The 127,760-nt window shown below is 33.1% G+C and overlaps 1 protein-coding gene and 1 long non-coding RNA gene across 2 annotated transcripts; one reads left to right on the top strand and one right to left on the bottom strand.

Annotated features, from left to right (window-relative positions):
• The first annotated feature begins 12,543 nt into the window (after positions 1-12,543).
• Positions 12,544-18,450, top strand: LOC146995082 (uncharacterized). The gene is made up of 3 exons (XR_015043527.1): positions 12,544-12,681; positions 15,216-15,305; positions 18,309-18,450. It is a non-coding gene; the product is annotated as an uncharacterized LOC146995082 (long non-coding RNA).
• Positions 18,451-24,441: 5,991 nt separating this feature from the next.
• LOC118197570 (uncharacterized) lies at positions 24,442-111,621 on the bottom strand. Its single transcript, XM_085825449.1, has 8 exons — positions 111,562-111,621; positions 91,851-92,009; positions 62,023-62,319; positions 52,426-52,742; positions 47,617-47,803; positions 47,203-47,532; positions 38,443-46,886; positions 24,442-26,742 (listed from the first exon to the last, which is right to left on the bottom strand). Exons 2-7 carry the CDS (start codon positions 91,945-91,947, stop codon positions 45,319-45,321), a joined length of 2,796 nt encoding a protein of 931 aa, XP_085681575.1. The 5' UTR covers positions 91,948-92,009; positions 111,562-111,621; the 3' UTR covers positions 24,442-26,742; positions 38,443-45,318.
• Between the last annotated feature and the right edge of the window lie 16,139 nt (positions 111,622-127,760).

Below are 127,760 nucleotides of genomic sequence, written 5' to 3'. Positions count from 1 at the left end.
TTGCAGCTTGTTTAACTTTATCTGTGTTGTTAATGAGAAAATCCATTATATTTGGGTTTAAATGAGTTTTAGTTATAAAGTTTATGCTTTGAAAAAAAATTTAATGATGGTGAGATACAGGGGTTGGACAAAAATATGGAAACACCTTTAAAAAAACATGTTTCTTTGCTTAATATGGTGTAGGAAACCCGTTGGCATCCAAAACAGCTTGCAGTCTTCTCGGAATGGATAAATACAGTTCCTGTATGTTTGCCAAGGGAATATTATACCATTCTTCCTGCAAAACGGTGGCAAGTTCAGATAACGATGTTGGCGGTGGATAACGAGAACGCACTTTCCGTTCCAATGTAGACGACAAAGGTTCGATAATATTCAGGTCTGGTGATTGTGGTGGCCAGGGGAGATGGCACAACTCATCCTCGTACTCAGAAAACCAGTTCTGGACAATGTGAGCTGTGTGAACAGGGGCTTTGTCGTCTTAGAAGACACCATCACCATCGGGGAACAAAGTTTGTACCATGGGGTGAACTTGCTCGGCGAAAATGTTCACATAAGTCTTGGCAGTCATGTGCTATGACACAGTTATCATGGGGCTAGCAGAGAACCACGATATGTCTGCCCAAACCATAACAGAACCCCCGCCATGTTTCACTCTTGGGAACAAGCAGTCTGTATTATAGGCTTGAGATGGCGTTCTCCAGACGTAAACTCGGCCAGAAGTGGGAAACAATGAGAAAGAAGACTCGTCAGACCATATTACTCGCTTCCACTGCTCTATAGTCCAGGCTTTATGACTTAAACACCAACTTTTCCTGTTACGGGCATTAGCATCACTGATGAGTGGCTTCTCAATTGCAGCATGGCCAGCAATTCCCTGTTTATGAAGCTCCCTTCTAATTGTTTTGGTACTCACAGGGTTCGGTAACACAACATTCATTTAAGCAGTAACTTTTGCAGCTGTGGTCTTCTTATTTTTCGTCACAATTGCCCTTAATGATCGTCTGTCACGATCACTCAGAACACACTTTCGTCCGCGCTGTGATTTAGCAGATGATGTTTTTCCGCTTTTCAAATATGCGGAATAAGTCTTCGATACAGTACCTCTTGAAACACTAAACACCTCGGCTACCTTGCTTACGGAAGCACCTACCGTACGTGCTCCAACAATTTGCCCACGTTCGAAGTCTGTTAACTCTGACATAATGCAATGACAACCTCACATAACAGTACTCCGACAACAGCTGAACTGTTTAGCACATTTACGAAGTTGTATAGGTGGCGTCAGTAGTCAAAAACGCCAGCGCCACCTACATATTTCATTAAAATCAATCTTTCTTTTCAAACATGCATTTCACAAGGTGTTTCCATATTTTTGTCCATCCACTGTAGCATTTAAGGCTGTGCACAAGTTTAATTTAATTTGCTGTTATTTTGTAATTGAAATATAAGATTCTTTTACTCCTGAAATTTTTAATTGATTATTATTTTGTTAAAATGTCTTTTATAATTTCGCTAACAATGAGTTTTTATTAACTCAACTCGTCAGATTTTTAAATGCTACATGTAATTTACATTAGAAATGTATCATTAAGTGTCATAAATCATCTTTTTTTTTCTCTTTCGTCTGAGCTCCCCAGTAATTGAATGGATAATATTACTGTGTAATGTCGTTTGTGTCTTTAAAATAGGCACTTCAAGGTCATTTTCAATCCTCTTCCGATTTGCGATCGTAACTCAAGGAGGTTAGAATAGAAGGAGGGAGGGTTCGTAGTTTCCTCCACTATCGGGGAATGAAACTCCGCCGAACAAGCGGCGTCCATGTTTGTGACTTCAAAACATTGCATTACGGCAGTGACATGTACGTGTTTCTAAGCTGTTCCGTGCATTTATTTTCCAGTAAAAATATGTTAAATTTATAATGAAATCCCTCGCTATTGTTGAATTTTTGTTTTAAAGTAATAAAGATGATATCCATAATTTACTATGTACAGCAAATTATTAAGAAATAGTTCGAAATCTAAATGCATGCGCATAACATTAAAGCCTTTAAAAAATTATGTTTCTGCATATTTCACGGATTTGCTTAGGTTAGAAAATAAATCTTAATAAAATAAAACGGATTTATGTGAATTCATTGATTTCAGTTTATGCGCATTTCATATTTATTAATCTCAAAGAAACTGCTTTTAATTAAGTTGAATTACAGAAATACACCTATATAAGTTTTTGGATACATCTTTCCACATGTTCAATTGTTGTAAGTTTATGCAAAAATTTTTAACAACAGAACAATTTATCTTAACTTAAAAAAATGAATAATAATTAATATATAAAGAAAAGCATTGCTTTATTTAACACCTTTACAATTAATAAAAATAGTAACAATTGATTTCTTACTTTTCATGAAAGTTATAAAACGAATTAACTAAAACGTTCAAATTATACAATTTAAGTCCTACCATATAGCATTGTATCTTAAGGAACGAAGATACCAGCTATAAACAGAAACATTAAAATGTATTTAATATATTTTGATTATAGTTATATTAAATAACCTATTTTAAGTCCTTTTTTTCACATCTGGAAAGAAAACCACATGACATTGTGATATTTTTTTATATAGTTGTCATATTACATAAAAAAGAAAATTGATACTTACGTGTGAAAAATAATGCCCGGAATTTTTTTCGAGAATCTATTTGTGCATCCATATGCAATACAAGCTGACATACTTCAAAAAGAAAAGAAAAAAATGTTGCAATGACAGATTTCCTTGCACAAGTCACGGTGATAACAGGAAGATGGCCGCCAAGCTTCACGTTTGAGCTGAACCTTCCCTCCTTCTATTCTAACCTCCTTGTCGTAACTCGTGTCATCATAACCGCACAGCATTTACTTCCTCCACATCATTTAACATTGTAGTTTAAGTCAGTCGTATGCTTTTCATAAAACGAAACTCGTGTAATAAAAAATGAAGTGGGACAAAATAATAAGAATAATAAAATAAACGAGTCGACCTTTTTCCGCAGCTGATGTTTTCATGTTTACGAGTTAAATAGGCGGCGGAAACAAACTTTGAAGTTTTTATGCGAAAGCAACAAGCTATAGATTAGCAGCTTTCAGTGCAGACGATTTTTTCCCCTTCTTTTTAATATATAATTCGAAATTACTCTTTGGAGTTAATGAATTGGTGAGTGGAAAGAATTTCCAAGCCAAGCTATATTTTAAAATGAGTTTTGATAAAGTTTTACACACAGTAAAATTGTATTGATCGAATGTATTCGGCTTTTGATAAAGAAGCACACATGAAGCAATAATTTACAACTGGTTTTAAGAATATCCTGTTGGTCGTAAGAATCCGGGTGATGAGTTTTAGACATTGATGTTGCTCAGTAAAAAAAAAATTACTTTAAGATCTCCATATAGGCGTGTCACGTTTGATGAAACTGATGCATCTTTGAATATGTCAAAATCCTGAATACATGCAGTTTTGCATGACCATTTAAAAATAAAAAAGATATCGTTATATTCCACAGTTTCAACTCAAATAGTAAGAAATAGTAATAAAAATTTCTAAAAATTCAACTGATGACTCAAAAAATCCCCTTTTACATTGTAGCAAAACTCAAAATATCTATCCCCATGAATCAGAACCAAAGCAACGGTTTAACTCTTGGATGCTTCAAAATGATCAAAATGTTACAAAAGTTATTCTAGCACAAAATGCTTCAAAGAAAATAACAGCTGTGCATTTCGATAAAAACTGTCATATTGTAACCGTTGCTTTGAACGATTCGAAGAACTGCGAATTCTAAATGATAAATGATAATTTATTTGCCAGAAATAGTTGCTGAATTCAGATGCGAAAATTGGGATATGTTGCCTTATTCTATACCATGAAAACACAAACTATTGCTGTACGTTTCAAATTTATTAATTGCTCAAAGCATGAAAAAATTACATTTGACGAGGTCTTATATTCTTTAACCCCCAATGACTTTTCTCTTGTTCCCAACAATCAAACATAAAGGATGTCATCACCGATTGAACAGCGCAGAAGCAGAGCGTAATTATCACCTAAGTCTATATAAAGTTGAGATTTTAAAGCCTTTACATCCGTCTGTAATTCCATGTAATCTTGTTTTTCTTTCATAAAAATTAAAAATTAGGAAAGTAGGTGCTAGGGCCAGTGGAAGAAAGGTTGTGTGTAATGCCTCCACATTCTCTTAATCGGGTCCTGACCAGTACAGTTATAATTTACGTGTTTCCGCTGTACAAATTTATGCGTCAATCAAAAATTAATCGTCAATCAAAAACTAATAATTTCAGAGCCCAAATCACATATTATTTTATTTCCAAAACCGGGCAAATCGCTACAAAGGCTACCTTGCATTAAAATCAATAATAGAAGAATCAAGATCTCAAAAGAAATCAAATTTCTTGTATTGAAAATTGACCAAAGGTTTTCTTGGATCCCACACCTCATGGAAATTCGGAAGAAGACCCAAACTATTTCTAGAGCCCTCGCAAGGATGCAAGGCACAACGTGGGGCCTCAAATCGAGGATGCAAAACATTCTTTATAATACCGTGATCGAAAAAATAATCCTCTACGGGGCATCGTCATGGGCTCATCCCATGACAGTGAAAAAGAAAACACTCTTAGCTTCGATCCAACGCCCCTTCCTCTTACAAATAGCAAAAGCATACAGAACTACCTCAACCGCAGCACTCTGTGTATTAACAGGAATCCCACCCCTCTATCTGAAAGCAAAAGAAGATGCAGACTTAGCCACGTTATTCCACCTCAAGAAAAACATAGAGGTAGAAGATCAATACCTTTGCCCCCTTGATTTTGAACAGCCACGAAATTCGTACCTAAGACACCCTGCAGTACATGCAAAACTCAGAATATCTACAAAAGAAGACACCCTCAGTGTACCTTCATTTCCAGTCGTGTACACAGATGGGTCAAAGTTAAACGAAGAAGTAGGATGCGCGTTCTTTGCACTCCTCTCAGAACAAGAAACTACAGAATGGAAAGGACGCCTAAGGAACAACAACAGCGTTTTCCAAGCTGAGCTTTCAGCCATAAAACACGCTATTCTATGGTCTCATCAAAAGCATCTAACATATGTTACCATCTACAGTGATAGCCAAGCGGCAATTAAAGCTGTCAGTGATGCAAGAAACAAATCATCAATAGTACAAGATATCTACGATTTAATATCACAGCACAACAGAACATCTATAAAAATAAAGTGGGTAAAAGCGCATGCTGCACAAGCCCAAAATGAAAGGGCAGATGCGCTTGCTAAGAATGCAGCTCAAGACCCATCTCTACCTCCAGTAAATGTCCCATTCCCTAAATCGTATGCGAAACATATGTTGAAAAAAATTACATTAAAGAAATGGCAAGCTGAATAGGAAAATGCAGAAGTAGGTAGAAGGCTTTTTAACTTCTACAAGAAACCCACATATGATCCAATCTCATATAACTTCTTCATCAACATATGCTTATCTGGACATGGTCCTTTCCCCACGTACTACTTTGCACGAAATTTGAGCGATTCAGACAAGTGCGTATGTGGGGAAAAGGGAGACCCAGAGCACTATATTTTCAAGTGCCAGCTCACAAAAGAGCTACACTGCAAAGGAAGGTCACAAATTACGCCTGAGTACATTAAATGCATGCTAACGATCCCTCAATTACAACAAAAGGTTTCCTTGATTATGAAGAAACTTTTCGCATATAAAAGAGAAGACATATGTCAAGATGTTATCACATCTGTTTAAATACCTCTTATTCCATAACTTGCAATATTAATGCAAGATTTCAGAAATATTGCAAATGTCTGAAACAGGCTAAATATGGTATGAATAGTTTTTACAAAATAATTACATTAAGAATTTGAACTGTATTAGGACATGAGGGAGAAAAATCTTGTAATAATTAAATCATTAATTAAAAAAATAATATACGACTCTATTAGATATATTAGTGTAAATGTAAGTACTACGCGATCTTCTAATATATATTTTCTGTGTTTATGATACATTAATATACAAAAATAATAATGTAAGACTTCAGTGCTGATGCAGTTGTGTGTAACAAGTTAAAAAAATGAAAGGAAATGTATTAATAAGATATTTCGTCTTAGTAATTCAACTAAGTATAATAAGATGAAAAAAAAAAAAATTCTTTCCCAATTAGTTTCTTAAAAAGATGTTTATTGTAATTCGATATAACTAGATATACTAATGTAAATATATTGTTTGTATGAAGTACAATGTAAAATGAAAGTTTGCATGTATGTTCGAAGTAATTATGTTATATTAATCTGCCATAATCCAACTTTTGTTAATAGGTCAATCTCTTTGTAATAATTGTATACTGTGTCTTTGTAATTGTATATTCAATACGTAAGTCTAGTATTGATGTAAAATTACTATGTAAATGTCTTGGTAGGCTAGCATCCGATGCGGGCCAACTAAAAGCCCAGCGGGGTACAGTAGTGCGGCGGGGCAACACCTGTAAAAGTCACTGACGAAGTTCTGGTGCTCCGTCCACTTTTCCCTGTCCCTGTACAAATTTATGAATCGCATAACTTTCGAGGATTAATTTATTCTAATGAAAAGTTATATTGGTGCTAAAGAGGCTTAGGAAATCAATGAAAAGATGTATATACGAAAATATTTTATGTGTAAACGCAGCTTAATGTGATCACGTTTGTTCACGCTTCTTTTGATAGCATTAAACGCTGAGAAAAAAATTCCTTCAAATTAATTATAGAATTTAACTAATTTAATATAAATATAAATATGAACATATAAAAACTTACTTTGTAAAGATTTTTTTATTTTTATGTAACCAGTTATTTTATGTTCAGCAGCTTTCCTGTCTCTTTCGGTTTCCGTTTTACTGCCAGAATGCAAGTTTTAGTTCACGCGTATTCAAATGAGGTAGAAAGAGATAGCATCTAAAGGAAAGAAAGTTTTAAGATTGTTGAATCAGAGTGTGTTCCGCCTGCTGAAGTTTTATATTACTAGTTAAATACCTTAAACAGCAGTTTGTCTGCGGCGTTACTTTACTCTCACCATTAGGCTTGTTATGCTGGTATTGAGCCAACTTGCGTTTATTCATTCTGTGTAGCCTTTGGCTATTTGCGACTTAGTTTTGGTTTAAATTTGAATTCGTTACTTGTTTAAGTTACGCCATAAATGCTGGCTGGATTTTTAAGCACAAGAAGTGCCTTCTTAAATTATCTGAGTTTAATAAAAGGATCTTTTACATTCTTCGTGCTCTCTCTGCTTACTGGACATAGCAATAAGTCGCTTACGTTCCGATCGAATTTAGTTTAATTTTTCGAAGGAAGGTGACACTCTACAACTTTTACGGCATTTTAACTGGGAAAAAAGTTACTGTTAGTAGATTATCTTCCGGCATTATGCATTCAATTATGTTCAAGCTCAGGAGCTGTGTTTAATGTTTCTGGAAATTATTGGATCAATACCCTAATCTAATATACCCTAATCTTAATATTCGTAGGGCATATATGTGTATATTATCATATGGTCTTATATCAGCATATATGGGCTTATATCAGCATATATGGGCTTATATCAACACTGATTTCCTCTTTTTCCTTCTTCAGAAAATTTATCACGTATATGCTTGGATTTGTTTCAGAAAGTAATAGGCAGATTTTCTCGCCTGTCTGAAGAAAGGTGTCTTATCGCCCTCCAAATCAAGACAGTTACTCAAAATTTACGCCAAACTAAACAAAAGTTTGCTCTTGTTTTTCATGATTTTAAGCGGTTGGATAAAATAAAAAACCGAGCAGTTAGGTAACTTAATTCCTTACTTGGTGACTTTTCTCAGTCATCTGGAAATTAGTAAAATTTATTTGGACCTTATTTCGCGAAATTACATCGGTTAAAAAATTTCTTCTGTAAGATTTGATGATATTAAGCGAATTGCTGATCGCAATAAAACATGCATTTTCTATGTTTTCGTATACAAACGGGCTGAACTTCGGCAATTCGATAACAATATCCAAATGATAACATTAACCGCGATCACATTAAGCGGCGTCTACCGTATTTCTTAATGTTTTATGTCATTTTAAGTACAGTTGAACGGATTGACAGTATGGGAAATTTTTTGATTTTTTTTCATATGTAGCATGAATACGGACTAGTCTCCCTCTTTAGAAAATCTTTCACAAAGAGATTCTCCGTAAGACAAATAGCTGTTACTGTTTTGTCACAATAAAGTAACTTAATTTTGCTCTTTAATAAATTTCCGCTCTCCTATGATTGCTGGAGAAGTTTTATTAACCAGGAATAAACTTACCTGTATTTATTTCCAAAGTATTGGTGCCCTATACTAGTATATAAGCTGTTTGTATGTAAGGTGAATCATCTATTACCGTTAATAGGTATATGAGAGAATCTAGACCGAAAAAAAAAGAGGCGATGAAAAGTTGTCAAGCTTTAACTACTGCGATTTTAATCAATAGATTAAATGTTTTTATCTGTTAAAATCTATTTAAAAAATATTCGAAGCGAAATGGGGGGAAAAAATTTGGTGATAGTCATTTTCATTAGTTAGAGAATGGCTTATATTCTCCACTAGCTGAATATGCAATGTTTTTTCCCTTGCAGATGTAAAATTCGAGATCTGAAAAATGTTGCATCTGAATTATTCGGAAAATTATTATATTCTTTTTCAGTAGGGTACACATTATTCTAACTAAGCGAGCTTTTAAATTTTTCTTTAAAGAATTAGGATCTTATGTTAAAAAAGGAGGTGGGCGGGGAGAATATTGATCTCTAAACATTGTTAGTCTCTGAACAAATCTTTCAATTTTGTTCCGCTGCATTTACAGAAAAGGCTTCTCAATCGGCGTATGATACTTCCTTTAACGCCGAGGCTCTTAATTGGGAGGGAAGTTTCTTCGTTTCAGCAGGATTTATTTGGCTTCTTTCTTTCTCTTTTAAAAGAATAATAATAAATAAATAAAATCTAGCTGTGATTCTTTATCAATCAGTTATAAATTATTCCTCATAACCTGTAACCCTATATCAGAAGTCTAAGCATGTTTGATGTATTGCTTTTTCATTTTCCTCTTTTTATTTCTTGTCTTACTGGGAGAACTATATATAATTAATGTATGGAGTATGTATAATGAATGTCATTCACAATATATCAAATGCCTACATTCTAGACATAAAAGTGAATTGTTTCTTTCTCTTGATATAACTGTTAACAGGATCAAGGTGAAAATTTCAATGAAAACTGAGCTTAGAATATATCAACAGTAGAAATACAGATTTTAAAAAAAAAAGTAATAACTTTCTTTAAATGGATTCTGCTAAGGAAGACATTTGATTGGAAAGTAAAGCAGCTTAATTGAGAAATTCATTGTACAACCACCGAAACAAAAACTCCAGGCTCACCAGCGGTGTTCTACCGGAGGCTCAAACTCCAGGGAGCGGGCTGGAGGCGTTTTCGGGCTTTATCACGTGTAATGTGGATACGAGACAATTTCTGAAGTCTTCCAACAAAAGTTGTCCTTTCCTTTAGGCAGATAGCTCTAACAAGTGGCTTACCATAATTGAAACAAACCAAACCATAAGAAACACGTGTATTCAATTAAAAGGACCCTCATAAAATCCAAGTCTACATACAATGTTTGCTTTTATGGGACTTCTAATCTGAATATTTGTGAACTACATGTTTGTAGTTTCTTTCTTCTCTTCTAATGAGTGACGTTAACGTTGGGAAGTGCTTAATCTTGCTTGTCTGTTGACCTTGATAAAATCTATAATTGCGAAGCATTCTTGTTTATGCCATAAATTAGTACAGAAGTTTTCTGAGTTCAGCTTAAGATGCTTAGTCTTTTCTAGACTTATAAAATTCATTCCTTTATCTTCCAAGAATTATTGCATCTGTCAAAAGAATATTTTTTGAGACAAACAGTATACAGGCAAAAGAGTAGTCTATGCGAAGCATTGAGATGATAAATTCTATGCTGATTGTGAGAACGAAATTGACGACGAGTTTTAAGGTAAGGTATTGAAACATCAAAACTTGTTGTGCAAGATAACTTCAGAGAAAGATGCTTGTATGAAATGTTGTCCCTATATAAGGCGCGCTTTTATATGGTTCTGCTACTGAAGAATAAAAATTATCTTAACATGTTTATGGCATAAAACTTTTTCTGCCTTCCTTTCTTGTCACGGTTAGCTCTAGTCTGAAGGCCGTATTAAGGCCTAAAAGAGGCCGCAAACGCTTAAAGGTGAAACTGGAAATTTTTGTAGTGGACGCTTTCTTTGATGCCCTAAGCACGTGCTTATTTCGCTCCTATCTCATTTGCATTCCGATATGTCGTTTTATACTGACATAAATATGGTTATTTTACAATTTAGGGATATGTGTGACAGATTGTTGGGTATGTCAAAATAAAAACCTGACGGATATTTCGCGTTAAAGCTGAATCTCGTCATCCAAGACTGCTGAAGCCCTTATGTTGTAGAACAGGTGAACAGAATATAGAATATTTCGAAAACTGGCTGTATTTGAATTCTTTGTTGTAAATATGTATTTTAGAATTTCGTGAAGATAACTGCTAATTTCGTTGAATTAACTACGTTTTTTATAATTAAGAAGATTATAAACAACGTAGACATCGGACATGCCGCTGGTATTATATATATATACATCCCCCATAGCACAAAACATCCTCAGGATGTCCTATTTAAGTCGCAATATCCCGGGACATACTTAGGATGTCCTAAGGAGGTTGATTCTCAGATGTCCTGAGGAGATCGTAATTTAACATCCTGAGGATGTCTTATTTAAGTCGCTATGTCCCGGGATATGACAGGATGTCCTGAAGATGTTGATTCTCAGATGTCCTGAGGAGTTCACCAATTTCACATCCTGAGGACATTCATTCTGCATTGTCCGGAGGACTTTCGTTGTCAAACATTTTGAGGATATTTGTTCTTAAATTTACCAGTTTTAATTTTTTGACATTGCACATCTGAAGCTTGCACATTATTTTATTTTTCATATGTATTTTACTAAGTTGTTTCTAAATGCTGTACATTAAAAATATTGATATGATTGATGATTTATTCTTGTTATTTTGTTATTAATTTTAACTGCTATTTTTTTCTGACGTTTTTAAAAATTTATTTAGTTATGGAAAATATTTTTTTCAATGGATTAGCATTTTCTAGAATATTTGCAAAATTCTAAATAACATATTTTTTTTTATAAAAAATGTATAAATTACATGTATAATTACTTACAGATTACAAACCCTACTACAAATATAGGTAAAATTAGATATATATATATATATAATTACGGAAACAATTTTTTTTTTAATTTGGGTATAGAGACATTAGGTATTTTTTTGGAAGCAGGAAACATGAAAAATTAGCAACTGCCTTCGCCGGGAATCGAAGGACGGACCTCTGGAATACCGGCCCAGTGTGCAGAACCACTACACCACGAAGACACGCTAGATGTGGTGGTGGTGTATTTAATTATGGCAAAGCACACTAGGGCTATCTGCCTAAGGGGAGGGATGTCTTCGTGGAAGACTTTCTAAGGGAAAGTGGCTCGTATACACGTTACACGTGGGGAAAACCACGAAAACACCCATGCAGCCAGCCCATTCGCGGGATTCGAACCTCGGATCGCACTACCAGGGTTCAGCGACTTTACCGCTCGGCCGCTGGTGGGCCGAAGACACGCTAGGAAAGCGGGAGAAATACCTTATATTACTTCTCTTTTTAAAGGCCGACTTTTTTTAAGGGGATCCAATCACTAAATCCTGGGTGTGGATATACCTCATCCAACACCTTTTTAGTTCGGGCGCCACTGTAGAGACATTAGGATTTTTTGGGAAGCCGTAGAGATGAAAAATTAGCAACCGCCTTCGCCGTGAATCGAACCATGGACCTCTGAAATACCGGTCTAGCGTGCAGAACTATTACACCACGAAGGCACGCTAGGAAAGCGGGAGAAATACCTCATAAGGAAAATTTTTTTCCTCTAATTACAGGACAGAAAATGTTTTTCAATCGCGCGATCTGTTATTGATATTGAATTACAGTCGTGCGATAATTTCGCAGTAAAGATACATCTCTGATGACTATCCAAGATTCTAGAAACTTTGGTCTTATATAGAGATGGTCGTCTTATAGAAATAATGCTTAATATCAATATTTATTTATAATCTCAGAACTATTGGTCACTTTCAGAAGTGGTCGTTTGAGAGGCGATATTCTATATATTTATTTACTGATACTCTCAGATTCCAAAATTTGTTTATATTCTCAGAAACATTGGATGGAAGGTGGTCGTCCCATACATACAAAATTTTACATTTCATTAAAAATGAATTCGGCGTTATTTAACTATTTCCCTATTAATTAATTAATTAGATAAAGAAAAAATTAGGAAATAGTACTGTTTATTACGGAATAATGTAGGAAGTTCTACAGAACTATATTCTTTCGCGTCATTTCACATTGTATCCGGCAAACTACTAGTTCCTCGTATTCTTCCGCAAATCCGTAAACATCTGTCTGATTTGAAACGAAATCCAAAATGGCTGCGCCGTGAGGTTAACTTGTATGGATATTTTTTGTTGCATGAAAGGTAAGTTCAGTTGCAATACTTGTTTACTTTTTTTGCTTTTCAAATTTATGTTATTTATGTCATTTTGACAGTTAAATGTTTCACAGCTTTATGAATTGTTACCATTCTGTCGTGAATTACGTGTATCTCAATGGCTGGCTGTCTTTTCAAATATCTAATTTGCCCTGCTATCCAAATGTTTATGACTGAATTTTTTTTTAGTTTATGCATTCAGTTTCAAAATAATATGTGTGATCAGATTGCTTATTATTTTATTGCAGCAATAAATTTATGTTAAATAGTTTGAACAATTGTATAAAAATAAGAGTTTGCATTGTTTTGTCCAAAATATGTATGGTTGAAACATTATCTTAATCTAGTTTGTAATTCAAGTTTTTTGGGGGTACTGTTCTGTTATTGGGACCAGAATCGGAAATGTATGAACCTGTGTTCGTAAGTATGTGCATAGATGTGTATATGTAGACACATAAACATACAAATATACAAGCATACATAAATACATTTCTGAACCCGGTCCTGATAACAGAACAGTACCTTTTTTAAATCTTTTTTGAATATTTTATAAAAGGATTAAGCATTTTTCAAACTGCATATCATTTTAAGATTCGACTTGCAGGAAGACAAAATATGGTCATTCAATCAAATGCTTATGAATGCTTTTATCATTTTCTCATAAATATTGTTTGCATTTTTATTGTATTTTAGATACTTTAGTTATGTAAAGTGAACATGAGAATATTAGGAAAGCTGAAGAATATGAATAGCTACCATAATACATGTATTTTTTCATCAAGCCCATTGTTTTAGAAACCAATGCACCATTATTATATGCTGGCTTATTTTATAGTTATATGCAGTTTAATTTTATGTTCATGTTACTTAAGTATTGTCATTATAGTAAAAGTATTGATAATTTTTCTTGAATCTTGCAAGTTGCCTAACATTCAGAATTATTACTACCGAATTTTACTGATAGGTTTTTTCGAGTTGACATAATCTGTCTGATAAATAAAATAAACTGGTGTTTAAATTATATGCATTTCTCTTAATGTTTCGTTGAAAGTGAGATGGAAATATAAATGCTATCCAGAAAAGTGAATTCTTTTTGCCTGAAATAACAAATTGTGCTAAATGATTAATGTTTATATCATTTTAGAAATGTCAATATTAAAGTTTCTCCTCCTTCTCTTCTTTGATTTTGAAATAATTTATAATAAAATAATATATGCATAAGTGTAATTAATGTAAAGTGTCATTCAATAATATAATTTATTTTTACTGATATTTTTATATTTCTTATCTGGGTTTTCTTTTGGTGTTAGAAGGAGGAAAAGACTGTAATGTTTTAATTAAGGAAATAATTAAAACATTACAGTTTTTTAAATAACACAGTTACAGTAATGTTTATTGAAGCAATCAGTACTGTGTGATTGCCAGTGATTGAATAATGTTAAAATGCATTGTTCATAAGGAAATCTTTGTGTTATAGATTTTATTTTGACACAAGCTGAAATTTGAATTATTGGAAGCACTTTGAAAACCCGAATTATTTCCTGAATCATTAATCAGGCCAATATATAACATACAAATTTTCATACAAAATTATTTCTTTGAGTATATTATAAAGAGCTCATTTAATTTTATTATTTGTACAAATTTTAGACAAAAGTAGCATGTAACAGTTAAAGATTTATTGAAGCCTACTTGTTACTTGTGGTAACAAAGAAGTGTGAAAGATATTGCCACATTAGCAAACATGACGATCATCAAAGCTTAGTTTAGTAATTTAATAATATATTGAGAAATGCTGGGAACTTTCAGAAGTAGACATTTCAGAAATGATGGGCTTGATAGAAATTTACATGGTTTTATTATTTATTCTTTAGTTAAGAATGGATTTTAGATGTTCATGTGAAAGAATTCTGTTTAATTATATGTGAAAGAATTGTTAAAGTTTGGCACTTAAAAAAATGAATTAATAATATGCAATTATCTTTTTATTATACATATATTACTATATATTTCTAATGCGCTATGTAAATGTCAGTGCTAAACAATTGAGATACTATTGTCAGGGCAATCTTTTCTTATACATGAAAAATTCTGATACTTTCTTATCATCTGCCCTCACAGCTTCAACTTATGCTAAAACAGCAAGAGTATGCACACGATAATAGAAAACTATGAATATGCATACCACACACATGTATTTACATGCTTTATATTTAATCTTTATTTCTGAATAGTATTCCATTGGATAAAAAATATGGGAATATTGACCCAATGTATATATTTTTGTGTGTGTGCATCCTAAAATTTCTTGTTTCTTATAAAGTGCTTAGTTGAATTACTACTTGGGAACAGAGCAGTAGATATGAACCATAAACTAACCATTTTGCCAATTTTCACAGCTTTGCAGATAGTCAGAAAGCACCAAAATTTGTAATAATGTTGAGTTTAAATGATGTTCTATACTTTTGTGTTAATTTTTCTATTCTATTAATTCTATTACTGTGTTATCAAACTTTCTGCAGGAATTTCAACTGGTTAAGATGTTATTACCATGTGGAGAAGAATTTGGTTTTCAAGCTAGAAAAAATTGCAGCTGAAGGATTTTGTAGAAGGTCAGTCAAACTGGTTTTAGTTAATTATAATTTAATTTTGGGTGAAGAATTCTCAAATTTATTTATCATAAGTGTCTAAAGGTCTTCTAAATTAAATTCTGCTTGTTTTTGAAATTTTTCATGACATTCATTCTTTGATTATTATTATTATTATTTTTTTAATTTACTAACTTATATCCAGGCACATAATGTTGCATTTAATGCCATACCTTAAATATTGTAAAATGTTAAAATAATACATTTCACTTAAAAATGTGGTTATGATAGTAAATTTTCTGTTACATTTAATAATATCTATAAACATTGGTATACACCATTTTTCAATAATCTGTATATTATTTTGTGCATTTCTTTTACATCCAAGATCTAGCATATGACTTGCTTTTCAAACTGATAACATGGTGTAATAATGTAATCTAATGGTTAAAGTTTACTATGGAATGGGCCAAATTTAGTAAATTATTCTTTGATAGAAATTTATTCATGTGTTCAGTGTGTCTCATCTCTTTAAATTGCTAAAGTAAATTTTATGTACTTGCATTTAGGAATTTTGACTGTATCAGAGTAATTTTGTTTCAGTTATTATAACATGCAAGGGAAAAAATTCATTCATAGCTCTGTATTTAAAATTAGTTAATTAAAGTCCTTAATAAAGAGGGACGTTTTGTTGTTTTTAATGTCGATAGAGTTTAATTCAAAAATATGCCACATTAAGGGTTACTTTTTAACCTAATTTAAAATTTTCATTACTTTAACATGTCCAATAATTGTTATTTTAACTCCGATATTGTAATAATATCAAAATTCCTTACTTTTTGATAGGTAATCCAAATGTAAAACAAGAAAAGAAAAAATTAAAATCTAGAAGTATATTTATTTCATACCTCTAACAAATAAAAACAACGCAAGCACTTTTTACTGTCTATCTGCATAGTGTGGCATGTCCCGTAAGACTGAGATTTGTATGGTCAAATCCATGTTTCAGTTAAAGGAAAATGCATGCACAGTCTTCTGATTTTCCCTTCGATTAAGGATTCTGTATATACTAGCATAAGAAATATATTAGTTAATGCAGTGTTATACATCAATATTTATAGGCAATTATTGTGGCTATGTTTATTATAATTTTGTTCACTGTAATGGCTGGAGTGCCTAAACCATCATGCTGTGTAAACAAAACTCAAATCTTCATCTCTGCATACTGCTCCACTAGTGTTTAAACCACTGAAATGGTGATTATGGTACAACATCTTTGGTAAAAATTTACTGTACTGTAACCCTTGGCTAATCGTTTCTTTTTTTTATATCAAGATCGTCACCTGAGAGGATTGGCACCAATTTCAAGGTGGCCGCTACACAAAACCAAAATAAGAAGTCAAAGACATACACAAACTCTGTGTCCATGTACACATCGACCTATTAAAATGAACTGCACAAACTGGGCATTGTGCACTGCCTTAACTTTGTCCATGTACACATTGATCTATTTTCACGTTAAGAAAATCAGAAAGTTAAAAATATCATAGTTACCAGAAAAAATTCACCACTGTCTTAACATACAGACAACCAAAAATACACTAACAGAGAGGAATAAGTTACCAAAAATACATATTTCCTAACATAAAAACATTAAACAACAAATCTTCTAACAAAAATTAACACACAGAGACAAAAAAATAAATGAAACGTCATTTTTTCCACGTACCTTTTTTTTCACATGCATATGTTTAGGCTTCCCACCACCATCCTCCAGTTAAGCAATTCAATTCAATTTTTCGTCTCTTAGTCACCTCAGACATACTCAAACGATGGTACCCACACCAAAATAATAAATAGCATGTTCAAAATACAAGACCATACCACTTCCGTACAACCAAACACAGCAATTGAAAAGAATGGTAAGAACCAAAAACCTGGGACCGTACAAAAGGTTTACTATTAAAAAAAGTAGCTCAAAACTAAATTTATCACAACACGTTGGCAATATTTGAAATAACTCCTTTTTATTGACAAAAAAAAAAGTTTTTTTTTTTTTTTTTTTCCTAAAGGCTACTTTCACCAACATTATCAACATTAGGGTTACCGAAAAACTTATTTGACACAATGGGCTTCCACATTTCACAAACAACCACTTTGCGATTTTTTTTCAGACAGAAACCAAGGTGTACCATATAGTAAAGATTAGCCACATCTTCATTTACTACTGTTACAAGTACTTCTTTGGTAAATTTCTGCGGTTAAATTCAAAAGTTTAAAATTGCATTAACATGATCAGATTCAGAATCATAGCTAGGGTTTTCAGTGCTCAGGGACAACTGAAGATTTCGCGCCCCCTACTGCTTGCCAAGGACGGAAAACATTTAATTCTAAAATGTTCTAACATCAGTTTGGCGCCCCTTGGATTCTGTGCCCGGGGACAGATGCCCCTCCTTCCCCCCCTCTAGCTACGCCCCTGATCAGATTTTATTTTCTGCACGTAGCTATCAATTACTTATGTGTTGTCAGATAAATGTTACCAGATGCAGTTAATTATTTTTTACTTGCCAATCTCATGAGACAAGTTTTTTTTGCTCCTGAAAGACTTTACTTTGTGTTGCAAAATAAATTCATTCTCACTCTTTTTGGACTTGCCTACACATTAAATTTAAAATAGTTTTATGAATAGGTAAGATGTGATTATCATAATTTTGTTTCTCTCTTTATCTTGGCAACTTTATATGTTGATTCAGTATCCAGGTTACCTACCAATGGCTGATTGATAAAACTGCTCATATGTTCAGCTGGTGGTTTGAGTTTATTTTCTGACATAAAAAATTTTAAAAGGCATTCCCTATGTTTATTTTACTATAATCAAAAAATCAGATAATTGCTACTCTGTTTATAGGTATTAAATGTTAAAATATTTTAAATGCTTCCTTTAATTTGCATTGTAATAGTCATTTGTTTAAATTTAATTATGAATTATATTCACATATAGTAATTGTGAGTGTTTTTTTATTTTAGGTGCTGTGAAAGGCAATGACAGAGATCCAATTTATCAAGAGTTCTTATATACATAAGAATACATGGATATAAGATTGTTTTTCATGAATTCAAATAAAATGTGATAAATTAGATTAATAAAAACTATTTTGAATTTTGAAAAGTGTTTTTCCTCTGTTAATCATAATATAGTGCCATAAATTTCTGAATGTGTTTATTTTTCATCCAAATAAATAGCTTTACAAAAATTTGTCATATTAATAGATATTGCATAATTTAGCATTATTATAAATATTTATTATAGCAGATTTAGCTGAACTGCTTTTTTAGTCTCTCTGCAGATGAAGTCACAAAGGTAAGTGGTTAGATATTTTTCTGTATTCCCCATTAAGTAATTTTATCTGGTAAATTACCATTGCTTATATACTAAAGGTGAAAGAATAAGCTTTCCTTGAAGATACAAAAATTTGCAGATATTTCAAAAAATTGGTATACGTAAAAAAGTTCTTAAATTGCCACATATGCGAAACTGAAAATGTTATATATGAAATAGTTCAGAAATATAAATATTTTCACTATTTTTTAACTATAATTCACTGCATTTGTTATATATAATCACAATTTAAGGTAGCAGTGCTTTTCTCACTGTGATTTCTCATGTATTTTGATTCATAAATACACATACATAAATCCACGTATTTTGATTTCTCTTTTGAGACCGAATAAAAAATGAACTAAACATTCTCGTTGACATTGAGAGTTGAATAAAAGCTCACCTCAAAATAAAATGAATTAATAAATTTATGGAAAATTTTACATAGCATATATTGAGCAGAAAGAGTAAACTTAATATACTTAATGGAATTAATAATTGGTAGAGTTGATTGCAGAATAAAATGCCTTAATTGCATGGTAAACAGTAGATCTTTTGAAGTTTTTCTATGTTGCGTAAAATGCAGATTTAAATTTTTGATATTGATTGTCATATAAATGGCAATTACTGTTTTATTTTGCTCTGAAATGAATGGTTAGTAATAAAATTCTGGATGAGACAACCTTTAACATGCGCTAGAATTTACAAAGTTTAATTTGGTGCTGATTTCAATGGGTAAATTTCATTTTACTGAATTTTGCGTAAAATAATACCAATGAACCATTGCAAATTATTTTCAGAATTTTTTTTTTTAATCTAAAAGGGGTATTAGTTTTGAAATGTGACTTCATATTGTCAGTCGTAAACTTGTTTCGCTTTTCATTCAAGTCTTGCCATTTGGCAAAATTTAACATATTTATCTTTAAAATCTAATATATTATTGACTAACAAGCCAAGCTATTTAAAAGCATTACACACAGTTCTTAACAATGCTTTTTTTAATTTTTAATCTGATTGATTTAAAATGCATTTAATTCATGATATATCTAATTGAAAACATTTTAATATTTCTACATAATTACATGATATATTTCTTCATTTTTCAAATATATAAAAGATATATAACTTTCTGGTGTCAGTATCTTATAAAATGTTTTGCTATTTCCACTGCCCCATCTGTATTAATAATCTATGCATTCATAAACTTTTAGCCTCTTTGAGTGACTGCTAAAATCTGAGGCCTTTCAGATTTTTTTTTTAATTGTGTGAGCAGAAAGATAGAATTTTAGAAGAGCTTCTTGAGTTACCTTTTGAATGATATAAAGAATTGTTAACATAATGTCGAATTTTTACAACTAAATATTAAATATATAAAAAAGCCTGCAGCATTCTCATGTTACGAAAACATATTTATTTATTCTGAGGATAGGAATTGATTTAGTTTTAAAAATACAATTTATTCCTTTTAACAATTTCCCAACAGTGTCATCAAAACACTATAAATTCCTTACATGTTTTAAAGAAAGATGATTCATTTATGTAAAGATTATTAAATGGCTAATTTTATTATTCAATTTTTAATACAAATTAACTGAAATTAGAAACTGATTTTGTAAAACAATTTAATTATGAATAATTCAATTTGGGGGCTATTGGATGTTTAAAAATGATCAAAAGATTTTTAATATCTTAAAAATAAAAGCAAAATTTTCAGTTTTAATATTTTGTATTAATAATTCATTTTAATTTCCTTGCTCAGTTTTAATATATTCACAAATTCAGATTTAAAAACAAAATAAGTTGTATAAATATTTTCAACATTTCTGATTTTTCCATAGTAACCATAGGAGAAGGATTTGAGACTATCTGTGTAAAAAAAGTAGGTTTTAGATCATCACACCTTCACATACTTTCACTGGAATTTTCCTCTGTATATATACTGGGAAGTGACACTAAACAGTTGAGAGTATGTATTTAAGAGGTTAAAGGGATATTGTAACTAGTGTTTCAAATCCTGATAACATCCCATACACTGTCGGTGGGACGTAGATAGGATGTCCTGGGATGTGACATTAAGCGCTCAGGAGGATGAGTTTAGGAGGAAATTGGGATATTACGGGATGTCCTGAGGATGTAGTAAGTAGGACTTTAAATCCTAATAACATCCCATATGCTGTCGATGGGACATAGATAGGATGTTTTTCGGATATAATGGGATGTGCTTAGGAGGTTTGTGGGATGTCCTGAGGATGTAGTTAGTAGGAGTTCATATCCTAATAACATCCCGTACGCTGTCGATGGGACTTGGTGAGGATGTCCTGAGGATATCCCGGGATGTGACATTATGCACTCGGGAGGAGGTGTTTAGGAGGTTCGCGGGATATTGCGGGATGTCCTGAGGATGTGCGCATATCCCGCGAGCAACATCCTTGGGATATCCCAAGGATGTTTTTGTGCTATGTGGGATATATTTATTTAATTTTAAGATCAGTGCCAAAGCTTTCCCCTCTTTTTAGTCCATTCCTTTTTTTGTAGTATGATTGGCTGAAATTCCCTTTATAATCTTATTTTTGCTCCACGATTGGAATAAAGCAATCCAAATGCTATGTAAAATATAAGATAATTAATTTTAGATCACGTAGAAATTTGATGTGTATTATATTAAATAAGTATGTGTTATTTACACATATGTTAACATATAGTTATAATTAATAAATATAAATAAGTTTGTTCATTAATTATGGGAAAGCACATGAGGATTTTCTACTTAAAGTGAGGTATGTTTTCGAGGAAGACTTGTATGTGTGTGTTCCTTCGTTTGTAACATAAAAATTGGCTCGTATTTACGTTGTACATAGCGAAAACTACAAAAAACGCTTCTGAGTATCGTTGCACTTAAATGAGGCTTATATTAAGCCTTTCAGTCCTTAATGGACTACCTGACTTCAAATGCACTATATCTGATCTTCCATTAGTTTTTTTTATTACAGTTTGAGTATTTAAAAACACTAAAGCACATGAGGACTATCTTTAGTGTGCTATCTCTGCAGATTAAATATACCATTCTGAGGTTAAGAAATTCCTCCTTTAATCCAGGATGATGGAATCCCCCCTCTTGGTTGAAAACCCTGTCTTGGAAAAAAAATAAATAAATAAAAAAACTCCTCCTTCTTGAGTCAGCATTTTGCGTCACTTTCCCCTTGTTGGCTTGAGAATCTAAGCTGTCTCGTTTATGGTTTACTTTATCGTTAAAAGTATATTTTTTTTTCTTATGTATTCAGTTAAGATTTTTGTGAGGACAGAAGGAATAACTGGATTTTTAACTAAAATGTCTGGTGGAAATTTTATTCATTTATTCAATCCTCTGGATGTTTTAGTCTAGAAATCTTGGACTGATGATTTCTAACTCACATGTATATATTTTATAGATGCATGGATATGAAAAGTACTCATTAAACTGTTGATTGAAGAAGTGCAACGGTAATGATTTTGTTTCAGAAGCTCGGAGCTGAAAGTTGTATTTATTCCTAAATTTATACACGTGAGAATATTTGCTAAAGAAGTATGAATTTAAATGTTATGTATATATAATTATGAAAAATTAGCTTCAAGTGATTACTTTTTATCATTGAAGTAAAGATCTTGCCTTTTTTTAATATTAGGTAGTCTGATTTAAAAAGAAAAGTGTTATTTTTAGGAGTCAAATTACATGCATTCCTGCTCTTTAAATTAAAATGGTTCTGAATGAAAAATATGTTATTTGGTCCATTTTCATTTATAATTCATTATCTTGGTTTCCAAAAAATTAGATTTCAGTGGCTGTTTGTAATAATTATTACATTAAAGTCATTCGTTTCAATTAATCTAACGGTCAAAACATTAAATTACTTGAGAAACTAAATTGTGTAAATTGATTTCAGCTAATGGGCTTTATACATTTTACGGTTTCGAATTGCATTTAATATCCAGATTAAAATTCTCTTATTCAATATTTCGTTTTTCCTTAGCAAGAGAAAAACGAAAATTTTTCTGACTTCGATAAAGTCCAGATTGTTATGTCAAGATATCTTGATAAAAACTTCTTTAAAACAACTACTTGAGTGCGCATTTCACGTGTGCAGTAATTACCGAAATTTAAAATTATCCGTAATTTCAGTTGCTGGGGTGGGCCAGTGGCCCTAAAAGTACAATTTGTTATATGTATTTGTAAGTGGATCTTTGCATCCGTAGATTCATTTATGTGCCTTCTGTACCCGTCGGTCATTGTAATGTCGATTAACTTTTGTAACTGTCATTCGAAATGTATCTGAACATATATTTGTATCTTCTATCATGTTTTACATGTGAACATGTTAAAGATGATGACAAAAAACAGTTGTGACTCTGTACAAACAATTGTTTTAAAAATTCAATAAATGCTATCTGATCTGCTAGGGCTGGTCTGTGGCGGGAAATAGTGGATAGTAGAATATTACTACAAAGATATCTGTCATCTTATTATCTGTCACCAATATGGTCAGCAGCCATTACTTTCAGAGTTCAGTTTGTCACTGTCAGCATGGTTGCAATGAACGACTTCTACAGGTTCCCATGGTGATATAAATCTCATTTTTATTACACCATCTGAACGGACAAGCTTTTGTGTGACATTAACCCAATCACATCTTACTTGCAAGGTCGGATTAAAAGCTTTAAAGGCACTTTCAAAATAGTGCTGCGCCTCCCTTTACACCTGTTTTTCTCCATCCCTTCTTTCTCGGTCTTGATTTATTTCTTTTTCCATGATCCTACATTTCATGGTAAAAACCAGCAATACGAAATTTTTTGACGTTCCCCTTTCCTTGAGTTCCTAAGTATGTTTTTGTGATACCCCTCTCCTTGATATCCTAAGCACGTGCTTATTTTGCTTAATAGTTAATCTAGCTCTTCTTATTTGAATTAAACCTACCCCCAAAAGGAAGTGTGATGGTTACAATTAAATTTTCAAGAAGAGAACGTGTTTCATATTTGTGTAGACGGACATCAAAATGATGGCTCACATCTGCCCGAACATCGTGGCCACTAAATACACTCCTGCATGGTGATTATTCATTGGTAAAGATGGTGTCTTTCAATAATAAGGCAGTGCTTTAAGTTCCTTTGCGAAGGAAGTTAAAGGAATAACTCCAAGATTATGACCAGAAATTCTCTTTATTCCACTGCCACAAGTTAACTAGGCAAGATTCCAGTCGAGCATTTGTGATTTGAGTTGAAGAAATGATTATGAGCAATGCTGTAACAACGTTATTTACAGAAAGTGAGATATTTTCTTGTTGCATTCAAGGTACCAGATTTCATGAGAAATCTATAAACATTGAATAGGATCTGTTAATTTGTATTCTTTTAATGGACACGCGTAAAATATGTAACTTGATATGTATTTTGGAAATTTTTTGTATTACTTTCATATGTGAAACATAATTTCTGCTGCTGCGAACAAAAACAAAAAGTATGGAAATGAATGCTTTAGCCTCAGCCAAATTATATTAAAAGTGGAAATACCACAGTTCTTTTGTTGATACAATGCTTTTCATTAAGTCTGCAGAATCATGTTAGGCAACAATATGTTCGTACTTAAAGTAATCAGTTACCTAGTTGTATTATAAAATTGAAATATTATGACCAAATATTTATTTTATTTAGTTGCGCAATAGTTACGAAACAATAATTTGTAGCAAATGACTCTATGTTGCGAAGTTATTACTATTTTTGTGACTTCTTCAATTTCAACAATACAATATAAGAATCAGAAAATTTTTATTGCAAAAAACATGTTCATATAGTAAACCTCGTCACAATACGCATCAAGCAAATACTACATTCATAAACAATGTGAAGTTGAACTTTACGAAGTCATTATTAACAAACTGATTTCTTTCTCCAATAGTGCCACAGTACTCTATTTTTTACCATCTCTAGCAATTATTTCAATCTGTATCTACAGTCACACCTCGCGTACTAGTAAAAAGTAGAGTTTCAAATAAGAAACTATATTTCATATTCTAAATCCATAATCTTTAGACGTTAAACTGTTTTTACGTGTACGCTAAGTATATTTGGAACCATCTTGGTATCTGATTCTGAACATATATAAATAAAAATAATATAAGTTAGTTAATTACGTTTTTTGATTACAGATTTCAAATAACTGTACGGCCTATTTTACCCTTTGTCTTATATATATATATATATATATATATAAGACAAAGGCTTATATATATGACAAAGACTTATATATATATATATATATATATATTATTTCTGCACATTATTTATATTATTAATTTTCCGCATATTTTAAAATTAAATACTTAAACGCGTATTATTAATGTATGTTTACCCAAAATTTACATAATTCTAAACGAATTGTTATTCTAAATATACAATAACATACTGAAATTTTAATATATTTTTAAGTTAATTAAATAGGAATTTTTCGGATTCATCTATTGATTGAATAAAGTTAACTCACTGTACAAAAGAATTACCTTAAGTTAACTATAACGTAGTATGTTAAATATTAAATTCTTTCCTGAAATATTATTCCAAAACAGAGCTAAATGCTGAAAAAGTAAACGACTTTTTATGTGTTCCATAATTTTGAAATGTTCTCCTTTTACATTAATAAAACATTATTCCAAACCGCAACTAAATGCTGAAAAAGCAAACGATTTTCTATGCGTTTTTTGAATGTTCTTCTTTCTCATTAATATTAATTTGTCTTATATATATTCAGAACCAAAGTGTTTATCGAATTATTTTCCATTAGAAATCTGCCTGTGAAGTTCATTCAAAACATGCTAAGGATCAATGATTTCGGTAATAATATTGATTTATGAACTATAAATCTACAATATTTTGAAATAGTTTAATCTCTACTGTCAGCACAAACGGTAAGAAAATAAGCTGAAGTTGTTAACATGAATTTCCGTCGAACTTTAGAAGATCCTAGCAAAGTTTTTCCCCCTTTTAGTCTATAACTATGAATCATCTGCAGTATAAATATTTATAAACTGTAACTGCGACAAAACACCAAAGTTCCAAGGACATTCATTCATTTTATGATTTTAATACATAATATTCTTAAATTATTAAACAACAAATTGGTAATGTACATATCAAAAGATTGCATATGTATTCCAAAAGAATTCTTCTTCAAAATGTGCACTTAGAATGATTCTGACAGCCTTTATGTTCATAAAACATTTCAAAAGATTAATCTTAAATATCAATTTCATATAAAGTAAAATTATAAATGAAAATCCTTTTCTTATTGAGGCTTAATAACATTTAAGTGATCGACTTTGAAAGGAAGAATTCTTTTTCAAGCCATTATAATACTTATTACCATTATCACACAAATTTCAACTTCATCTTTAACAGCAATATTGATTAATATAACATAGACAACACTGTAAACACACGTCACTAATATTTATATATATGTATTATATAAATAGTTGCATATATCACAGAATAACATAGTTATTTTAACATTAGAACTGACAGACACGAAATTGAAGGCTTCTGGTTTGTACACGTCGTTCCCACTTGATTGAGAAACGGAAGGGATTTACAAGAAGCAGTGCTGCCACATTATATTTAACAATTATTATTTTTAAGTAAAATATTTTATTTTTATTGTAAAACAAGTGCGCATAATTTTTTTCATTACTGAAATAATATTGACATGAAAATAAACTAAACCAGTACATTCTCCGAAATACATTTTGCATAATTAGTATACAACAATTATATGGTATGTATGTAAATACATATAAATTAACATTATGAGTTTTCAAAAATAATTTCTGCCGTATTCTTCAGCATATATTGCGAAAGTGAAACAAATGCAGTTAATACTTCTCAGAGTGATCATATTCTATTCTAAATCGTGTTTATTTAATCATATATGTACCCAAATCACATGAGTGAGAGCTAAAACAGTTTAGCCGAGAATATCCATAAAAAGTAATCCTTCTTATTTCCATGCTACAATCATAGCTTCTTTTGAGTCCTCGAAATAAAGCACGCAGCATATTTCTAATACAAATAACAATAAATAAATGAACAAAGTTGCAAAAATATTAGTGCATAACATTTATGAAAAGTAAATAATTAAATAAAATTGTTATGAAGGAAATACATTAATTCAGCATGTTCATGGTTAAATTTTAAAAATTCCAGCATTAATATATACAGTCTTCAAAAGCAGGTACAAAAGTCAATTTGTGTTACGCAAGAACGCGACTCCATGTTATTTGCTACTATTATCTGCCAATGATTACTTTATATGCAAACTCCTTAATGTACATTTACATGCATTTCATAACCGCAGTCATTTAAAACAGCGATATGTAATCCACGGTCCGCCGGATCCATACAGCTCTCAGAGTCCATCACGTAAAGCCGAAAATTAAAAAGAAAATAAATAAATAAATAAAAAGATGATTGGATGTGTCACTGAAGTTGATAATTAGATGTTGAATGACTTTTGGTGGTTATGACTGCTTACATAAATGAGCTGAATTTTAATTCGAAAAAAATTATTGGATGTTTAAAAAATAACTGTATTCGAAATTTAAGTGAAACTTTGGCTGTCTTACATAACAGCAGTTTAATTCACTCCAAAATTTTGTTTCAATAAGTTGTAGAGACCATTAAGCAATTCTTTTTCTTTTTAAAAGAAAGATAATTGCTTTTTCTCCAAAAGCGTAGCTAGAGGGGGGGGGGCAAGGGGGACATCTGTTCCCGGGCGCAGAATCCAAGGGGCGCCAAACTGATGTTACGACATTTTAGAATTAAATATTTTCCTTCCTTGGCAAGCAGTAGGGAGCGTGAAATTTTCAGTTGCTCCTGGGCGCTGAAAACCCTAGCTACGACTCTGTTTTTCTCCCTCTCTCTTTACAGCGACAAATAAGAAAAATGAACTGCCATCACTTGCCCTCTTGACGGGATTCGAACTAAGAATTTTCGAATACCCAGCTGGGTGTGTTAATAAAGATTTAACCGCAAGAAACGACAGATAATGCAATGATTCCTTACATTCTTTCCCTCTTAAAAGAGAGGTCAAAGAGACCCAGTAAGTCATGATACCCGTTAGGACTAACCTAGTGATGGCAATTTATCATCTACTACATTTATTTCGGGAGACACAGTAGATAACTATTAAGGACATATTTTGAAGCCAGAAAAATCAACTAAGACCTCGCTGGAGTTTGAATCATGAACCATCTAAGTGCCTGATGGATGTAGTAACCAATTACAACAAAAGAGCATGACAGGCGAAACTGAATCACATAAGTTTAAAAAAAATTGATATGGCCAGCAGATGACTTCCGGCCAATTCAAGTTTTAAATAGCAACGAGCTTTAAATAAAGTATCACTTACGGTTGATCGTTTGTAAACAGAATTTAATGTGTTGATTCACAAAATAGAAAGGTCTGCAATACGAAATTTTTGGTCATATTTTATTACGTGTAATTGGCTTCCTTAATTTTGAAGGAAGCTTGATTTATAATTTGAGTTATATTTTATTACGTATAAAAACTGGATTTTCTAAATTTATAGCAACATAATGAAATGTTTACCCTTTAATTTCTTTTATTAAATTTTATTTCTTTATTGGACTGTTAAATAACATATAGTTTAATTGGTTTTAATTGAAAAAATGAAGTGTTTATAATATCTTTGAATTGAAATAAATACTTTGAAGCGAATACATATTTAATTTTATTTTACGTTATTTCTATAGTATCGACAAACCTAAATTCATTTTGATATGCACCTACTATATCCCCGCCATATTTTAGTATTAGTAAGTAATGCTCGTTCAACTGCAATAAAATGTTATGGTTTGTATATGCAATAATATGTAATGTTGGTCGCTGCAAAACTGTTATGGGTTGGAAGTAAAATATTTTCTGTTGTCCAATTTTCCTCCAAATCTAATCAATTCTTTATATGAATGCAGAAAGCTTAAACAAGGAAAACTGAATTTTTTGAAATTTTGATATAAAAGTTATCGCGGACCAAAAAAAATCGTCACACGCATACACAAGACAGACTGACGTAGTCAAAATGTATTGTAGGGACCCTAATTCGTGCTTATTCACTGAAAACTCACTATCGAATTTTTGAACTGGAAATTTTACTTCCCTTACCTATGTATATAGGTTGCAGAGCTTAAATTGCCCCGGTACTTCTCAGTTTTCGAGATAAATTCTAATTTCAGCCGGAGCGCACCGTAGCCCTAAGTAAAAACCTCCGGCACTTCTTTTATGTAAGTGAACCACAATTTTCGCACAATTTAAATATGCCTTAAAATTCAGTTCTAATTTCTGAATGCAAGTCTGTCTTTCCTCGCACAGAGGTTGAGACTTTTAAGGAAATTAAAGGCCCCAATCATATGTCAAAGGCTTATTCTCCAGGATATGTGATGAATATATGACAAGGGGTAAATTTTGCATTCCTCAAAGAACTAAAAGTGATACCGTGGTCGTGATCGTACCACGCTAGTGACTTCCTACTACAGAGCTCCTGTAGACATTCCGAATGATGTAACCAAACGGCGGGACCACTGCTGTCACTTGTACAGAGAAGTCTTATGTTTGTTCTCACGGTTGTATTCAGGAAAAGTATTCAGGGAAAATTTCCGCTTGACGTCTAGAATTATATCGACAGGGCATCGCGATCAAAAAGTCTTGAACTCTTCTCTCTTTATTTTCAAAGCTACACTCTTCTGTTAAATTTCTTTCCGCATCCTCATACTGTTTATAGAATTCTCACTATTCTCATTAGTGGAGCTTAAATCTTGAATCTATTGCGGAATCTTTAGTCTGCGAGCCGAAGACCTTTACTACCATAATTTACGATTGTCTCTAAAGTTCGTCATTTTTGCTTTTAATCGTTTTATCCTTTTTTATTAGTGTGCTGGAAAAAAAAAAAAAAAAAAAAAAAAAAAGATCATCTTTGGAAATAGAAGATTATACGTATAATTCGGGCTTAAACTCAGACGGAGATCGGCTGAGCTGCTTCTTAACGTCTAAGTGGAATTGTAATTCCAACCGATCCCCAAAATAAGACAAGGTCCGATACTTTTTTTCCTAAACTATTTAAAATTAATTTAATAATTTATTAGATTTCTCTTTATTTTTTTACATGTTTCTTAATTTAAATTTATTATTTAATTAATTAATTACTTAATTAATTAATTAAATTAATCAATTCATTAATTTGATTAAATAATTAAAATAATTGATATTAATATTAATTTATTATTTAATTATTTTATTTATTTATTTATTTTTTTTTTCCCCTCACAGTCTTTCATAGGGCTCCGGTACTTCTAATTTTAGAAATTAAACCCTGGTAGGTTGGCAGGAGGTAAAAAATACCTTGAAATTGATTGTCATTTTATTAGAAAGCTTTGAAGAATTTTAAGATTTCGGGCGGGGTGTGTGTGCATTTTCACTACATTGCTTTTTCATTCTCAGATGAAATCAACCTTATCTGCAAATTTACTCGCAGACTGTAAGAGCATACCGTCAGAAAAAAAAATTATGAATGAAAATTATTTATGCAGGTTGCAGGTTTTTATAAGTTCTTCATAATTAAGTGTCCATAGTTCTTACAGTCTTTTTTTTTTTTTTTTTTTTTTGTTTTGTTTCGCTATTTTATAAGTTCTGCCACAAATCGTCGAAATTCCATGAAAGACTTTACAGAAAACTGCAGATTAGAAAAATAATTATACGTATTTAATTATGTGCTGCTATTCATGACAGTAACTGCTATACATGTGATGTTATAGATCGCCATTTTTTTTCTTTTTTAATATACTCACTTATTCATTCATCTGCCAAAATAATCAGAAGATAATAAGTCTGTTCGCAAGAATTTAGTGACGCATACTTATGAGTATATTTTATCAGCATACAAAAAAAAAAAAAAAAAAAAAAAAAAAAAAAATGTACATTAAACAACAAAACTGCTATAAGAATCTGAAAAGAATACAAGCAAAGAATCACCGCTTGCTATGAACGAACATTTATGTACTTTTATTTTACGAAGGAGCCCAAAAGGGAAAATACTTCATTTCTCGTTAAATGTTTCCCAATCCAATAAACATAGACAAACTACTTTAAGAACTCTATACGTTTCTCCATAATTAGAATCTATTAAATACCCAACCAGAGAAAACATGAAGTATTCGTGATATACTCAGGCATTTTGTGACGAGTTCCATTACTTATGACGTGAAGCACAAAGCTATGTGTAACGAAGTATTGATCATTCATTCAATAGCTGGCTCGAAAAAATATGTATTTATTTTTTGCCATTGATCGTCTTACTAAATCGTTCTCGTAAATGGCTCGATTTTATTTTGCTTTAATTTAAAGAAGAAAAATTACTTCTTTAAGTGCACCTTTCGCCGTGTTATTAGTGTTTGTTTTACAATCAGTATCATTTTAAATATTTTTTGAAATGCAAACTATGAGAAAAATTTCTTGATATTCAAAACTAAATTATTTATCGAATTGTTTTACTATTTACTTCTTTTTTTCATTTGAATTATAAGAATTACTTAAATTGATAATAATCCGTTGTTAACATTATTCGATAGCTCGATTGCTTCGCATGAAAAATGGCTTTTACTTTTTTTAATGGCCAGTGTTATTTATAAATGCACCTTAAATTATTAATATCCTGTATTCCAAGTTACCACATAAAGCTGAAACACTGAGATTTTTGCAAAACAAAGTGAAGTGAATCAAGCCAACGCAAAGCTGAAACAAGTTGAGGGTTTTACAAGACCACGATATATTGAAGCCAGTCAAGTCAAGATGAAGCTGAAATAGTTTAAGATATAGAACTTATTTCATTGATGCTAAAAAAAAAAAGATTTTTTTTCCGGGTGTATATAGAACTTATTTCATTCACATTCAAATGTTTTTATACATTTTCTTTTCAGGCTTATATAGAGCTTCTAAATTTTGCTCTGGTTGCAGCTCGCTCATCTGGCGTGCTTGCCCTTTAGTTACCGTTAAAACTTTAAATAATTTTACAAAAAGAAACAGACGGAATATATATTAAGGAATACGATGTGTGGAAAATTAAACAGAATTCGAAGCTATTTTATTAAATTTCTGTAGGGAGGAAAAAGATTAAATAAGCCATTTCTGTATAAAACTTGCTCTCTGTTTAAATTTTTGACTTATTAAATAATAATTTTTATATATTTGTAACATTATTTAAATTCGAAATTCAGAATTGTTTCGAGTCTCGAAATGATAAAGCTTTATGAATGATAAAGCTTAATGAATGAGCAAATGGCAAGAACGTTGTTTAAAAAAATTAGAATTAGATTTTTATTTTATTTTTTTTAAATAATTTTTTGATTTATTTATAAGGGTCTTAAACACTTTAAGTCACTAAAACTCGCTTTTTTGACTATATACTCGGACTATTTTGTCATATTACACAATAAAATACAAAATAAACAAGAAGTCTTTGTTCTAGACATCCTGTCAATATTAAATCTAACATTGTGTTTCAAAAATGGATTCTTGTCCCTTCAGAGCTCAATTTTGATTTTACTAATTATTTTATTTTTTTTTTCTTACGAATTTATCCGCTTGTTTCAAAATAACAAAAGCTTCTTCAAATTGTATCAGTATAAACTGAATTTCGATGAAAGTATTTCAAAGCTCTTTCAACTGCGATCTTTTTAGGAGTTTGATGATATTCGAATAATATGTCTAAATCTTACGAGTATTTTACTAGTTTTGAAAATGAGTTTTTATCCTAAAATGTTTCTGGAAATGCCTTATTTTTTACTCTAGATATGAATATTGAAATATTCTCAGGAATTGCTGATTATTCGCAAACCCACAAAAAGTCGCCGACTCACTGGTGACATTGTGAATTGGAGAAAAATGCTTATTTAGGTAAATTTAGGGAGATAGGTACTATTCTGTTCGCAAAAAAATATAAAAAGACGTATTTTATAAGAAACAGGAAATTTTAAAAAGTACCCCCCCCCCAAAAAAAGGGGGGCCGATATTTACATTTTTAAGCCAGTGGATATTATCCAGCAGAATAATGGTTAAATATTAATACGTGCACTCAAACATATGTATGGTACTCACATGCGTTCGTTGGCTGTTGTCGAGTATATACTCGAGAATATGCCAAAAATTCAAGCAATTGTACCAAATGTTGAAACTGGAGATGCGAGTAATTAGGATGTGTCTAATAGGATTTCTGAAAGGAAAATAAATTTAAATTGGATAATTGTATTTTAGTATGTTAATTTGTAAATGGGTATTTTAGTACCACGCCCTAAAATTCGTTTTGATTTTTGCAACAATATACTTTAACTAAAACCTTAGTCTTTTAAATGCATGTTTCCGTTGAAATAAATTTGGTCTTGATGTGTTAATTAAATAACACCCAAAAACTAAATGAATTTATATAAATATGTTATAATTTTATGATAATATTATCAATATATATGCTATAAATTTATGATAATATCAAAGTAAAGAAATTTGCAATAAATTTATAGTGTGATATATCAAGTTTTAATAGGTTATTAGTACTTACGTAGTATCCCGTCGAACGTGAAAGTTGGCTACCATCGATCCATAAAAGTTGGTGAGATCCCGCCAAAGTTGTCCCAATCGTTTCTGCCGAATTCAAAAGGAAGTAACGTCTCTTTATTTAATAAACAATCAGTATTCGACCTCTTTCGTTCCTGCGTTTCGTAAAAACGCTTTTTTTCATTTCTAGTATTTTGTTCCGATTTTACTGCCCCTCTGATTTTACTGGAAACTCTGTTTAGAATGATATAAGTACAAACTTTCCGCAGGTAGTTGTTCCAATCTATTACCGTTTTGTTATATTCAGCTGGCCACATCGTTCCTATTAATACATTTTTTTTTTATGGTAAGATCCCAAAAATTTGGAAATAATTCACTGCTTGCTGTTTAATAGAAGGCAGCTCCAAAATTTTAATATGTTTTCTCAAAATGAATGAAAAACATAAAAGTATTAATTTACATTCTAGTCCATTTAAGCAAAAGGTAGCTTATCGAGAATCAGTGGAAGAATGCCGATATTGCGAATGTGTTCTTACTTCACCTTGACCATAACCGACGCTAAATAGCGCTGATTAGCGACAGTTTCACTGCCGGCGGGATAATTCATAAGTGCCGGTTATTTATTCAACTATGACTCTATCTCCAAAGGAATTAGTCTTTCTATTCTTATACTTATTACCTACATTTTGCGTTATAAATCGGCGGTTAAAAACAAACTACTCCTAGAATAAATAAAACCAAGCCTCTACACTTGAGATTTTCCACAAATTGCTGATTAAAGTATTCATCAACAGAAAACAGTAGCTCATTATATATATATATATATATATATATATAATAATCATTTTGTATATATATATATATATATATACAAAATGATTAAAAAATGATTATACAAAATGATTAAATGTACCAATCTTATAGAAAGTAGCATAAATAAGGGAAAGAAATTTTAATCTCTTTTACTGAGTAGCTCCTGGATTTAGTAAAATTTATTATTGAATATAAAAATTTAATCAAGATGAAAAAATTTTAAATGCTTATGACCAACATTTGACCGCAATTATCCACATTCTCTGTATCTCAAAAATTACAACATATAAGCTTTAGAATAAATGTTAAGATAGTAGATAAAAATATACTCTCATTTTGGCACGTAAAACTATACAGAACAGAAAAAAGCTGTATTTGTTAAGTTTTTTGGGCTTTTCATTGGCAACACTGCAAAAATAAATTCATATAATATTACACACATAACAAATTTAATTCTGATAAGTTGGCACTGTAGACAGTCGAATGCTTCGATGTTCTTTTGTTAAAAATAACATTTCCTATTATTTTTTACCTAAAGAACACATCAATGAGTAGATTACAGTTGTTGTTCTGACATTAAATATGCGCTGATACACACTGAAAATATTTGTGAAAATAACTAATTAAGAGCACATAAACGTTATAAAATAATTTTATGTATGCATGCAGAATAACTCTCCATTAGAAAAACAGCTCATTCTTTATTTTAAAAATATATGAGTTATTTTTATATCTATAAATGGCATCATAGATATATAATGGCTTACCTTTGTTTCCGGGCGCTTGTATTTTTCAAATTTATTTGCATAGCTCTTGTACTAAATACTGAAACATAGACTTTAATTTTTTTAATATATTACTTCTTTTTTATTTTAAGCAAAAATAAATACCGTCAAAATATGCCTTGTAATAAAATCAAAAAGTGTTAATCAGTAACTCGCACAATAATTCGGACACTCCAAATTTTTGTTCAGATATTTTAATAGTCAGTATTTCTTATTATAATTTATTATCAAGAATTATCGTCTGCATTTAGAAAATTTTACTTATTTAACAAAATGTCTTAATAATTCTATATCTGAAATGAAGATGGGCTGATGCTGCCAGTTCTGTTGGAAATTTAGTAATTAATCTTTTTAAAAACGGTAAAAGCATTCGAAATATATATATATATATATATATATATATATATATATATATACAAAAATTCTTGATGTAAAGCGTTTAACTATCTTAGATTTAATATAACGATGAAAATTGCATAGAACTGCTAAAAATGCAGTGGATTTCTGAATTATATTAAGAACAGCAGATTTATTCATCGAAAAATCATACAAGATACAAAAATTAAATCTGTAAAACGCTCAACTTCAAATTGACGTTTAAGTTTTAATGTTATTTATTCAAGTTTTTTTCCTTGCTGCCTCTTTTCGCTACGATGTAGATTTGAGGAGCAAGATGTTTTACTGTAAAGTTTATAAATTTACATATAGAGTGTGAGAGTTTGTTCTGCGTTTCGCTGCCTTGCCGACTGAAGAAAACAACTGTTCGCTATGCTAATGCTGGTCTTGCAGGAAATACCTTACATCAAGGTTCTTTAATATACTAAGGTTAGGCCAGGAACGGAAAAAGCGTGCCATTGGTTGCTGGTAGTGACGTCACCCGGGAGACAAAACGCATCGGCCGACGCGTCTGCTACATGATTTCGGTAATGGAAAAAATGTAAACTAAAGCAAAATGATCATTTTATATGTGGTAGATACACCAGAAATACCGGGTATATACTTTCCGATTAAGTATTTTGTTAAAGAAAATGTTTATTTTATGCACAGAATTCGTACGAATGCTGAAAATAATTGTAAACATTAAATTCTTTTCGTAAAGGAAAGCATTAGAAAATGAAAAACGATATTTAAGTTAATTAAGGGAAATAAATATTGTAAAACAAGGTATTTTTCAATATTTTTTCGTAGTATTGTTTGCACTAAATAAATCTTGTTGAACAGAACACATGATGGCATAACTGCTAAGACCATGGTAAAAACATAATCAGAAAGTATTATTCTATTTATTTTCATTGCTCATGCACTTTTTTTAACACAAATGAACTTTGACATTCCATGAGAAATATATGATCGTGATTTTAAGTTTACATATCTAAAGCAAAAATATATATAAAAAGATTTGACTTAACAAATTCATATTTAAATACCATAAAATTCTACAAATTTCTTAATATCCGTCATTATACTTTTAAATAGTATACTTATCACATTCTTTTTAAAGCGAAAAGTCACTTCATACTGATTCACTTCAGATTTTAGCAGAAGTGCATATATTTTCAGTATAATCTAAAAGTACTCTTATAATCCCTTACACTCCCAAGATTTCTATATAACATTTATCCTGACGTGATTATTTGCTATAGTAAATAATCTTCGATATTGGCATCCTATTCTTCCTTCCATACATTAAAAATGGAACAATTAAAATACATTTTCTTACACATATACGCACAATAATAATAATAATAAACTTGCCCTACATCTTAGTTTCGGCCCACCAGCGGCTGAGCGGTAAAGTCGCTGAACACTGGTAGTTCGGTTCGAATCCCGCGAACGGACTGGCTGCATGGGCGTTTTCGTGGTTTTCCTCATGTGTAACGTGTATACGAGCCAGTTTCCCTGAGAAAGTCCTCCACGAAGGCATCACACCTATTGCGCAGATAGCCCTAGTGTGCTTTGCCATAATTAAATACACCACCACATCTTAATTTCAATTCAGCCTGTACACAAATTAAATATTTTTAATTACTAATGTATTTTTATCAGGTTGTTTCTTAAAATACTTTTGTTATACTCGAAGTATGTGTTCAATATTGAATTATTTTTCTTTCTCTTATAATTAAAAACAAGTTATATGAAATCAAAATTAAAACATATGCAGCAGTTAAATAACACTGAACAGAATATCTTACTTACACTTTCGCTATTTTTTCGCTAGCATTATACACAGATTTGTTTTCCTTCAGATTCAAGCATGTGTAAGTTATATCAATTAAATTACATCACACATACCTGTATGCATCAGTTAAATAACACTGAAGGAAATATGTCACTCACTCATTCGATGTTTGCATCATAGTGTGGTCGAGAAATTGTTCTTTCCTCACGGTGAGGCATGTATCAGTTTACTTAGTTCGCAAAGCTTAACCCAGACGCTGCTTCAATACATAGAATTACGTTTGGGATGTAAAGAAAGTAACCAAAACATGTGAATGAAGTTGGATACTCGAATTTATTAACTAATCATTCAGGTACTCAGTATTGGTAAACATGACACTGAGTTTAAATATCTCACTACGATGTCTCATACACAAAATGAAGATTATGATAAAAAATTATTTAAAATGAGAAATTTTTCAATTTAAAGGTAAAATAGCAGTAAAATGAAAAATAAATGTAAAATTACATCACAGTTATGCATGAAAACTACATAAATTCATTAAAAAAATAGTTATTTTATCTGGTTGTAAAGAGTGTTTTCCGCCAAGAAACGTATTAACGTGTATAATTCTGACACAACGCTATAGCACAATTTGACACTTCCGCCTAGGTATAATAGCAAATTAACAACACAAATCAAATCAAACTGTTGATGCAACGAAAGTAAACAAACGCCAAGAACTAACGCTGTCACCCACATGACGTCATGCGTATGTGGCATAACTTTCTCCCTGCACTGCGCATCGCTCTTGGGCCCCGACCTTACATTGACTAGACCGTCAATCTCGGAACGCCTTCTATTGTTAGCTGGGCGAGTTCAATATACGCAGGTGAGAGGAATAGAAAGGAAAGGTTCCGGAATAGTTACCAACGGAAATAATTAGATCGCGGAACGGCTTTCAGTGGGTAATAGGGAAAAAAGGGATATGCTCGCTGACTTATTCCCGAACCGTGGAAGGAATTTCACTGCTTATTTTTATGCTCCATGTTTTATTGAACATTTTGTTTAAGGACAGATTAATTTTTATCAATTTATGAAACAAAAACAATATTTCGTAGATAAATACGTGTTTGCAATGTAAAATTGTACGCTTATTTAAAATTTGCTTAAAAGCATAACGTTTTGACGAAATTACATAATTTTGTTTATTCCAACGAAATTTAATATTTATTAGAACTGTTATTACGGTAAAGTAACAGAGTATTACATGAAGTTACAATACGTAACTGTAAAGTTTGTATTTACTTAAGGTATTGTAGAAAATTGTAATTTTTTTAAAAAAAAGGGCGGACAATCAATAAGAATAATAAATAATACACTTACTAACGAAACGCTAGCTACCCTCACAAAGCAGGAGCCCGTTCATAGTAGGCGCTCAATCCCGGAACGACTCAAATTCTCTATACTCAAAATCCCTTTTCCTTTCTCCTCTTAGCTCATCCCTACTTTCACGTACCATACCTATAAATCTTGGACTCTTCCAGCAAACAATAGAATTCGTTCCGGGATTGAGCGCCTACTCCTTACATTGAAGTTAGATCCTGTTTTCGTAAGTGTGTGTCTGGAATTTTCTCGCCGTGTAAAGCAGTCTTGTAGTCTCTAGTCAAATTAGACTTAATTTGTTGGATGAATATCCTTTGCGAAAGTTTTAAGTTTTAAACTAGGTCCAGGTTGGCTGGTAAATTTGTGTTTGTATATTTTAACTTAAACACTCACAACTGGTGAGGTACAATAAATTTAAAGCGTTTTAATTATACTTATGTATCTTTGATGGTTAGATATTCTGTGATGATAATTGACCTCACAGAACTTATGTAACAACTTACTGATACTGCACTGATATAGCTAAATTATTTAGAACCCACATTTGGTGTTACAAAATATCGGAATCTTTAAGACGTGAACAGAAAAGCGTTAAGTTCATAATTGCAGAATTTGTTCATAAAAAAAGAATGACTGTTTGCCTGTATATTGGAACATACCCCGAGCAGTTTAATTGTTATTATCGCCAAAAACAGAACTTTGCCAATTATCGATATTTATATTCCAGCTGGAGTACCCCTATATGTGTTATTCTTTTTTATGCATTTTTAAAATGTATTTTAAATAAATAATATAATTGACATAGTTTCTTTTTTGAGGGGGAGAACTCTAATGTCGCACAAAATACGACAATTTTTAAAACTTATAAAATTTGTTCTTACAAATTCTTATAAATGTTTAGATTTTTCTGCCTTTTTGCGATTAATAAACAAAATTTCTAGCAAAGACAAGTCATTTTCAGTGGGATTCAGCTTGTATAAAATGTCAGATAGAACAAATAAAATTGTTAACACGTAATATAGAAATGCAACAAACAGTTTCAAATCAACATCAAACAGTAATAAATTAAATAGTCTCCATCGTGAAACAGCCATAATAAGACAAGATCAAAGGATTAAAGAATAGCATAACATCGATTAACAAAAGTTACGATGGGTAAGGAAATATCTTGTCTATATACACACGCTTATATACAACCCTTGAGTTGTTCCATTTGCAGGAAGGTATTTTTCTACATTATATACAGCAGAGTAATTTTGCAGTAACTTACGTCGAAACCTTAACTTTATAATGCAAATATAAAGTACATAACAGCATTAACCTTCTTGCTGCTACCGATTCCTGCCCATGATGCGCTGAACCTACAGTAATGCATGAAACAGAAGACTCGTGAATGATTTATTGTAAACACATACTAATAGATTTTTGTGATCAATTTAGATTATTCCTTACGGACAAATAGCCTTAAGAAGACTACACAAAAATTTATTTGAGTAAAATGTTAAGTATAATATATTTGTGACAAACTATTTCAACACTATTCTGTATATATTTAAAATTTCACGGTTTATTTCATATTCAAAACATTTGTGGCTGCCGCTGGTGGAAAAAAAACTTAAGTACTTTTTTAATTAAAAAACATTAATTATATATTTTAATTAAATTTTTTGGTTCATCTGATTATTTTATTGTTGCCATTCTGAATTACTAAAATGATAGTAACCTCGACAACAGTTGAGATCATGGTTTTATTTCATATTCAAAATATTTGTGGCTGTAGCTGGCGGATTTTCAAAAAATAATAATTGTGTACTTCTCTTATTTAACAAAAACATAAAAAATTTCAATAATAAATTTAAATTTAAGTTTTTGGTTCATTTTTTTGGGGGAGGGTGCCGTTCTGCGCTAATAAAAATGATAATAACTTGACACCAGTTGAAATTACAAGCTACGAAAAATTAAGCGGGGGAAAAAGATTATTTTTTAAAAACGTGCATATGTAGGTAAGAAAATGAAACTAAGTTGACATTTCGATTTAATACTGTAAGTTTCTTGCGAAAAAAATGAAATTTAATCCTTTCGATGGCATGACATTTTAGATACTTGCTTAATCCTTTACCACTCATTGTTATGAATTTCTCACTAGTAATTGTGCTTGAAGTTAATAGAAAACATGGAAAAAAATTAATTTTTTTTTCACATAAAATATGCCTAAAAGGTTGATTATATTATTTTGTGATAGTTTTACACACAATAGCCTTTAAAATTAATGCAAATATCCAACAGACTTTTATGGGAAGGATTTAAATACTACATTATCCTGTGCTTCGCCTTCATTCACTCGTACAAATATGTTATGTGCTTTTAATATTTCCTATAATTTCAATAAAGCTCACAAAAGTAGTACTTTCAGCAGAAACTGTCTTAATATTTTTTGAGTCAAAATTTTTAGAAGATATATTCAAATTTTATTCAATTTCTAATATTTAGTTACAACAGAAGTTTCAACACAAATTCATCGATTTATTTTAATACTCATTTAACTTGCTTGATTTATATCACACATCATTTAATCCAGTGGCCTCACACTACAAGTTGCATGCCAACAAAATGCAGGATCTGAACGTCAGAATATTTTTTTTTTAAATTTAAAAACGTTTTTAACAAAACAAAAGAGTTAACTAAATTTTCTACTTCACTTTCGGAACATTTATCAAAACATAGAGAAACAATAGTCATAATGACCCAAAAGAAAAAATTCAAATTTATATTTATTTTCTGAGTGAAGTTCAAAGGTTGGAACTTGCAAGTAGTTTCTACCGGTTGTGCTTTAATTCAAATATATTGACAGCTAAATATTAAATTTTAGATCTATATTTATTTTAAGTAATTCCAACATGTTGAATTAGCCATTAAATAACTTACTTTTAACCTTAACACGAACTTTCAGAATACAGAAACTCCACCAATTGTCGGCTGGCAAACTAAATTTCCTGACTGTACCAATGTGAGAAATTCTCCCATCTCACCTTAGTCATGGGGGGCCTGGCGTACAGGCATACATTTAGAAAGCCCCAACCATTCTGTGTTTTTTCCTTAAATACCAGTAGAACATAAGCTCAGTCCATATCTTTATGTCTCTAAAACCACAAGCAGCAAATGTATACCGTACATTTTCGCGTATTTTTCCTCCTGTTCTTTCAGCCCTAAGTTCTTGAAAATTAAAAAAATATTCGCGTAAATTAACCCTTTCTCAATGAGTTCTAAATGCATTAACCCTCTCTAAATGCAACGAGAAAGAGCTACCCTAAATTTTAAAATGAATTCGTCTATGTAGTGATACTTTTCTTTTAACTAACTAAGACAAACCTTCGGAAACTACCTGCAATGGTCCCGCTGAACCTTTTCCTTCTAACTGTTGGACTTTATGCCAGCCTAATGCAAGAACCAACACATCGCAGTGAAGGAAACACGAACAGATATTCAGGGTACAACAATTGAGAGTTTCTCCGAGTCGACTGCACATTCACTTTCTCTAATTATTTATGGATGATTTGAAGCCTAATGAGTAGCAAAGACAACAATAAGAACGCGCGAGATTCAGGTTATAGGGGAGCAGAAATGAAGATGTTTTATTAGGTATTGTAATATTAATATTACTATGTAATTTTATTGGAATGTAGGTTTCATTTAAAAAGATAATATTGAAATAGTTACCAGAAGTTTATCTCTTTCATTTGTTATTTACTTTTCATTTGTTATGTTCTTACTGTAACCGGTATTTGGGACTTTAAATTAAGCATAATTTTCTCCTCTCGATTTTTGGACGATAAATTTAGTGAAAACAACAGGGGTAATACGCTAGAAAATTCAGTACATCTTTGCCACACGTAAAGACCATAATAAAAATAACGAATTTGCTACGTTAAATGCTTAAATTGTGACTTACATATGGATGATATGAAGCTTGTTTCAAATCGCTATAATTGATTACTGTTACGGAGAATATCTGATAATTTCTTTCGATACTGAAAATTCCGTTTAAAAAGTTACATTTAAGATTTCTAGCAATGATTTTTTAAAATCCTAACGAAGAAGGAAAATCTGTGCTGAGTATATAAACTACTTTATCCAGCTCGCGCTTAATGACGAAAAGATGTTGATTTTAAAAGAACTTATTTCAAAGTTCTTGGATTCAAGAGCAAAATGCACAGCTCGTAAACAAGAATATTTAAAATGCTTAGCTGGTATAGGAGCAAGAAGGTTATATTATTGCTAATACTACTAATCAACACAAAAATCAACTTTTGCATAGAAGAAACAAAATTTATATGTGTTTCTAATTTATCACATACCAACTGATATGTCGAGTTTTTAATAACACTTATCCCGATAATCCAGCATATTACTTAAAAAATTATCAAGTCACAACAAAACTAATGTTAAATATTTACATCTTCGTTTTACCAAATACATCATTTTGTAATAATAATTAACATAACAAGTTAATTCAATTAAATGCAATTCAATTCATCGGTCTTGCAACAAAGCACCAGCATTAGAATAGAACTTTTAAAATGTAGCAGTCGTAACGACACCACATCTATATCTGCAAATCCTAAGATTCATTTAAAGAATTTTTTCGGTATATCTTTTTTCTACAGTTTGCTTTCTTATATCCTATTCAAGGCAACTAAAATCAGAATGAAGACTAAAATACGTTTGTTAGTTTAAGCTCCTCGCAATAAAATCGCTCATAAAAACGCTGTAATACACAAGCGTGCATTCGGCAGAAATCGAGTTTTCTAGAAGTAAGAAAATTGAAATAAGATTTATAATTTTCTATTTTTAATATTATTTTAATTGCGGTTAACGCAAGGAGCTTTGAAATTGGTCAGATTTCTAAATAATATTTTATGTGTTTTCATTAGTTAATTGTTCTACAATATTTAAAAAATATTTCACATGCGAAATATTATAGGATTTTACACTAAATTTATTTCATTTCTTTAAGTACTCGGCAGTCCAAGCTATAATTTGTACTCTCGATCATCCAGGTGCGGATTATCAATGCGTGATGCGAACGCATACTCATCGCTATGCGCTAGAGTAACTAAAACAAACTCCCAATTCCGATCCTGTTCTAAAATTCCCTGAACTGCAACTTTAGGTTTAATTTCAAAGATTACTTTGTACAGTTCCAGATAAAATAAAGAATTTAATTAAATTCTAGCAAAAGTAACCGGTATTGGATTCCATATAAAGAGTAGCTCAAAGTAAAGCCTTTGAAAATCGTTCGATCGCGGAGAAAGATTTTTTCTAATACAGAAATCAAAGATTAATCTAATTGTAGAGAAATCAAGGCAGTAATTAAAGTTGTATGCCAATAATTAAAAATTAAGAGTTCTTCGAAAATGTCCAGCGACAGAGTAGTAAAGTCGCTGAATACTGATAGTTCAGTCCGCGATTCGAATTCCGGCTGAATGGGCGTTTTCGTGATTTTCCCTATGTGTAATGTGTATGTAAGTTAATTCCATTAGAAAGTCCTCTCCGAAAGCATCCCTTCCCTTAGGCAGACATCCCTTGTGTGTTTTGCCATAATCAAACAAAGAAAACCAAACCAAATGTCGACAGAGAAAATATCGAGGAATGGTTCGATGGCGATTCGACTAAACCGGGCTTTCAATGCTTAAGTGATTGCAGATATCGTTTCAAATGTCAAAAGAACAGAATAAGCAGAGAGAGATACTAAAAATGCAAGCGAAGAAGATACTGACAATTGCATTAGTTCTCAGACAGCAAAGACTTCAGTTGCAACTCTTATAAGGTTACTATTATTTTGCATTAACCACTTATTTATAATTTCAACCTTTACTATAGCCTCTCCTTTCCATTTCTTCACCAGAAACGTAAATGAGTTAGACAGTATTTAAGCTGTGATTTTTGAAACATAAGACAGAGAATGTTTCTGCCTCTTGAACCCAAATTTCTGCAATCTTTGATAAGTTTGTAATTATTCGGGTTTGCATTATTTGTTGCCGACATTTAAATTGTTATGCTGGTTAGAGTTTTGAGTCAATTTCAGTTTAAACTTACTTGTCTTTGACTATTAGCCTACATTCTAATTTGAATTTGACTGTTATTTTAGTTGCATTGCCACAAGTGGTAACTGATTTCTATGAGCACAAGAAGTGCATTTATGTTCTAAGTTCTGTTGAATAAAAAGGTTGTTCAAAAATCTTTTCGAGTTTCTGTAGCTGTTTCAGACCCAGAGATAATTCGCTTCACGTCTTTTAGGTGTTTGAAACTAGTTTACATTTCCACAGCAAGTCAAACTCTATACTCTGTAGTACTTCGTCGACTAAACGGGTCGAAATTCTTCTTTGAAAAATACGCAGTGAAATTCAACAAGTATTTTAACGTTGTCAAAAACAAATTACTGATTTTTTTAAAGACATAAACACGTACAACATGCATAAAAACTGATAGTTTGGATATCCGTGTTTTTCAGTCATCCTTGACTTGCTTTCTCGGCATTAGCCCGGATAATCGAGAGTACACTATACCTGTTTCAAACATGTAGAATGGAAAGTAATAATATATTTAAAAATTCCGAGTAATTACTTCAAATATAAAATAGTCTCAAAACATGACTCGTTACGCTGCCGCATTTATTAGCATTTTCGAGAGCTTGGATCAATTTCCAAATGGAACAACTAAATAGCTATCGTAAGAACTTTACGGAACCTCAGTTCATAACGTGAAGATATGGACGACAGAGAAAGGAGTTTGAAAAACGAACGAAGAAAGAAGAACAAAGTTTTTCTTTTCATATTCTGCAAATGTTTTTCATTTTGGTATGTAATATTTTGAGTGTTAGAGAATCCATTTTTTCTTAGAGGATTTAGCTGTGCTTGCGCCCCCTTTTGAAGAAATATTGACGATAATATCTGCGTCAGCCCAAGGCAAAATGATGCACATGAACACTCGTCCATTCCTCTGGTCCGTCGGGAAGATGCTAATAGGTGAGAATGGTTCATTTTCTTCAACATACCTCAAAATCTTGCGATAAGTGTGGGGATATAGTTTCTCCAAATCAACTCCCCTGGTAGAAAGCTGCTCTATGACGATGCTGAGACCTTTTCTTCTGTCTTCTATGGTAGTCTGAGCCGGATCTCCTGTCTGAGGATCGGTCTTAGTGATGGTAAGGATAAGAGTTTGGACATCGTCCTCCGGTAAGGACGGGGAGAGGTGCATCTTTGCTCCTCGAACTACAACTTCTCTCTCAAGAGCGGCTGCGATTTCATTTGTGACGGTAATGGCTGCCAGAAGAATAAATTTGCGTTCAGGATTATATTTGTCACAAAAATTTCTCACCTGACTGAAAACGTCAGAACCCATCTCTTGAGGCAAGAGATCGGATCTTGACACATATAAAGTCTGACCTTTAGCACTTTCCCAGCCATGAACTAAATAATCTAGAGCGTCTTCTGGATTAAGAAAGAGTAATTTAACTGCTCCTCTTCCTCTAGAAAGAAGTCCTCTCTTTGCACACAGTGACAAATGTCTTCTGGAGACTGGATCGTCTCTGGCCTTCATGAGGACTTGCTTACATAGATTGCTGATTCGCGTCTGAGGACAATGATCCTTATGACGGGCTAGATGGAGTTTCCGGCACTGTCGACTACAGTAGTAAGTGTAGCAATTTGGACATGTGCGGAACTTGGCCCGAGCCTCTTCCACTGGCAAGCTCTTGGTACACTTTGGTCGGTGGCACTTGAGGTGTCCCTCATTTGTGGTCACATTTCCTGCTCCTCCAGCGGCAGATTTCTTTTTCCTGCTCGGGGTGGTGCCACTTGCCTCCTGGGTTGTTCCTTTATCCTCTGTCGTAGTGGTATTCACAGATGGTCCGCGTCCTGGATTGGAACCAAGATTAGTCAAGTAAAAGTTGCGAGTGGGTTCACTGATTACACGATTCACGGGTTCACCACAACAAGAACCTGGTTCGTATGAAGAACAGACCAACTCCCTGACCGGTGTGCTGGGTTCAGAGACACAGGTCATACGGGTGGGGCCATTACTAAAGGAATTATCAGTTGGGGGTGGTGCAAGGGCACGTGCACAAAACATGCAGGGCAAGTGAAGAAGAACAAGGCAGAGAGACTGTGGTCGCCGTAGCGTGCCCTCTGCTATTCCGCGACTATAGGAACCTGGTTGTAAACCGGCGAAAAGATTCGCGCATACATCTTCCTGCGGTTGCTGAGACAAAGGGTCACTGCTGCAGCACGACGGCAGAGTAGACTGCCGCTGCAGAGGAGGACGTTGAGGTTGTTCCATCAGTGGGTGATGATGGCCGCGCGACGGTTGATGCAGCTGCACATGCTGGTCGGAATGGTACTGATGACGATCCTGTTTCTCGAAATCTTCTGTTATTTTTGCATCATCTATGTTAGATAAAGAAGAAGAAAAGGAAAGGGAAAAGGGAAGAGAGTGCTAATTTAGAGGACGTGCAGGTGACGTGGTAGCACACACAGTACAGGAACATAACCTAAACTTGCCGAAATTAATCTTCAAATTTTCTATTCTGCAACTCTAAGAGCAAATGCAATTTCATTCCACCAATCATGCAAATCTTTGCATTTTGCTATCCTATGTATGCTTCATGCTAGACTAAAGTAGCCATGCGATAGGGACGTATCGTAAAAAGGGGTTCCTTCATGCAAAATTATCCTAATCTAAAATGTAGAAACTTGAGTTTACCTTCTATGATGGAAGACAGTTCTTGCTCTTCACCTTCCGGGACTAGAACTTCCATACTTGTCGGAGACTGGATGTCATCTTCCAGAGGAGAGGTGGAGCTGCTGCGACAGAAGGAACCAAGGTTCACCTCTTCCAAAGGAGAAGAAAGGGAAGGTTTCTGAGTAGCGGTGGTAGAAGTACTTCTACTGGGAAATGATGGGAATTTAAGGCGGTCATCGAAGGTCTTACCCTGATCGTTTCCTGACTGGCTGACATCTTCTTTACCTCGTTGATCATCGCTTGCGCATTGAGCAGATTTTGGTCTAGCGGGTCTGCTAGTGCTGACAGTTTCTGGAATGTTAAGGAAAATACTGTTGTTTAATTCTTTATAAATTAAAATGCCTTTGTCACTAAGAAGCGAGAAACATAACTAACGATTATTTTCCTCGCTCTCTTTAAAGCGAGATTCGTCCTGAGTTGAAGTGCTCGTTGGGAACGTTCGCATTCCTGGATATGACTGACGATGAGGCATATGCATTCCTGGGCCACGTGATCTACGGGGAGAGGTAGGGCTTGATGATCGGGAACTCGAAGGGGGTATGGCAAGAAGGGATTCCAACACCTATTAAAAATAATCCATAGTTATATAATACGTTTTTAACGTAAAAGAAAAGAGCAAAGAAAGCATTTTATACAGAAAATGAAAAGGAAATTTAGTTGCAAAGTTAAATCAATTAATCATTCAATCATATAGACATGAATTTAATTCAAGTACAAAAAATTCTTCACGAAATAAATCGATTAGCCATTAAAGAGATATGGTCATATCTTGTTCCCTACACGTTTCTCGGTAGGCTGGAGAAAGGATGGGAAAAAAGAGGCCTCAATAGTGTGTGAAAAGTAAATACAGTAAAAAGATATACGATAGACATTTTAAATAAAGAACCGTATATATCAAAGTGTAAGCTCAAATTCAAATAACGAATGGCACTCACGAAAATACTTTATTGTCCGAAATGTATAAAGCTAATGTCATTTTTTACCCAAAATTTGTACACACTGTGTCCACAAAAGTCTTTAACCGGCATTTATTTTCCCAACCGTTGTCGTAGACATATTCTTCTACTTTCCAGATTTTGCGAACAGAGTAAAACTAAGACAGGGCTCTGAACAATAACTCCTTCCGCATTACTTTCCACCGAATGTAGTTACAAATCATGGTGCAGTAAATCGACATCGCATGCCCTAATTGGCTGTTCTGTCCTATTTTACTATTACTTTACTGAATATTCCTTCACTGCGTCTATTATACATTACAAATACAGGGTTATCCAAATTAAACTTCCCCAACTCAGAGGCCTGTGCAGAGTGTTAGTGAAACTTTTCTACCAGAATGACGAGAACTCCTGTGCGATAAGAGCATTCCGTCGGCTGAAGATCTTACGCCGAGGACCTATGACACCACGCGCTCTACGAGACATGATTAAGAAGTTCGAAAGAACGGGACAGCTGGTAATTTTACCAGGTAGAGGACGACAGGTTGTGGAATCTGCACGTGTAGAGGACGTTGCTTTGGCGCTCGTGGACCCCCACTAGCCAATCGCCACATGGTGTTGTCAGTGTGCCAACTGTTTCTCGTGCTGTTGATATGCCCCAAACGACCGTCTGGCGTGTGATGCGTCGAATCCTCGGTTATTTTCCCTACAAAATCCATAGTCGTCATCAGCTGTCCGACGGGGATCCTATAGTTCGGGAAACATTTGCGTTGCAGTTCCTTGCCAGAATGGAAGTCGATGCTGCTTGGCCGTGGAACATCCTTTGGACGGATGAGGCCCATTTTCACCCGAATGGTCAAGTGAATACGCACAACTGCCGAATTTGGGCAAGTGAAAACCCGCGCGCAATCCATCAAGTGCTCTTGAACCCTCCAAAGGTTACTCTATGGTGCGGTTTCACTGCAACATTCGTCATTGGGCCTTACTTTTTTGAAGAGGTGACTCCAATAGGGTTCAAGACCTGCTCTGTCACAGGAAAACGGTATCAGGACATGTTGACGACGTTTGTGATCCCTGAACTGCAACAACGTGGCCACCTTCAGGACACGATATTTATGCAGGATGGTGCACCTCCCCATATTCTTCGTGGCGTTCAACAGGTGTTACGGGCAACTTTTACCGATGCACGTGTGATAAGCCGCTGTTTCCCTACAGCTTGGCCTCCCCGCTCGCCTGATCTCACACCATGCGACTTTTGGTTATGGGGATTTTTAAAGGATCGGGTTTACCGAGAACACCCAGCAACCTTGGCACAGCTGAAAGACGCAATTATTCGACATGTTCGTGGAATTAATGTGGACTTTCGTTCCGCTGTGGAACAAGAATTGTGGAGAACCACAGCACACATATAGAACATGTGTAGAATGTCTTGTTGATCTGCAGCGCTACCTATCGGCAACTTCTTGTACTAATTTTTTTTTTTGTTTTTTTTGTTTAATAAATCTCGAGCGCATGATCTGAAGTGTCTGTTTCTAAAATTTCATCACATTATGACCCATACAACACTCTGCACAGGCCTCTGAGTTGGGGAAGTTTAATTTGGATAACCCTGTACACTACTTTGTATACACAAACATCTAAGTCTTTAAATTTATTCACTAAAAATTACCAAGAATAAAGTTTAATTATTTTGTTAATTCATTACAACAGTTTGACTGAATGAAAAAAAGCACTCATTTTTTCGTGCTCTTTCTGCATCTGATATTAGAATCTGCGAAAATCACCTAGAAGTATTATTCTGTCAAGGATGTCTAAGTTCAAGGATGTCTTTGCATTTACGATATTGATACGCCATTCAAACTACCTCTGAGATGCCTTATAACAGTGGTCTCAAACTCAAACTACATGCGGACCGAATGCCCGATCTGAAAACAGCTGACCGGCTAAAATTAGCAACGCGATACTGTATCGAAAGGTTCCAATCTTGGAGAAGGCATGAATGTTTTAAGCGCATAGCGTCTGTGCGGTAAGGGGGCACTCAAAATACACACTGAGCCGGAAGTCCTCTCCAGAGGTTGGTGGTAGGAGTGTAGAGCTCCTCACTCCTTTTGCCTAAGATAAATGTTGAGGAAACTAGTGAACAGTATAGCGACTTATCGCTGAGTTCAAATAACTAAAGATGTAAATTCAAGAAGGGTTAAACTACCCTTTATTTCATTCAAATAAGAATAACAGTCGGCCCCTTTCTCGGGCTTACAACAAAGCCTCCACTCGGGCTTTAACTCAGAATAAGAAATAAGAAACTAAACTAAAAAAGGCTTAGCCGAAGCTAAACACAGGTATCTAACTTAATTGGCCCTTAATTTAAACTAGCCGGCGAATATCAAACTGCACGTAATATACGGCCGAGCGTAACAGCTTCAAGACAGACTTAGCCTGAAGGTAAACACCCGCAAATAAAAATTGCTAGGAAAGTGAAATTAAAATAACTTTTATAAAATTAAAATATACCTTACAGGGAAAGAGAGGTGAGAGACCTTCGGACCACTCCTTGAGTAGTTTTACCTCAAAAAATGGGGCAGATCTGCAGAGTTAATATGGTGGCACTATGCCTGTACTATCAATGATGAAATTCTGGTGCCCTACTCACTTCTACCTGTACCTGATGGATCATAATTTTTCTAACGAAGTGATAAATTTTATAAACAAATTTAAAAATATTTTTAAAAAAGTTTTAAATTTAGCTTATTTAATATTTTTTCAAAACACACATAAACAATGTTAATAATATCTCAAAGGAGAAAAAAAATCAAATTTATACTTATTTTTATGTGAAATCTAAATTTGGCTTTTATAAGGCACTTTTGTTGGTTACACTTTATGATTCAAATGTTAAATGTTTGGTTCCTAACATTTCTTCGAAATAATTCAAACGTGTTTAATTAATCCTTAAATTACTTGCGTTAATTTAAAATAAAAATAAAAAAATTATAAAAAAAATTTTCAGAGAAAACTTACGAAGTAGGATGAACTCGAGAATAAATAGTAATAGCCTAATCTCTTTCTCTTATATGCTAAATTTTTCTTTAATGCATAAATAAAAATAGACATGTTGGTATGAAAGTAATTAAACTTCTATACTTCTTTTTATACTTTAAACACTTGCTATCGCTTCGATTTTGATACAGTTCGTACTCTTAGGAAAGATATTATTAGAAAGTATGTTTATCACTGCTTTTAAATGCTCATCGGTCAAACGGGCTCTTCTATTATCAAAAATTATTTCTTTGAAGAAAAAAAAAAAAAAAAAAAAAAAAGGTGTCTACGTATTATTGCCAAACAAAGCTATTATTCTTAGAGTAAAAATTCGTAACTGATTTATTTATTGACAAGTACGAATAAAAGTTAATATCTTTATCTTCAAATCTTTGAATAAGATTTATATCACACGTAAATTAAGTAGCTCCATTCAGATATTTTCCAGTGCGTCATTCATGTCCGTTTTTAAAGTGAGTGGCAATAAAAATACATAAACTCGGAAATCAAATAACTAAAACCTTGAAATCTAAGACTATATTTGCAATAAATACATAATTCAAAATTATTAGTGCGCCAAAACGGCTTCGAGAATCGCCAGTTTGAGACTACTGCCTTATAGTATTTCATTAAATGCTGCTATATTTTCAGTAGCTATTTCGCTATGAAAATAGATCAAAATTGTCAATACTTAAATTGTCAAAAATTTCTATATGTTAAGATTAGAATGTTTTCTTGGACAAATCTGCACTCATTTTTACTGCTATAATGTATACCTATGCTGCTGATTAAATGGCCAACAGAAGATTATTAAGTTTTGTAAGCAAAAACTGTTGTTAAAATGTTTTACAAAAGTCAAGTCGTATCATTGCATCAGTTTTATTATGATAGTTCAGAAATCTAAGTGAACATTTACACTTAAAAAGAAATTTCGGTAATGTTTTTTTTTATAACTTTCAAAATATTTATGTAGTTGTAACAGTGCTATCCTCATGCATGAGGAACAGTCAGGGCGGCGTCAGAGCATATGCAATCGGTGCGGCCGCACCGGCGACAGAATTTTGTATTCGCGGCGTTTGCACGGAGCGGCAAAAAATGTAGTGCCGGCCCTGGGAACAGTGAAACATTTCTTCGCATTTGGGGCCCTGGGAACAGTCAAACATCTCTTCGCATTTGGTAATGCATCAATGAAGAGGACAATTCAAAATCTTACCTCTTCCATTGAAGCGGATGACTTCTCTCCTCTGCTAGTTGTTGCCGAACTTGATTCCTGGTCTGTCCTCCAACTGCTAGAACCTCCAGATTTAGAATCCCTCCTGAAAAAGCCGCTTTCCTCGGAGTGTGTCAAAGAGCTCTTTCTGGAAAATTCATCTCGATTTGTAGAGTGTGTTTCAATAACGTTTATAGAATGCCGTTGCTGCTGGGAATAGCAAGAAGTTTCGCTTTTCGAATCTTGGTTGGATCCTTTGGAACCACGTCGAGAGCTTGCAAAGAAGATTGGCCTGCCAGATCCAGTGGAGTCTTCCGAAACTGTAGGAAAAATATGTAAAATGTAGATATTAAGCAAATATTTTCAGAAATATTAATTGCTGTATTTGCACGGTGTTCAATAAATGTAGTATCGTGGGGAATTTTGTAAAATCTATTCACATTGATTGACCCTCACTGCTTACAATATGCAAATCCACCTGATATTACCATTCCAGTAAAATAATAATGACGGAAATAATCAGTTCAAGTGATGTGTAGAAGATCCTTTTATTTGAAAGCAACAGCAAATGATCTACCAGGTTAAATCAAGATTTTTACAGGATTTACTACCTTACAGGTAAAAGTCAGTGTTTAGGTGGAACACTCAACACTCTCTCATTCAGCTATACATTGGTGACTATTCCTTTGATGCTGGAATTTCTGAACGTATGTATTATACGCATGTTTTAACTTAATAAATTATTTATTTTATGCACAGACTCTAACCACAATTTAAAGTAATTATTAAATTATGGCTTAATAAGGAACTAGTTTTTGATTAAACAGAGAAAGTAATTTAGAATTGAAAAGAATGGAATAATTTTTTAAATGAACTAGATGAAAATGAAAAGATATAAAGATGCAAATGTACAGAATATCACATACATAAGCCAAGAATTTTTAGCAAGTTGTTTTACTATTGTATTTTGGGGTCAACTTAGATATGAATTCAAAATGATTTATAGTAATGAAAAAATATTTTTATATTTACGAAAAAATATTATTTTATTTAATATTATTAATATTTTTGAAAAAATATTATTTTTTATTTTAAGTTTTTGCTTGAAGGGAGTGCAGGTGATTGTCGTCGTCCTCCATATTACCATAAACATGGTTGTCATTCGCTTTATTGTTGATAATATTGTCTAAAGTTTCGTCCCCTAGCATTTGCTTAGCAATGGTGAGATATGCAACTTTTAATTTTCAAATACCAGATTATGAAGTTCTTTTGAGTAGAGAAATCTGTCATTATACAGTAGAAATGAATAAACATATTTTATTCTCAAAAGCGAGAGAAGAAAAGGTCTTGTGACTTTTTATTAATTATCATAACGGACAACAGATAAATGTAGAAGTTAGGCCAGCACTACAGGTAATTCTATGTAGTTCTCTATAGCTCTCTGCAGTGACGTAAATGACTGAGGTAGTGTTAAATTTTCGCCTCAGTTTGGAGTTCTGAGGGAGAACACTCCGAAGACCTGTTCCAGGGTCTTCATCTCTCTTCCTTTTCCAGTCTCTCGGAAGGATTTCTGATCACCGTGTATGAGTGTCTCATTGCCGCTCAGACACTATGCGCATACAAGTATTCATGCCTTCTTCGAGATTCGAAACCGGGCTCTTCGGTACGGCAGTCAATGTCACTAACCACTGGCGGACTGGTCCAAAATAAAACTCGCCACAGCTACTGCAAAATTATGGAATGTTATGTATGCTCAAAATTTGGGAGAGCTGAAAAAGAGAAATTATTGGCACGAACACAGCCTTTTCTTTTTACAGTGCTATCGCTTGTATTTTTTTAATGGAAGATGAAGATGAATTGGTACATAACTTAAGCTTCCATGTTAGGTCTAGTTGACTTCAGATGATAATTCAAACTTTTGGTGATATGTACAGTTGGATTTATTGGACGATTTTGAAATCCGGCTTAGGAATAGATTTTTAAATTTAGCTGAATTTTTTCAGCAAAATCCCACCCTGGACATAAACTGTGTTCGGAGATATATAATATTTTATATTTTGCATTTTATAAAAAAAAAAAAAAAAAAAAATGCATGAACAGGGGGAATTTTTTTCTTTAATTAAATTATAATTGCAGCGATGTCTCATTATACGTTTCTAATTCACTCAACCCTTTAAATTTTATGTCGGTTTTTAGAAGTTCTGGCCAAAAATACGCCGAGATAATCAGTGACCTAGTTAGAAATTGTGGGCTCTTAAATAATATTAGCATAGACAATTATGAAATGAAAATCTATTTTAGGCAAATAATTGAGTTTTATTTAATGTTTTAGCAATTCAAGACTGCGTTTTAACAGAATTTATTATCAACGAAAACTATAAACAAAATTCATTAACGACAGAACTGTACAGAAGAAATCTAAATAAGCATATCTAATTGAAAAGAAGGAAAAATACCAATCAAGTTACATCTGCAATGATTCGCAATTTTAGTATGTGCGTAATTTCAGTGTATACTATACATTCTTTATTGCATTTTTCAATGTATTACTTTCTATACACTGAAAACTAAAACAGGAGTATAGGACAATACATTATAATTTACAGCCTAAAATCTCAAAATTGAAGAATTACAGATTAAAACATGAAATTAAGTACATTAAAACAGACATTAGTTTTAAAATTTCACTTTTACAATTTAAGTTAAAAACTTGTATTTCCTGAATTGGAAATATGAAACAGGAAACACCAAATTTTATTTTTGCTAAAATTAACGAATTCTTTATTTAAAAAAAATAGACTGAGATGTTAAATAAACATCCAAACAATTCTTTTACAAAACAAGCGACTTATTCCTTACCCTTAATTCAGTACTTATTGATTAAGGCTCTGATGTCGATATTCCGGCCAAGCGTGACGGCATTGATAAGGGACATTGTTATGGGGGACTTTGAAAATCGAAATAACGCGATAAAAGTAGGATCATCAGCATCAAATGCGTTCTTTGATCAGGAAACAGTCCAATTCTTCGCAAATCTTAAGAGATAATGAGATCCATGGCACTTAGCAAAAAGGAATCCGTCACCTCAGCCATCTTGAATTTACTAGCTCTTAAACGACTGCCGAAAAAGTTTCAGACTCGCCGATTTCTATAATGGTCGAAAAGATAATACGAGAGTCACTCTTAATCGAATAGGTCACAGAATACGACTGGTTGTTCCGTTTCGACGGTATTCAGACTAAAGCCCGAAATCTAAGACATCCATAATCAGAGCGGCGGTCATATACGAGCTTTTATTGCTGAAAAAATATGTATTATATTTTTCAGGTCCATTTTGCTTGCCTTTTCATATTCAACAGCAAAAGCGAAAGACAGCTTAGTCGTATTCGTCTAGTCTTATTAGCCCAACGGGGTAATTTGCCCAGAAGGACTATTCATTTCGTTTTGGCATTTTGAGTTGATTCACTATAAATGTCGATTCACTTTTTAAATTGTTGCCGCCAAATATTAGAGCACTGTGTTATATTTAAAGAAATTAAATAATGAAGAATCTACATAAATGCGTGTATGTTTTTCTTATTGTGACAAAACAGCGGTACCTAGAGCCCTCAAATTTTGAATAACGTACGTTTCCACCCGAATATGGGCATCTGGAAGCGAATATTTGGAATTTAGAATTTGTTTTATTATCTATTTCATATTTTGTAAAACTTTAACGAATTTTTGATTAAGGAACTCAAAGATTTCAAAGCGAGCAATAGCAATACTGTAAAGAAAAAAAAAAAAAAAAAACATTTTTATCTCCAGCGCGCAAGACTGCGTATCGGAAATTCTAAAGATATGCTTATTTTAAAATTATTTTGCGATATTGCTGTTGAACTCAATTTTATGGTTTAATTGCGAAAAACGTGATATTTAATAAATAAAAGTAACACACAAAACGTTAAAGAAACGCCCCTTTGGGCGTGATGCAAAATCTGAAAGCTTTCAGTTTTTTTTTTCCCTCCTCTCCTGTAATCTTTAACAATTTTTAGTTTTGAAAAGGACTTTTCTGCTGTAGCAACAGTTACAGGAATCATTGAAAAAAGTAGAAAACCAAGGCTTAATTTCTAAAGTTAGAAATGCCGGAACCCTATGGAAGACCATCAACAAAGAACAAAAGTAAATAAATAGTAAATAAAATGACTATTAAAATCATTAATAATTTTAAAATTAAATAGTTAATAATTATCAAATTATTTCATAATTAATTAACATTTATCAATTATTATTTACTTAATAATTATTATTTAATTAAATAAAAATAATTAATTATTATTTATTTAAATAATTCAAGATTAAGGTGATTAAATAATTAAAAATTAAATAACATGTAAAGAGATAAATTAAAATTTAATAAGCAATTTTTAATATTTTATTGTAAAAAATAAAATTTTCGAGATCAAATTTCTACTGAAATTTGTTACTCAGTTATATAAAAGAAGTGCCGGAGCGATCATATTCAGGGCTCCGGTGCGCTCCGCCTAGAATTATGATTTCTCCTAAAAACTAAGATGTACCGGAATTAAAGCTTTGTAGAAAACTGTATACATTTCACAGAAGTCGATTTCTAGTGAAAGGTTTTTCTTTAACATTAAGTTCGCAAATTCTGGAATGATCATATTTTCACTAAAGCCATCTTTCCACAGTTGTAGTGCATTCGTAAATTGTAAATTCCAGAGACAATATTTTGGAATAAATATCTACTAAGTTATTATTAATTCAGTTTCCTTAGCATATAACGAAGCATAGCCATTCCTAGTGGCATTTCAAAAATTTATTTCATAACATTTAGATATTTAGTTAATAATTTAACCTGCGATAAAAAAATTGCCATTATAACTAGTATTTATATCTTCACTATGCCTACAAAAACAAAAACAACAACAACAACAACAACAAAAAAAAAAAAAAAAAACAAAAAAACAAAAAAAAAAAAAAAAAAAAAACCGCTCTTTTTGACAGCATAAGTGTAATGTCAAATGATTGTTTTAAAACTGTTTTCCAAAAATTTGCCTCACATAGAATTTGTCCTTCGAGATCTCTATCGATAGTCTATTTTCTATCTATCATCTATTTTTTCCCATGCTTTATACACAGCGCTCGCTTCTACATGAGATTTGAAAAAACTATGAGTTTTAATTCTCACCGTTAAATTTTCCTATCTCTAAATACCTGAATGCCAACTAAATGTCAGAGTTAGAAAACAACCAACAAGGTTTGCAGTATCCAGTATTCAATAATTTAAAGTAGCGGCCCAGGCGGCATAATGGTGTCTGACAGCGATACCGAAGGGCCCGGGTTCGAATCCCGGAGAAGGCATGGATGCAATTGTCTGTCCCTTCATATGAGGCAAATGTGGCCCACCTATTAAGTGCCTCCATAATAAAGAGACCACCCCATCTGGCCTTAGGAGTGGCCGATGCCGACATAGTGCCCGCCATTGGAAAATGGAAAATAATAATAATAATAATTTAGGGTAACACAATCCGTGGCTCTTGTCCATATTTCGTCATTGGATGTAAAATTTGCTTCACTAAAATGCCTATTTTCTTGCTTTGTATTTTAAAGTTCTAGTTAATTTAGTGTTCTTGATACTGGAACCTCAAGGAAGTGTCTAGCCACTACTCGCTGATCTTCTTACAACTAAGAAGATAAAGTCCAAGGAAGGGTTAAAACAGCCTTTTATTCATCCAAAGAAATATTTGACAGATGGTACCTCTAGGGCTGTCAGAAAAGCCCCCTCTTGGGCTTTAACTTAAGATAGACAATAAGAAACTAAATTCTAACCTACTAAAAATTTAGCCGAAGCTACGTATATAGAAATAACTAACAGAGTAACTTAATGGTGAATATTAACAGGCACGTAAGACTACGGCGAACGTATAATAAGATAGCCTTAAAGCAATGGCGCGGGCCGCTAGCAGATCACGCTCTACTGAGAACTTCTGAGCTATTCTACGGAAGTGACTGAACTTCCCATTAAACACTGGTTCTACCTCATTTACATAAAACGCGATACTAAAAACTCATTCTGGCAGGGAGTTGTAGGAGGGAAACAAGAATTTAAAGGAAAGGGTTTCAAACTTAAAAATAACTATTAGAAAATTAAAATAATCCCTATAGTATCTTTTGAAAATGGTCCCGGAAGAGTATTTTCATTTTCATCACAATTAATGGGAAATCTTATCATATCATCAGTAATATTTTTACCTACTTAATTATCTATATTTACTCCTGTGCACATAACTGTTTCTTTTTCATACGAGTATTTATTATCAGCCTTACTAGTATTGGCGACTTCAGCTGATAATGTAGTTTTCTGTTCAGGCTGTTCAATCTTATTGGCAGAGATGCTGTCTACTGAAGAGCCTCTTTCTGGGTATGATGCTTTACTAACCAAGTTTTAATAATGGGAGCTTTTTTCTTACTTCTTCCTGCTCGTTCTTTTGATTTTTGAGGTCCGCTGTTTCGTTTTTCCATATCCATTTTTAACTAATAATACATATTTACCGATTGTTATAATTATTTTAATATTTCTTACCGTAAAGTTTTATTTTCCAACCAACTGCTAATAAAGCAGTTCTTAAGAGTTTGTAGAACTAAATAGAGCAGACTGACTAAAACATAGGCATTTAGTTGTTCTGGTTGCCTCTTTCGTAAAATGCGCATGCGCAATCTAACCACAACTAGCCTATTTGGTTTGTGACAGCAATTTTTTTGCTATTAATATTTTCTTATGCTCAAATATAAAAGTCTGATGTGTACACCACATGACTTCCTTGTACGGAATATTAAATTATACGCAATTTTCTTGCATTTTATTTAAACATACTGAACATAATAGTTAAAGAATTTTGAATTCAATCTACTTCGCCAATAGCGCATAAACCACAAGTGAATAAATGCACTCCTTAAAGTTCACTACAATTATTTACCATAGCGACACTTCAGCGCTACGTTTACTTAACAGCATTAACATTCACTTTATAATTCAAAGTGCACAAAAATTATATCATCTGAAGAATTACCACAAGTTCTATTCAAATACTATAATAAATCTAAAACGATGTATAAAAAAAATTAAACAAATAAAAAAGAAACAGTTTTTAGCAGATGATTCATCGCCGATTACCTAATGCGCATGCGCTACTAATTAATTCAGTTCTCACCTAGCGGCAAGGCAAAAATATGTAAAAATTCAGAATATTTTCATTAAAATTTGAAAGCTATAGAAAAACATAAAACACCAAATACAGTTAAAACAATTTTTTAAAAAAATTTCAATTAAAAATGCAGTTTCCATGCCAAAACAAGCCAATAACTTAAATGACAATTTCAGAATTAATTAAGCATAATTTAATTCGCAATAATAAAAGAAGACGTTATTTTGTTGTTGCGAAGTTTAGTTTCTCTACATTGGCTACAAATCCACTATTTTGGCAAGTTTCAAATGTAAACAAACATGGCTGCCATGGAAATCAGAAATTAGGCTTAGCTGCACTTAAAAAGCTTTTAAGTTGTTGATAATTCCATAATTATTGCATACAGGTAAACTAAAGGCATAAAAGTGTTAACCAGAACAACATAATTCAATCAGTTTTAAAACAAAAAATGCATAATTTACAAACATATAATAATAAAGAAACTGAGCTCACTGAGCCGAGTAAAGAGTGGATATATATATATTATTTATATACTTTTGGTGCTGCCGATTGCAAATCGATATTTTCGGTGAAATATGATATCGGAAAATGTTCGCGATTACAATACTTCCTTTTTACACAGTAAAAACAAACACAAAATGATTATCACAAACAAAACAGGATACATTTGGTAAGATTGCGCATGTCTATTTTGAGAACAATACTACTTATACCTCAGACGGCTCAATACGTGTAAACAAAAGAATTCATCACTCAGGCACAGGAATTAACAACAGACAATATAAGCTGATGCGGCATTCAGTTTTATTTCTAATTTTTATGTTATTCGAAAAGAAGATATAAATCTTTTTTATAATTAATAACATAATTTATTCACCAAAAATTAAATCTGCATATACAAAATATCAACGATGAATTCGGAAACAAATTTATCAATTTGTTATTACTCCTAGAATATTCAAAAATAAAAAACTAATGGGCCCTTAAATCGTGTGGTCTCTTAAGCATTACGTACCTTCTTTACCTGTAGCTACGCACTAAAGATAAGTCAACCCGATTTTCATTACGTATCTTGGTTTTGAAGATAAGGTAGTATTCGAATGCGTCAAGGTAAGGTAGTATTCGACTGTGCTGGGATCCCTGCGATAACACGCGCAAAAGTGAAATGCAAATGAAATATAAATGGATTAGGATGGGTTCCCTTTGCTCGAAGGACACTCAAACAAGTTTCTAAGGAGCCCATGCGTTAAGACGGCCTTACTTTAGACTTTTCCCAATATTTCTTCCTACGACATTTGAAGGAAATACAGTATCGATGACGGTCTCTTCGAACTTCCCCCTTACACAAAGACCATACTCTTTCAAGAATGGAGCTTATCCTTTTATTTCAGATATCAGTAAAACTTGTAATTTCATTTAATTCTGTAATATTATTGGATGAATACGCAGCCGCAAAGACTGTGTATTGGTTACTGAAGCTGACTACCGTACTGATGGGCTCGGGTTTAAATCCTACAGAAGGCATGGATGTTTGTAAGGGTATAGCGTCTATGCGGCAAAGGGGCATTCAAAATACACAGCACTCCCCAGTGGATTGCGGTAAAGGAAGAGGTGTAAGAGACTCTCCGACCGCCCTCGCGGTGTTCTCCCTCAACAATGGTACGGAGATGACTAGTTAGTGCGGTAGAACTATTCCCGTACAAAACCTACGGTGAACTTCTGGTGTCCCACCCACTTGTGGCTGGATGAATACGGATTATATTGTGTCTGAGCATTTTATAGTATATTTTTGAAAGGTTATTAATGATTATAATTTTAATAACATATACATTATAATACTGTATAAGCATATTTTTTAATTAAAAATATTCAGGGCATTTTATTTTTACGGAATTTTTAATGGATTCCAACCAACTAATACAAATAAAGAAATTTAGACATTGAACCGAATATAGTAAAAATGCCCGTGACTTTTATATTGATGGTATAACATCCTTCGTGCTTGGAAATTATACTAATCTTTCCTGTATTGCATGATTGGTAAGACCTGCATTGCCTAAGTACTTCAAGAGACTATCAAACAAATCTAACAAAAAACTGCAAAATAAATAAGATTTTATTTTAACGAAATCTTCTGCAACGACATATCTTCTTTCTCAAGTTGAAAGCAAATTTATTTAAGGAGAAGCCGCTCGAGTCACATAAAAAAAAAACTTGTCAGATAAAATAGATCGTGGGGCATCTAGATCTCCTCCCCAGTTCCTTCCTGTCCAGAATTAATCTCATAGATGCTTCACTATAAATAAAATATGAGCTTTATGTGCCACAGATCTCTTTCACTACATATCCGCTCCATACTCTGATTAATTCCATCCAAGCCAACTTGTTCCCTTACCTCTCTTTTGATGTTGCGAATATAGCATAGGTGGCGACGGTGGGCTGATACTACTCCTGGAGGATGAACGACCGTCTAAATGCTCCGGCGTTGTCCGGAATATCTTATGAGCTGCTATATCCTCCCCAACCGACAGCCACAGCTCGTTATCCGTCGATGAATTATCCGGCGATATATCCTTGCTACTACTGCTGCTGTGACGCCACGAACCACGAGGATATGCCTTGGGTTCTGACTCGTATTCGACAAGATGTGGATGCTGGTTCACATTGAGATTGGTGGAGCTCTTTTGGGACCCTAGAAAAAATGCAAGAGAATAAATAAAATCATAAGTTTTGTAGCATTTGCATTTTATTTTATAACTATACCATGTAAGTAAGAGTGAGAAATGTAATCAAAATGCAAAGGGCAGGTTAAGCAGGGTATCATTTATCACATGGCATTTAGTTAAAGGATGCACGTGCTGCCATCTATCGAAATGCAGTATAAATCATCAAAAAGTGTTAAATCAAATCATGCATTACTCAAGTTATTTCAGTTTGTTGCTTTATACGCTAATTCACATTATCGCATTATGCAGTACAACATGTAATTCAATTAACTGGTTCAATTTATTGTGCCACGCTGTACCATTAATATGGAAAACGAGCCGCCCAGACGGTATAGTGTTTAGGGGAGCCAACTGCAATAACGAAGGGCCTGAGTTCGAATCCTGGAGAAGGCATGGATGTAAAATTGTATGTCCCCCCTGTTAGGTACCTCCATAATAAAAGGACCACCACTTCTGGCCTTAGAAGTGGCGAAAGCCTAAAAATGCCTAGTGTCCGCCATATATCTAAAAAACGAAAAATGAGACATGAACCAAAATGCTAACACAGAAAATTGAAAGTAAAGAACGTGTTAATGCAAGGAAAATCTGAAACCCTGGTAAGTCATTGGTTCTAATTAAAGTCTGCATGATGAATAATTTCTATACTTTTGAAATAATGCTCTTTTTACAACCAATCTAGATAAAGTTTAAAGGTAAAACGTCACTTCATAGTTTGCTAAATACTAGGAATGGGTCATTTTGGATTTTCGAACACTACAAACCTTAGTAAAAGTTTCGAGATTCAAAACTTGAATCAGTGTTTTCTTTGTCATTGGAAGGCCTACCAATGGCTGAGTGATAAAGTTGCTAAACACTGGCAATTTGAATCTAGGCGAACAGGTTGGCTGCATGGGAGATTGCGTGACTTTTTTTTTTTTCTATGAATAAAGTGTATACGAGTCAGTTTCCCTTAGAAAGTCCTCCACGGAGGATTCCCTTCTTAAAAGATAGCCCTCGAGTTCTTTGCCATAATCAAATAAACCAAATCTTGTCATTCGAATCTTCCGAATTCTAACTTTAAAATATGTGAAAGTTTTAACTTAAACCTTCAGAAAGATCAATTTCATTAAAATGAAATGGAAGCTTTTGTTAAAAAAAGAACATGAATGTTGCAATTTCAGTAACACTTAGACATTAAAGGAAAAGTTTAAAAGATAAAGCAATGAGTCGTCTTTTTGCGGGAAAAAGTTAGTTCTATTTTATTATCCTCCTGCAATATAAAATATAGAATGAGATACGAAGTAAGAATCTATATACATTTATAATAAGAATCACGATAACAGATAAGCATCATTTCCTATAATTGATATTAATCTTTGGGGGGGGGAGGTTATAACCCTTGTGTTATGGTTTATAACCCTTGTGTCGGGAACGTTTATTAAGGTACCGACGAATTTTCTATTAATTGTGTTTAGGTTTCAGTGTATCTTATATACTATTTGAAGTTATATAAAAATTTCAACACTTTTAATTGTTTTATGTAAATAATATTGTAACATACAAAATAAAAGCCCTTCTAAAAATCTAAATTTAATCTTTACCTCATTGTTTCGATAAGACCAAAGTAATTCGACCAGAGAGAAAAAGCTGACTAATCAAAAATTCGATGTATAAAGGGAAGTTGTGCGAATTTTAAATTTTGACATTTAGTTCAACGTACTGAAAATTCTGACTTGTCGAAATTAGAGTGCCAACGTTCTGTCATATTTGCTCAAAGCCAGCAAAAGAGCCGATACAGCTGATGCGACCGCAACGGGCGGTAAAGTTTTAGAATTTACGAAGGCGTCGATTAGCAGAATTTAGAAACCCCAGAGACTGCCTAGCTGCAAAAAAAAAAAAAAAAAAAAAAAAAAAAAAAAAAAAAAAAACCAAGCACCGATTATGCAACTGTAGGATGGTTACACATTTTTAGAACGATTTCCGAGCCGTTTATTTAATCTTTAAAAGTAAAAAGCATTGTTTTAAATATTTGATCAGATAGCCTATTTTTCGGGACTATAATTCTGCATAGTGATTTCCACGATGGAAGGGCTTGCCATAAAATTTACAGGAAGATTCATTTCCATTCCTTTTCTCTACTTTGCAGATTCCATAAATCGTGGTGGGTTTGCGCTTACAAAGAACTCTCTTTTCAAGAGACCGGTGACATAATAATCCGTAAATGAAACGTCAGGAGACTTTGCAGAAATGCTTTGAAAAGGTGCATATGCAATACCTGTATCAGTCTCCATTTTTCTCAAGGAACGCAGTGGTACGTTTTTGAATTATAACGGCTGCTTTGTCTTGAATTTTCCCTCTCTGAAAGTCATTGGGACAAAGAAATGGAATTCTTTTCTAAATATCAGCCGTAAAACTTCCTGTCATTAAATACATTGAGTTAATTTTAACACATATTCTGATTCTTCTTATTTTTAATTTTCCGTTGTAAGAAACAACCTTTGCATTGGCGGAACTAGGTTTGTACATTTTTTTTTCTCTTCGTTTTCGATGATAAATAGACTTTTTTTTTGTTGTTGTTGTAATCATTTAAAGAAATTCACGCTTCCTTCCAGTGTCACAACGCATTTCCATTAATCTCTTGCTAAATAATTTTCCTCCAGTTTTCTACAAATTTTTCTGCAATGAGGCACATGCATCGGCAAAAGCTGGTGCACATTATGTTTTTCAGCTTTTTTTAAGTTGTAAATCTTGATTTATATTTTTTATTCAAAAGTACTGTTGCTACAGATGTATTTAAAGATTTTGATTTCCGCGTCGGCGGATTTTGTCTTGCTATCAATGATTTAACTTTAGAAATATTAGAAAGAGTATATACATTTTTTGGGTATACTTTTCATGACTCTTCTTTTCATGTAGAAGTAGTGACTGACGAATTTTCTCTTTCCGATTAATAATGCTGCGTATTTTGCACTTAGAAATTTTAATATCATGCATTTCACAATGCTTTTGAATTACTGAATAGGAATATTTCGCTTCGTAAAACGCAAAATCATTCTTCAATCCACAGCTAGTTTACTTGTGACATTTTGAAAGAAGAATAAATTTAAATGTAGCAGACGATATTTCTCATTTCAAATAAGTATCTTTTTTTGGCTATCGCCAGAAATGTTTTACAAAACATTTGCTTTTTTTTCCCCGATTCTTTTTCGAAATTGAAATTTTGAAAAATGTGTAAACAACCCTCTATAAACAGAAACTTGGTGTGACTAAAATAAAAGAATTCTTCATAGAAAAATACCGCTTTGAATATGCGCTAACCATGAAACTATTCAGAAGCATTTCTCTTTCTTACTTAATATCAAATGATTTCGTTTAGATATTCTTTTAAAATTCTTTATTTAATTGGTAATTGTTATAATAATAGTAATCTCATTTTGGTCACATTTTCATAATAATGTATACTAATAATATTAATCTTACTTTGGTATTAATGTAATAATAATAGTAATCTCATTTTGGTACGTCAGCAATAATACAATTATTGTTTTGAAATCGAACTTGAGATACGTACATTCGTGAATTGAGTATGTTTCTGCTTGTGGATGCATTTATGTCTGCCCTTGTTGCAACATAAATACAACAAATTCCATATTCTGCAAAACTAATTGAAACATAACTAACATTCCAACAACACTTAAGTGATTTATAGAATTAGGGCCTGTAACCTTTATGCCACAGGGTTGAGAGGTATCGCCTCAAACTACGTTGTCCTACTTGCTTCAAAATCGATAAACTTCTGTGTTCTCGCCTATCACTACTGTTCTCAAGCAAACAGGCTTCACGTAATATCTGTAAGGGGACGTCTTGGAACATGACGGGTGAGAGGGGGAAAAGAATGCCTGGCGCCGAGGCCCCCTTGCTCCGTCTCCAGGGGTGGGATCCGGTGTTCTATTCCCATAGATCGATGCTCCAGTATTAAAAAAACTCATTCTCGAATTCTGATTTGGTGCTGAGACATCTTTGGTCACTTGTTCAAGGACATATGCAGTGAAAGAATATTAAGATGCCATATTTTGAGAAAGTTATTGTGAGATTTGGCCTGTGATGCCGTTTTCGATAGATTTTAGAGTCTTCCAGAGGAGACTGTTGGAGCTGGGGGTGTTATTAAATTAGAATGAAATGAAGCTATAAAACAGTAAATAATATTAATGTCTGACAGGAATCGTGATGATCATTTGACATGCAAAGCTTTTTCTAACTCAACCAGACGGCGCCATAATTGTAATTCCGATGACCTATTTGTAAAGAATTTATGTAAAATGTTCGCACTAAGCTTTCAGTATGTATGATTTTATGTTCATTAGAACAAATTAGAATGTCGACACCCAAACAAATTAAATGTATCTGAAACATATATGTATCTCTCATATGCATGTTTCATAAGCTATCACGAAAAACGTACAATTTTTTTAAGGAGATTTTACAGCGTTAAAAACGATGTAATATCTTATATTTTCTTTATGCTGTTCCTTTTGTGTTTGCTGTAAATTTGTACGTAAGTTCTTCGAAAGTCAAAGAAATATTCAAAACTCTGCGATAAAAATCTGTAATTGCAATATTAACGACCCAGCAAATGTAAAACACTCTATGGCAATTCTGAGTGACAATATTATCTAACTGTTATTGCTTATATTTTGATTTTGCTTACCTCACTTACATAGTAATATTGTATGGTTACCTTATTTGTTCAGTAACGCTGTCTCTCAAATTGTTCTTACGAATGCATCCGGATAGACTATTTGTCCTCAACACCAGTGCTCTTCTATCCTAATTGCATTATTATTAGTGCATGTTTACCATCTCACATTTTAGGTTTTGCATGCCTTTTACTTTTTGATAACCTCACACCGAAGGAAAAGGGCAACCTCACACTTGCCCTTTTTCTTGCTATGTTTGTTTCGATGCTATTGTTTATCTTTCAGAATTTCAATTACCAACTCGTTCTGCAAATGTGCATTTTCAGAGTTCTCTCCGCACAGTTTCACCACAGTTACTTCTTTTAGCTATTAATTCTATATTAATTATGCTTATAAGCAACTCATTAAACTATGGTTAAGAAAAAAAAATGATTAAACTTTCAACTTGTTAATGTACCCTTAATTATGAAATACCCAATTCTTATTCGATAGGGGTAGGACCTGCGGCTCAGGTACCCGGGTGTGTATACCATTCTCCAGAGAAGCGAAATACGTATGTTGTCGTGCAGCAGAAATCAGTTATTCGACTGAGCATTTTAGGCCAAAGGCGTTAAGTTCATTGCATTACACCTTTATAAAATAAGAAGTTCATTGTTCTTTAGGGACACATTCCTTGTGAATTTATGAAATATGGAGTTCAATGTCTTTTAGGAAAAAAATTCTTTTAAATTATCGCTTTCCAAACAAAAAAACGTCACCAACTTAGCCATTGCTCGTGATTTCTGAAACTGAAAATTCTGTGACGTTGGTGAACTTTTACCAAGCCAAACAAATGACCAGTTCGAGATTTAGACTTGATAAGGTCCTAAACTATTTGAGATATGAGGCCCTTTATATTTTTATATTTATTTAAGTCTGTCATGATATATTTTAATACTATTTATACTATCTTTTAATTGGGGGCAAGAAAGAGGGGACCCTAAGCTATAGCTTGTGTAGCTTATACGTAAATCCGGCCCTGCAAATGATTCCTATTTTGTCTCAGGATCGTAAGCGAAGCCAGAACTCAATTAACAAAGTCAGGCGCAAATGTACGTAACCAAAAGCGTTTATGTGCTTACCAAAGTCTTAATTCGGCTCTGAGGCAAAGCATGAAATTTCACCTACAGCCACAACTTGGAAAAAATTCAGGAATAAATTTCTTCCGTTTGGATCAAATAATGACGTAGAAATTTGATCTTGTTTCACTAATGCAGCCATTGGATAAGAAACGCAACTACCACAAACTTTTCTTTTATCAAAATCTTCTACGATGGTTTTATTGAGCAATCTTTGCTAAGCTCATATGCATGTTTAACATCATTAAAGACACTGCTCAATCAGTTTTCAGAAACAGGTGACGACTTTCAGCAGCAACTATCGAATTTTTCGATATTAACATCCGTCCAAGACTTCCGAAATCGTCTGTACTACCGAAAAACATCGGTTCGTGTTAATTCTTGAAACGCTGTGTGAAGTGCGAGCAGTACTTTACACAACATTTCAAATGCTCTGATACTGCTACTGTTATTCTCCTTTACAGCAAAATTTCTGTATTCTAGCTATTCTTTGCCGAGCTTCCGAGTCCATAACAGCAGCTGTTCGGCAAATCAAAGCAAAGAGTTAATTCTATAAAAAGTTATCTCTGTGAGTGGACAAGGATGTTAAAATGTCATTGTAATAAGAGCTATAAATTAACGTTTGACAAGTTTAATCGTAAACTTTTGTAGATGCACTGGAGATCTTAGATTATTTAAAATTCGAAATTAAGTCTTTTTCTTCACAAAGCTTATGTTTCATCTCAAAGTTTGATAGCAGTGTATAAGAAAATTGTGCTCTTGAAACAGATTTAATCTTTTTGCTTTTAACGTACAAAGGAATATTTCTAAAGTGTAAAATATGTATCTATGCTAAAAGATGAAACAACAAAAAGCTGCTACTTTAAAAGAATTGGAAAATGACCGGATTTTGTAGATTTACTAATTTAATACAGTTTTCCTGTACTATTTCAGTTAAACGGATTTACCTTAGTGATGTTTTACTGTACAGGTTTTATACGGTTATGAGGTATAAGAAAAGCACATGAACACTATTTAACTGCAAATTAATCTTTCTTGGGTTTATTCTTTTTTAAATGATTAGCCTGTTAAAAAAATAACTCCCCAAAAGGGCAATTAAAGTGGTTAAGACAAAGACAGAAGCTAGATTTAATATACGCGCAGGAAAATTTTTCACAATAGATAGTTTTGTACAAAAAAAACTTAATATTTCTATAAACATCGCATCAAATCATTTTACATGCATATAACTTTTATAAATTCGCAAGAATCTGAGTTCTTCTTCCTTGACCAATCTTCCAGGGACAATTTTAAAATTGATCAAATGTACATAATTGCCATTGATTAATTAATTCACTTGCTTATTTACTTACTCGATAAGAATTTAAATTAGTAGTCTAAAGGGGCTTTGTCCCTGAGGGACTATTCTTTTCGTTTTGCGATTTTGCGTCGAATCACTCTGAACGTCCGTTTCACTTTTCAAACTGTTGCAACCAAATATTATCGCCGTGTATTATATTTGAAGAAATTAAATAATGAAGAATCTGCATAAATTTATATATGTTTCTTGCATTGTGATAAAATAACGGTACCTAGAGTCGCCCAATTTTGAATGAAGTAATCCTACTGCGAATATGGGCATCTGGAAGCTCATATTTGAAATTTAGAATTTGTTTTATTATCGATTTCCTATTTTGTAATATTTTAGCGAATTTTGATTAACAAACTCAAGGATTTCAAAGCGAGCCATGGCAACGTTGTATAGAAAAAACATTTTTATCTCCAGCTCGTGAGACTGTGTATCGGAAATTCTAAAGATATGCTCATTTTAAAATTATTTTGCGATATTGCTCTTGAAATGAATTTTATGGTTAAGGGAGAAGAACATAATATTTAATAAATAAAGGAAACATACAAAATGTTAAAAAAAAAAAAAAAAAACGCTTTTTTGGACGTAATTTAAAATCTGAAACCTTTCAGATTTTTTTTTTCCTTCTTTTTTTTTCCCCTTTTCTCCCCCCCCGTTTTTTGATTTTAACTTGGAGCAGATTAAACTCACTTAATAAACAAATTTCAAGGCACTTAGTTACCATAACTAGTGCTCAGTTTGCTCTATGTTACATCCCATAAACCAGTAGTGTTATATAGCCAAGGTTTTTACCGTGGTAAAATATTTAATGTTTATATCTAAATTCGAATTAAGTTATCGATTACAATACAAGACGGTTGTTTTCAAAGTTCTAGAAATTTAGGTTTATTTTTTTTTATTTCGTCAATTTTAATCAATATTATACAATGATGTTTTTTCAAAATAATCCTTATTTAATTGTATACACTTCGCTATTATATATTCGCTAAAGTTTTACAAAATAGGAAATCGATAATAAAACAAATTCTAAATTTCAAATATGAGCTTCCATATTTTTAGTCATCCTCAAAAAACGTGTCTCCTCAATGCTCCTATTTATGGGATGGATAAATTTTCAAACCGAATACCTCGTTAAGGTTGTTCAAATGTGGGAACAGATGTTAGAATAGAAATGTGGGAACAGAATACTCCTCGCAGACGTTGAACAATTTTTGGAATTTTCACATCCTCTTTCCACTAAAAAGAATAATTACTCTTCGCATCTTCCATGGTTGCAAAAACCATGCTACCAAAATGCGCTTGCAACAGCCAAACAACTGAATCGGACAAAACAGTATTGCACAGGATAGCTAAATAAACATGTCAAGAGTAGTCTCTGGCAGATAGTGTTGCCTGTAAGTTCTAGGAATTGAACTAGAGTTGAAATACCTAGAACTTGGAACTAGCAGGAAATAACCTGCATAGTTTTCAGTTTTTACGAGCCAATTCAGTTCTCTAGAAGGTTAAAGAAATTCTGCTTCCTAAACCAGACTTCATGTCAAACTATGCTCAGAAAGTTTACGGTTGATATCAGCGCCGATAAAACCGTCAGGGATTATGTGATAAAACTCAGACGTGGAGTGGAAGATGATCTTTTCCTAGATCTTCTCTGTTTACAAAATGTCAGAAAGAACTTCAAACGAAACCCCTCCTCCGCCCATTCACTAGAAAAATTCGCTTTTTCCCCCGCTTTGAAAGAATTCGGGAAAATGCTAGTCCCAAAGAAGGATTCGAAGAAGTTTGCATTATATTTAAAAAAAAAAAAAAAAAAGAAAAAAAGAAAAGAAAAAAAAAAAAAGTTAAAGTATACAAAGATGCGTAGGAGGTTCAATCTCGAAATTGATATTTTTGTCGTAAAGTTACGAAAAGACCACTACGCAGGCAAGAAATCCCACTTTTTTACGCAGCACCCATAATTAGGGATGTTGAAACTGGGAGTAAAAAAATTCGATAGGAATTGAAAAACCAGTTCCTGCTTTTAAGATGATCAGAAGGAAGAAATAAAATTTAAAAAATTGAGCGTCGAAAATTATCTTAAAATAAAAGTGTTCATAATTCTGATAACGATGATGATGTTAATTCGATTAAGTCAGGATCGCTTCCCGTAAATAATTCAATAGATCAAAATATTATGACGTCTACTAATATTTCATTACATTTTTGCGACATCTTAGTAACTGTTTTGGAATTTAATACAACTGATACACATTCGATCGAATCGTTCTTTGCGATTTAGAAGAATCTTTAAATTATTTCGGTTATTTGAACTACAAAACATTGTGTATACTAAAAAATTGTTTACTGTTTCCGCTAAAATATTTATTCCGTCTTTGAAAGGTATTATGGCATGGAACAAGTTAAAGGAAAAATCTTTTATCTCAATTTGGTTCTAAAATAAATTGTGCATAACATCATAATTTGTTACGGAAACGACATTTAAAATATGATGAATCGCTTTCTGAGTATTTAATTGCAATGCGAGAAATAGATATTCGTGGTTCTGTTGACGATTCTCCCATTCTTCATTATGTAATTAATGGAATACCTGATCCAAGTAGCAAAAAATTAGTTGCATGGTTGTAAAACTATTTCTGAATTTAAACAGGTAAAAGTGCATGGGACACCACAAAGACTACACAGTTAAACAGGTATTGCCTCAATACACTAACCAGCTAGAGTATGAAAACCTGGAATTGACTGTATGCTTTTTCTGTTAAGTAACACTGGAGTTCTGAATTTAAAGAAGAATGAAAATTTTATGAGAAAATTCACGCTCCAGATACAAAGCCTAACGGTTATTCAAGTGTCAAAACACAAAATAAAGCACGCTCTATACCTAGTAAAGAACCAATCTGTTACAATTGTGGAAGGTGTAGGTCATAAATCCAACTCATGTAACAATATGAGTAAAGGATTTAAGTGATTTAAATGTAACTTATTTGGACACAAAACCTTGGATTATTCCAAAACGTCTTTTAAAAATAACAAAGATGACAAAACTGTAATTCCAGTTCATCAGATATGTCAGAAAGAAATGCATAAAGCTGTTAATTTAGGTAATTTGCAAGCGGACGCTTTAATAGATACTGGTAGTCAAGTAACGTTAATCTGAGAAGAGACACATAAGAAAATAGGTGCCTCTGAACTATATAAGAAGCTATATAAGAAATTTTGAAGTCTAAGCCGTATGAAGATTATTGCTTACAGAATGACGTGAGTTACAAAGTGGTGGATGGAATTGAAGTACTAGCAGTACCTGAGATTACGCAAATTGAAGCAATTAAAGACGCACATGAACGAGGTCATTTTGCTACTCAACATACCGAAGAAAGTTTGAAACAACACTTTTATATCCCTAAGTTGAAAGAGAAAATTGAAAAATGTGTCGCAAATTGTACTACTTGCATATTGGCCAGTTTGGAAAGAAGGAAGGAGTATTACATTCTTTACCTAAAGAAGATATTCCCCTCAACACTTACCAGGTAGATCATTTAAGATCTTTAGAAAGTTCCAACAAGAATTATAACTACAGCTTAGCGGTTATTGATTAATTTACAAAGTTTGCTTGGATATATACTATTGAAACTACCTCTAGTACAGAAATAATAGCTAAGTTTAAAATTCAGAAATCATTGGAAGCCCTTGCAATATAATGGCTGACAGAGGAACTGCACTTATTTTTCAGGAATCTGCTGATTATTGTACTAAAGAAAATATTTGTTTATACTTAATCATAATAGGATTACCAAGAGCTAACGGACAAATAGAACACTTAAATTCCGTTATCATATCAGTCATTTCTAAATTGTCCGTAGAAACTGAAATCTAGAATGACTTCATAGAATTTAGACACAATTTACGTAAAGAGGCGAAAAAAATTCAAATGATCCACGAAGAAAATCGTAAGACTTACAAAACATGTCAAAAATTCCCCGGTACATACAAAATCATTGACATGGTAGCTATCAAACATCTCCAGTTAGGGCCAGGTATAAAGCTAAAATCCAATTTTTTAGGTACATACAAAATCATCAGAATGAAAATAATAATTCACACGATGTGGAGAAGTTTGGATTTCCCGAAGGATCTTCGAAGACTAGCGCCTGTTTTGAATACCTGAAATCATGGTCAGCGATCTTTTATAGTACAACATCCATTTTGATGACTGATGATTTCTCCCGATTTGATTAAAAGATTTTAAGAAGACGCATTTAAGGGACGTACCTGGACGAGGTTTAAGAAGACGCAAGACGACATTCACGACGATGACGTTCACTTTTCGCTCAGTCAAGTTTTAAATTCTGTTTTTCTCTCTTTTTTTATTTTATAGTTCCCCGGATGATGATGACCACTTTTCCAGTATACCAGCACGCATGCCGTTAGGACGTTTGAGCATCTATGGGATGTCATCTTCCACGGCCAGCAGAGGGGGCTGCATGCCGTTCAACGCAACTGTTTTTCGAAAAAAACGCTGACGAGGCCGCCATTAACGTAAAAGACGTATGTAAGACGTTGTTAAAAGACGTGAACGTCTCTACAGCTGTAAATAATTTTCAACCGTCTCCATCAACGTATGTAATCATTTCCTTGATAATCTTCACTGAATGTATTAGTTAACAGTCTCATTGGTGCATGATGATGTGTTTCTGCCCCTAGACACCGCAAAGCGTTAAGGTGTGGCAATTCACTGTAACAACAACAACAACAACAAAAAAAAAAAAAAAAAAAATCCATAAACCACATTTGGCGTTATTATCGCTAAAAAAAAATGCCAAATTTCAAAACGCAAGAATATGTAAATTAGTGTATATCTTAGAAAATTTTGAATAAAAATGTCTAATTTTTTGCAGGTATGCTTAGAAATACACCTACTTTAAGATGATGGTAAAAATGTTATAGGTTATAATTCAAAATTTTTTTCGAAAAATTTATAAAAATTATTTAAAAATAGAAATTTAAAAAATAAAACACAAAAAATGGGTAAATTTTATTTGGAATGAACCTATGTTTCGAAATGTGAAAGGAAAAATCAAAAACTTTTAATAAAAAAAAGAGATATTAATATATATTTGCCAAATTCAATTAGCATTGAGGAGCTAAAATTTTGAGAGCTAATATTTTTAAAACTACTCGTACGATTTTTACAAAACTTGCCATTTTGGCATAATTTGAGTCGTAGAATCGAAATATGGAAAAACATTGGTATGTTATTTCAGAAAAAGTCCGATTTTGTGTCAAAATATCTATGTTAAAATAGTGCTATATATAAATCTGATATATATCCTAAGTCGCGCTTTCAAGACAAGAAAAACGCAGTTTGAATTTTGTCAATCGGCCCAGTAGAACGGGAGATATAGCACTGCCCCCTTTTTTTGGGGGGGGGGGAGCAGTGTACATATGATATGTAATAGAATGTAAAGTTTGTGTTTTAACTTGTAACAAATTGAATTATTTGAATAACTGATGCATTACGCTGCTGTTTCCAAAATTGGGGAATTGCTTTATCAACATAATACGAGGGATTGAAAACTTAATTATTTATTTATTAGCCCAAAGGACGCTAGCCCAGAATGGCTATTAATTTCGTTTTGGCATTTTGCGTTAAAAACTTTAAATGTCTGTTCACTTTTAAAATTGTTGCCACTGTAAAGAACGCTCCTGAACTCTCTACTAGAAAGACATGATGCTCTCGACTAGAGAGAACGTTAGCAAACTCCTCACACTACGAGGACTATAATTAATTTTTAATACTTATTTTAAAGAACTGTGAATGGCAACGACCGAACTGAGTAATAAGTGTTGAGGGGAACTGAGTAATACGTAAAGAGATGAGATTTCTGTAGGACGCCTGTCAGAGAGAGTTTGGGAAGCTCCGCCAGCGAGCTGAGGTGTGGAGACTTTGTTCGTCGAGTGATGACGAGTACCATCTTCGTTAACGTCTCTGATCGTGTCACCAGCTCGGATATCTACTAAAGTTTTCTAAATGTATTAATGTTGTATCTGTTATATGTTGTGTGATTAAAAAGTGATGCATCACCACTACCAGTGTTGATTCCGTTCCCACTGAAGCATCCACGACGTCACACCACCAAATATTATCGCCCTTTATTAAAGAAATTAAATAATGAAGAATCTGCATAAATGTATGTACGTTTCTCGCATTGTGATAAAACAACGGTACCTAGAGCCATCCAGTTTTGAATAGCGTAATTCTCCACCGAATATGGGCATCTGGAAGCCCTAATTTTAAATATGGAATTAGTTTTATTATATATTTCATATTTTGTCAGACGTTAAAGAATTTTTGATTAAAAAAACTAAAGGATTTCAAAGCGAGGAATGGCAACACTGTAAGAAAAAAACATTTTTCGAGAGACCGTTTATCAGAAATTGTAAAGATATGCTCATTTTAAAATTATTTTGCGATATTACTGTTGAATTGAATTTTATAGTTTAAGTGTGAAGAACATGATATTTAATAAATAAAGGTAACCCACAAAACGGGAAGTAACATAAAATCTAAAAGCCTTTAGATTTTTTTAATTTATTATATTTTTATTTTATTAACTATTAGTCCAGAGGGGCTTTGTCCCTGAAGGACTATTGTTTTCATTTTGCGATTTTGCAATGAATCACTATAAATGTCCGTTTCACTTTTCAAACTGTTGCCACCAAATGTTAGAGTCCTGCATTATATTTGAAGAAATTAAATAATGAAAAATCTGCATAAATGTATGTATATTTCTCGCATTGTGATAAAACAACGGTACATAGAGCCATCGAATTTTGAATGACGTAATTCTACTGCGAATATGGGCATGTGGAAGCCCAAACTTGAAATTTGGAAGTTATTTTATTATCGATTTTATATTTTGTAAAACTTTAAAACGAATTTTGATTAACAAACTCAAGGATTTCATAGCGAGCAATGGCAACGTTGTATAGAAAAAAACATTTTTATCTCCGCGTGAGACTCTATATTGGAAATTCTAAAGATAGGCTCATTTTTAAATTATTTTGCGACATTGCTATTGAACTGAAATTTATACTTTAAGTGCGAAGAACATGATATTTAATAAATAAAGGTAACACACAAAACGTTAAAAAAAAGTCCCTTTGGACGTAATTTGAAATCTGAAACCTTTCAGATTTTTTTTTTAAATTTATGTTTCATTTTATTTTAAGTATTTCCAAACCGTCAAAGCTACCAATTAAAGTTTAAAATTTAAAAATAGTCTTAGAAAAACGATAAAAGTAATTCGCGTCTTTATCAATATGTGTTTATTACTTATTTTTTATTTTACTTTTAATATTTATTCATTGATTAAATTTTTATTTTATTCTAAACATTTATTTATTTTCTGTTTCTTCAAAAACGGCAGTATTCTTTTTTTTTTTTTTTTTTTTTTTTATAATTAAAGGCGTATAACTGTCTCATTTTAACAGACCGAAACTGGCGAAAACGTTTGTCGATTTTTCATATTACGCAATAAACCCTTTTCTGATTTTATGTTTAATGAGAAAAACCCACAAACTCAAATAACTTACTCTGTTTGAGTGCAACATGGCCAAGCTCGTGTTTTACAAAACATGCAACAACAGGCCTGCCAGCCTAAAGAAAGAGGCTTATATGGATGTTTTCTTGGTTAACTTCCTAATATTTATCTTACTACTAAGTAAAGCTTAATATGTATTCAACCAAACAATTTTCAAAAACCCGTAATCGGAAGAAACCGTCCGTTATCTGTCCTTCAGTCGCTGCTGGGCCATTCTTGTTCCCAAGAACCGTTCTAAAGTAAACATTTGTAGCTGGTTAGGAAAATACAGAAAATCCCTTCAGAAAGTCGAGTAGAAGCAGGTGCAGATGATAACACCAAAAATAAATATTAGTTTTTAAAATGAATGAAATACAGAGTATTCCCCCCTTTTCTTTTCTTTCTATCTATCTATCTGTCTTTCTTTCCCTTTTTTTATAATTTCACATTTTTATAATTGATCTAGGATCCACGTCGATTATTGCTAGATAATCCGTCTGAACAGTCTCTTGAATGGTTTGAATGTTACATAATTTTAAGCAATCTTAAGTATATTACGTTTCTTACGTCTGAAATCAACATTTAATGGCCTCTGCAAAACCGACTTTTCTGAAATGTTCCCGAGAAATAATTTCGCTTTTAATGAATATTTTTCAGATGTATGCAAAATATTTTTCTTATGCACTTTTTACTTCCTTGTACGAAGTAAAGGAAGTACTATAATCTCGAAAAATTCCGGGCTTCAGGTTTCAACGGAAATATTCATTTTGTCCGTTCACGAATCCATTTTGAATACTTTTTTGCGTCACGTCTATACATACGGATAGAATAATGGACTCTTTATCCCAAAATGGATTGTAAAATGAGTATTTGGGGGACGTCCTTACGTATGTATGCATTTCGCATAGCTCAAACGTGAATAGCCGTAGAACGTCAAAATTTTGTATATGAGACTGCTTTAACATCTAGTTGCGCACCTGGCCTTTTTTTATTGCAATCGGCAGTACCAAACGTACATCTATATCCCCTTACTCAGCTTAAAAGTCCTTATTAGGCTTTTATTTTTGCAAACGCTAGCCGTACTCATATACTTGTAGTGTTTTAAAAAACGAAAACAATTTAATTTTGGACAAATAACGGAATTCAACTTACAATAACTTTAAATTAACTCGATTAACTTTAAATGCAGCCTTCTGGTTCCTATACTTACATTTCGGAAAGTTTTATACTAGTCCTGAAAAAATAAAGGTGGAAGAACCTTGACTCCCATATGATAAAAATTGACTGTGCTATTTAATTTCAAAATCTGAAATTTTTTGTGTCGTTTTCAATTTTCCTTGAGAGATCGGTTTATTAAGTTAGAATAATTCAGGAAAATAAGTTTAAATGAAGTGTAGCAAAAAAGGGCGTAATCTGATAGGCGTAGAAGGAAATCGTGTAGTGTCCACACCAGATTGTTTTCATAATACTGTAAACAAAAGAAATCCTGCAGTTTAAAAGCTTTATCGTAAACCATAATACTTATTTCTACGGAAGGTTCAAAAATATGGTCAATGACGAAATAGTATATACGATGAAATAAAAATATGTGTTGGATTCTGCTATTTCTAAGTCCTTCAGATTTTAATAGATTGAAAAGCGGGTTATCGCTTTAGTCTGAAACAATGACAAAGTAGTAAGAAATTTAAAATAATCTTTTTATGAAACTCTTTAAATTAACAAAAAGCAGTATTTGTGCTATAGATGAAATAGTACTTACGTATTAACCGTCAACCGTGAAACTGTTGCCAAGCAGCGTGATTTAGAGCCACTTAGGAATAAGCATAACGTAACAAAACACTCGTAACATCTGCGCTTTCTTTTGATGTAACTCCAATCGATTCTTGAAAAGCCCTGTTTTGATTTTATGTTTTTAGAAGGGTATAAATTTACTGTTGTTGCTGCATTTTTCTCTTGCATTTTGGGAGAGGAAAAAAAAAAAAAAAAAGATTAAAATATAGGAACTGCCTTCTGCAGAAATGCAAACAGTGGATTATTTTCAAAGTATTAATGGACACAATATGGTCTGCTGAATATGGATTCCAAAAAGTAATAGATTGGAAAAATTACACTCGGGAAGTTTGTGCTCATAGAGATTTATTTAATAAGAGTTTCCGCTAAAAAAGGAGGGGGTAAGAAAGCATTAAAAATCAACAAAACCATTTGTACGAAACGCATAAGCAAACCGGGTCAAATATTGATTGTTTATTAAAAAATCTGATGTGGATACCCCATGATTTCCTTGTTCGACTTATAAACAATTTTGCTGCACTGCATTTAAACTTATTTCTTCGAATTTCATTAAAGATATATTTCAAATTCAATCAATTCAGTTCTCAATCTGCGGCAAAGCGAAAAATACATAAAAATTCAAAACACCTTAATTGAGAATTGTAAAATACAAAACAAAAGCTGAAAACACCGAACACAGTTAAAAACAGTTAAAAAACAATTTTTGCAATTACAATTACAGTTTCTACGTCAAAGCAAGCAATTCGATCAAATGGCAGAAAGATAAATTTTCGGTGCGCAAGTATTTAAAATTAACTTTTGGTTCAATTGAGCAAAAAGAACCTGAAGTTGGTGCACCATCTAACTTAATTCGCTATACTACTAAGAATTTCAGATGTAAACAAAGAGCCGCCACATTAGTTCTAGCGCCATTTACACTTCTAAACCGTTGATAATTCTACAACTCTTGCATGCTGATTAACTAAAGACATAAAAACCTTAATTGAAACATGAGAACAATATAATTCAATCACTTTTAAAGCAAAAAATGCACAATTTATAAACATATAAGAATAAAAACAGAGTTCACTGATCCAAAGACGGTGGTTGGTGTAACCGATTGCAACAAAAAAGGGAGGTGCACAGCTAGATAATATAGGAGTCCTGTATACAACATTTCAACGTTCTAAGGCTAATCACTTTTGAGTTATGCGAGATACACACAGTACAATTCCAATTATCCGAACTCCGACTATCCGAATCTCTGATTATCCGAATCGCTTTCAGAATTTAAGAAAAAAATTAAGACAGAAACGTACTGCCATTCGCAAAATAATGATTCTGTCTACGCGCGCTATTGTCCTTCCCTCCGCGAAGCTGATGTAGGCGCAGAGCGAACATTATTGGGATGATGAATCACCGTCTCATAGTGTAGTTTTGTTACTGGCTACAGTGCTGTCGTCCATCGCCAGGCCCGGCCCACCTGTCAGTTGTTGACCTGCTACAATACTGTGACCGTACTCTTTCGCGTCCGTGTATTATTTTGTTTGTGTGTTTCGTCGTTCACCATGGCTTCTAAAAGAAAGTGTGTTGCGTTATCGTTAGCGGATAAACTAAAAATTATAGAACAATCAGATAAAGGAATTACGGGTAAACAGTTGGCTGAGATGTACGCTGTTGGACAATCACCGATTTCAGACATTAAAAGGAGCAAACCTGCCCTTTTAAACTTCGTGTCACTGCTTGGAAACGAAGATGCTCTTTAAGAAAATCGGTGAAGGCAGCAACAAACAAAAATTTAGAAGGTGTTGCGTTCAAGTGATTTTTGCAGCAACGTTCTATGGAAAACCCAAATTTCGGTGTCCGATTCTTTGCGAAAAAGCTAAGATCTTAGCTCAGAAGCTTGGTTGTTCATCCTTTAAAGCAAGTAACGGCTGCCTAAGAAATTTTAAGTGCATGCACGGTATCCGTGAATTAGATTTAAGTGGCGAGAAATTATCAGCGGACTCAAACGTTGTAGATGATTTTATTGAAACATTTAAAATTGTAGCAGACTCCTACGATCCTGAGTTTTTGTACAACTCCGATGAAACTGGTGTTGTTTGGAAAGCTTGGCCTTAGCGTCTAAAACGGAGTGTAGTGCTCCAGGACATGAAGTTAGTAAAGACCGTGTTACGGTGCTTACCAGTGCGAACTCTACGGGAAGCCATAAAATGCCCCTTCTGTTGATATGTAAGTCAGAAAACCCAACAGCATATAAAAATGTGAAGAAGCTTCCCTTTTTTTTATAAAAACCAACCAAGGCTAGGATGATTGCAGCATTGTTTACTGAGTGGTATGATGAAAGTTTCATCCTTGAAGTGAAATAGCACCAAAAATCTCTTGGAAAAGCTTTGATTGGAAAAGTAACCGCCAAACGTCACAAGCTTGTTGCAACCAATGGATCAGTCTGTTATCGGAACCATGGAACTCCATTACAGAAGGTAACTTTTAGGGAAATTTTTATTAGAAAGCGAAGACGAAGAATTGGCTAAGAGTTGGTTGTGAGACCCGGGGTTCACAGGAGGTCTCGGAACTGTCGGTGTAAGGTGAAACAAATGTTTCGAGTCACGACAGCTCGGTGAGCCCTGTGATCTTTTTGGCTTTCTCTAGATCGAATTGTGATGGGACTATACCTACATTACTCTTATAGTAAACATTAGGTGTCCCATTACATTTCTACCACACCAGACCAACACTTGTACTGTACCAGTACGCTATATAACATGTACGTAAAAGGTGTTTGTTTTTCCATTTTAATTAATTAAAACTTTTTTTCTTTAAAAATAGTTTTTTCTCACATTTTCACTATACAGTACATACAGTAATTAATTAAAGTGTACGTTAGACCCTTTTTTCGGAAAAAATCCAATTATCCGAATTTTTGATTATCCAAATGGGGTCCAGTCCCCAAATGATTCGGATAATTGGAGTTCTACTGTACCTTCAAGGAAATTTGTTCAGGATGTTTGTCATGCATTTAAAGTCCTCGGAAAACAGAAACTACTGTCGCTTGAAAAAAATAATACTTGTTAGATGGGATCCACTGAAATAAAAGCACAGTTACGTTCTAAATTGATTAAATCTTAACGTTTAGTCTTATCTTGGCGTTGCATTGCGACGAAGTAATATTGTATCAATTTTATTTTTATCAGTTAACTTTACTGTTTTGAAGAGAACATTTTAAATATAAGATTTTATGTAATAAAACTTTATTATAATAAAAATGGATTAGAAAAAGCCTTGTTTTTTGGCACTGGATGTTTCACAGTTTAGGTACATTTAAAATAAATAAAAAATATTATAATTAGAAATTATTCAGCAACGAGAGAATGAATTTGCGAAATTAATTTGTAAGTTCATAAAAAGGAAAAGTACCAGAATTTTTTTTTTTTTTTTTTTTTTTTTTTTTTTTTTAAGTATCACTTTTTCAAGAAATAGTGATCTTCTAATATCAAAAACAAAGCCGACGGATGGAGAAAATCACAGAAATAATACCATCTTTGAGTTTAAGCACAGAAATTTTTGTCCTTGGGGGGGGGAAGCTAAACACTGATTATTCTCTCATACATTTCGAAATTTATATAGAATAGTTAATATGAAATTATTATGTCCGTTTCAACGAAACAGTTGTGCTGGACGGTATGATAGTTAGCGCAGACGGCCACTGGACCTTGATTTCCAGGTATGCTATGTATCTTTGCGACTGCAGCACCGTTGTGTTCTCAAAAGTGTCGGGCACTGCGACAACGATGAGGGTACAGAAAAATTGTCGATGTGAAAGTCTTCTCGAGTAGTTCATTGTAAAGGAAGACGAATAGATTCTCGAAAAACAATGGTAAAGGAGAAGATTAGGAAGCTCTCACATTCCATACACTTGTGGCGCCATGGTCAAAACTGGGACGGAATTGTATAGAAGTCTAATTATTTTAAACATTTAAGCATCATATCATTTTGTTGCAAAATCCATAAATACAACGGCTAAGTGTCAGCAATGTCTGAAATTTCTAAAATTAAAGTTTTAACATTAGCGTGAAGTAATAGTTATAATGGAAAGGGAATAGAATTATTAAAGAAACCTAACATTTTAAAAGACTATTAATGATTCATAATATCATAAACCTTGAAACCAAATCGATATGAACCTACAGAGTAGAATTTTAAAAACTTAACCTTCGAATCTTCCAGTAGCACTTTTGAAATGCAAGATTAGAACAGTTTATCACTGAGGAATGTCAATATTGAAGGGTCTAACTGCCTTTGCCGGTTCAATTCAGATTAGCGGATTCTCTGCACAGTTCCTTATCATTAATACAAAAATGCCATGCAGATAAAACTTTTTGAAATACTGATGTTAAACTATTCAACTATATTCTTAAAAGGTAAAATGGGGATATTATTCAGCTGCTAAACACAGGATGCTTTCATTACAAGACCAAATATGGCAGCAGATCGGCCTACTTGATGTTCTTCATGAGCTGTTTTCTAGTTTTTATGAACGGCGGTTGCGGTGTTTTTATGTGCCCTTGTTGGCCCTTTTCCAGAACTTTTTTTTAAATATTTATTTTGAATTATGAATTCATTTAGACTTCCGAGTTTTTTTTAACCTATCCTTGCTGAGCGAAAGTAATAAAAAGAGTGAACTATCGAACTTCCGTGCTAAGTTTCCATTTTATTTACAACTAAATGATGTGCGGCGTTTGTTCTTTCTTTCCTTTCTAACTTCTATTTAAATAAATAAATAAAAAAAATGTTTGAAATGCTACGTCAAATGCATAAAATCCTCATTAGACGATGCTTTTGAACTTTTTAGTGATAGAGAATGTTAAACGAATTTTTTAATCGCTAACGCGACTGATACCATAATAAATTTTTAAAACTATTCGCACAAAAATTCATATATCTATATTATATTATATATTATATTCATGCGTAAATATATAATGCAAAATTGCATATTGTAAAGGCATTAAAATATTTTGAAGGGGACGTGAAAAAGGAGCAATGCCCTCGCCGGGACTGGAACCTGCATCTCTCGAATATGCGTCGAGTGTGCTAAACGTTACACCACGAAGGCATGCCGAAAGGAGGGAGAAAATAAAGGTAAAAAATATGTAAATCAAAATTATAACTTAAATTAGAAATATCTTCTTAATTCTTTATTTTAATTTTAAAAATGATAACTTCTTATAATAACTTTCTCTGCACTACGCTATTTCAAGATTAATCCATATCATATGACTTTTACATAGCTTTCTGACCCAAAAAATTGCATAATCCTTCACCCAATCATAATTTTAGAGCTTTATCAACTATCCAATCAAATGATATTAAAACCGAAACTAACTCACTCTGAATACAGATTTCTTCAACACATCGCTCTTTACTTCTGCTCCTAGGCCCACGCTAGACTGCTGCTCCGCTGTTCTACCGCAAAGGTATTAAAAATGTAAATGAAGCATTCTGGAATAGGTAGGATTAGTGTGAAAGTTAGTTCGTGTTCGTGAAATCTTTAACTAAATTAAATATTATTTAAATCTGTTATGATTGCTTCTTGTTATATTACGTTTGCAATTTTGCTTCATGCTTCAATATCTCGGGTGCGACATTTCGCAAATCATCACATATCGGGTCAGTCCATAAGTTCGTGCGCGTTAAGAGTATTCGTGGAATTCACTAGGACGCATTTACTAAAACAATACAATTCTGAACCTGTTGAAACTTGTCATCGTTTAATTAACATATTATCCAGTTCATCACCAACTTTCGTAAATATCGAACGCATTTTAGTACCCACAAAAGATGAATATAGATAATCAGTACAAATGTACTGTGCTGCATTTTTTTATTTTCGTGTGGTGAATCTGCCAGGTTTGCAGCGATAAAAATTAATAGTGTACATGGTAAACACACTATTAGCGTAAGGACTGCCTAGAAATGGTTTAAAAAATTTAAAGTCGGAAAAGCAGTATTGATGATGTACCACGTTCAGGACGTTTTGAACTGTTAGAACCAAATCAAACGATTAATTCAGAAGTTTATAGTGAACATCTTTGCCCTCTAAACTCAGAAATGATCAAAAAAGGCGCACGATTGGTGAATATCAAGAAAGTGTTGTTTCATCGCGATAACGCTAGACCGCATACGGCTCGAACAACGTTGCAAAAAATGAGTGAATTTAATTGGGAGCTTTTGCCACATCCTGCTTACTTCCCGGATATTGCCTCAAGTGATTTTCACTTATTTCGTGCCTTACAAAATCTTTTATTGGGAAAAAAATTTAATTCTAAACAGTATGTACACAATGAGCTTTCGAGTTTTTTTGCATCAAAATCAGAGTCTTTCTACAGCAATGGCATAAAAAAGCTGCCTGTAAGATGGCGAGACATTGTAGATAATGGAGGAAAATATATATTTGATTAAAATGTTAAATTATGTTTTTTATATTATTTAAAAATTTACCAAAAAAGTGGGCATGAATTTATGGACTGACCCAATATATATATATAAATGAGCATGTATGCGAGTGTGTGCGTACAATCAGCTCCCGATTAACCAGGGGGCGGACTAACCGGGCCTTAACTGATATGGACACCACATGACTTCCTTATATGGCCTATTAAATTATACACATTGTTTGCTGCACTTCATTTAAACTTATTTCCTCGAATTATTCTAACTTAATTAACCGATTCATCAAAGGAAGTTGGAAAAGACACCAAAAACTTCAAATTTTGAAATTAAACATCGCGGCCAATTTTTGTTCGTATGGGAGTCAAACTTCTTACAGTTTTTTTTTCATTACGAGTATAAAACATTCCCAAATATGACAATAGGAACCGAGAGACCGCATTAAAAGTTAGATTTCGTTCATCTGTCCAAAACTATTATTGATTTTTTTAAATTTGAAATTATCAAAATATGAATATGTTAGTCATTTAAATCACTTCTGTAACTAGAAGTATATGACTACAACCAAGGATTGAGAAAATAAAGGCCAGGTAATGACTGTTAAGCCGGGTAAGAGTACACTTTTGGTACTGCCGATTGCAATAAAAAAGGAAAGGGAGCAACTAGACGTTATAGCAGTACCCTATACAAAATTTCAACGTTCTACGGATGATTGTTTTTGAGTTATGCGGGATACATGCATATGTACGTACAGACGCCCTGAAAAAATCCCTTTTGAATCTATTTTAAATCCATTTTGTAATCTGTTTTCGAAAAAAGATTCCTTTATTCTGTTCATACTTAAAGACGTCACGCAAAAAAGTCGTCCAAATGTATTCGGGAACGGTCAAAATGGAAATTTCCGATGAAATATGATACCCGAAATTTTTCGCGATTACAATACTTTACTTTGTACAAGGAAGTAAAAAAGTAATGTTTGTTTTTTGACGAACGGTGGAAAAATTAAAATAGCAAACTATTAGAATAAAGCAAAATTTCTATGGGAAATACAAAAAAGAATAAATAAAATTTTTGGGCAGCAGGATGAAATTATAGTACCTAGGAATTATTTTTATCCACAACAGTACGCAATTTAATATTTAATTGTACACAATCTAATAATATTGTACTAATTCAGAAGTCAAACAACAAAAATCAGCGTTATATTTTAAAATTTTCACAGGACTAGTTTTGATGGTTTTATCCAACCACTATCCTCAGCTGCAAAAGCGCAAATGTGAAAATATAACGCTGATTTTTGTTGTTTGACTTCTGAATTAGTATTTGTTCGGCGTGTTATCGTGTCTTAATATTGTACTAATTTATTCTAGTTTAATAATGGGAAGAAATCACAACATTTTTTCAGTAAGTTAATTAATAAAAAATAAAATAAATAAATAAATAAAAAATAAAAAAAACGCTTCCTTCGGTGCTTTTAAATGCTCACTTTTGTACATGATATTCTAATCCAGTCAGAAGAAAATACGAAGCAAGCTCCTGGAAGCAAATAAATATTCCTCGAAAAATTGTGTGTACAGGGAGTTGAAGGAAACTATTATTCGGTTTGATAAAGCATCTAATCAAAATGTTCTAGCAGAACATTTAAACTGTATTACAATCCTTTTTTTTCCTCTTTCTATTGTAGCTGTCAAAATATTTTTAGTTGACTGCTTAATATTGATGCATAATATTTCAAATTTGAGATAAAAATTATACCAAAATTTCTTGCAGTTAAACAATTTATTGCCCCATTTTATTTTACAATTCATTCTAGCTTTCTGATTCTTACTTCCTCCAAAGTAAATACGAACGTTTTCCTTAGCAATGAATAAATTATATATAACTTCGAAGATTATTTTTTGGAATTATTGATTAATTATTCATGAATAATATTTCACAAAATAAAAGAATTGGTTTATACAGACAGAATAAAAATACACATGCTTGAGCACAAAATGCGTGCAAGAAAGAAAAGTGTCACAAATGCATTTCGTACAAATATAACATTTAACACCGAACACACGACTGAATAAAACAATATTGCTTTAAGATATTAAAAATAATAATATAGTAATAACAAACAAAAATATTACGTTATAAATTATATTTTTATAATAAAATATAGGCTTCAAGAACAACAGCATGCTCACAACCGAATCATGCACAAAAGATATAAAAAATGTGAGGCGCGTACTTTTTTCACTTCTTTTGCAGCACTTTCAACTGAAATATTAATAACTAAGCACATTTTATAGAAAATCAATAGATGGCAGCACCATACTTATGTATATTTAATGGAGGGTTATATGCTATAATTGAAGTTTAGAACTGCTGGATAATGTAATAAAAAAGCGGGAAATCAAGAAAGTTATAATATAAGGTATATTAGATTGGGAATGTCAGCGCTATGTTTCGCAGTCTCTTAACTTTTTTTTAACGATTGCTAAATTTAAACTTACAAAACTTTAGTTAAAAAAAGTTAAGCGGATTTTCTTATCTTTCGATTTCTTTTCTAATTTCAGCTGCATTCAAGAATTGCATGTAGTTTCCTTACTGGTGAATTGCTTTCGGAAACAGTTAAATTGAATCGACATAAAGTATTATATCTATCTCTGTACACAATTCTACATTAATATGAGGAAAACTTGCAAGAAATGGAAAGTATTAAATTATATTTTTACAAGATTATTCTTAGTAATAAATGCAGAAAATAGGAATTTTTATGAATAAATAACTGCATGGCATGATTGAATGTTTTTTTTTTTTTTTTTTTAAATTTTCTACGAACTTAGAACTTGAAATGTACTAACGAACGGGTCGTATAAATGTTCTGAGATCAGAAACTTACTTTGATTACATCGATAAATCATAAATAATTACTTTCATTTGATCAAAGAATTACGTACGTATATTTTGAATTTTGCCCCAGAATATTTTTCGAATTAAAATAATGATCTCTAAAATGTAACAGCCAAAAACGGGCCAAAGATTCGCCTCAGGAAATTCTACTTCCCATAAAATTTTGAATAGAGCAAGAAAGCATTATTCTTTATTATTCACAAAGTTGAAAGGTATATATAAATCCTGAGTTGTTATTTTTAAAATAAATGTAACAGAATTTTCTAGAAAAGCTTTGAGCTGGAAATAAAACTTGAAATTGATAACGCTGGGGAACAGTACTGATATTAAATACCTACAACACAGATCATGTTCATTAACTGCTTTTTAATATGCTTTATAAGTAACTTTACTATCGGCTTTCAATATCAGTGGTACCTCGGTACACGTCATTAATCTGTTCCAGAACGTTGGACATACAAACCATCACATAGGACATAAAGCGTTACATTTTAGATGCAAATGTTTCAGCTTCCTAAACCAGTCTCAGTATATTTTATATATACTAGTAAATACATATGTACTATTTAATGTGCTAATTTAGCGTTATTTAATCTGTGACTTAATAGCATCTTGGTTAAATACGTTTTCTACTAATATAAAAAAGGCTTCCCACTGTCTTTTTAAAAATCTATTAAATTTGATGATAATTAAAATGCTATAAACCATAGTTGCAAATGAAAACTATACTTATAACATTGTATTTCATGTTAATTCATATTTTATTATAAACATGTTAATTCTTTTCTAAGTATCACTGGGGTTTCAGGTTTTTAAAGAGCTTTTCTTGATTACAAACAAGTGTGGGGGGGGGAGGGACTGCCGAAGAATTCATTTCGGATGTTTGATGGATTTTCAAATTTTATCCTTCACTTGACAAGGCGTTTTTTTGCTAGGATCGTTTTAGAAATATGTGGCAGATTTGAGAAAAAGGCGCAACAGGATATCAAAGATAGTTGCTTTTTTTGATAACATGAAGCACTAAGTAATGAAAACTTTATTATCACTTTTTTTAAGTGAACGCTTGCTTCATCGAACGTATTTATTCACCCTTCAGACTTGTTGAAAAGATTTCAAGATCCTTCTTTTATCTAAGAAATTTGATAAGCGATATCATGCTACTAGGACAACCGAATTTTTAATTTAAGTAGAAGGTATCTAAGCTGTCGCAGAAAATAACATGAAATACAAGTACCTTCTCGGGTCTAAAATAAATGACGTTATCTACCATTTTATACTAAACGATTTATAGCACAATATTTAATAATGGATTAAATAAACTAACGGGAAATAGTTTATTAAAAAATAACCTGTCTTATCTTTTAGTGATAATTAAGGCTAAAGATACACTTATTCACTTTTACGCTTTCTTTTCTTCCGTACATGATTGATTCTTTCGAGTGAGATCTGAACATCTTAGAAAGGGTCATTTCTTTTTTCCAGTCAAAAACCCCGCCTATGGTTCCTCTAAGTTTGGAAATTTGCTAGCCTTACCTTCAAGTAGCGGAGCTTGATTCCACAGCCTTGGAGGATAGCATTCAGCGCAGAAAATGTAAAAGTTTTAAAAGCTGATCACGAATTATAACGATTTCCAGTTATTTTTGAAGAAGAAATGGCTAATAGAGCTAACGATGAAATATTCGAATCCTCGAGCCTTTTGAATTTTCACGCCTTTTTCTCTATTCGGATCCTTACCTCGAAAACGTTAAACATTTAGCTCAAGGAACCGTAGAAACTTTCTTTTCTTCTTCTTCTTTTTTTTTTTTTTTTTTTTTTCCGTCGAATTAAAAAAATGTTTAAGACGGGGGGGGGGAGAAAGAGAGAGAGCACAATTTCAGTCTCGAATGTCACGCTGTAGTTTTACGAATTTTTAAGAGAAAGAAGTTTTTAAATTTTCTGGAGAAAATTTAGAATTTTATATGAAGCGTTTGCTTATGTTTATAAGTAAACTGTCACTGAACTCGGGTTTGCGGAGGATTATTTTGCATATACGCATTACCTTAATTTTTTGCGTTGAATTTATCCAGGGCTAGAATTTCATCTATATGTTGTTTAGCTTTCATTCATTAACACTGAATCCTTGTTAGCCAACAGCTCTGGCCAGAAGTTATCAACAAATTTAACGAACCTGTAGCGATTGAAAATGAAATCAGAGAAATCGTAACTTGTAAAAGCAATTGGTAACGAAGAATTTTTAGGTATGGTAGAAGGAGAAAGCAGGGAATTAATCGAGAAATGATAAATGAAGTAGTAGATAATATTACGAGTATATTACTAGTGGACAATGAAAGCAATGATAATAACGAACATGATAAAACGAAGGACTATATGAAGAGAGCAGGGTAAAATATTATTCAAATATTAGTTTAAAGTACATTCAGTTTATAAATGTTATTTTAAAATTATATTGAACAACGGAACCTCAAGCTTAAAAAGTTTAACTTTGTGATTCATTAATGAATTTAATAATTACAAGTGTATTTTTAAAAGGTACGTTTTTAAATACCAGAGAGAATTAGAAAGCAAAATTTCAGATCTGCCTGTAGTGAAATGGTGATCTTAAATTTTGCTTTAATATAAAATTTTGATATTAATTAAGCGTTTTTATTTATATTTTCCGTTAATAAAGGTTCGAAAACTTTAAGCTTCAGATTCGCTAAACGTAGTGTTCATCTGTCCCCTAACAAAAGTTATACGGAGATGACTGTGGATAAAGATCTGTTTCTAAATTCGTTAACGGAAGTGCGACTGTACCAGTTTTTGAGAATATGTAACTTTATAATGTTTTTGTCTTAACACTGTAACCAAATACAGTGATATTTTTCATATTGATATCACTTTCATACTGATCACTTTTACGCCTATCTACTCCGCGAATTTTGCAGTTTTTCTCCCGCAACAAAATTCGTGATGTCCCATTTCAGCCTTTCTCACTTCCGGTTTTCAGAAGCTGGTAACAAAAGTCATGTCACTGCAGGATTTTCCCCTCTTCTTTAGAAATTTAAAAAATCGTGCATTTAAGTATTTCTTTCTATGTTCTCCTTTATTATAGTTGTTGAAGGAATATTTTATGGTGTATGGCAGAGTAGATGTCCCATTCCTTTCCTAAAAAATGGCTGGATAAAGAGATAACGCGCGCTTTTCTAAGTATTATTACTTCATGAAAAATGTTTCTTGTTCATTCTATTAGATATCAACTCCAGTGACATTTATATTGCATCTGAACAGCGTCTGCATACGAAGTTTATGGGATGGAGAGTCACTGTGGCATCGCTTCGTACGTAATGAGATCACTTCACGCTCACGTTCCAATCTATTATTTTACTTTAACGTAATCCTTGAAAGGCTGACACAGAAACGCTCTTGACCCATCCTATCGAGACAGGCTGAAATGGGACAGTTTAAAAAAAAAGTTGGGAAAGTCCGAAGTGGGAAATAACGGATAAAATTATTGCCATAATTCGGGCCTATCGCAACATGAACAGATGTTCGAAATCATAGGAAGGTGATGAAATGATACCGAAGCATTTAAGCTAATTTGCCTATGCAGTAACATAAATAATGCTGATTAATTATGTTAATAGATTTGTTTTTGATAGGTGTTTTAAGCGAATATCAACAAACCCTCTACGTCGTCACGTGAGTTCATCGTCTGGTGGAAGCCCGAATTGGATGAGGACGAAACGGGTGTAAAGGCAGACGTGGAGGAGGGTCGGATCATCTGATTGCGGTTTTGCAGGCCACGGAGAAAATTGTGCAGGTGATCAATCAGTTCACGGGTGTCTACGATAATATACAATACAAATTAATTATTAATCACATCACAGATTAAAAAGTCAGCGAAAAGCGTAGCAGTGATCCCCAAGTTACGAATAAATAACTTCTATAATCTCTGTTGCAATGTAAAGCTGGCTTACTTACTCAAATAGTAACTCAAATAGTTAAGGATCTGATACAGTTTTCAAAGCAGATCATTCCGTCTTTTGTATTCCAAATAAATTTGCTTCTAACCATGCTCTATATAATAAATAGATTTGTAGTCATTACTTTTTTTTTTCAAATAGACTTATAGAATATATTATAGACTCAAATAGAAAATGATGTTCATACATTCTTCTATTACAGCTGAAATCGGTAAGATTTCATTACCTTCAACTGAATATCAGAAGCAATAAAATTTTCAGCAGTATATAAAAGACAAATAAACTTTCATTCTTTTAGAGTTTCGTTGCATATTGTACAATGCTCAACCATTAATACCCGAACACTGTTCAATCATATGCATAGCAGGATTTATATAAGCAGCACGCCACTGTACGAGCTATAAACGCACAAGAGGGGCTTTGGAAAACAATTTTTCAAAACGAGCATGCAGGAGACTATAGTCGATTTAACAGCCTTTATATTTGGAATGACAATTAATTTATAACATTAGCTGCTATTCATTATAAAACATCTCGGAATTTTTGGAATGATGATAGCTGTTGAAGCCACATGCAAATGGTGGGCGAAAGGACCTGGGCTAAGGATTTGTAAGGGAAAGCTCATAAACTAACGGAAATAAAAAATGGAGCTTTAAGCAGATAACAAAGGCAAAGCGTAATTTATTGATGCCTACTGTCACATAAAATATGTATAAGGATCTTGGAAATACTATCAACACAAATAAAGTTCAAAGCATCTCCATGCTCCAATTTATAGTAGTCATATAGCCGTTCACAGGCCACCGGTTGCCGAACCGAAGGTTCGATTCCGATTGATAAGAGTGCATGCAAAATATAATGCGGTGATATGATTGTATGTATAAAACCTATGATATACCTTGATCTTCAGATCACAGTGCAAATTGAACTATGGGCAAATGCCTTTCGCTTAACACTGTGGTAACTACAGAAACTGTTCGTACATTTTTTTAGATGATTTTCATTGTAATTACAGAAATATTTTACCAAAAATTTTTAAGTTTTAAATGTTCAATTGATAACCCTTATTCTTCACTATCTTTATACACTTTAATTTCATAAAGCGTTTCGGTAGTATGGGAAGAGATATTTTATCCCGCTGCTTTCGAGCAACTTTCCAAAGTCTAAGAAGGTTGTAGGACGACGTTCGGACAACCCGCTTTTTAAAATACATTGATGCTTTGTCTTTATGCAGTTCTACTGATTAGTCACTCTGTGTATAAAGAGGAGGTATTTCACATTAGAAAATTGAGCATAAAATATGTTTTTGATAATATGTGGAGTTGATCTTAACACTTTTCTCCACTTTCTTTATTTTTAATTTGCCGTTACATGAAAAACCAGCAACAATCATAAATCCCTTAGAAAAACTTTCTTTAGATTCCTTGAACCATGTTTAAGATTTATTTCCTTCTCTTTGGTGATAATAAATGGATCTCTTTTTACTTACGTATACCCAAGATTTGTCTATTCCGACAATATTTTTCCATTTTTGTCCGGACAAATGTTTCTCATAAAGAATTTTGCAGCGCGTTTTGCGTTCGGCAATATGTCGTGAAGAAAGACTATACACATTATTTTTTCACCTTGTTAAGATTCAGATCAGCATTAATCACTTTGTTTATCTGTAAACATTTTAATTATTTTGCAACTGTCCTATGATGTGGCGGAGTTTATTTTAACATTAAATATCTTACTTTTGCAACATTCGGAAACATTTCCGTTTTTGACTTGGATGAGCATATGGAACTACGTATTTTTCCACTTGAAGCTAAATTTTGACTTACTTTTCCTTTGTTGTTGACAGCATCATTTATCCTAGGTTTAGATATCGAAAAACCATAGTTTTTACAACGTTTTTTAATAACTAGACACGAACAATTTTCTTCGGAAAGAACACAAGCGTAACCTTCCCTCCACTGCTTTAAAAGCGACATTTTGCATGGAAACAAAACAGTCGAGTAGCAGACGATAATTTATACTTTCAAAAATATAGTTGCAGTCAAAAAAAATCCAAGCAGATTTTTTTTTTTTTACAGCACAACAAAATCATCTGTAAAATGTGCGAAGAGCCTCTCTATGCAGAGATACTTGACTCAAACAAATATCAGAATAATTTCCAAGCTGTACCATTTCTGCAGTGGAGTTTCATGAACAGTAACATGCGCGGCATGGAACAGCAACTTTACATAATCGGGATTGAATCCACTCCTTTTTATCGATGAAACTATGAATGCGGCACAATATCATCTTAAATAACATATCTTAAACACTAAATATACATCTGCGAAATCCCTCTGATTTGATCAAAAATGTCTTTAGGTAATACAAGCGTAATTTAAGGACATGAGTATGAAAAATTTGCATTAAATGTTCCAGAAGCCTAGTTCGAAATCTGTTGATGATTCTAAAATCTTATCTCTGCATGAATCCTCAGTTCTGTCAAGACAATTCAAGAAACAAAGATGAATTGGTGGCTAGAGGAACATCGAAGGAATATTACATCTAACATTTCAGACATTTGGGGAACACGCCTTTACGAGCACCATCAATAGTCAGAGGCTTAATTGCGAGCAACTATATTTATTAGAGAGAAGGTATCAGGTTATCATTGGCAGAGCACTATACTATATTAGCAACTATTTGATTTTTTTAAATATTTGGTTTAAGTTCTCCTCCCCCAATTTAAGCTTTAATTTCAATTCAAGAGAAATGAGAAAAGTACAATTCTTTACCTGAATTGAGTCTATTCGACACATATTTCTTAAACAGAGTAGGCTAAGTAGAAAGGACTGATTTAATTTAAACTTTAATTTTAGAAGTTACTTTAGAAGTAGCAATATTAAGAAACATACTCATCTTATGCATATAAAAGTACTTGCATCATGAAAATGTCAAGAAATTTCTATATTTAAAACTTTTGCTTCTATGTCTTTTTATACGCCTTTTAGATACACGATAATGGGTTAACAAGAAAGTTAGTTTTTAGTTGAAGGTACTTGCTGTTGTCGTTATCAGGTGAAATAATGATTAACTCCCCCTACAGACGTCTATACATATTGTTAAACACGATAAGTTAACTTTATAAGGAGTCACTAGCACATATATTAATACATACTCAGATAATGAAATACGTACATTATTGTTGCCAAATAGAATATAGACTTACGCGATTAATTTTCCTAATTAATTCCAAACGATTCCAAATAATTAATTCCAAAAAATTTATTATTGAATAACATGATAAACATAACGAAAGAGCATAAATTTAGAAAAAAAGTAAAAAACATTCTAACAATAAACTTCTTTTATTTTTACGAGTTAATTTATACATTTTTACTTTTTAGAATCAAACTTAACAAGTCTTTTGAGACTATGTCTACGAAAATTTTTTACCAAAGCTACTATTTTCTAGTATAAATACGAGTAATTAACAATTTATTCTAATATCTGTAATCAGGTCCTCAACTAAAAAATACCAAATATTTATTCCGTACCCGGTAAATCATATTCTTTAAGCTATTAAAGTGTTTTTGTTTGTAGATTACAGTTAAATAAATATCGTAAAGGAATGTTTTTGTTGAAGATATCGCATGATCTATCTTCAGTTTTTTTCCAGCTAAATTTCAAAACCTATGCCTAATTTAAAAAAGAAGGACTTGAAAGTAGAAGACTTTTTTTTTCCTGTAACTACGCAATGAAATTATCTCGTTCTGAAAGTAAATTGATTGCACTTTATATTAAATAACTTTTGTAGTTTTTCAAGATAATCTTATTTCAAATGTATTCTTACTTCTTGATTTTTTTTAATTCGTCGCTGCTTCTGCGAAGAATTGTATTCAACATCGGCTACTCGATGTAATGGGGAATAATGCAAAGCAGTTACGTGTCATGCTGGAAGTATAAAAGTGGCATTACCTTTGATGTGCAAGATACAGTGTGATGTCTGGCTTACTCAGCAGGTACTACATACTTTAAACTCGTCTTCTAGTGCAACCTGAGGAACACTGTTATACCATTCACTGACAAGCAATTCACAAATACAAAATCAAAATTATTTTAACACTTGCACATGTGAAAGATAAAGATACACATAAAATGAATAAATATAGTGCATTCATGCTACACAATATTAAAAAAGCAGTTCGTGAAGGTGCAAAAACACCAGAAACACAGTGCGTGCAATCACTTGAGCAAACACGCTGTGTGAAACGAATGTAAAGGCATGCACATTTTTGAGTTGCTGCAAAACACTGGAATAAAGAAAAATATTGATAAAACGAAAAAATCACAGTAGGCATTATTAAGAGAATTACGCTGTAAAAAGTTAAGGTTAGTGGAAAAAACATACAATATCCATTATATATTTACATACGTTAATATTAGTGACATACAATATATGCAATCAAACATAGTTATATAATATCGATACCACATATTTATTTTAGTCCCACAAATTTCAATTAGTTAGTGAATTTAAAGTTCACTGGGTAAATAGAAACTGTGGTTTATTAAGTTCGATGCTGGGTGGTTGGTAAACGATTATTATTATAACAGAAGGTTTAAATCTGTCTGTGTTCTATATGATGAATAAGAACGCTTATTAAACATAACAAAACATTTGTCTTTCTTAGAACGCAATTAATATGCTATAGTAAAAGCAGAGCAATCGAAAAAAGAAGTAAATAACAAGGTGTTGCCAATCTTAAATGCTAAATTAATTTACAATTTTTCTGCAACTGAATACTTAATATACAATGATAAAAAATTGTTTACTAATGGCACTAATAGTACAATTGTTCCCGAATATCAGTTTCGTAAAATGCGTTTCTTATTTGTTTCTTATTGTTTATGCGTTTCTTATTTGTACGTCTTCTACACCCATACGTTTTTCTATCTCTGTCTCCATTCATTTTTTCATGTTAATTAGCACAAAGCATTACATTTACACGATGCATAATTTCGGTTATACATCCTCGGAACAAACATCGATCTAATTTATTCATCGATATTTTACTTTTTGCAACTCAAATAATTTCTCGGAAAGTTAATTTTGTTTTTTCGGTAACATCTGGAAGCTTCATAATGAAAACAAAATGGGGGTGGGGAGGGAGAAAAGAAAGCTTCGAAATATATCAGACTGAACAGGTCCTCAACTCCAGCTGGTGGATGGAAGACGGTTCGTTTTTAGACGATTGGAATAGACAACGAAAAGTACATATTTTATCTGGAATATTAACTAACCTTTTATTTCTTACTGCTTTACTTAAAGTTCAAAATCAGTTGGCACATGAGATGACAGCTAAAGATTTTTTTTCTTCAAGGAAAATTAAAGTCTGAATCTGTTAATATATTCCTGAAAAAATATATTACTATATAAAAACAAGCTCAATTTATTAAAATATAAAACAAACTCATTGTTACGATATTGAGGTTCAAAATGCGTCATTTACTTCAATTTTTTTGAAGTTAATCTATTGGAAAATGTTCTAGAGATTTACAGCATTTCGAAAAACCTAGCATACAATAAAAAATCTGTTGTAGCCAGCACATGACCTTCCGCCAATATCGTGTTTTAAATAGCAACGAGCTTTAAGTAAAGTATCACTTCCGGTCGGTTTTTAATGAAAGGAGGTGAAGTGTTTATAATACATTTGAAATTGCTGAAAAACTATTGTAGGTTTCAAGTGAAGTACCACTTTCGTGGATCCATTAAAAGCTCTTATGGGCTTCAAGTACAGCTTCCAGTAGTCCGATCAGAAAGCTTAAATATGGAAAACAGAAATATTCAGAAATTTTATATAAAAGATATCATGGAAGAAAAAATCGTCACATACATAGGCTCAGGCAGACAGACATCATTGTAAAAATAGTGAAAACGTGTTGTGGAGGATATCTATTCGTGCTTATTCGCTGAAAACTAATTAACGGATTTATTTATGAAATATGATCACATTGATTTTTAATGAACGATCATGATTAAAAATTTTAAGGATTCTACTCCTTAAAAGCGAAAAATAAGAGGCTGATTCAACTTTAACCTAATTTTAAATTATAATGCTAAAAAATTTAAGAAATCATAAGTGCAGGGACGTGCAGTCCTTAGAAGGGGGCAGTGTTGCGAAATGCCCAGCTGCGGTAAGATAGCTTTCCCGCAAAGCAGTTTAGGGTTGCCAGATTTGGCGCGAAAACGTCCAGTTGGCGATAAAGTTGGCAATATGTCATAGACGGAGCGAGAAGATTCTAGAATATATTTTTAGCAGTTTTTCTCGAGGATATTCTCGAAGATAGGTTAAAGTTATATACACCCTAACTGTCCTGTGAGAGTAGTAGTGTCTTGAGTTCAGAGATTAGCTTGAGAACGATTGTCCGAGTCGGGAACTGTACTTCAGTGGTTTGCCATGAAGCTGTCTTCATCGTTATAGCTTGAAGGCTGTATTGCTGATTATTTCAGAGTGATTGTCTTAGTTTTCTGACGAGTGTAAACGTGTCTTTCGAACTGTCCTGTGTTATAGTGCTTACTGGCGAATAAATTGTGATTTCATTCTTCATCAAGTGTTATCATCAATTACTCAAATCCACGAACCCGCAGAACGCAACAATACCCAAAAAGTTGAAAGAGAACATTTCTCTCTTACGTCGCCGTCTAATTTACTTGCTTTCTTTTTCGATTTCTTGCCATGACAAAGTTTTTAGTTATCTTCGGATAAACTGAACGCTGGCAGTAACGGATAAACCCATTCCAGCGATTGAAAGAATCTTCGGCATCCTCTTACACAGCATTAGCAAGAGGTAAACAGATTATTGCAAATTAATTTTTGATCCATTCGGCACCCCATTAAGCTTAGCGGCCCTTCGATTAGCCCGCCTTTTAATCTGGATCGGATTGGATTGGATTATTCAGTTATGGCAAAGCACACGAGGGCTATCTGCCTAAAGGGAGGAATGCTTTTCGTGGAGGACTTTCTAAGGGAAACTGGCTCGTATACATGTTACACATGAGGAAAACCACGAAAACGCCCATGCAGCCAGCCCGTTCGCGGGATTCGAACCTCGGACCGAACTACCAGTGTTCAGCGTCTTTACCGCTCGGCCGCTGGTGGGCTGCCTTTTAATCCGGTGCTGATGACTTGGAACGATAAAGGAATTATATAAGCCTAAGAGTGTGCCCGGTGAGAACATTCCGACTATTCTTAAGGCTGACTGTCCACTATTAGAAGTGCAGAGTTTTTTTATGAGTAAGAAAGTACCTTACAAACTTTTGTCCCTGGATGAAAGCAATTACCATTAGCGTCTGCTGTGAATACTTGTAACTGGTAATTGCAGAGGTCAAGATAAAAGACTGCTTTTAACCAATTAAAGAGCTGAAACCACATAAAAATTTGCTATTCTATTAAATAATGAAGAATCTGCATATAGTATGTAAGTATGTTCCACGCACTATGTAAAAAAGGCCACACCTAATTATCAAATTTTCAACGAAAATAGTTGGCGAAAAAAACTTGTTTTTATTTTTTTATACATATTTTTTATTTATTTAATATTTTGAAGGAACTTAATTTTGGATTAACAAACTTAGTGATATGAAAGCGAGTAGTGGCAACATTATTGGAAATAAAATATTTTTATCTCCAGACTACTACATTCGGCAAAATGTAACATATTTACATTTTAATTTTAATGAATAGACTGGGTTATTTAAAAGCAATGTGCTTCCACTACCTGACATAAAATAGTTTTATCTTCCACCCGCCTTTAGATTTACTCTACATGTTATTGAGTAAAAGAGATGTCACGAGATATCTCATAAATCGTGAGATATTAGGAGATTAGAAATATTAAATATTTTTATGAAGTTACACTAGCGGGACTAATTGAACTCATTATGCGCCACCGACTAGTAGCGTGAATTAACAAGCAATCATTTGATCAGTGGCGTAGCAAGCATAACTGGCGCCCGGGGCAAAATACCTTCTTGGCGCCCCCCCCCCCGACAAAAAAAAAACGTTCAGTAATACAATGTATAGAATATATTCGTACTAAGGAAATAATGCAAATAATAATAAAATGCTGAATCTGCCATAAAATACTCAAAAATATATTAAGAATAGTCACTACCTAACTACACTAGCCTTGGATTCGGAAATGCATTTATGTCGGCGGAGAAATGAGACATACGATGATCTAGAATTAGTAGTTAAAAAGGTGTTATTTATTTTTCATATTTATATAAGTGTTTTTAAACAATTAAAAGTTTAATATACAGATATGTGGGAACCTGCCTACTACAACTCAACTCTGCCAGTCTGGTAACCCATAGCAACCAAAAAATAAAATAATATTTATTCTATTCAATTGTTATAATTATTTAACGATCTGGCTCAAAAAATTGTACTACCATAATTGGTGACCCGCATTTATTACGAATAGCAACCTTCAATGTTGCACGAATATGGAGTTTATATGTCAAAATTCTGAGCAGCAGTAAGTTATCCAGTGTGATGAGATGCAAGTAAGACATTTCACCTGTAATTTCAAGCGTTGTGCCGCATTCCGGCGAGTCAATAAATTTCTGTCATAATTTCAGCGGATATATGTATCGTCTGCTGCATTTGAGCCGACAATTTCTCTGATTTCAAGTACCAAAAACTGTGTCACTATATACATATTATTATTGTGCATATTCTATACATATTATTATTGTGTATATTCTATACATATTATTATTGCGCATATTCTATACATATTATTATTGTGCATATTCTATACATATTATTATTGTGCATATTCTATACATATTATTATTGTGCATATTCTATACATATTATTATTGTGCATATTTGATTGATCTAAAGTGGTTGACAATGATGCTGCTTCACAATTGGCGCGAGTGGCAGTTAAGCCAGCGCCTTTTTGTCGCCGAGACCCATCGTTATGGTTCATTCAATTGGATGCGCAGTTTAAATTAAGTCACATTACTCAATTTTATACAGCGATCGCCGTGTTTGAATCAGAAATACTGCAATCAGTTCGCGAAATAATTTTGAATCCCCTGGCGATGGACAAATACAAATCTTAAAAAAAAAAAAGATTCATTTCTGTTTTTGAAGAATCCAAGATAGTTAAAATCAAGCAGCTGTTGCACGATTTACGGTTGGATGATATGAGGCCTTCTCAATTGCTGTCTAAAATGTCAGACTTAGCCTCCGGTAACCTAACGGATAACATTCTTAAAACATTATGGATGAATAGATTCCCATCTAACATGCAAACCATTTTAGCGGCCAGTAGCGAGCCACTTAAAAATCTTCCCAAAATTGCTGATAAAATTCACGAGCTGGCCATTCCAGCACAAATACACGCAGTGCAGGCTCCTGGTCCAGGTATTGTGGCGTTATAGGCTCAAATTGATGATTTGTCCAAGCAGGTTGCTCAGTTAGTAGCCATCCAAGCTGAACCTTTTCAGCGCAACTGCTCCACATCACGTGGTCGAAATACACGTCGTAGCCCACTGAGGAAACGTTATGAAAGCCCTCCTCAGGGTATTTGTGTTTACCACCCCAAATTTGGAAACAAGGCAAACAAATACCGCCCACCGTATCGTTATAACGACCAGGGAAACGAGAAGGGCCGTTGCTCGAAGTCGTGAACGACAGCGGCCGGAATTTTTTTGCACGCCTTTTCGTCATCGAAAAGAATTCGGGCTTCACGTTACTTGTAGACACTGGGGCTGATGTTTCTGTCGTTCCACCACATTTTCACGAACAAAAGCGCCTTACCAAGTTACAACTTTATGTAGGAAATGGAACTCCTATTCAAACTTTTGGTGAACGCCTAATATCTGTTGATTTAGGATTGCACAGCAACTTCCAATGGCCATTTATTATTGCTACTGTTTCAAGTCCTATTATTGTTGCTGACTTTTTACAAGAATTTTCTTTGCTTGTTGATCTTGAGAATCGCCGTTTGATAGATTTCACAACCAACTTAACTTATCTGGGAGTAATTGGCGATAATCAAGATTTGAGCATTAAATTGATTTCGGGTAACTCCCCATGGCATCAACTTCTCAGAGAATTCCCTACAATCACGCGTCCAGTTATGGGTATTTCCGAACCCAAGCACGATGTACTACATTATATTGAAACTACTGGACTTCCAATTGCCGCTAAACCAAGACGTTTACCTCCGGAAAAGTTTAAGCCCTCCAAAAGGAATTTCAATACATGATGAAACAGGGAATTTGCCGTCCTTAAAAAAGTTCATGGGCCAGTCCGCTCCATCTAGTTCGGAAACGAAATGATAAGTGGCGATTATCGCCGGTTAAATGCAGCTACAATTCCTGATCGTTACCTAGTCCCTCACATTTAAGACTGTATGCAAGTTTTAGAGGGAAAAGCTATTTTTACAACCTTTGATCTTGAGCGGGCGTATCACCAAGTGCCTGTTAACCCAGCTGATATTCCAAAAACTGCGGTTATTACGCCTTTTGGACTATTCGAGTTTCCAGTCATGACTTTCGGCTTATGCAATGCTGCTCAAACCTTCCAACGCTTCATGAATCAAGTGTTAAACGGCCTAGACTTTTGTGTATCTTATTTTGATTGCGTCTTAATCGCCTCCTCTTCAGAGCAAGAACACCTATCACATTTGAGAACAGTTTCTTGAACTTTTTCAAAGGTACGGTGTCAGGCTTAATCCTTCCAAATGCGTTTTTGGCCAACCAAGAGTATCCTTTCTTGGTCATGAAATTTCCGCTGATGGCGTTCAATTCCTTCCAGATAGAGTCACCGCTATCCGCGATATGCCCGAACCATCTACATTGAAGGACTTAAAAAGATTTCTTGCTATGCTCAATATTTATCGACGTTTCTTACCTCATGCAGCAACCATACAAGCACATCTAAATTCTTTTCTGTTTGGAAGCAAGAAAAACGATAAACGTGCTGTAACCTGGACCACAGAATCTCGCGAAGCGTTCCAAAAATGCAAAAATGATTTAATTTCGGCAACAAATTTGCAGTATCCTTCCGCATCTAAACCGTTATACTCTACGTTTATAAGGTATTCCTCCCACTTTCCTAGCGTGTCTTCGTAGTGTGGTGATTTTGCATGCTGGGACGGTACTCCAGAGGTCCGCGGTTCGATTCCCGGCGAAAGCATTGCATATTTTTCATCTCTTCTGCTTCCAAAAAATAACTTAATGTCTCTACACGTTGACGCATCAACAACAAGTATAGGAGCAGTTTTACAACAGAAAGATCAAGAATTATGGAGACCACTTTCATATTTTTTCTGAAACACTCTCACCAGCACAAACCAGATACAGCACTTACGATCGCGAATTATTAGGAACTTATGAAGCTGTCAAATATTTTCGACATATGCTAGAGGGATGCGTTTTCATGATCTTCACAGATCACAAACCCTTAACCTATGATTTTCAAAAGCGTTCGGATAAATCTTCTCCTCGTCAAATGAGACACCTAGATTTCATAGGGCAATTTTCAACAGATATCTGTTATATTGAGGGCAGAATATTGTTGCAGACACCTTGTCTCGTATTGAAGAACTAGCCGTTCCTTCGCCAATAAATTTTGCTGCCCTTTCGGATGAACAACACCGGGATTCAGAACTACAAACCCCCTTGAAAAGCAAATCTTCCACCAATCTCAATTTGCAGCCTATGAAGCTGTCACCTGGAAAATCACTTCATTGTGATGTTCAGGATTCAAGATTTCGATCTTAGTTACATCGTCTGTCACATTCTGGCATCAAGGCTTCGAAAAAACTGATACAGCAAAGTTTCGTATGGCCTAGCATGCAAAAGGACATAGCCAACTGGACACGTTCGTACTTGGAGCGCCAAAGGTCTAAAATTGTCAGACACACCACCAGCCAACTTAAAAATTTTAATTTGCCCTCATCTCGCTTCAATCAAGTGCACCTCAACTTGGTCGAGCACATATATTTGTTAATAATAATATAATACATGAATAAATTAATTACTATGTATACATTTTTCTTACCTTGGATGAAGCAAATTTATCATTTACTTCCTCGAATTCGATCATTTCAACTTTTTCTCCTTCCACACTTAAAAATGCTAGATGACTTAGGGGATCTTCTCCCATCGTTGATTGTAAATATATGAAAATTTATTTTAATTTGCTGAACAACATTTTATAATGAAATAGTAAATAGTATTTGAAGTTCTACTCTTAGGTTTGAATAAAAATTTTCTCTATAGATCTGTAGTGGAGTTTTAGGCTCCGTTTCTTTTCTACTGCGGAGTAACGTCATGCAGTCACACTCACTGCTCAAAACTATCAGGGGATATTGTGGGTTCGGTATAAAATAACCATATAATCGATAACCTTTTTGAACAAAAGGAAATAGAAGAGATTATAAAGGAAAATTATAACGTTTACAAAGTTGGGAATATGCAAATTTAGTTTGTGACGTCGAAAACTATGCGTTTTAGATAAGGAGCGACCTGCAGTGTTCCTTTTGTAATAGGAGATTAAAAACAATTGACATGTGTTGAATGCTTCGTAGCAGTGAATATACGATGTTTCAGCAAGATGTCTTAGTTGAATCGGTAGCCAGGAAGGCCATCAGTCGTTTACAGGAGAGCCAAACGCAATCCATTGTAGCGGAAGCGTTAGGATTTTCCCAAAATGTCATTTCCAGATTATGGAACCGAATTTTGGAAACTGGATATGTTTGAGAAATTCGGGACAAGGTCGTGTTATCGTTTTAAAATAAAAAGCGGGAGATATACGTGCATTTCGTTTTAAGAAATAAAAATATATCTCTACTTTGGAGAAATAAAGCGGTCAGAAAGAACGTTTTGGTTAATGTACTGCAAACATTTTATTACACATTACACATTTTATCAGACAAATCAAGAAAATAAATAGTTAATTATATTACAATAGTTATTAATTTTAAATATATTTTCCAGAAATCGATCAAAATAAAAACTGAAATTTTCCGGAAAATCTTGTTTGGAGACCATTTGGCGCCCCTCTACGAGCGGCGCCCGGGACATCATGCACCCTCTTGCCCCCCCTCGCTACGCCACTGCATTTGATAGTTCTTAAATTCTGAAAAAGCATTATGCATACATACTGCCTAAAACAATTTTAAATGAAATAACTGCCCTTTGATTATATGTAAGTTTATATCTTTCTTGAGTTTTCTTTGCTGTACTTCTATTGCTACCAGCAATATTTTAAATCGTCGTTAGATACTGCAAGCAGCGATGGTTGTACACTGCTGAAAAATGGTATGATTCATCTCATCTGAATCAATATTTCAGCCAATGCAGATTATTCTGTCAGATGCATAATGATTGCTTAAACCTGGTATTGGAGTTCCTTGTTATATTCACTTTTTTTTTCCTAATTAAGGAGAGTTCTTCGTCTAAAAAAGTATGTTTTTGAACTAACTAATCATCTATGTTAAATAGGTTGTACTTCTACTCTCATTAATTTTAAACCCTCGTCCTATTTGCATTTACTGCTTTTTACCAAAATCGCAATATTTCACCAACGCAATAACGCTTGCACACGAACGAGATAATTAGAGACTAACAGCGATCACCATCATAATCATTAGATATGTGCGAGCTCGTGTACGCAATTTGCTAATGAGCAATGTTCTGAGCAACGAAAGGTATGTGGAAGTAATTTCTTATGCACTTTTACTACTATTAATTAGAATATTCGAATATTTCAATTAAATTTGCTTGAATTCGTAAAACTGAGATGGATGATGGTTGAATTTTTTATCTAATTAAATTAGAAGTATGAATAATACAGTAGCGCAAAAGATAAAAACATCAATAACTTAGCAACGCAAAAAGTTAAAGCAATAATAATAAAACAGATAGAAAAATAACCTAAAGGACAAATTATCACATAGTAATACTAATAAACTCATTTCATTTGCTTAGTAAGTCCCCGATTCTCTAACGAATCGAATAAGTGAACGCGTAAAACTCTGGTATGAATTCCATGGGAATAAGAACAGAAGAATTTTAAAAAATTCAGCTTTGAAGACATATGTTACTTGCAATGTATCAAAGGCGGGCATTCCATACAATACCTAGGCATTTTATATAATGCCAGGCGTTTTTAGGTAAAGTATGAAACACAAGAATTATTATATACTTTCCCTAGGCATCGTATGTAATACCTCGGCATTCTATAGAATGGAAAATGCTATTTAGGCAAAGTATGATAAAAAAAGGTCACGATATGGTTATTATTTAAAAGGCGTGCACTTCTAAAAAATATGAATGTTATTTTGAGAAAATAATGAAAAAGTGCCATTAAAAAACTTTTATTCAGAAAACATAAAGAAAAATTAAAGTCATAGAAGACAAAATTCATGCCTTTCTTATCAAAGAAAACAATATATGAATATTGAGAAATACTTTTAATGTATGGAATGTTTCCAATCTGTAGAATTATAGAATGAATAAATTAAATGCATGGATTATGTATGAATGTACTAAACGTATGGATAATCGAAACGAATCCGAGATGTATTTCAGACCTTGCCGGTTTGTCATTGGTCATTTTATAGAATGCCTTAGAAAAGTATGAAATGGTAATCGTTTTATACACTGCCGTCCAGTTTTTAATGTCAGATTTCATACATTACCGGTAACATATGTAGAATCGGTACTTACTGTCTAGGAATATGATGTTTGTAAACTTACTTCCGATGTGGCTGTCTAGGGGCTAGTCCGATTTATGTAAAACTTGAATATTTAATGAAACATGAATAGTTGCAACAAACTACAAAGTAATTACATACGTAGAAGGAAATAGATGAGATTATTTACAGATGAAGAGAAGGAATCATCTTTTATATTCAAACATCTTTCAGTCGCGTCATCGTCTTAATGGCGGAATCGTCTGAATTCTATCATCGGAAAAGTAAAAGATTTATTCTCACAGCTCTGTCGCGTCATCCGATTATAATGAACGATGCCATCCCACAACTGCTCGTCCATCATGATGGAATGCGGTCTCGCATTCTCGTAGCACCACCATCTCATCTAGGGATATGAAAAATAAAATTAAAAAAAAAAAAAAAAAAAAGATTTTTAGTTACTATTGAGGGAAAAGTCGTCCTAAATGGTTTATTTCAGCCATCTTCCTTATCATCTTAACATCCTCAGAAATAACGGCGTTAGCTCTTCTTCAACGTTCGTTCATCTTTAACAGTCTATCTGAATGCATGTATTTCCCAAACACGCCTTCCTTTCATATTGTCTGGAACAATTCGTCTGGATTCGTCTTCGTATTTACGTCTTCTTAAACATCATCTGAATAGGTCTTCTGAATGCGTCGTCTTAGATACCGTCTGGATTCGTCTTCATATTTACGTCTTCTTAAACATCATCTGAATATGTCTTCTGAATGCATCGTCTTAGATACCATCTGGATACGTCTTCTGAATGCGTGTTAGATATCTTCAAGATCCGTCATTCGAATGCGTCTTCTCAAAATCATCTTCTTTAAGTCGTCTTCCTTCATACATTTCATCCAAAGACATCATCTTCAGTCTTCATAAATTAGTTGACGTCTTTAAAGCAATAGTCCATTAGTCAAATCGGGAGAAATTTGTCTAGTCGGGAAAAACGTCTAAATCAGGAATTATCAAAATAGGTATTTCATTATCAAAGATTTTCGATTTTTTCCTGGGTCTTCTGAATCTGCATTTCCGTTTCTTTTTTCTCACCTCCTTTAGTTTCTTTTATTCCGTCTTTTCTTTCTGTATCAGCGTCGTTTTCATCAGACTTTTTAACTGACTTCTGCTTTTCAATCTTCTTTTCTTCTTCGGTGGTCTCTGTAGTTTCCTTGTCTCCAGTGGTTTTTTTTTTTTTTTTTTTTTTTGCTTGTCTGTTATCAGATATGTTACTGAAGTTTTTTTAGTAGAATTAGCAATTAATTCATCATAAACTCTAACATGAGACTCTTCTTTAGGAACATGCTTCTTTTGAGAAACCCCTTCTTCAGTGGCGTTTCTCCGCGTTGGCATCAAAGCTAATTGTATTGTGCTTGAGTTTCCTTTTTGCACTAATTCATCTTCAATAGTATCATTTTCATTTACATCAGAATCTGCATCACTCAGGACGTCATCAGAATTCACAATCAGGAAATCATTGCCACTTGCTTTGATTGTGGATAAGGTATCCAGTTTGATCACATTCTGTACTGTAACAGAAACAATACTAACAGGATCAGTTTCTGGTTTTGAAAGTAAAAAACCATAATTAACAACTTTTTCAAATCCTTCTTCAGAACCATTTCCATTGCAATAAGCATTTTTTTGCTCTTCAGAATCATTCTCAGATTTCTTGTTTTCTGCGATAAAACAAATATTTGATCTAAATGAAGAACCATCAATTTGGAATTCACCTTCAAATCTCTCTATAGGTTTGTTGCCAAATTCCGTTAACTGTAGCTCTGCCGACTTAAGTTCAGCAGAACCTATCTTTTTATGTATATCTTCTCGGATTAGCGTTACTTGACTACCAGTATCTATTAAAGCATCAATTTGCAAATTACCCAAATTAACAGTTTTATGCATTTCTTTCTGACAAGTCTGAGTTATTGGAGTAACAGCTTTGGCATCTTGGATATTTTTAGATGATGTTTTTGAACAATCTACGGCTTTGTGTCCAAACAAATCGCATTTAAAACACTTAAATCCTTTACTCTTATTGTTACACGAGTTAGATTTATGACCTAAATTTCCACAATTATAACACCTTGGTTCTACTCTTATTGGGTATAGCGCGTGCTTTATTTTGTGAGTTATTACTTGAATAACCCTTATTTTTCGTATGCGGAACGCGAATTTTCTCATAAATTTTTAATTTCTCTTTGAATTCAGAAATAGTTTTACACCCGTACAAAACAATTTTATTACTACTCTGATCTGGTATCCCATTGATTACATAATCAAGAATTGATGAATCATCAACAGAACCGCGACTGGCTATTTCACGCATGGCAATTAAATATTCGGAAAGTGATTCGCCAGCTTTTAAGTGTCGTTTCTGTAACAAATTATGAAGTTGTGCCCTGTTTATTTTAGAACCAAATTCAGATAAAAGATTTTCTTTTAATTTTTTCCATGATATTATACCTTTCAAAGACCTAATAAATACTTTAGCAGAACCAGTAAGCAATTTTTTAGCAAACACAATTTTCTGTAATTCCGATAACTTAAATAATTTAAAAGATTCTTCTAAATCACCAATGAAGGATTCAACTGGATATGTATCAGTGTTTGTAGTGTAACAGTTTCTAAAATATCACGAAAATGTAGGAAAATATTGCTGGGCATTATAATGTTTTCATCCACTGAGTTATTTATGAGAGGTGATTCTGACCGAACAGAATTAATATCATCATTTTTATCAGAATCACAAACACTTTCGTTTTCAGATAACTCATCATCGTCATCACTTTCGGATTTTAAAAGCTTAAAATCACAAAGACTATTCAGTATTAAATCACAGTTTTTATCAGGATTTGAATCATAATTAAGATGTAACAAATTACACACAGAAATAAAATCATTTGCAGTGAGAGTTTTAAGTAATTTTTGTTTTGTTTCTTCAATATTAAAATCAGATGGAAAACCACAAAAGTTACGCAATCTAGCTCTATTTTTTCGATCACCCAATGTTCCAAACACAATTTTATGTAAAAGTTTAATTGACTTTAAAGAAAAGTAGGCACAGTCTTTAAAGAATTTCAAATTCTAGGAATAGAATTTAAGGTAGTCATCTTAATTCACAGTATCGTAAAATACTATTCATAGAAGTAACAATGTGGAAATAATCGAAACAAAACTTACTTCTATTCTTTTGTAATATTCATCATGCTTCTTCCTGGGCTCATACCGGCCTGAGCCCCCAAATCTGTCGAATCGGTACTTACTGTCTAGGAATATGATGTTTGTAAACTTACTTCCGATGTGGCTGTCTAGGGGCTAATAAACTAGTCCGATTTATGTAAAACTTGAATATTTAATGAAACATGAATAGTTGCAACAAACTACAAAGTAATTACATACGTAGAAGGAAATAGATGAGATTATTTACAGATGAAGAGAAGGAATCATTTTTTATATTCAAACATCTTTCAGTCGCGTCATCGTCTTAATGGCGGAATCGTCTGAATTCTATCATCGAAAAAGTAAAAGATTTATTCTCACAGCTTTGTCGCGTCATCCGATTATAATGAACGATACCATCCCACACATATATACTTTAAGATCTGGCGATAAGATTAAACAAAATTAAATAAGTGAGCAGTCATGTTAACAACATAAATTAACTCATGAAATTAATCAAAACCTTTACTGCACTCGATGTTTCGGGTACAAAAAAATTTAAATATCGTTAAAGAGTTATAAACATTGATTAGTTGAATGCGTCCCCGCCCAACGCATATTTTCCTCTACACCTTTTCTAATATAAGACTAAAGATATAATAAGGTGAATACATTAAAAATTATGAAGAATAATTTATAATGATACATAAAAATTTCTGAAAAAAGAGAGAGAGAGAAGAAAAGGGTAGGCAAAAAAGGAAAAGACGTGCTTATTTGCTCCCTACGAATTTGAAGAGAAATCCCGCCCAGAAGGGGAAAGTGGTTAGTAACTCTGACTGACGTACCGAACAACCCGGGTTCGAATCCCGGAGAAGACATATATGTAATTTGTTTGTTCCTTCCCAGGAAGCAGCGGCGGCCCACTTAGGTTCCTCTATAATAAACAGGCAACCGCTTAATAGTGGTTAATGCCCTATAAACGGCTAGGCACGCCATAAGAGGGGGATTGAAAAGAAACTTGAATTCCATTAGCTCTCGAAGCAAGTTAATTCTTTTTATTTAAACACAGTACCAACAAAAGTTGAATTTTAACAACTTGCTAGGGCACACACACACACACACACACACACACACACACACACACACACACACACACACACATATATATATATACTAGCGACCGCTCCGGCTTCGCACGAGTATAAAATATTAATGGATATTTTAACAATGAATCGCAGTTCATAATCTTTTTCTGAACTTACATACCTCACCTTAAATTACGATTTTTGAAAATAATTTCCCTAATATTAAATTGGTTGAACTCTAAATTTTAACCAAGATCTTAATAGAAAATTCCAATCCATAAATTATGGTTTTATTTAATCTAATCTTATCTAACCTTATGTACTTATAATTACTATAAATGCGATTTAAAAATTAACCTTAGAATAGAATATCATTTATATTTTAAAACTACTATCATACAATTATTTATCGTAACTTACTTATAATTACTGATACGTTGTCGCGCTGAAAGCTAGAGAGCTCCGATAATAAACGCTTCCGATAATAAACGCTAAATGCAAAGGGAAAACCGCGGCCTCCGACGCGCTATTTATAAGCACGCTCCCGCCGCCCCAGCCGGCCGGTACCGCCGCAAACGCTACGTCCCGCAATTTTTAAATCTGTAGACTTTTTCAATGTGTACAATACTTAGTACATTATTTTGATAAATCTCGTAGGGTTCAGCCTGCGTTTGCAATGTAGGCGGAAAAAATGTAATTATTTACGACATAACATTAGAAACCTAAACAATAACAGCATTTCTCCACTATTTAATGGATATTATTATACATATAAACCTTCCTCTTCAATCACTCTATCTATTAAAAAAACCGCATCAAAATCCATTGCGTAGTTTTAAAGATTTAACCATACATAGGGATATAGGTACAGAGAAAGCGACTTTGTTTTATACTATGTAGTGATGATTCAAAACGTATCAAATATTTACCATTTCGAGCTAGAAAAATATTCTATTTTATTTGAAATCTAGTGCAAATTATTCTAACAGCGAACACTATTGAAAAATAAACTGTTAATGCTATTCTTTATTTCTTTCCTAGTTCTGTTCCATTTCGATTCCATTCTTTTCCTTCAAAAATCGTTTCATCTGAAAATTACTGAGGAGATATGAAAAGCCCGTTTTGAAAACTTTCTATTAACTTTCGCATTCACTTATAAATTATATATTTTTTTATTATTGCATTAAAAAAAGATATGCTTATCTTTGCTGATTGTCGCAATCATGTTGAAAATGGTTTCAATTTCATAGAAGCATTTACATTTTATCAGATCATTAAGGGATATTTTCTGTAATTATTCCGGAAACCAAAGTTTTCTCATCTCCTATTGAAATTACAGCGGGCAGCTATTGTTATTTGAAACATTGCTTTTCGCTTAAAGTTAAGCAAATAAGACAGAGCAGATATGTCTCCCCCCCACACACAAAGTCTATCTGCTCGCCAGACTAAAAAAAAAAAAAAAAAACGCGGGAGAGGGGGGAAAGGCAAATTTGAGAAAAGGCGGATTTGTTTTGATTTACATATTTTTATTCAATGTGATCCAATCACCGTCACAAAGAAAATTAAAAAAACATTAAAATCGGTTAATAAGCCCAGAGGCTTTTCATTAAAAGAAAGTTTTTTAATTGAAGTGCATAATCTATGATGTTAACTTGTTTCTTATTAACTAAAATAATGTTGTAAAAGTTGCGGCTATAGGATGAGCGGTTCGCACACGACGTAAATCGGGGACCAGAGGAAGAATTTATCATCTTAAAATTAAAAATGGTCAAATTAAAATTACCATTTTAAAGTACCACATTTTTAAATTACCACTTAATTTTTTTTTTAAAGTTCAAACTTGTCATTTATTTTGAGAGGTAATAATCAATACACTAATACTTAAAAAAAGAATGCATAGAAAAAGCATTACTTCCTTTTCTTTTTTTTGGCAACATATATAAAGCACGTAATGCAGAATAAATGATTAGCAGCTCAAAATAATATGCATTATATATTACATCGATTGGATTGAATTATTCAGATTATGGCTAATCAATCCAGTGCTTTTACCTAAAAGGAAGGCTGCTTTCGTATATGACTTTCTACGGAAAACTGGCTCATATCTCCTTAAACATAAGGAAAGCACGAAAACTTTCACAAGACCAACCATTATGAAGAAACTCCGAGCCCATGTCGAACTACCAGTGTTCAGCGATTTCATAACTCGGTGCTGGCGGGCTTATGTATGCCGATACGGTTGGTTTTATATGTGTCCACCTCTGATTGATATTACTTACTGTACCCAATGTAATACTGGACTAAATGGAGTTTTACTTGTGGATTTAGCTGCATTTAAGCTGCATTAACATGCATCTTAAGTTTATCTACATTTGCTGGAGAACTATTATAAAGCATCCACCTTAATCCTACATATTTTAGATGGGATGTTTCAGGTAGACGTTGCAAATACGGAAATGCGAATGGTTGTCAAAGGTCACTGGTGTCCACGTTGAGTGTCTTTTCTATCTATGGAATAGCAACGCTTTTAGAAGTCATAATGTCCCATATATCGTGTGGCAAAAAGCGGAATCACTTATCCAAGTGTTTCTAACATTGACAGTAAGCATACCATACTCCTTTTAGATTGATTTCAAGGGGCAGATGTTCGAAATCACCACCAAAGGAGTAAAAGCATTTTCCTTTCAGAGCAACTTCCATTCTGTATCATTGCTCAAAGAAAAAGTAAGTGAAGCAATTTCTGACATTTGCTTTAGATCTCGCAGCCTGATAGGCTCTAATAACGTATTCAGTGTTGCTCCTTGAAATCTCTACATGTAAAAGTGATTAGAAGCATTTTTACGATGATGTTTGGAGTTGTTCTTCCAATAAGATGCTTATCACGTATTTCGATAACTGTTATCCATATGCGTGACGTAACTCTAAATACTCCACTTGCACAATATTATGTTCATCCCATCGATTCTCATTTTCTCGATAGCACTTGATAAATTTACTCTTCTGTAGGGCAATAGGTTTAGGCTACCTGCTTAGTGAAGTGTAGGAAAACTAAAACATTATCTCTCTAACATTTAACAAATCTATTTTTGGTATATGTGTATTATACGTGCATTAATGTTTAACAATGTTTTTATCTGAAAGATTCCGTACAGTGAGGTTTTTGATTCATTTCATGGGTTGATTTATTTTGTTAACTTTACTGCTCATTGTTAAGCAAAGTTTGAGTTATGTTGTAAAATAAAAAGGCAACATAAATGGATCCATCTTTTGTTCGATTCGTCACAGAATTAGATGTTTAGTAGTTAGCAGACTAAATACGTCACTTTAGTAAACGAAAGGATACAACACATACAATAAGCTTAAGAGCACTTCGTGAGGTAACGTTTTAGTTTTAATATTCTCGGTGTTTTTAAATGTGTTACAGTGCAAACGTTTCTACCCAATGGTTTTCTACACTGGTGTGCAAAAATTAAGGACGAGACGGTTTTTTTCAATATAACTTTGTACAAAAGCTTTCCAAATCAACACATTTAATACCGTAAGATCCCCAATACTTACATGAGTAATGTAAGCAACACTTACTAAAAGAGAAATCAGAGGGATAAAAAGAAGTTTTATTGAAAAAGTAGCATGGAGCGCAATGCGACTGAAGGCCAAAACATCCCTGTGATGGGTGTCCAGCAAGAAACATCCGGTCTTTAATAGGGGATATGATCTCCCCTGACTGCTAGGCAGGTTTCACAGCGTCTGCCCATGCTGAGAATGAGGGTGTCAATGAGTTGTTGAGGCATTGCTGCCCATTCGTCTTGCAGCGCCAATCGAAGCTCCGGAATCGTTACTGGTGGTAAGGTACGAGCTGCCAAGCGTCTGACTAGAAAATCCCATACATGCTCGATGGGATTCAGATCGTGCCGGCCAATCCATAAGTTCAATATCCTCACTCTCTAAGAGCTGTTTGGCAGCTACTGTGCGATGACATGGTGCATTGTCGTCCATGAAAAGGAACTGTGGACCCATAGCGCCTTTAAAAAGACGCACATATGGAAGAAGAATCTCGTTACAATAACGGGTCCCGTTGACTGAACCTGCGTCGAAGATGTGAAGGTCTGTACGACTACCAAGCATGATGCTTTCCCAAACGAGAACACGGCAAACCTCCATACCTGTCCCTTTCAATGATGTTCGAGGGATGATTGCGGCTTCCCCGCTCTCTCCAGATGAGTATGCGATGAGAATCGCTACTCAGACTGAATCTGCTCTCATCTGTACTCGTCCGCATTGTACTCGTCCGCATTCATTGTCTCTCCAATTCCGGTGTTCCCGGCAGAGAACGCCTTCTCCGATGGGCAGGCGTTAGAGGTACACACCGTACAGGGCGCCGTGCAAACAGACCACACCGTGCAGTCTTCTGGCCACGATAAAGCGCGATATCGGTCGTCCAGTCGCCTGTGTCGTGTGTCTAGCGATTTCTCCCGCTGTCTGCCGCCTGTTTCTTCTGGCCTGTAAGGCAATATACCGGTCATCTGCGGGTGTGGTTCCTCGTGGACGACCACTACTAAACCCCCGGATAGCTGTTTCTGTAGTTTGAAATTGTCTCCAAAGTCGTGAAACGATGCTGTGAGCAATTCCGAACTCTGCAGCCACACTTGTCACACTGCGGCCTTCCTCCAACTTCCCAATGATTCGACCTCGGGTAAAAGCATCCAGATGTCGTCTAACAGACTGATTATTCGCCATTTCTCGCTGAGGCAGCAACTCGGTGTGATTTTAACTGCTATACGACGTGCAATCTCTTTGCCAGAAATACTGATCTTACACCGACAACATGCTTTATACTACTCAGACACTCCCCTATTACGTCTACCTGCATATCTGCGCATGTGCTAGCGTACATCACCTTACTTAATCTCCTGATTGGTCTTTCTGTCCGCTCTGCCTCTTCGTTCAGCTGATATGCTAATTTTTCGACTTCGTCCTTAATTTTTGTACACCAGTGTACACTTCTAACTCTGACTGAAAGCCAATGGCGTAAGTTCTTTGATAGTGATGCATCTGTCTTTTCGAATAACCACAGACACACGATCAATGTTTGTTGGATGGACGCCTTCTCGTCCCTCAACTGAGCACTTACAAACGCATGAGTCCTAAAGAGACACTCTTTTACATACTGTGCTTGGAGTATGCTTTGAGGCAGCTGTTCTTCACCATGAAAAACAGAGCAAATTGTAATCTGCATGTAAAAGTAAGGTAGGGGCACTAGCAGTATTCAACCAAGGACACACAGAGCTGTGCATGGGTAGTGGTTTGCAAAATCAATAGTCCTGGTCATATTTGAATCTGCTTGTACAACTGACAGTATCTCTAAATTGCCGGAACACTAGGGAAGTCAAGAGGTTTCCTCTGGTGAAGAGGAGAATAAAGAGACCACGCTCAATCGCAAATCAGGGACTATCAGTGTCTTTCTGAATATTACACTTGAAACCATTCAAAACTTTCAAATGATGTGAAGAGATCCAAGGCAAAAAAAAAAAAAAAAAAAAATCAGTGGCCTCCCAGTAAATCTGTTCAATGACAATGCCAGGCACTACTTTAAGACCCACTTTAGTAAAAGCAGATTTATATACAAATATATAAAAAATAGTGAATTTTTCATTTCCAGAGGAAGACTGGGATGACTTATGCTAAACTGAACTGAAAAACTTTGAGATTTTGAGACACACGAAGTGAATGTAAATACACCCCCGAGAAAAATTAAAGAAACAATTATAAAAAGGTGCTTTAGTTAATTTTACAAAGTGAAGTCTAATAAAAAAAGTAGCTTAAAGTTAAAGCTACCATGTAATCCAAAGGGATTTACATTCGCTACATAGAAATATGCAAATTTTTGCACCCATTCTTTTCTCGTGGATGAAAAGGATTGCAGCGGAGGATTTCATATTTTAATTTTAAGGTCTGTAGGAGTAGATAAATAAATTTTTTGTATGGAAGTTTGAGCAGGCGTTTGACGAATTATATGACATGGCATGCGATTGGAAAGTAGACCAGACATTGACACATGTCTGTAAAGACCAAAACGTAGCCAAAAACGTCATGTCAAGAATCGGAAAATAGTTTAAAGACGCTGGTGATGTATGCAGGTAATCAGATCTAGGTCAAAAACATGTCACAACAGTCTCCGAAAGCAATTATTTAGCAAAGATTGCTAAAAGAAATATACAACTAATGTTAGCCTAGATTGAAAAGGTGCTGGCTGCAGCTACAGGAACTTGACTATCACGATATACGGTAAATGAGAGGCTACATAAGTAGAAGGCTTGTGCAAGAAAACACATAACTCGTGTCTCACAAACTGGAATTACAAGATGCACCAGGTTGCAATGATACAGAACTCACCGTGTTTGGAGTACCCCTGACTGGAGCCAAGTTCTCATCACCGACGAGTCTCGTTGCTACCCCAGCCGTCTTACAATATGGAAAGAGCAAAATATATGTAATAAACCATAAAATATCCGTGAAAGGTATCAATATAAAGGACTCGTTATGGGTGGGAATCATTTTGAATTGCGGCATTGGTTTACACAGTTTTACCAATGCAACTATGAGCGCTGAAATACACAGGGGTGAGGTTCTTGATCCCTGCTTCAAGGTGTTTAGGGATGCAATCGGTAATAACTTACTTTTAATGGACTATAGTGTTTTTTTTCCTATCGCGTTTTACAAGTAACCGATTATCTTGAGGGTGAATGAATCCAACGGATGGAGTGGGCCACATATTATCCGAATTTAAATTCAATAGAACATATGTGGGATGCATTAGGACACCGACTTGCATCGCTACAGAGTCCGATCCAAATTCCGAATTGAGTTTGAGACAGGTATTCTCATTAATTTTAAGAGTCTTTATTTGATTTTAAATTAACATCAATTAATCAGCAGCGAAGAGTATGCGCTAATTCAACCTGGCAAATAACCAGGCCGCTTAGAATACTTCATTCATTGTGAAATTTTTCTGAATATAGATTAAATATAGTAAATGAATGGAGATGCAGGACAAGTAAGAAGAAAAATACATACTCACAGGGGAAAAAAATCTCATATTTACCAGTTTTTCAAAAATAGTACGAAACTCTTTAGGTGTAATTTTTTCAAATTATGACTTTGATTCCAGTTAAAGAGTAACGCGAAGAAGTATATGCAAAAGTAAAGTGTATAATATTTTAAGTAAAGTATAATGACAAAAGCAGATATTCTTTCTAAATCAATCTCTTTTTTTATTTAAAATAATTAGATTCGCCGAGAAAGATGACAAGTAGGAAAATAAATGGAGATTATAACGCGGAATAATCAATTTTATAACTTCTAAAAGCGATGACGTGACTTTTGGCATTTCTTAGCTTGAAAAGGAAAGAAAACAGAACGTTCCATCATTGATCACCCGAAAAAAATTCTTCACGAAAGAGTAAGCGCCACTAACCGAATTATGATGTCGGCGATTACGATGAAATTTTCTTATCATAAACGATGATGTATACCGACGATTCAATCGGATTTAGATTAAAACACGAATCGAATGGGAGATTCCTTTTCTTGACAAACGAAGCGAATATTCCATCTCGTGATGCGGTTATGGTTCATGATATATTGCACAATTTTTTACGAGATGTGAAAAATATGTCGTGCCCTAGCCGAGGTTCCAACCCTAGACTTCTCGAATACACGTCGAGTGTGCTTCCAATTACACCATGAGAGCATGTGGAAAAGAGGGAGAGAATACTTTATAAAATCATAAATTGTTAAGAAAATAAATGAAAATCATTATGCATAATTTGTAACAGAATTTAATTCAAATTCTTTTTTTTTTTGTTACTTTGTGTGTATGTGCGTGCGTATATGTGAAAGTTTTTTTTAAATTTTAATTAACTTAGTTTAATTTTTTTACGAAAATGAGAAAGAAGCAAAGGTGCAATTAATGCTGATAGGCAAACATATTTATAATATAAAATATACATATTTATAATATAATATAAAAGATATTTAAACAGCTAGAAACAAATTTAAAATAAATTATTACCTATACAATAAAAGGAAAGTAGTATACTGTAAATGGCTATAGCAGCTTTCCCGCTTATTCACCTACGAAGCATAGTCTTTATTAGAAGTATAATTTCATTATTTTCTTTTATTTCTATGAAACACTTCAACATTAAAAATAATTAAAGAATAATATTTGTAATGACTATATAAATGCTGCTGTTCAAAGGATAAATAGTTCATTAACTTGGTTAAATTTAGAAGTATCGAAACATTATTAAAATGAATACTGGCTCACTGTTTTGCCGTAATAAATAATCTAGCACTTCTAAAGTTTGAAAGATATATTAAAGAGGCGGTACGGTTGAGAGCGATTCCGAAATATTTGATAAAGTTCTATAACATCAATATGGCATTAAAACATCATTTGTTAATTGTTCTAATGGTATAATTAGTAATATTATTCTTAAATCAATAATTTCTTATTAACATACTATGCTATCGTAATTGAAAGGTACATTAAAAAATAATATCCCGAATAACAATATCTCATATAATTGTCAGTTTACGGGCGAAGTAATTACACAGGGCAGTTATTTGCAGTTTTACTTCCTATAACGGAAAGCTTGAGTTAGACTATTTAATTATGGTAAAACCCATGACGACCATATGTCTAAGAGAAGCGATACCTTCTTCGACGACTTTCTAAGGTAAATTTTTTCAAATTTATGTTCATATTCTAGAGACATTAGGTAGTTTTTGGAAGCAGGAGTCATGAAAAATGAGCAACGCCTTCGCCGGGAATCGAACCACGGATCTCTGGAATATTCGCCCAGCGTGCAGACCACCACACTATGAAGGCATGCTAGGAAGGCGGGAGAAATACCTTATAACATAAGCAAAACCAGGAGAAACAACCACGCAGCTAAGCCATTCGGCTGTATTCGATTCTGAGCCGAACTACCAACAGCAGCTTTAACCACTCGAGCCGTTTGTGGAGCTATGATGGAAAGAAAGGGAAAATTAAACAATAAACATTTCTAATGTCACTATGCAATTCAATCTTTAAAATCGTTATCATTTCTTTAAAAAATTACCGCCATTTCTTTTCATCAAGTTAAATACCATTTCTTAGAAAAACGAAATAAGTAAAAAATTATTGCAAGAAAGCAACATCTAAAAATTTCATGCCATCTTATATTAGAAAACGCCGAGAGAAAAAATGCTTGTTGTGTGGACGTACTCAGATGAACAATACGTTAAACGTTTGCAGATTTTTAAGTGTTGGCATACTTTTTTCTACATTCGCTATACCATTCATATTTGGGATGTAAACTGATGAAAGTATCCAGATGATTAACCTGTACGAATTGTTACTGCTTGCCAATGTTAAAAAGATTCAAAATTCTTGGTTAATTATTTTGCTTTTCTGGCATGTTTATTCACAAAGTTTACACAAACCGTTAACGTACAAAAATACTATATCGGTATTTGAAAATACTGAAAAACATCAAAATGTTTCTTTTAGTTATTCTTTGTTTGGAAGCTGAGAATGGGCACGATTTGTAAAGCAATTTGTAATGGAATCCTGATTTTTAAAACCTTTATTTTGAAAAATAGGTAAGACGTTAAGGATGTCATAAGCCTTATTTTTAATGATATAATTTTTTTATTTGCATTCTGTTGAGCTGTTTTCATGCTAATTTTAAGATTTTGCGAGAGGAATGTACTTTAAGGCAAGAGTTGTCTACTTATTGTTTACTATAATTATTACTTATTGTTTACTTTAATTATTACTTATTGTTTACTTTAATTATTACTTGTTGTTTACTTTAATTATTACTTATTGTTTACTTTAATTATTACTTATTGTTTACTTTAATTATTACTTATTGTTTACTTTACTTATGTTTACTTTAATTATTACTTATTGTTTACTTTAATTGTTTCTTTGGTTATTATTTCAGAGTTAGCATCTTAGCAGAGATCCATCTGTTCGCTTGTTCCTTTTATTAAGGAATTGGAGGCTTACTAGTACAGTTATGAAATATTACAATAATCATGATTACATGTCATGGTAAAAAAATAATGATATATTCTTATGCATATTTTTATTATGAAAGTATGAGGGAAAATTCAGAAACATTCGTGAATTTCCTATGAAAGCGTTTTGACTCGCGGTAGCAACGCATTACATCTTTAATATCAATAAAAGCGATTGCGTGTAATACTTTTATGTTTTTTTTTCCGAAAGCATGAGCTATTATCAGATAGGATCAAATATTTAACTAACTAACTAGCTTAAAACTGTCAAGTTTTTTTCTTCTAATTAAGAATTTACAAAAATATATTAAGATTACTCTGTATTGTATAGGCATGCACGGAAAGACAATGTGTGACCTTTACAGAATATTGAATATTTTACGACCACTTCTGTCGCGTCTTTATGGGTTCTCTCTGTTTCCATGAAACATATCATGCGTTTAATATTAGACAATATGGCATTTTTAATTCTCATTTTGCCTAACCCTAGCAATATTAAGCCGAAGGAAAGTGTCTGTTTAAATGCTTTAGTGTGACAAAGAATAAAAGAGCATTTTGCTTTTAACGGAAGAGGTTTTAATTAGAGCTGTAGATTTAGTTAATATTGTCAGGGGTAGTAGATTTATTTAATGTAATTAGGATGCGGAAGACAGACAAACTTCGCCTGGCGGTTGCGAGTAAAGTAACGAAGATTCAGGAAATATTCGCGGAGTGAGAATCACATTAAGAATTTCGCGAAAGATTTTGAGGTTAAGGATCACCGCTAATGCTGTATATGCCACTTAATTACTTAGTGCCAGGTTCTGAAAATGTTACAAATTTTCGTGTAATTTTCTCCTTCCTCGACCCTTTTAGAATAAGAGCTCTCCCAAATTTTAAAATAGATTCGTTCACGTAGTGATTGGCTTCATTTTACTAACAAAGACAAATTACCTGCGAATGTCCCAACGAAACTTTCACTTCTGTGATATGAGAAAATAATGAGCTTATGTGAAAATAACAAAGTGTATGTGAAAATAACAATGAGCTTTTGTGTAAACTCACTGCATTACTTATGTGAAAACAATGAGCATGGCTGGCACAAAGTGGAACTTATGACAGCCATGCTCATTGTACCAGCTCGACGGCTTTCTGATGCTTCTCCCCATTTATCCATTTTCTAGTATAAATTTTAATACTTTTTATATTATTGAAAAGAAAAAAATATTAATATAAATCTTTATATATAATTTTATTATAATCAATCTTAAGTTACTTGAGGTACTATTTCGAAGCTTTGTATTTTTCGATTCGTAGTAGGGTTCGCCCAAGGTTCGCCCTTGGATGTCTTAAACACCGTTTCACAGGAAATCTAATACAAAAACCGACACATTGCAGTAAAGCAAACACAAACTGACGTTCATGTCTATGATTTCGCCAAGACGGCTACATGATCACCTTCTCCAACTACTATTATGAATGATTTGAGGTGGAAGTGATTCGAATGACAGTGACAACACTAAAAACGATCGAGATTCAAATTGCGGGGAAGTAGAAATGAAGATTATCTTACTAGATGTTGTAATGTTAATATTACTATGTATTCGTATTGGAATGTAGGTCTTTTAAAGAAATAATGTTCTGATATTTGCCTGTAGCTTATCCATGATTACTTTTTATTAGCTATACTGTTACTGTAACCGCATCTCTCGGAAATTAAATTGTTCGCATAATTTTCCCCTTTCGATTTCCGGACAATAAAATTAATAAAAAAAAGGAGAAAATGCCAGAGAAAATACGGGACGTCGGGAAAAAGTTACCTTAATCATTTTGGGTCCATCTACCAGAAGTGAAGCAATAACACATGTAACTAGTGCATGTGTTATTGGTATATTAACATTACAATATATATTTTAAATTTTAATTTGCTTTTATAAATCAATCAAATTCTTGTAACTTAATCAATACCGTTACTTTAGATTAAGATTACCATATAATTGGATTATGTTTCTGTACATTATGATTGTAGATCAGAGATTTTGTCATTAAGTATAATGTTTTACAAAACGCATCATTTGGTATGAAATAATTTATCACGACTGACAGGCAGTAAACGTAACTTCGTTAAACGACTGTTCTCGCATTTCAGAAGTTTAGGATAATTAAAAGGTCTAGTTTGGATTTTGGAATAAGATTGATAGCAATATATTTTTTGTGAAAGTTCTAATTGATAAGTATTATAAAAATTATTTAAATACAAAAATAATACCATTTACAGAAGAGATAAAAACTATAGCAAAAAATCCAAAATTCAAGGATTCTCAGAAAAATTTGAAATTTGTGAAATCTTAGAAAATTTTCTGAAATTTACGAAATACTTGCTGAATGTCTCTGTGCGATAACATTTACACCCTAAATATCGTATATAAAATGTCTCTTGACGTTTCCTGGTACATACGAATTATTAATGAAGAAATTAATTCTAGCATATTTTTTAACACACTTTTAATAAAAGATATCAGTGGGACGTGAAAGTATTCTCTGAAGATATATTTTCCTTTAAAGTTCCCTAAGTTGCTGCATAACTTAAACGAGAAATTAAAAATTGTAATTAAATATACAGTTTCTAATACAAAGGTTGTTTATTTATATAGGTAGCCTTAATTATAGCATTTTAGCAAACGAAAATGTTAAGCATTTGATTTGAACGGAAATAGTGCGGAGGATGTATTGATAGTAAAAGTGAATACTATTAATAAAAATATTTTCCGCATTCCCTTGGCAAAGGATTGTTGAAGACTGAAAAATAACATCTGGATATTTTTTTAATATTTCTTAAAGCATTTTTATGGGTATTTTATTATTATCTTTAAAATATTAGGCAAAGGTTTCTGGAAGTTTAATGAGATTTTCTCCCTCCCCCCTCCAAAAAAAGGGCAGTCTTTTCTTCCCAGATATGCATCGGGAGGGATGAGAGGTAAGAATAAACAGAAAGTTTCTTCTTTTGGCCATGCAATAGCTTAATGTAAGTTTCATAATATCGGAAAGAAACTGCTTCTTAGCAATAAAAACAGCTTGAATTGGGAGCAGGAAAAGAAATAAGAAAATAAAGTTTTTAACTTGTAACATAAAGCTTTTAACTTTTAGCTTGTACATTCGAGCTGGAGAATCCAGCTCGATTGTACAATTGTTCTGACATTTGGAAAACTTCAGGAGCTTTTAATTAGTAGCACAGAAACGGAGAACTGAGGTGCTCAAAACTGAGGTGTCGAGTGTTAATTAATAAGAGATTGATTAATTTTGAAAATTTTTATATTTTGAAAAGTGGAACACTAAGAATCGGCTGTATAATATATAAAATCAAAGGGACACCAGAGATAAATTGAAGGATTTATGTTTTGTATAGTAGCAACTTTTCCTAACTGTTGCTTTTGGATTCATTCCTCACTTCGTTCATTAGTTTTCCAAGCATGATGATGTCTACGGGTTTTATATCGTTAGAATGCGACTTAACATGATAATTTGATAGTAGAAAACTTAATAATTTAAGAAGTAGCTGTGCATTTGTTTCACTGCGTCGCTACGAGGATTGCGACAAAAGTTTCGCTCAGAGAGCAATACATTTTACTTTGCCAGGACAAGAAATCCGCTTATTGTAAACACTGAAACACCAAGTAAGGAATGTTTATACGAAATGGGGTTTTGCGTAGAATTGTTTCACTTTTCATTTGAATCTGTTGCTATTCGGCAAAATATGAGATATTTATGTTTTAAGTTGAATCTATCTGTTGTGAATTAACAAGCTAAGCTATCTGAAAGCAGTAGATAAAGTTCTTAAGAATATCCCCTTTCTTACTTTTGAATCGGATTGATTTAGAAGCTAATAAAACTTCATTTAATTCATGATCTATCTAATTAAAAATATTTAGTTTCACAGAATGAAGTTGTATATTTTTCTATTATTTATCTCATATTTTATAAAACTTAAATGAATTTTTGATTAACAAACTCAAGGACTTGAAAACGAGCAGTAGCAACACTGTATGGAATAAAATATTTTTATCTCCAGCGGGGCAAGACTGCCTGTCAGAAATTCTAAAATTATATTTAATAAATAAAGTTAGCACACGAAACGTTAATAATAAAAGACAAAAAAGAGTTTTGTAAGCCATCTTACTAAGAAAACTGAACATTGATATGATAAACTTCGAAATGAATGAAAAATAGAAAAATGTATGCCAGCACTTAATACCGAAAAACGAATTCTAAATATATGTTGCTCTTAAATTTTTGTGATTTTACTGTTGAATTATATATGGCGTAAGTGCGAAGAAGACAATGCTTAGAAATAAGCATAAAAAGACAATAAAGGAGAGCTGGCGGGAGTGAGTGCAACAGCAAACTGGTAGACTACGAGTTCAGCGAGAGCATAAAAAACTTTAACAATCTATTTTAGACGACCGCTAAAATCTGAACTATTTAATTTTTTTAAAAATTTTACAATTAATTACTTTTTTGGGTGTGGGATGGAGTATTAAGCATTCGTTAAGAATTAGCCAAACTCTCTGGTCCTTTAGCATTATTACACCCGTAAGGGGAGATAAAGAACTAAAGCCCTCTAATACATTCTCTGGTGTTCAAAATGATCCCACCAGTAACGTTAAATTCGTCTCTTTCCATTGGGGTTATGGGAGTAATTGAAACTCTTTTTTCTCCTAGATTCTTACACTTAACGGCAAAAACAGTTCACAAGTAATTTTAAAGATAATTTAAAAATCTTTAGGTTTTAAAAAAAAGCTAGACATTGCATAGTTTAGCCGACAATTTTTGACCTCTTTTAACCGAAATTTGATTATTCTACTTTCTTGGAATTGTAAAATCGCAGTACGGGGGGGGGGCTCGATTTTCTCACAATTCGTTATTTCGCGCATTTTTAAAAATTTAATTTTTTAAAGATTTTTTTAAAAAATATATTGCAGTACTTGTGTTTTAATACTGAAGCCAGTGTTAGCTTATCAAGCAGAGAATCCCAGAGAATTTGAAAGGGAAAGATAAGGAATTTCTTCAATTCATTTATAAATGAAATAAAAGGACTGGTTTACTGCATTAATATTTAAAGACTGGTTCATTTTTCATTTCGTGCCCGCAGATAAACATTATTGTAAAGATAAAAATTTACAATTTAAAGTATTTATGTTCTTAAAGAATGCTCCAGGGCACTCAAAATATACAACCCATCGATCAAAAGTGATACCTACGTTTAAACGATATTATATGAGGACAATAATGTATCAAAATAAAGACCACTGGCTCTGAAGATGAGCCTACATTAAGTAATTTTTTGGAAGACCTATAATATATGGAACGTAACAATAGTGAAGAGACTCGTGGGCTGAAATAAAAGAGTCAACAATGAAGATTCCTTGGAAATAACTATGCCCACAAATAGTGAGTGAAAATTCTGAAGAAAGTTCGGAAACTATCGCAGATAAAACAGCCTAATGAATGAACTAAACTTAGACGGTAACAAAGAAGATGTTAATGAACAGATTGAATCTCAGTCGGTATCTCTGTCAAATGAATACTTAGCAACAAAGTTAATGATAATACATTGAAGAGTTAAATGAAATATACATTGAAAATGAGGAAGAAGAAGATGATAAAATCGTCAAGACTTTGAAAATCAAAAATATGAATGAAACTTTAGTGTATCTTGACAAATTTTTGACTATCATAGAAAAGTGTGATTTTAACGGAGAACTCAAGTACGTAGGCTATTGAGAAAGCCGTAATTTATAGAACTCTTTATTAAAAAAAGGGGGAAAAAGAGTGGTATTCATGACAAATTTATAAAACAAATACCTGAAAACACTTAACACACCTCGTTCATTTAATTACGTATATTCGTAATGATTTTTTAAACATTCCTGTACTTTCGAACATTCAACATTCGCACACATTTTCAATAACCGATTATGTGAAAAATCGAGGACTGCTAGTGTGTTTTAAAACTGTCCCATAAAATAAAAAAATAATAAAAATACGGAATATATATATATATATCTTTTAACGGAAGTAGACTGTACTTTGAGATGTTCACTTTGAGATGCTATTTGACAAAAGAAAAAAAAAATAATGGAAAGGGCCAGAGCAATTGCACGCGGAAAATGCCATTAGTACTCACGGATACGATTTGTTCGCGTAGGATTATGCAACAGGTCGAATCGATAGAGGCGCTGTAGTCGCCGCGTCTCCAATCTTAGCGAAGATAAATTGCTTCTTGGAGCAGTGTCGCCAAAGGGAAGGTCGTTCAGATCCAACTGACCTCTAAGTACCAATGCTCTCCAACACGAATTTCTCCTGTAATTTATCTTTATGCCTACTTTTGAAGATTAAGTTTAACAATGTAATGCACTCGGTTAAACTTTTCCAATAAATTTGCTTCTGTCGTCAGTTTAAATATTTGATTTCCGAAATTAAAGTTTGTATTAGGTATTATAATTTTATAGTTAACAAAATCTTAATTTTGATTACAAAATTAATGAACAGTAATCTAGGCTAGCGAT

Source organism: Stegodyphus dumicola, chromosome 10, assembly GCF_044657685.1.
Source record: "Stegodyphus dumicola isolate Sdum_Otavi_A_Nest chromosome 10, ASM4465768v1".
NCBI lineage: Eukaryota > Metazoa > Arthropoda > Arachnida > Araneae > Eresidae > Stegodyphus > Stegodyphus dumicola.
Note: the sequence above shows the minus strand (reverse complement) of the source record. Positions and strands in the feature narration are given on the sequence as shown.

What these genes read in the sequence shown, in the direction of transcription:
- LOC118197570 (XM_085825449.1), bottom strand. Translation starts at nt 91,947, where the DNA reads ATGATCCGACCCTCCTCCACGTCTGCCTTTACACCCGTTTCGTCCTCA. An exon ending in CTCACGTGACGACGTAGAGG is followed by an intron (nt 62,320 to 91,850) that starts GTTTGTTGATAT and finishes CATTTTTTCTAG; the next exon opens with GGTCCCAAAAGAGCTCCACC. An exon ending in CATCCGCTTCAATGGAAGAG is followed by an intron (nt 47,804 to 52,425) that starts GTAAGATTTTGA and finishes TATTTTTAATAG; the next exon opens with GTGTTGGAATCCCTTCTTGC.